The 144,179-nt window shown below is 46.8% G+C and overlaps 1 protein-coding gene, 1 long non-coding RNA gene and 2 pseudogenes across 2 annotated transcripts; 3 read left to right on the top strand and 1 right to left on the bottom strand.

Annotated features, from left to right (window-relative positions):
* Positions 1 to 86,322: 86,322 nt before the first annotated feature.
* Positions 86,323 to 90,911, top strand: LOC123186017 (E3 ubiquitin-protein ligase RNF14). Its single transcript, XM_044597815.1, has 7 exons — positions 86,323 to 86,604; positions 87,234 to 87,308; positions 87,450 to 87,939; positions 88,958 to 89,340; positions 89,904 to 90,124; positions 90,219 to 90,357; positions 90,484 to 90,911. The coding sequence occupies exons 1-7, from the start codon at positions 86,437 to 86,439 to the stop codon at positions 90,667 to 90,669; spliced, it is 1,662 nt and encodes a 553-aa protein (XP_044453750.1). The 5' UTR covers positions 86,323 to 86,436; the 3' UTR covers positions 90,670 to 90,911.
* Positions 90,912 to 95,367: 4,456 nt separating this feature from the next.
* On the top strand, positions 95,368 to 124,379 carry LOC123191874 (uncharacterized; annotated as a pseudogene).
* Positions 124,380 to 132,457: 8,078 nt separating this feature from the next.
* Positions 132,458 to 135,592, top strand: LOC123186016 (uncharacterized). Its single transcript, XR_006493540.1, has 6 exons — positions 132,458 to 132,880; positions 133,093 to 133,300; positions 133,376 to 133,588; positions 133,726 to 133,872; positions 134,800 to 134,956; positions 135,069 to 135,592. It is a non-coding gene; the product is annotated as an uncharacterized lncRNA (long non-coding RNA).
* Positions 135,593 to 139,355: 3,763 nt separating this feature from the next.
* Positions 139,356 to 143,376, bottom strand: LOC123186014 (E3 ubiquitin-protein ligase RNF14-like; annotated as a pseudogene).
* Between the last annotated feature and the right edge of the window lie 803 nt (positions 143,377 to 144,179).

Below are 144,179 nucleotides of genomic sequence, written 5' to 3'. Positions count from 1 at the left end.
GGTCATCGCGGTTGATCTTATAGTGCAATGCACCGCATACCGGACAAGCATTCAAATCCTCGTACTGATCACCGCGGTAGAGGATGCAGTCATTAGGGCATGCATGTATCTTCTGCACCTCTAACCCTAGAGGGCAGACAACCTTCTTTGCTTCGTACGTACTCTCGGGTAATTCGTTGTCCTTTGGAAGCATATTCTTTATCATTACCAACAACTTTCCAAATCCTTTGTCAGATACACCATTCTCTGCCTTCCATTGCAGCAATTCCAGTGTGGTGCCCAACTTTTTCTTGTCAGTTTCGCAATTCGGGTACAAGAATTTCTTGTGATCCTCTAACATGCGCTGCAACTTCTTCTTCTCCAAATCACTTGCGCAGTTTCTCTTTGCATTGGCAATGGCCCGACCTAGATCATCAGTGGGCTCATCTGATGCCTCTTCTTCAGCTTCTTCCCGCATTGCCGGCTCAGCTTCTTCCCCCATTGTTGTATCATCGTATTCAGGGAACCCATCATGGCCAGGATAGCTGTCGTCGTCCTCTTCTTCTTCATTGTCTTCCATCATAACCCCTCTTTCTCCGTGCTTGGTCCAAACATTATAATGGGGCATGAAACCGGACTGAAACAGGTGGACGTGAATGGTTCTTGACTTAGAGTAATTGTTATCATTCTTACAGCCAGCACATGGACAAAGTATAAAACCATCCGCCCGCTTGTTTGCCTCAGCCGCAAGCAGAAAAGTTTGCACGCCATTAATGAACTCGGGAGAGCATCGGTCATCGTACATCCATTGTCGGCTCATCTTCATTACACAACACCGAAGAGGCCAAATTAATACAAGTTCATACAACACTTAAATGCAACAAGCAAATAACTCTCTAGCTAAAGAATTTAAATGTAACAACAAATGCGATCAAGATCGCAACTAAGGTAACAATTGATCCAACAGCATAATGATACCAAGCCTCACTGTGAATGGCATATTTTCTAATCTTTCTAATCTTCAAGCACATTTTCTCCATCTTAATCTTGTGATCATCGATGACATCGGCAACATGCAACTCCAATTCCATCTTCTCCCCCTCAATTCTTTTCAATTTTTCCTTCAAATCCTCGTTTTCTTTTTCAACTAAATTTAACCTCTCGACAATAGGGTTGGTTGGAATTTCCGGTTCACATACCTCCTACATACAAATATCTATGTCAACTTGATGGGCATAATTTGTCAAAAACATGAAATGCAACAAATAGTTTTAAAAGAGAGTATACCACATCCGAATCATAACCCGGACAAGGGCCGACGGGGACGGATATCAAAACCATGGCACTATGTATAATAAACAACGTATGGGTAAGATAATTATACGAGTAACTATATATCCAAATCACACAAATATCAATTTTTTATATAAAACATTCATGAACAAGAGGCTCACCACAAGGTGGTGCCGGCGATGGGACGTTGCGGGCGATCAACGGTGGTTACGACGGAGATTTAGAAGGCACTAAGTAAACCACACCTACATATGCAAACTAAGTGTTATTTTTGACCTCAAATTGCATATAAATCAAATACTAGCACATATATATAATTCCTCCCAAATTACTAAACTCACAAATCAATCACTATATAAAGCATTGCAAGAGCTAATCTAGCAATGAGAGATGAAAGGACAAAGTTGCTAACCTTTGTGATCATTTGAATGGATGGGGGCCTTCAAATCTTGACAAATTTTGGGCAAAATGTGTGATGAGCTTGAGAGGAAGAGGGGAAGAACAGAGAGGAGAGGGGAAAGGGGAAGAACAGAGCGAGCTCGGGTGGACGAAGGGTTTATGTAGGACGACCTTTAGTACCGGTTCGTGATACGAACCGGTACTAAAGGTGCTGGAGGGGCCCCAGACTGACAACATCCTGCCACCACTCACTTTAGTCGATTTGTGGCACGAACCGGTGCTAAAGGTTCGCTACGAACCAGTACTAATGAGAGCGGCCGGCTAGCCGTTGGAACCGACACTAATGTACACATTAGTACCGGCTCAAAATCAAACCGGCACTAATGTGCTTCACATTTGACCCATTTTCTACTAGTGTGTATATCCGGATGAGTTGGACGAACCGGCGTGGTGTTTGGTGGCGGCGCGAATGGCTGTGTTGTGGATTGTGGCCTCCGATGACGGTGATATGGGCTGGAGACGACGACAAAGCTAGGGTAGCAGCGGAGCTACGTTGCCGGCTGTGCGGGTGAGGCGGAAGAGAGGAATGGAAAAGGACAGGTCGGGGATGACTCGAAAGGATTTTGGATGGCCCCTCCCCGTTAGTCCGACATGGCAAACACGTCGGACATGCGAACATTTGGCCCCAACATATAGGGAAATTTAAGTGGTTTGGTTGTAGATGCTCTAAGTAAGAGCACTTGATTTCATTCGAGTGAACTTGATATAATGAAGAACGGATGAAGGTCTGCGGGAGCGGCGGCGGCAGTTTCTGTTATTGCTATTTTCTGGCTTGTGATTTTTCTCTTACTAGTTTTAAACATTGTAATAAAAAAGTGAATAAGGCCCATGAACTTGCTAGGTTAGCGAAATTTTCCGCCACAAAGGGATCATTAGGTTTCATTAGAGTGAACGGGGTACAGATTGAACTAAAAGACCTAGTCTGTCCGTCAGCTCCAGAAAACATCCATGCCGAAAATGCCGTCCATCATATCATATTCTAAGGTAATGTTGTTGTTGCTTTGAGATATAATATGGATTTAATCATCAATTTTCCGTCCGATGTCCGCAAGTATCTGATATGAGCAGATGGGAAACAAAAACCACATCTTGTGCCCGGGATGTCAGGTCAACACGCCGCGTGCACCTGCATGACTGCATCCCCCCTCCGCCGGCAGCGACGGCGAGCTCGGCGCCGAGTCCAGGTTCAGGGTGATCAAGTTCAGGGTTAAGGTTGACCGGGATCGGTAATTATAAGGTACTCCCTTCGTTTGTTTTTATAAGACGTTCAGACAACTTGCTTTGTGCTGTTTTTGAACAGTGTTTGTAAGTCTAAAACGTCTTATAAAAACAAACAGAGGTAGTATATCAGTTCGGAATTACTAACTCACATTTAGATGATATTTAAGAATATTACATCTAAGTCCCTGACCATTGGATTTGTTTGCTGTAATTCCCGTGCGTAATTTTGATCACGTATCTTTTTTGTTGTCCCTATCGCTCGTGGCCTTGCCCGTTGTTCTCTTTTGGCCTGTTTTTGTTTCCGATATGTTGTCCTGTTATGGTCGTGACGCCAGGGAAGTGACGTTCGTGTGTTTGAGACGTTCGTGTGAGATAGCAATTTATTCATGTGCGTGTCCCAATTTTTTAAGTTGGTGTGTGTATGTCCGCTTGGACCATTTTTTCCTTTTCGGGCTTCATTTTTACGGTCTATTATTTGTGATGTGTCCGTTCACTGCAGAAATTTCATTTCTAGTCTCTTTTGACATTTTTCTCTTTTTTTTCTTTCACTCTAATTCTATGCTTTGTGTATATACACGGCGTTGATGAACATTTGTCATCTGAGTTGGGTTGTATTTTTTCCTTTTCTTTTTGTTTTTCACCCTTCCTTATTTTTTGCATCAAATATATGAACTTTTAAAATTCAATTATCGTAATTTCATGCTTTTTATTTTTATTTTTATTTTTTCCATTTCCTTTTCCTTTTTATTTTTTATTTTCCATTCTTTAATTATTATTTTCAAATCATGAAAGTTTTTAAACAGATTTAGCAATGGCTCATCTAATCTTCTCACTGTTTGACCTATTCACTTTAAATGTTGTGCAAATATTGATCAAGGGCTATTTTTGTCACATGCATCTCGCCATATGTTCTATGTCCATTAGTCGGCATGTTCATGCATGCATTTATTTGTTGGTTCGTTTTCGTGGTGCGTCTCGGGGGCCGGTTTCTTTTTGGGCCCGCATTGTATAAGTTGAAGATACGAGTTGGTCGTTGCCTCCTCAGTTTCGTTCCCCTTTGTCTTGGAGTAAAGCCGATGCAAGCTGGAAGAAGGGAGTCGACTAGGGGTTCGATCTTTGTCCCCACGAGAAAGAAGATGGTACCCAGTGATGATGCGTTGTCCCTTTTCCCCTATTTTTCATGGAAGTATTTTGTGACTTTCATCTGGTAACCTTTTTTGTTCTAGTTGTAACTCCACCTCCGACATGCATAATTTCCTTTGGTGACCCAGTTGCAGAGTCCATCCCTCGATGCACAACTGTGTGCGATCCATTTTTTGTGCTAGTTGCAAGTGCACCCTTTTGACATGCAACTTGGGGGGTGGGGTGTCCAACCCTTTTTATCCCTATTGCAACTCCATCCTGACATGCAAATGCGGGCCCATACTTTTTTGTTGTCCTAATTTAAAATCCACCCTCGACGTGCAACCTTTTTTCAATGGAGGGGGACAACCATTTTTGTCCCAACAGCAACTCCATCCCCAACATGCAACCGGGTTGGAGTTTTCTAGTTGCGAGTCCACCCTCAATATGCAACCGAGGGCCAGCCTATTTTTGTCCCCAGTTGCAATTCCACCCGGTTTACATTAGTTGCAAGTTCATCCTCGATATGCAACCGGGGCCCGACCTAGTTTTTGTCCTAGTTTCAAGTCCACCATGGACACGTAAGTACGGGAGTGTGTGTTTGTCGAGGGTCCCCAGTTTCATGCTGACCATCGACTCACAACTAGGTGTGTGTGTGTGTGTGTGTGTCGAGGGTCCCCAGTTGCAAGCCAACCATCGACTTGCAACTAAAGGTGTGTGTGTGTGTGTGTGTGTGTGTGTGTGTGTGTGTGTGTGTCAAGGGTCCCTAGTTGCAAGCCGAACATCGACTCGCAACTAGGGGTGTGTGTGTGTGTGTGTCGAAGGTCCCCAGTTGCGTGTCAACCATCGACTCGCAACTAGGGGAGTGTGTGTTTGTCGAGGGTCCCCAGTTGCATGTCAACCATCGACTTGCAACTAATTAAGTGTGTGTGTGTGTGTGTGTGTGTGTGTGTGTGTGTCGAGGGTCCCCAGTTGCATTGTGACCATCGACTTGCATCTAGGGGAGTGTGTGTTTGTCAAGGGTCCCCAGTTGCATGTCGACCATCGACTTGCAAGTAGGGATGTGTGTGTGTTTGCCGAGGCCTCCAGTTGCATGCCGACCATCGACTCGCAACTAGGGGAGTGTGTGTTTGTCGAGGGTCCTTAGTGGCATGTCAACCATCTACTCGCAACTAGGGGTGTGTGTTTTTGAAGGTCCCCAGTTGCAACCGGACCATGGACTCGCAACTAGGGGTGTGTGTGTTTGTCGAGGGTCCCCAGTTGCAAGCCGACCATCAACTTGCAATTGGATAGTGTGTGTTTGTCGTGCCCCCGATTGCACATCAACCATCAACCCGCAACTAAGGGAGTGTGTGTATATCGAGGGTCCCCAGTTGCATGTCGACCATCGACTCGCAAGTAAGGATGTCTGTGTGTTTGTCGAGGGTCCCCAGTTGCAAGCCGAACATCAACACGCAACTAGGGGTGTGTGTGTGTTTGTTGGTTCCCCCAGTTGCAAGCTGACAATCGATTCGCAACTAGGGTGTGTGTGTGTTTGTCGAGAGTCCCCAGTTGTATGTCAACCATCGACTCACAACTATGGGGTGTGTGTGTGTGTTTGTCAAGGGTCCCCAGTTGCATGCAGACCATCGAATCACAACTTGGTGTGTGTGTGTGTGTGCGCGCGCGCGTGTGTGTGTGTGTGTGTTTGTCGAGGGTCCCCAGTTGCATGTCAACCATCGACTCGCAACTAGGGGAGTATATGTTTGTCGAGGGTCTCCAATTGCAAGCCGGCCATCGACTCGAAACTAGGGCTGTGTGTGTGTTTGTCGAGGGTCCCCAATTGAAACCGCCCATCGACTCGCAACTCGGTGTGTGTGTGTGTGTGGAGGGTCCCCAGTATCATGTCAATCATCCACTTGCAACTAGGGAAGTGTGTATTTGTCGGTGCCCCCAGTTGCAAGCCGACAATCGACTCGCAACTAAAGGTGTGTGTGTTTGTCGAGGGTCCCCAGTTGCAAGCCAAACATCAACTTGCAACTAGGTGTGTGTGTGTGTGATACGTCTCCAATGTATCTATAATTTTTTATTGTTCCAATGTTGTCATATTATTATTCTTGGATGTTCTATAATCATTTTATATCATTTTTTGGGACTAACCTATTGACGTAGTGCCAAGTGTGAGTTGATGTTTTTGCATGTTTTTTTACATCGCAGAAAATCAATATCAAACGAAGTCCAAACACCGTGAAACTTTTTGGAGAATTTTTATGGACTAGAACACCCTGGATGGGCCAGAGAAGCACCTGGGGGTGTCCCGAGGGGGGCACAACCCACCAGGGCGCGACTGGGCCCCCAGGCGCCCCCAGGTGGGTTGTGCCCACCTCAGTGGCCTCCCGCACCCCCTCTTTACCCTATAAATTTAAAAATATTCCAAAACCCTTCGGGGTTAACCTAGATCAGAAGTTCCGTCGCGGCAAGGCTCTTTAGCCACCGAAAACCAATCTAGACCCGTCCCGGCACCCTGCCAGAGAGGGAAATTATCTTCGGTGGCCATCTTCATCATCCTGGCGGCCACCATAATGAGGGAGTAGTCCACCCTCGGGGCTGAGGATTTGTACCACTAGCTATGTATTTAATCTCTCTCTCTCTCTCGGGATCTATATCATGGGCTTTGTTAACATAGATGGATCATATGATGTTTCTCCCCTCTATACTCTTGTTGTGATGAATTGAATCTTTACCCTTTGAAGTTTTGCCTTGTCGGATTAAATATTCAGATATGAGAACACATGATGTATATCTTGCAGTATGAATACTTGAGGTGAAAATGGGGTATCATATTGATTCACTTGATGTATGTTATGGCACTCAACTTGCTGATTCCCGAGATATTGGGGTAATCTATGCATAGAGGTTGATGCACATTTTTATTATCTTTTCTTCGATAGAAACTTTGGGGTCTCTTTGTAGTTCTTTGTGTGGATTGAATATTATGATCATGAAGTTGTTTGATGCGTATCGTAGAATTAACTCACGGATACTCGTGGTGACATTGGAGTATCTAGGTGACATTAGAGTTGGTTGATGTGTGTCATATGGTGTTATTTTAGTATGATCTCTTGATTAGATCGATTGGAAAGAATAGCTTGTGTTATTTTAGTACGAACTCTAGGATAGATTGATCACAAAGAATAGTTTGAGGTGGTTTCGTACCCTACAAACAATTTCTATCTGTTGTTCTCTACTAATAGGAACTCGGGAGTGATTTTTTATTACACTTTGAGGGATAATCATATGATCCAACTATATTAGCACTGTTGAGAGATTGCACTAGCGAAAGTACGCATCCTAGGCCTTATTTTCAAGCATTGCAATATCGTTTTTGTGCCCGTTTACTATTTGATACCTTGCTGTTTTTACTTATTCAGATTATAAAAATATATTTCTACCATCCATATTACACTTTTATCACCATCTTTTCGCCGAACTAGTACACCTATACAATTTTGTCATTGTATTGTGTGTGTTGGGGAGACAAGAGATTTCTTGTATTTGGTTGCAGGGTCGTTTGAGAGAGACCATCTTCATCCTACACCTCTCACGGATTGATAAACCTTAAGTCATTCACTTGAGGAAAAATTGCTACTGTCCTACAAAACTCTGCGCTTGAAGGCCCAACACATGTCCACAAGAATAAAATTGTGTAGTAGACATCATTGTATGTGTGTGTGTGTCGATGGTCCCGAGTTGCATGTCAACCATCGACTCGCAACTAGGAGAGTGTGTGTTTGTGAAGGGTACCCGGTTGCATGTCACCCATCGACTCGCAACTAAGGGTGTGTGTTTGTCGAGAGTTCCCAATTGCATGCCGACCATCGACTTGCAACTAGGGGATTGTGTGTTTTTAAGGGTCCCCAGTTGCCAGTTGACCATTGACACACAATTAGGGGTGTGTGTGTTTGTCGAGGCACCCAGTTGCATGTGGACCATCGACTTGCAACTAGGTGTGTATCTGTGTGTTTGTGTGTGTGCACGTGTGTGTGTGTGTCGAGGGTCCCCACTTGCATGTTAACCATTGACTCACAACTAGGGGTGTGTGTTTGTCGAAGGTCCCTAGTTGCAACCCGACCATCTACTCACAACTAGGGGAGTGTGTGTGTTTGTCGAGGATCCTCAGTTGCAAGTCAACAAAAGACTTGCAACTAGGGGAGTTTGCGTCGGTGCCCCCAGTTGCATGTCAACCATCGACTCGCAAGTAGGGGAGTGTGTGTTTGTCGAGGGGCCTTAGTTGCATGCCGACCATCGACTCACAACTAGGTGTGTGTGTGTGTGTGTGTGCGCGTGTGTGTGCATGTGTGTGTGTGCATGTGTGTGTGTGCCGAGGGTCCCCAGTTGCAAGCCGAACATCGACTCACAACTAGTGGTGTTTGTGTTTGTCGGTGCCCCCAGTTGCAAGTCGACCATCGACTTGCAACTAGGTGGTGTATGTGTTCGTTGAGGATCCCCAGTTGCATGTCAACCATCGACTCCCAACTAGTGTGTGTGTGTGTGTGTGTGTGTGTGTGTGTGTGTGTGTGTGTGTGTGTGTGTGTGTGTGTGTGTGTGTGTGTGTGTGTGTGTGTGTGTGTTTGTCGAGGCCCTCGGTTGCAAGGCAACTAGCGACTCGCAACTAGGGGTCTATGTGTGTTTGTCGAGGGTCCCCAGTTGCAAGCCGAACATCGACTCACAACTAGGGGATGTGTGTGTTTATCGAGGCCCCTAGCTACAAGTCCATCCTTGACTCGCCAGTGGTATCGTACTTCTGTGTAGTGCCAATTGCAAGTCCATCATCGACATACAACTGGGCGCATAGTTTGTTTCTTTTTCATCCCCGTTACAAGTCCACCCTCGACTCGCAACTGGGCATGTAGTTTATTTTTAATCCGAGTTGCAAGTCCACCCTCGACTTGTAACTAGGCCCATAGTTTGTTTTTCAACCCAATTGCAAGTCCACCTCGACTCACAACTAGGACTGTAGTTTGTTTTTCATGCCAGTTGCAAGTCCACCCTCGACTCGCAACTAGGCTCATAATTTTTCTGGTTCCAAGTCACCCTCGAGTCGCAACTTGCTAACCTAACCAGGTTGCATGTCCACTCTAGACACGCAACTCGCCCGACCCAATTGCATGTCCGCCCACGACATGCAACTCGCCTTACCCAGTTGTTTGTTGACCACCGATACACCACTCGTCCTGACCTGATCCAGTTGCATGTCCACCATGGACATGCAATTTGCCCCGACATCGACCCTGCTCCATGTCCACCCTCGACACCAAACTTGTTCGACCCGGTTGTTTGTCCACTCTTGACACACAACTTGCCCCAACTCAGTTGCATGCCCATCCTTTGTTTATCTTTTCCACCCTTTTGATTTTCCTCCACCATGCGGTTTTTTGTGTTTTCAAAAATGTTTACCGTGTTTAAAAACATGTTCATCGTGTATTTATAAAATGTTAATAATATTTTTTTTAAAAATGCCTTGTTCTAAAAAACGCTCATCCTATTTAAAAAATATTAATGGTGTGTTTTTAGAAAATGTTTTCTATGCATGTTAAAAATGTTCATCATGCATCTTTCAAAAAGATTCATAAATATGACCAGTTCTTAAAATTGCATGAACATTTTTATATATACACACACATTTTTCTTCATGCAATACATGACCATATTTTCATCTTTCCTTTATTTTTGTAAATAGGATTTACATCAAACTAGTGAGGTAGTTTTTTTAAATATACATATAGATTAGAAGTTTTTTCATGCACGTGTCTTTTGGCCCTTTGCGCACGCAGATTTTTTTTAAAGAGAATTGGGGACTATTAATTAATCAACGGTAGACAAATGCAATCTAGTGGTACAGGTACATGTACGTGTTGTGAGAGCGAGAGATGCATTCTATATGAAGCTTAGCTAGCTAACATTTTGATGCGTGAGCGCACGTATGTGAATGCATGCATGTGCGGTTAAACTGAAGATAAAGAAGCAGCTAGCAGGGCTACTTGCCTTGTGTGTGTCGCACCCAGGGAAAAGACATAACGATGAGTACAAATACACATGTACGTGTGTATGAATATATACATGTGCAGCCCAGATCTAACCAGTAACAAACAACATATAATGCCCAGGGAAGAGGTGTTGGGGTTGTTTGTAGTGGGCCGGAGGATACACAGAAAAAAAAGACAAACAAACAAAGTCCAAGACAAAGACAAAGAACAGAGGTGGGGTTTATTTTAGGATAAGTTTGTTGCTGATGTCACACTTAGATGTGACTTTGTTATGTAACATCTAGATGAAGCTTAGACATACCCATATCTCTACTCCTAAAGGAGCAGTCCATACGTCGTTGGTTCGTTCGTTCGACCTCCCCTCCCATCGATCCCACATGTTTTTTTCTCCCCTTTTGAAGTCCACCTGGTCGATCAATTTTGTTGGCAGACCAATTCCCTACCTTCCTGCTTTTGTAATCTTCCTTTTTTAGACACTTTAATCTTCCTTGTATGGCCACGGACGATCAATCCCAGATCATATCTTTCTCACCCACGACAGCCAAACCCTATGAGCCCTTCCCGTCACGTTTTTCTCCTGTGGCGTCTAGATAGATGAAACAGTGGTGCTCAGGGCAGCATCGGCGGCGGGCTTAGGATGATGGTGGAAGACGGGCGTGAGGTACATATTTTTCCCTCTACCCGAGCCTGCTCATCTCCCCCATCTTGGTCTCTCTAGGAATGACGTGTGGCGGCGTCGAAGCAAGACAGCGGCACGGCTGCGTGATCGCGCCCTCGAGCGAGTGCGGTGGAGACGAACTGAGGGGCGCGGGGGAGGCAGACTGGAGGCACAGCCGTCGGTGGGTTACTCTGCCATGCCGCTCTTCCTCTCCCCTTGTGTGTGCATCTTCTTCCATCTGGTAATGGTCGCTCCACTCTCCTCTGTTCCGGTTAGAGCGCCTTAATTTTTATTTGCCTTACCAACTTGCCGTCAGCCGGGTGTCCGCCACCGTCGCGATGTGAAGTAATCTATTTCATGCATATACGCTTTGTCTCTCCCTTATATCTCTCTTCCATGGGACTTCCTGGCCAGCCGTCGCCCAAATCAAACTCATCAGCAGCAGTTCATGGCAGCAGTCAATCGGTCAATGGGATCAATGCAGACCGCTGCGTGAGGCAATAAGTAAGACTTTTGCACGTACAACCCTGAGCTAGAAACTCGATCTATGTCAATATTTGTTCAAAGCTAATGTATCGATTTATTTGGACTGGTATAGTGATGTGATGTCTTAGAATTTGTTCATCATAACACAGTGTGAACAATTGATTTGGTTCATTGGTTCGGTGAACTGGTGCAGGTGTGGTCATGCCGGTGCCGCCATCACTCTTGGAGGTTTGAAGGGAACAACTGGATGCAATGGTGAATGGATGTAGTTGTATGCTTCTTTCTTGTTCTTGGTGTTCAACAGAAGTTGCAAGTTTATTATGCCTAGAGTTGTTATTTTGTGTATGTACTATAGCCTGTATATTTGCCAAACTGTGTGAATTCTCCTATGACCCGGTATAAATTTTAGCTATCATTTAGTTTATCAATTCAGAACTGATTTTTTATGTTGGTTTTGTGAACCCAATTGCTGCTGTCAGATGGAGCTGTTTTGTTGGAGAAGTTTTGTGGCTGGGACAATGTCACCAATGACGAGGGGCCTCCATCCTGATAGATTATCTACTGCTAACATGTTTGATTTGCAGAGCTGATGTTGCACGAAGAAACAAGAAACATGTTTGATTTGCAGGGTGATGCTGCACTAATTCTTCACTTTGTTGTCTTTCCAATCCAAAAGAAGTAAGCGCTTGATTTGGACAAGCCATGGTGACACCAACTCCCAGCCAAAGTGATATGTAATTTGACATAACTTATCCCTGGTTGTGTAATGGAGAAATTAGGGATGTCTGAGATCAGCGATGAGGCGGTGGCATGCGCTCGTCCTCTCAGCCCATGTTTTGCTGCCATGGTGCCCTTTACTTATGTCCGCCTCTAGCTGACGCTTGCAACACCTATCCCTTTCCGCAGCTCATCCATAACGCAGGACAACACCACTAATGTGAGCACTGTTGAGTTAATTGTTGCTTTTATTCTTGAAGTCATCTTGGCTCCCTATTTCTAAGCATGACTGTAGTTGTTTGAATTATGTTTGCCACTTCATGTACTCATAAGCATTATTCTTATGTATACGCAGTATTCTTCTTCTTCTTTTCCTTCACCAAAGTGGTTTCATGAACTCATAAGCGCTACACTTTGGTGGCCATGATATTTCTCATATGGCATCATGTCTTTTTCTATTCAGATCTCAACATGAAATTGTTGGACCAGTTCTAAACTTGATTGGTGGTCGAAGAACAAAAAACTTGGACTCATGTTCACAACCTTGGAGGAGGGAAACATCAAAAGTTCGTTAGTGCAGGACTATGCTGGGCAGCATGTGAGGCCCCAACCGACGCAGTCGTGCACCAAAGGCCCAGTACACATATACGCTACATCGTGAACTGTGGTCACTGCGTCTACTGGGACTATTTAGGTAATTTGAATTACACTTGTCTAAAAAATAAAGGCAATTTGAATTTTATTCCAATCCCACATGAATGTCAATAATTAGTATGACACTGGTATTGCAAATCTTCAGTGTCTAGTTTTTTTGGTAATGGAACATTTTGACCTACATAAATGGATTCCAGGAGAACATGATGCGAGCAGTACTGGCAAAAGCATGTGTGGTTAGATATTTGTTCGAAGGAATCATTACAAGAAAATGTGAAAGAGTAAGGTTTGGGAAGGATATGAAAGGAAGCATTGATATTCATGATGGAGTGCCTGTTATAGGATGACAGCCGGCTAGAGGATGAGGGTAGCTTTCTTTCTGTTGGTTAAAGATCTCGTGGGTTCCCCCGACGCTAACTATGTCTATATTATTGGTATGTGACCTGCACATGTTATGCTTAGATGCACTTCTAAATTTCTTACATGCGTATACATATTTTATTTATTGGTTTATCACTAATTTCTACTACAACCTGAGTATTGATCTCATGCATACTTATACATAATTACTGTTGATTTACAACCATTTGTGATATAGCATTACTTTGCACTGTAATCAGGAAGATGTATCTTGACGATGATCTCATTATTTGACATGAAATTGGGATATATGAGATGGTCTATATATGTGAGACTCGTGGAGACTAATGTATGATTATTTCATTTCATTTTGATTTCCAGAAAGTGTTCTTTCAACAATATGATAGCATATGGCTCTATTTTACATTTGCTTATAAAAAATGGTCTAAATCAGTTCATAATTTCATATGTGTTGTTTAAAAAAATATCATATGTGTTTTCAGTATTAGTTTGGTTTGTCTCAAATATGACAACAATTAAAAAATGGTGTAAATTTGGTTTAAATTTTAAATCCTTTTGTATGAAAATAAGAATATCATCAGGTATTTGTGGGCATGAAAAACTTCAGGTGTTTGAATATTGAACGACAGGCCATTACCTTCAGCTTCACTAAAGGGAAGCAAACATGGAAATGCTTCTGCTCCCTAGAACTTTGAGAAACAAGTGTATTATCGAGGCTTCATCAGTAGAGGCGTAGAGCAGCAGGATGGGCCATTGACTACAATCGATCCCAAGAAATGGGTTACCATACTATATAAATACTACTATATTTGGCTAAAATGATGAACAAACTTTCACCTTTTTATACCAGAAACTCAGTTAATGTTTAATCAAGATGTGACAGCACATTTACGAACTTCAGGTTTGGTGGCAGCTAGGCGTCGGTCGACTAGCCCAAATTCGCGGCGCTGCAGTTGCCGGGTCATCCGATTTACGCACTACCGTTTGATCTGGATGCTAATAGCCATTCGATTTAAGTTTTTCTTCTGCCCCTACATGAAGCACTGGTCCGCTCATTGCAGCTCACCATGGGTGATTCGTGGAGGGACGGGAATCGACACCTCGCACCATAGCTCTTTCCCCTTGCAACACCATCGGCTACCTTGGAGCATCATGTCGACATCATTGAACCGCCCCTGGTGGTCGCCATCGATCTCTCCTGGCTTGTAGCACGGTGTCACCATGTTGCAGCTTGCCATCACCCCCGGGTGCAGCTCCTGCCGCAGAGCTGGTTTGAGGAAGAAAAATGTTGACCATGGCACACTGAGGGGCATTTGACTCTGACGGCTCGCCGGGGACCCTCATGTCGTAGCAGTTGCCCAAATTACCTGTCTACCAATTTTTGTCGCTGATTCTAGCAAATTGCTTTGCCGGTTATAGCATTCACGTTGCGGGGTCTGCCAAGCATCAGTTCCAGCAAAACTTGCCAATGGTTCCAACAAATAACGTCATCGGCTGTAGCATCTACGTCACGTGGTCTACCTACACAACAAACATGAGCACATGTTCCAGCAAAACTTAACAGCTGTTGAATCTTGTCGACGGTCGGTTTCAACATCTCACCGGTTTCGCCAGGACCTCACCTCCACGCATTGCAGCTTCTGCAGGTGCTGGTCGCAGGTTCTGAAGATGCCGGACGCAACTTTTCCACGGCTTTTTGCAGCACAAGTGACTGTCCTCCACCTGAGGTGGCCATGGGGATTTGCGAGAGATGCATGCGGGAGGTCCCTGGCGTGGTAAAGGAGATGTTGCCATGGGATTAGCGAGTGATAGAGAAAGGATGAGGGAGGTCGTCGGCCTATTCATGAGAGGGAGTCATGGGGGATTTAAGGATATCGATGCTGAAGGGATGACCTCAACTATGATAATGAGAAAGACAATGGATACAAGAGGATCCGCATCGAGGAAGAAGATAAGGAGGAACGGGGATAACAGGTGTGCGGGTCCCATGTCCTATGGACCAGCGGAGGACGCGTGGTCTATTGGATCAAGTCAGACCCAACGACCAACCTGGGACTGACGCGGAGCTTCGGCCCGATAGCATCATTTATTTAAGTTTTTCTATCAACTCCTTTGAGTTTTACGTACATACCTATCACTCTTTTAGATCAGTGAGGAAGTATGGTGCAAGGAGACAAGGCGCCGTGGTCAAGGTGAGGTGGACGTCATCCAGTTTTGAAGGAGAAGACTTCAGTGAGAAATGTCCCACTATGGCATGAAATCGAGCGGGAAGGGAAGGGTTCCGCAGGAAAGCGGAAGGGTGCGTCATGGGGTGGGGTTTTTGTATTGGGACTGTGTGTGGGTGATAACACGACGGATAGTTCAGACAATCACATTTCTCCCTCACATATGGGCTTAATTTGGGGAGCTCGGACTGTCCAAACAGTTGAATTTTGGGGAGCCTACTCGGTGCCCATTTGATGTCCGAACAAGCCCGGACGTACGAGGGAAAAATGAGCTTCGACCGTGAAGATGGCCTTAACTATTTGTTTGATTTATTTATATGCATTGTAGCCCGTAGCAACGCACAGGCATTCTACTAGTCAGTTTTAGGAATTAAGGGCTTCGATTCCAATGGGACTCGCGTAAGCGCTCAAGATTGTTTTCAGACTTGGCTCTCCTGTAAAAGATTTACTTCCTAAAATCTAATCTGGGAAGTAGGAAGCACGGATCAGAAGGAGTCCAGATGCAAATCCATCTCCGACTCCGAGCAGTAGTAATATCAGTTTTGCTAAAGCACATCTAGATGTGCCATAAGTATTGCACATCTAAGTCCTATGACATTGATCTTACGTCAAAATTTGTGTGGATATTTTCCTTTTTCTTTTTTTTTTTTATGTTTGATTCACTCACTTAGATGTGCAATAACTAGAGCACATCTAGTTTTGCCTTAGACACACCCTAGTAATATATTAGCCCGCCGGAAATCCAACCAGAAATCCAGCCGAGGGTGGATGTCAAGGAGGAGATGGACGGAGGCAAATCCCATCCAGTCGGCGTCGAAAAGTGACGATCGCGATACCAAGCCGTTACTTGAAGCTGCAGCTCCCGTTCCCATCAACAACACAGGCTATGGTAATGTCGACGCGATGACCGGAGACAAATCAGCCGACAAATTAGCCATGGACGCCGAGGAGATGGTCGACGAGGAGGAGCAGCACATGATCGAGCGGACCAAATCCGACGGCGAAGCTGCGGATCTCTCTCCCACCATCACTGAAAGCAACTCTGGCTACGATGTGGATGTTGATGAGTGGCGTGCTACCACGTTTGATTCAGACAAGCTGTTACTTTTAGCTGCAGACCCCGCTCCCACCAACATAGGTCATGGCAATGTCGATGAGATGGACAGAGGCAAATCGGCCGAGCAATTAGCCATGGAAGCCGAGGAGATCGCCCATGATGAGAATTATTTCGCGCAGTACGCTGAGGCCCGGGACAAGGAATGGGCTCACCATGGTTACTTCCGAGACATGAGTGAGTAAGCAAATATCCTGCATGCTTTTCTCACTCGTTTTTGTTACACTTCAATAATAAATTTAAAAAACAATTTGAAACGATATCCAAAAAATCTGAAACTTTGCGACATCAAACATGATTAAATGTTTTAGGTTGCTGCGGAATTTCATCTACAAGCTAAAACATTTTATCATGTTTGATATCGCAAAATCTCAAAAAAAAAAATAATTGGATGTCGTTTTATATTGTTTTTTTCGATTTATTGTTCACCTGGGTGTAGTACACCGGAGTAGAAAATTTGAAGCTAGGGATTTAATAGTTAGTTTATATCTAGTACTTGTTCATGTTTGAAAGATCCCTAACACAACTTAATTAACTTCTATTGGATGAAATGCAGCAACATTGAGCTCCACGCAGTTCACACACTTGCTACCTGGTACCAATTCATACGGTACTGGATTCCCGCCCACCCTGCAGATCCTCTCCGTCAAACTTGCTGAAATAAAAGGTGGATTGGAATGGCCATTGCCGGTGTATGGCGTGGTTGCTGTCCGAGACACCGTGGATCACAATTCACAATTGTAACCTTTTGTTTGCTCGTCATCGGAGCGAGTGCCAGAGAGTCGAGAAGGACGTACGTGCACTACCTTTGCTCTTCATTTACTTTTGGGGTATATGCATTACCTTATCTCTCTCGTTGATTAGTGGCTAATGGGTTCTTGCAGCATCCTTATTTGCGCTTGACTGGCCCGTCTCGTGCAATTGTGTTTGAAGACGGTGTTATCTTTGAAATCCAACTGAAACTAAGAGACGACACAATGTCTCAAGATAGAGCATTGCTCACTGGTATGAAAAATTACCACGCAAGAAAGGGTACAATTAGCTTTAAGAACTGCTTTTGTACAGCAGCGGTAAGTTTGGAGGTAATTCAGCAAACAGTCCAGGCCACTATCTTGGGTGTCCGTCTCAAAGGGGAGCCATGGCCTTCCAAATATGGAGGTAGAGTTGTTTGCTTCGCACCAGAGATCATTGATGGTCAAGTCACTTCCAGACCTGATGCCTAGCCTGGGGAAGTGGTGCTACTTTATTCTCGTTGTGGAGCAATGCCTATGGCTTCGGCTGATTACCTTCTCATCTCAAGGTAGGTTGTTTCTGTAGAAATTCAAGGCAGCCTCACAGTTGTCTTGCAGACTTACTCTGCATCTGGTGATATCGATTCAGAAACTCAGGTAGGCTTCGCACCCGAATATATTCGAACGCTCGTGTGACGACATGTAAGCTTAGCGGTGTTGAGGTGGAGATGACTGTTGCTTGGTCCCGTGTGGTCTCGGAAAAGGATTATATCACATCACGGGGCTGGGTACTCGTCGACAGACACCAAGTGACATTATGACTAGGAGGAGTATATATGAAGCGAGAGGCCAACGGCAACCAAAACTTGGCTCTCTCCATTTGGTTTGGTCAATTGTCCTTCGTATTTCTGTATCAATTAGCTGTGTAAGTTGTGTATGGACAACAGGTCGATGTAATCCAACTATTTTGTATCGACAATAACTTATGCTATCATGCAACTATTTGTGTATCCACGGTAACTCTTAGGTTACTTCTTCTGAATTGGTCAGCGGTGTGGACAAGTGATCGGAGATTCATATAAAAAGAGGCCTGTTAGGCCAAGTTTTAGGAGTAAATTTATGTATCAATCAGCTTTGTAAGACATCCAGCTATTCGTGTACGTGCACATCATCATACTCTTCTGATGATAGAGCAACAATCTAGCAAACAAACATAGTAAAGGATGTGTACAACATATTAACCACAAATTGAAGATGAGGATGTATCCCAAATTTCACACTTTTGGAAAAGTGCTAATCTCCCTTGAAGAGGTGCAAGAGCCCTCTCGAAAGCCACCCTATTCTCTTTGAGCGTCGCACAAAAGAAAGGACCTCAATCCACTAATGGTTCATCAAACACAATGAGCACACACACCCTATATGACTAGAATGCACACGACCAACATCAAGACACACACATGAAGAATCACGTCAGCAAAAAGCAAAGTCATACAAGACCAAAGCTATAGTTTGATGGATGGAAATAGAAAGCCCTGAAGCGATCAAAATGACGATTGACGGACAACAACAACAACCATCTCATGACATAGCAAGGATGACGAGATATGTTCTCTAGCAGTAACGCCTCTAAAGAAGGGAACAGCGCCAAAGCGTCGTAGTTGCCATTGTCGCTCCAATGAGGACGGGGTGGTAGGAGGCGACGACTAAGGGTTTGGGAGTTGTGGTAACTAGATGGATTTAGGGTGGATCCACCTTAACATGATTTACTTTGCTGGTATGCAACCTTTAATTTTGTTTTCGCATTCTTACATATTGACATGAATATGCAACTTGTATTACTAGAAGGCTAAAGCCAGCATATACACACATACATTAGGATGCCAAAAGGCTACAAGAGGATGCCAAGAGACTAGAATACAAAAGGCCAAAAGACATCAGTAATATAACTCTAACACCCCCCTCAAACTCATGGTGGATCCACAACACTGAGTTTGGAGAGGTGAAATCCATGTTGCGCTCTAGTCTGAGCCTTCGTGAAGAAGTCCGCTAGCTGTAACTCAGAAGGCACATACTGAAGAGCAACAACATGATCCTGCACAGCAGCGCGCACATAAGAAGCATCAACACCAATATGTTTGGTAAGCTCATGCTTCACAGGCCCCGTGCAATACTGATAGCACCTGTGCTGTCCGACAGGAGGGTGGTAGGTGTAGTAACAGAAACACCAAAATCCTCCAGTAACCATCATAACCAAGTCACCTCTGCCGTCAGAAGAGCCATAGCTCGCAACTCGGCCTCTGCACTCGAACGGGAAACTGCAGCCTGTTTCTTCGTCTTCCAGGAAATGAGGGAACCACCAAGAAAGACACAGTAGGCAGAAAGTGAACGGCGATCCGTAGGATCACTAGCCCATGTAGCATCCGAATAGGCCTGGAGCTGTAACGAGCTGGAACGGGGAAAAAAGAGACGACGAGAGATCATGCCACGAAGATATCGTAGAACACAAAGAAGGTGACTATAGTGAACTGAAGTGGGAGCAGAAACAAACTGACTCAGAATGTGGACGGGATAGGAGATATCTGGACGAGTGACAGCAAGATACACAAGACTCCCAACAAGATGACGATAACGTGTCGGATCAGACAAAGGCTCACCATCAGAAGCACGAAGGTGAACATTGAGCTCCATAGGAGTCTCAGCAGTTCGCTCATCACTAAGAGCCGCACGAGTAAGAAGATCCTGAATATATTTTCTTGGGAAATAAAAAAGCCATCAGAGGTGGAGGAAACCTCAATCCCAAGAAAGTAACGAAGAGGACCAAGATCAGACATAAGGAACTGCTCATTAAGACGGGCCTTGACAAAGGCAATGTACTCAAAATCATCACCAGTGATGATCATGTCATCAACATATAGAAGAAGAAGTGTGCGACCACGAGCAGAAAGGTGGACAAACAATGCTGGATCATGATCACTGGGCGAAAAACCAGCAGAAGTGACTACAGAGGCAAAACGCTCAAACCAAGCGCGAAGGGCTTGCTTAAGGCCATAGAGAGAGCGACAAAGACGACAAACCATGCCATCAGGAACTGAATACCCAGGTGGTGGCTGCATATAAACCTCCTCCTGCAGCTCGCCATTAAGAAAGGCATTTTTAACATCAAACTGTGACACAGACCAGTGGCGAACAGAGGCCACGGCGAGAAGTGTACGGACAGTGGTCATATGGGCCACAGGAGCAAAAGTCTCATCATAATCACGACCATGCTCCTGCTGAAAGCCACGAGCCACAAGACGAGCTTTATAACGCTCAAGAGAACCATCAGAGCGAGTCTTAATCTTATAGACCCACTTACAAGTGATGGGATGAATACGGGGAGGAAGAGAAACCAGATCCCATGTGCCGTTGCGCTCAAGTGCAGCAATCTCCTCCGCCATCGCAAACTGCCATTCAGGATGAACAACAACATCACGATAAGAGGTGGGCTCAAGTACAACTGAAGGCCATATTGGCTAGGAGAATAGCGGTCAGGAGGAGGGCAAGGTCGAGCCCGAAGACCATAAGTCGGCTGGGACGAGGAAGATGGCGCACCAGAAGTAGATGACACATCAGTAGATTCATCCATAACACGTCGACGACGGGTATAATGAAAAGGAAAAGTGGGATGAGAAGGAACCACCGAAGGTGATGGAGATGGCGAAGACATCGGTGATGAAGATGGAGTGTCATGCAATAAGAGAGGAGAAGAAACGATAGGAGAAGACGGTGTCGGATCTGCAATAGTGGGACGAGGAGGAATATGAGGCACATGGGGAGGTGTATCAGGAAACGTGAGAAAAGAGATATCCTCCACTGAAAAGGTCGAAGAGGATGGTCATGGGTAGAATGAACGAGACTCATCAAAAGTTACATCCCTAGAAATACGCATCCGTCGACCCACAGGATCCCAACACTGATAACCCTTATGCTCATCACTATAGCCCAGAAAAACACACTCGACAGACTGAGCGGTTAGTTTGGTCCGTTCTCCGGGGGCAAGGAGAACATAACAAACACAACCAAACAACCGAAGAGTAGAATATTCAGGAGAATGATCAAAAAGACGCTCTAGAGGAATACCTCCTTGTAGAGAAGATGAGGGTTGAATGTTTATGAGATATGTGGCAGTGGAGATAGCCTCAGCCCAGAAATGGGGCGGAAGAGAGGCAGCAATCATCATCGCACGAGCTGTCTCAAGAAGGTGACGATGCTTGTGCTCAGCCACGCCATTTTGAGCGTGAGCACCGGGACAAGAGAACTGTGCAAGAGTACCTTGCTCAGCAAGAAAACCACGCAACATTTTGGAGATATACTCGCCAGAAGAATGAGCACGAAACACACGAATAGGTGTAGAGAACTGAGTGTGGACCATGGCGGCAAAACACTTATAAATAGAGAGAACCTCATTACGAGAAGACATGAAGTAAAGCCAAGTGTAGCGAGAGAAATCATCTATAAAAATAATATAGTATCGATGGCCCCCTTTTGAAGCGAAGGGAGCCGGTCCCCACACATCGGAATGAACTAAATCAAAAGGGCGTTGAGACACTGACTCACTAGTAGGATAAGGTAACTGAACTTGTTTACCAAGCCTACAACCCTGACACTACAAAGAGACATCTCCTGAGACAGGCCCCAGAAGACCACGACGAACTAAAGACGATAGCCGAGAGCCACAAAGGTGACCAAGTCGATGATGCCACTTCTGGAAGGAGCTGGTAGCTGAAGCGGCGAAGGCAGATGTACTGGCTAGTGTGGTGGCAGCGGAAGGAACATGAAGCCAGTCTAACTCCCAAAGCCCCTGAGAGTCAAGGCGGCGAGGGCTAGCCCCAACCACGACCTTGGTGTGACGATCCTGGACAGTGCAAGAATCAACGTCAAGAATGACGCGACAACCAGAATCAGTAAGCTGACTTGCAGAAAATAAGTTCATGGTAAGGCGAGGAACATGAGAAACATCTGGGACTTGAAGTGAAGAAGTGGAAAGAATGCCTCGACTAGCAACAGGAAGAGGAGTACCATCAACAGTAAGAACATTAATAGGGAAATCGAGAGATCTAAGAGAGGACAATACAAAGGAATCGAAAGACATATGAAATGAAGCTCCAGAATCCAGAACCCATGGGCATGTACCTGACTGTGTAGATGGTGGTCGCTCAACACTAGAAGCACCAGTCACAGAGCCTGTAGTACCTGTCGAAGTACCTGAAGCAGCAAGCAGACACTTAAGCTTCATAATATCTTGCTCGGTCAAGGAGACAGTAGACAACGTCGAGGAAGAAGCACGAGTCCCAATAGAGGAATTGTGCTCCCTATTACGCATATCACGCTTCTTCTTGAAGCAATCAGACTCGGGGTGACCATCTCTGTTGCAGTAGCCACAATGAGTACGAGGACGAGAGCGGCCCTCACGAGTGTGGCCCTCACTACCAGGAGTGGGTAGTAGCGGCGGAGCACTGGAGCGATAGGATACTGGTGGAGTAGTAGCTTGAGTCGCAAGCACAGAAGGAACCTGAAGCAAACCGGCACCACGTCGGCGAGTCTCCTCAGCACGAAGCTCAGAAAACACCTCAGAAATAGGAACACGACCACGAGCAAACAATTGAGCACGTCGAGGCTCAAACTCACCACGGAGTCGCGATAAGAACTCATAGACGCGTTGAAACTCCAAGTCTGACCTCATAGTCTGGCAACATGGGCAAGTGCCACAAACAGCAGTGCGAAGAGAGTCAAGCTGGCGCCAGATAGAAAAACTCTGAGTGTAGAACTCATCAATAGTGGAGTCTCCCTGCTGAAGAGCATGCTCCCGACGGACCACAGACAAGTAGAGAGCATCACCAGAGGGTTGATAACGCTAGCGAAAATGAGTCCACATCTCAAAGATAGTACTGAGACCCATAAACTCGGAAGCAAACTGAGGAAGAACACTGGAAGTGAGGACAGCCGCAGCGCGAGCATCATCATCACACCACTGAGTGTAAGCAGTCAAATCATCACGATAAACGGAAAGAGCATCCGAATAATCCAAGACCTGTTAGTCATAAGAAGCAGCCGCCAGCAGCAACCCTGGCTGCAGCCCTATCATCATCAGAAGCATCTACAGCAAGAGCTGGTGGCGTCGCCGGCGGAGTGACGGGTAGCTCGATTCGGGATGGCGGTCGAAACAGAAGCAAGTGCAGCGGCCGGCGTCCCGATCTGGAGTGAGAGCAGCAGCGGACGTCCCGTTCAGGAGCTGGCAGCGGATGAGACCCAGGCAACCCTGCGTCCCCGCGTCGCGGGCGTCCCGCGTCAGGAGCCGGCGGCGGCGGCGGATGTCCCCGCGACCCCGCGTCAGGAGCCAACGGCGGCGGCGGATGTCCCCGTGACCCCGCGTAAGGAGCCGGCGGCGGCGGCGGATGTGCCCCGGCGACCCCGTGTCACAGCTCAGCGGCTTGCGTCCCGCGTCAGGAGCCGGAGGCGGAGGTGCCCCCGCGACCCCGCGTTGCAGCACGGGTGGATCGGACAGACTCGATCCAGAGGAATCTACCAAGTGGGTGGCGCAGCGCGATGCAGATATGTTCAGGCAGAGAAGTTGACCAGGCAGATGACTCGAACCATATGCTTGGAAATATATGTGCGTAGGAAAAACCAAGCGGCGGATGGATTGGAAAGCGGCAGGCAGCAGCCGGAGTAGAGAAGGAGACCACGGCAGCGGGTCAAGCACGAGTTGCGCGTGCTAAAAAATGACCTAGGCTCTAATACCATGACATGAATATGTAACTTGTATTACTAGAAGGCCAAAGCCAGCATATATACACATACATTAGGATGCTAAAAGACTATAAAAAAATGCCAAGAGACTAGAATACAAAAGGCCAAAAGATATCAGTAATATAACTCTAATACATATATCTACTATTGCTACCATTATTTTTACCAGCTTATGAGAGGGTGTTATTCTTATAGTTGGTTTAGTGCATTTTCAGGCTCTGGCGTGGCGTACAATCAAAGGAATAGGACGCCCAATATGGTTTTGACGTAATTTTATTTTTGCTGGTTGTTTTTATCTTTGCTGTCTTTCATTGTATTGCCCACGGGTTTCCTTGAAAAAAAAATATAAGTTACAGTTTTGCTAAAGCACATCTAGATGTGCCATAAGTATTGCGCATCTAAGTCCTATGTCATTAATTTTACACAGAGATTTGTGCTGGCATTTCCTTTTGTCTTTTGTCTTCCCGTTCTAGTTTGATTGAGTCACTTAGATGTGCAATAAGTAAGGCACATCTAGTAGTTATAAGATTCCCTTTGATATCTTTACGAAAAAAACACTATTGATCCGATGGAACATACACGTGTACTAGCCATAGGGCCAGTTTGGTCCTTTCCAGTGTCTGTAAATGTAAAAAGGAAAATGAAATCAATCAAAGAGAGTAAGATGGCATGGTAATCAATGTGTTCACAAGTTGGATGGTAATTTTAAGAAGCCCATCTTGATGGTGGCAATTTTGGAGAGCCACATGTTCAAAACATCGAATATCCAATTTTCTCATTGTGATCCGCGTGCTGACCTAGGGAAAATAATTTGGACCACATACCCGGCTGACGTTCCTAGGGAGGGAATCCAGCGTCAAAGAATCGTTTTGTAGGTGTTTCGTTGGAAGGGGATTGGAGCGGATTGCAGAGGATTAAACCCCCTACAAGTCAACTCCCCCCTCAATCCCCTCCAAACCTCTTCAATCCTATCCAAGAGAGGTTTAACCGAACAGGGGGGGGGGGGGGAGTGTTTTTGTGGGAAACGACCTCACGTCAGAACCTTTGAAGCTATTAAAAACAACACATGATAAGGAAAATTGGGCCCAAACAAGGGCCCAACTTTAGTACCACACACAAAATGGACAAAAAAGCCAAAATAATTGCATCCGCCTTAATTACTAAAATATACAAATTGCCATCCTTTTTTTATAATAAAACTACCGCATAGCCAACAATTCTAAATAATATATATTGTATACATTTTGATGTGTATAGATGAAAACTTGCCAATGTCCAGGAAAGTAATTCACCATAGCTCCGAAATTTAATTTTCCATGACATCTAAATTTTGAAGTACATAGAAAATCTTCCTATTAAATAATAATAAAATACATACAATAATTTTTCCATGATCTTATATTCAAAATGGCATGCTCTATATTTTTTATCATAACATATAAATCACGTGCACTGACAATAATTTTGACATGGTAGAAAATAATAAAAGTGCCATGTAATGTACCAAAACTTGCCACAGTGAAGATAAAACATTGCAAACATATGCAAAGATCATGTGAAAATAATTGTCATGGTTCTGAAAATAAAATTTTCACGGGTCCAGGAAAAACTAAAATTGTCATGATTCTAAAAGTAAATGTGTCGTGGCTATGAAAATAAAAATGTCATGTCTTTGAAAATGAATTTGTCATGGTCTAGGAAATAAAATTTGGCATGGTCCATGAAGAAACTAAATTGCCGTTGCTCTAAATATAATTTTTCCATGGGACTGAAAATAAACTTGCAATGATCCAGGGTTAACTAAAGTTGCCGTGGCTACGGAAACAAAATTTTCCATCTATTTGGAAATAAATTTGCCATGGTCTAGCAATGCAATTTTCCATCGTCTATGAAAGAAAAAAGTCTTTAATTCATGGCATATGTCAAAAACATTATGTCATGGGAAATTTTGAATTTTTGTTCTCTAATTGATGGCAAATTCGAAAAGAACATAGTAGATTGACATGGAAAATTAAATAATCCTATGAAAAATAGAGATCATAATAGTACATTGACATGGCAAATGATACCTAATTCATAGCAATTTTCCATGGTCTATTAAATTAAAAAAATCTCTAATGCATGGCAAATGTAGAAAAAAATCTATGAATTAGAGATTGCTTGTCATGGAAAATTTAGAGGTCTCAAATACATGGCAAATTTATAGAACATAGTACATTGACATGGCAAACGGTCTCTAATTCACAACAATTTGCCATGGTCTATGAAATTAAACAATCTCTAATTCATGGCAAAAGTAGAAAAATCTATGTCATGGAAAATTTAGAAAAAAAATCTCTAATTGATGAAAAATTCAAAAAGAGCATATTACATTGACATGGAAAATAAAAAAAATCTATGAACATAGTACATAGTGCATTGACATGAAAAACGATCTCTAAATTATCCATGGCTATGAAAAATAATCTCTAATACATGGCAAGTGTAGAAATATTTATGTCATGGCAATTTTATAATATTTGTTCCCTAATTGATGGCAAATTTCGGAAGAACATACTCCCTTCGGTTGTACTAAGTGTGCGTCAATTAATTTGGATCGAAGGGAGTAGTACATTGACATGGCAAATTAAAAAAATGATATATCTAGCATGACAAATGCAGAAAAAAATATTAGTCACATGGAAAATGTATAAAATTTATAAAAGGAGTCACATGGCAACTTTAAAAAACTGTTGTTATCTACAATTTGCCATGATTATAGAGTTTTCTTTGTAAATTTCCATATACCCCAATGGCAAGTATATATAAACAACATGGAAAAAGGTACACAAAATAATGGAAATATTCAAAAACACATGACCACTAGTTCATGGCAAAATGTGGAAAAAGTTTATCCCAATGACAATCACATCAACCTTATGATTTGCCAATTGCCATGGTGATTATAATGAATATGGCATGTTAATACTTGCAGATTCACCATGATGTAATATAAGTATTCGCCATTTTGATTGTATTGAAGTTGCCAGCGTGAAATTTATCTGAAAAATTGACATATGTTGATTATAATGAGTTCACCATGCTAAGACTATTGGATTCACCATGATGGAATGTCCAATTTGTCATTGTGATTATAATGAAGTTGTCATGGTAACACTTTAATGAAAATTGTCATGTTGATTGTCCTGAATGTGCCATGCTAGGGCTATTGGATTCATCATGATGTAATGTACTTATTTGCCATTGTGATTATAATGAAGATTCCACGGTAAACTTATTAAATAAATTCGCCGTGCTAAGACTAGTGGATTACCATGATGCAATGTAAGTCTTTACTGATTGTAATCAGGTTACATGGTAAAACATTTTTTTAAAATAGCCATAATGAATTTTCCATGGTAAGACTAATGGATTTATCATGACCTAATGTGTATTGTCCATTGTGACTGTAATGAAGTTCCCATGGTAACACTTACAAAGGAAGTTTTCCATGAAAACACTTAGTTGGATAAAAAAAATGTTGACATGCTAAAATTAGAGTTGCCAAAACATCCAAACAGTAAATTTGCCATGATGATGATAAATTAGCTAACTCAGAAAATTATTTTTCCTGTTCTATACATCATAAAGATTCCATTATATGTAATGGACCACTGTTCTGATGTGGGTGACTAGATAGTAAATTGCCATCTATTTCTTCGATGGCTCAATCAGCTGCATAAAACATTTGCAAAAAATGTAAAAAGTTCAAGAATATTCAGTTATGCACCTTCTGCAACAAAATTTATTATCCAGGCTTGGCCGAAAAGATCTTCAATAGAAGCACCACTTGCAAAATAATTGTGCACCAAAAATATGATTAACCTTGGATGCGTGAGCTTGACAATGCAATTCACCACCCCCTCGGGAAAATTGAATGAGGGAAGAGTGTTTGTCGGAAACCAAAAACAACAAGAGTGTCATACATCCATAGATGAAAAAATAGAATGCATGATATGACGATGTTTGCCATCCGTTTTGGTAGATACAAGGACGAGTTCAATGCCCCCCTTGTATGGGGGTAGAGCAACAATGCATGCAGCTCGAGATCCTGCAGCTGCGGGTCGGGGATGCGTTGTGAGCTCACGGGGTTGCCTGAGAAGCTTCAGATCTGGCAGATAGGACAAGCGCATTGACGGTGGGAGTAGGACACAACGGTGTGACTACTGACAGGAGCATGTAACAACACGATGTAGAACCATTCAGCATCACGAGGACCTCCAAAACATCGTGTAACTAGTAATGAAACGAGGGCTTGGCCGGAGAGGTGATTAGATCGGAGGGGAAACAAGAAGGCGAGTTTACCCAGGTTCGGGTCCTCTCGGTGCAGGTAAAAGCCTACTTCTGTTGTATGTATATAGCGATAGAGTGTAGAAAGTACAAGTATCAACCAAGGGATTCTAGATGATCTAACGACTATACCAGGCCCCGCCGGCTTATATAACACACCAGGGGCCCTAGGGTTACACAACCTAGTCAGCCACGTCGATGGAGGGGGAGTCCTCCATGGATCCGTCTTCCCAGACTTGGACGACAAGGCTTCCGGAGTCCTCTTGTAGAATGTCGAGGGCCGCTTGTAGTGGCCCAAGGCGGAACCGACCTAGGGGTCCTCGGGCCGGCCCAACAGGTCGGCAACTGGCATAGTGAGGCATCGTCCGTTACACCGTCAGCAGGAGTAGGGCACAACGGCCCGACTATTGGCGGGAGCATGTAACAACAAGATGTAGAACTCATTCGGCACCAAGAGGACCTCCAAAACATCATGTAACCAGCAACGAAATGAGGGCTTGAGCGGTGCCACACTCATCTAAGGTCCACCGCACCCTAGGAGCAGAGTCGATGGCAGAAGCAATTGCGCCAATCGCCCAGTGGTTGGAGCTCTGCCACATGAGGAACACGTTCACGTAGGCAATGAGGAAGAAACATTGGTCGTCGTGCACCTCCATGATATGTCCATTTTGCATCATAATTAGCTACTTTTATTTATCTTATTTCAGTGCTATATACACAATATGATGCAATTATAATGCTTTCTCTCCTAAAATGCAAGATACATCAAAGGAGGGAGATTACCAGCAGATGGAATTCTGGCCTAAAAAATAAAGGGCTGTTTACATCTGTGCCCCTGGTTCCTTAGCTCTACTCATTCATCCCCACGCTCTTACTTTTGCTCACTTTTCCCCACTCCCTTGTCTGAAACCCTCATAAATGGTCGCAAACAATGGATGTCGTCAGGTTAGTGCTTTGACCGTTAACTCTGACGATTTGGGCCGCGCTGGACTGTGTCGGCCTTGGACCTGACAATTGGGGCCGCGTCGAATGGTGCCTTTGTTCGCCCGTTGGGCCGTGGTTAGATTGTTGGGCCTTGCGCACGCTACAACGACATGAGCCTGCTATGCATGCACAACATGTCCAGCTAGCCTGCTATGCATGCAAGTAGCTAGCCTGCCTGCATGCGCTGATGCCACTGCCACGATGCGCTGACCTCCCCTCTTTCTGCATGCGAGCCGCCACGGATGCTGACTGGCCTCTTTCTGCATGCGAGCTGCCACAAACGCAGGGACAGTCGCTGCTGCTGGTTCGTCACATCTCGCACGCTTGTCTCCTCGATGTAGAGCATCGCTTCAAACTTTTCCATCCACTCGCATCTATTCAACGTGGCAATTAAAGTGGCATATCGATCGACGCCGCTCGTTTGAACGTAGCAAATCCAAAGCACGACCGATGCGACTCCCCTTCCCTTCCCCTTTCTCTATTTAAACCACGACGCCTCCACCTATTCTCCACACATCCATTTGCGCCGCCCCCTTCTCTTCGTCACCCAAACGCAGAGCACTCTTAAAGCCAGGCGAGGATGCAGTACAATGGTCCCACCTTCGAGCTCCCACTGACCGTGCCGGAGAGGTGGTATCCCGCCGGTGTCGTCATGGAGATGACACTCCGCGTGTGGGCGTTCTCACGCTAGAGGGGTGGAAAGGAGTTTTCCTAGTGGTTCCTCGGTGCCGGCTTCGCCCACCTCCCGGCGGGCTCGCCGGTGATGTTCCGACTGGAGGAAGTGCGTCCAAACTCCACCACTTCGGCGATAGGGCTAATCGCCAATTTCACCAACAGATTTGATGCATACTACCTCCTCAACAAGGTGTTTTGGTGTGGGTGTGAGTTCATCGCATTCATCGCCTACAACATCTTCACAGACTTCAACAACATCTTCCCCACCCGCAACGGTATGCACATCCTCCCCTACTATATCGGCAAGGATGGCATGGAGGAGGAGCAGTGAAGAGGAGGAGCAGTGAAGATGGTGGTGAAGGCCCGGTCTCGTGAAGCTTGTCTTGCCCTAGGGTGTTAGAGCTTTTTATCTTTAATATATTTCTATCTTAATTATGTCATTGGTTGTACCATGAACTTTTTATCCATGTCGTGTTATCCCCTAAGAACTATGTTATGCTTGCTACCTTTATTTGATAGGGATGATTTGTCATTGGTTATCTGTGTTTTGTTTGCTATTTCTATCTTATTTGACATGAGATGTCGCCTGATGGATATGGTGTCGTAGACGAGCCCTACTGCTAAATCAATCAATGAAAGGGTATCCCTCAATGAAAACCAGCAAGTTTTGGGGTTAGCCTTGTAAAAATGGTTGGAGGGTGGCCCATTCGTCTTGGTATATTCATGGTGTGTACTTGTGTAGGTCAAGTTTAAATGGCCCATTTAGAGTAGGGTCAAGTTTTCGCACGCGTAGATAATGGACCAGTTGAAGTGTCAAAAGGAAACTAAACCTAGAAAAATGAGCCATGTTGATGTTGAAAAGAAGAAGAAGAAAAGCTTATTTTTTGCATTGTTGGTGGCCCTATTCCGTATATTTTATGAACAAAAACAAGCTAATTTTTGAATAGCTTGTGGCATATGCTATGGTTTAGGGGACCCTATGTTTTATGTAAGAAGTATGTTATGCTTGCTACTTACTATGTTATGGATGTATGCTTGCTACGTGAGATATCGGTAGATGAATATGGTGCCGTAGCCGAGCCCTAGACATGCTCTCTAGATGGATATGGTGTCGTAGCCCAGCCCTAGACATGCTCTCTAGATGGATATGGTGGCTAATGGTGCCACCGAGCTTTATTTTAGATGTGGTTTCAGATGGATATCATGATCTACATAATTAAGTCTGACATGCTCTTAATAAAAAAACAAAAACAAAAAATCGTTTATACAATATTTTTCTTGCAACAAAAACATGTTTATAATACCTGCATGTCAAAAAATCAAAGTGTTGTGTCGTAGGCTATATACAAAAGGAAATTGCTATGATATGTACAAATAAATTTGACATGGGCAAGTCCAACAATAAATCGATTTACCATCATGCACTATTTTTTCGGCATGGCAATAATCAAGCAAAAAAGAGAGCTAGTGCGTGCACTATTTTCTAGGCCTCTTTTATCTTTGTGGGTCTTCGACACTCAACACAATGAGACGAACCAACTAGAGGTTAGTTTAAATTTGGCCCCTAGAACTACAGTTTTTTTCTTTTGCGGTCGATGTTGTCCGACGAAACTGAAGAAACTGAAAGTGTACAAAACTGACGAAACTAACATGATCCACAAATTAAGCAACATAGAGCATAGAGCACATAATCCACAAATTTAAGCAAATCATAGAGCACATGATCCACAAATCTAACCAAATCCTAGAGCACATGACACCACACTAATAACATCTCTAACGAGTGATGACCAGCAAGTAAGAAAATCCTAGAGCAACTATACAAAAATAAAAGGGATAAAATCCTAAAGCTATCAGATTCGCCTTCTTGTTCAATTGAATCATCTGCTTCAAGTTCTTGTTCATATTCTTTAATTCCCCCTTCAGATCTGCATCCCCAACTATCAGAGCAGCAGTTTTAGAGACCAAATTCATTGGTGTTGACGGCAGATTGAGCTCCCAGGTTGGGGCCCCATTGAATTGAATCCGCTTAACGTAGTCATCTAGCCATTCAAAATGTGTGCATTTCTTCACGATCTGAAACGAAAACATGAACCCTAAATCCCAGATCCAAGGAAAAAGAATTAAAAGCAAATATTAAAAGAAATCAGAGAAAAATCATGAGACCTAACTTGCCCCTTTGGCTTGCTCTCGCATTTCACGAACTCGCGTCCATAGTTGCCATTCTTGACCTCCTTCGAAGTCAACCATATCAGTGGCGCACTGCATGGGCAGTCAAGACATCGCTACATGGGAAGTGGACCATACTGGGTCCATGAGGGGCGGGAGGCTGAAGTGGAGCTCGACATATCGCCCAAAGTCGCCGGAGAAGAAGAAGCAGAGGAGTGGCTCCTCTCATCGCCGCAGAATAAGCATCAAAAGAAAGGGGAGGCACAACCAACAAGTCTCGCGGATCACCCCACTATCCAATGACGCGGAGCCGTCCATGTGATCCAACGGCGCAGAGCCTACGCACCCTCGGGATTCCTTCTAGAAGACCACATCTGAGGGCTATCGCTTGGCGCTAGGGTATGATCGGATGGCTGACGTTCGGAGCTAGGGTTAGGCGAAACCCCGTGGGGTTTTGAGCTGGTCGACGGGGTTTCCAAGGCTTTGACTGAGCATAACTAATTAAAAAAATCGAAAAATATGAAACCTTCGCCATTCGTCGTTTTATAAGACGCACTAACGAGGACAAATACTAAACTTGGTATACGGACATTTACAAAAAAACCTAGCTAGCACGATCGAGGTCAAATGAGCACCATTAATTCAAAAAAAATAAAAAAAACCTACGCACAATGTTGTCTTGTGTGACATGTTACGAACCAAAAATCATAAACTTTGTCTATGGACATTTTCATGAAAAAACCTTCACACATATGAGCTATCACGTACAACATTCATAGATACTAAGGAGGGGAGGTAGGGTTCCCTTCTGTTTTTGAAAATAAAAAAAATCAAAAAAATCACCAAAGCTTGATTACAAAGTGAATAAGAAGGATCTGAACTTAGTTTTCCATTTTCATATTTTAGACGTGTTTTCAATGGTTTTCTATTAAAGTATATTTTTTCAAAAAAATGTAAAAATATAAAGATTAGTTCAATAATAGTGATTTTTCGAATCTACACTATATAGATTGAATAGGTGTTAGTAAAAAATATTTGGCTCGTTTGGAGTAGGTCCAAAAAAAACTTGATTACAAATGAGGCTGTTTACCCTAGCTTGGGAGCTCATTTGGAGCACATTTCTCATGACTACAAGTTTTACCATGCAAAAGAGATCGGATTGATCACCTAACGTTTATAATAGTTCAGCAAACTTTGCAACTCACACCATAGGGCAATGGACTTCAAGTGTTGGTTCAAATTCAAAGTTTGCCTAAAATTCAAATTTTGCATCAGTTTTGTATTCTACCTCAAATTTCACATCAAATTACAAATATAATTATTACACCTTACAAGTTTTCATAGTAGTTCAAATTGACGACATAATCCTTATTACAAATACTTAAAGTTCAAAGTTTTTGACTTGCATTCAAGTTCAAATTCAAATCTTTGCCTTGCTCCTTGTGTTCCGGGATGGGTTAACCGTCTTGCTCCTGATTTCCCTAGCTGGGATATTTTGTGCTTTTGAAAGCTTTATCTTGTTGCTTCTGATCTTCACTTCTGATGGTGGCAATTTTGTTGAGCTTTGACTGACCGAGCAAGTGATGACCAGTTGACGGTCATCTGTGGATTCACTCGCTAATCCTTAAAGGAACTTCAGACAAAATAACTTCCTCCCCTCTTATAGCTTCAAAACCTTCGTAAGCCATGGTTTCAAATTCCGCATCAGATGATGGTTCAACCGAAGTTTCTTCCTCTCTAGGTCTTTTCTGTCACATGCCTCTAATTATCCTAGAGCTGGGTCAAACAAAAATAAGCTTATTCATCGATAAAAAATATAAAAAATGTAAAAAAGGGGAAAGGTTGCACACATACCAAGCTGCATTCTCCTCTGCTGCTACATTCTCCTCTAAACTTGATGCATTCTCCTCTGCTGCTGCATTCTCCTCTGCATTTGCTGCTGCCAATTGTTCCTCTTCTCCAAATGATGCATCAACTGGATTGGTACAAAGCCTAGCAATATGCCCTAGAATACCACATCTTTTACACTTACGCTGTTTTTTACACGACCCTCTTCACCAGCTCTTATCTCGTTTTTCCTTGGTCTTCCTGGTGGTCTAGTCAGTATAGGAGAATAGAGTTTGAACCCTGGGTCTACTATGTTCCATTGGTATTTTCCCAAGAGCGCAGGCACATTTTCAGCATAAGCAGCCCTAAATTTGGCAACAAAGAAATATTCAGAGCAATACTGATCAACTTCACCATCTTCACCTCCAATAACAGTCATGAGATGTAGGGCATGTATGCACGGCTTCCCGCTAATCTACCATTGCCTACAACTGCATTCCTTAGTTGTAAGGTTCACTGGATATCTCCATTCCCTATTTTTACTGTCAGTGTATGTCACCTCAGTCTCGTATGTCGACGGTCGAATGCATTTCATCCTTAGTCCTCTTGCCTTGGCATGCAATGCCTTAATCAAAGATGGGAGAATAAGATGGCTAACATATTGTGTTTCTGCAATTCTTTTATGAAGAGCCATATTTATCATGATCATCTGCCCGATCTTATCAAATGCTTACCACAACAAAAGCCCTTTCACTGACTTGAACTTTGAAGTGAAACACTCAACGAGGTTATTGGTCACATAGTATACTTTGCAGATTTAATTCAATTTGCTTCTTGACCACACCTTTCCATGATGTTCATCCATGTACTCCTTCACCAAAGGATTGTGAGCATACAACACTCTCAAATGATGCTCATCCTTCCTCAAGCTGCATGTGTATGATGCTGGCCATAGATTCTCATCATAAACTTTGCCTTTGAATTTATTTTTAAAATTCCACGCTAGGTGTCGCATACATTCCCTATGTTCTACTCCAGGGAATACAATTTCTACTGCAGTCTCTAAACCCTTGCAAGCATCTATGTGTATAACTAAACCTGAGGGTGTACCTATAATGTTGCGCAACTGCTGCAGAAACTAGACCCATCTCTCTTCGTACTCTACCTCCAACACACTAAATGCAACTGGGAATAGCCAGTTGTGTCCATAAACTGCAGAAGCTGCTGCTAGATGGCCTCTCCATCTTCCATTCAAAGCAGTTGCATCGACAGCCAAATAGGGCTTACAACCATTCAGAAACCCCTGCCAGCAAGCCTTGAAACAAACAAAAGCCCTCCTGAAGCACTCCTTCTCCAGTGCCTTCCCTTTTAATTTGTACTTAACTGTATGATTGTCAATCTCTACAACACTCCCTGGACTAGCCGTCTCCACTTCAGTTTTCAAGGTGTAAAGCAACTGAAAACTCTCATTCCATGGATCATTAATCCTATCAAGATCCCTTTCCTTAGCATAGAAAATCCTCATGTAAGGTATATTAATCTTGTACTTCTCAAATAGCTTCCAATGGAGTGCTATTGGAACAATTGTTGGTGTTTCCCTCACCCAATCCAAGATTGCATTTGCCACCCACATAGTCGCAAGCCCCTCTAGGTGGGCAAGTGTGCCCGTGTGGGTTGTCCTTTCCCCCTGCCCCTCCAGGTGGGCAAGTGTGCCCGTGTGGGTTGTTTTTTATCTGAAAAAATGAAAAATGATGTCAAATACAATTAAGAAACAATACACATGATCTGAATATAGAATGGATAAATAATCTAATAAAAATATTTAGTTGTAATACCTGAATCAATTTGCTCTTTAGCATAGTAGATGCATGCAACCTCCACCTACACCTATCATAAGGGCAATGAACATGGAATCTTCCTGGCTACTCCTATCAACCTCATAGGAGTTTTCAGTGAGAGTGCAATATGTAGTCACTGCATTACGACAGTCCACCATCGATTCAAATACGGTTCCTGGAGTAAGCTCAGGATTCTCCCTATTCCACTCAATTGTTGGCATGTCCTCACCATCATATTCTTGTAAAACTAAGGAGTCAATGTTCTCCTCCCTCTCTTCATCGTAAGTGTCATCAAATCTAGCATGGCTGCTAGGCTCCTCTGGATATTCATCTTCCACTGCCTGTTGATTGACTCTATCTACCAGTTCAGGGAATAGTATCTCATCCTCATCATCATGTCGAGGCACTTCCTCGTTAGGCTCAACATCTACTTCTACATCAGGTGCAGAAGGGAGAGGAGAAGTGGCAGAATTAGCAGCATCCGACATGTTGTGGCTTTCAGAACCACTAGGTTTACTTGGTCTCGGCCTACAAGGAGTGCGAGGACACTCGCTATTAGCAGAGACAGATGATATCTGAACACCCTTCCCCTTCGGGATACGTTGTTTGCATGTCTGAAGCACACTGATATGGATTTTACCGAAATGGCTATCAGCATTCAAACTAAATAGCAATCCCAGATGCTCATCACAAGTTAATGGGACAAATCTCTGCTCAGTACTGTCGAAATATCTTAGTTCAACAACATCGGCAGGGCTCCACAGATACTCACAACAGAGTGCCTCGCGGAAATCTGTGAACGGAACGCTGGTTTCTACCACTTTCGGATAGAAAAATCCAGAAATCAGACACGGTTTAGTTCCATGCAACTCGCTAGTTTCCATTCTAACCGCCAGCCGAAAAGCAAGTGCAGGATCAACCCTATTTGATTGAAATAAAGGGTGCAGTTAGGCCGATTTTTTAGATAAATTGTACCGATTCACACCAATGGTGGTCAAATACAACCTAATTTATGGATCTCCTAAACAATTCGAGAGGAAAATGATGCTTACCCAGGTGGAATCCATGAATTATCCGCCTCTGATTCGACCCAATCATCCCACGGTCGATGGGCCAGACAAGGTGCTCCCCCAACATCGCTTCCTAATCTTGGATGGGGAGAGAGGGTAGATGCGGCAGAGGCGACATGATGGCTACGGAGGGGACGACGCAGAAGCGACTTGATCTGATTTAGGATACAGCGAGTGTCAGTTTCACGGCCCCACTCGTTAGCACGTAACGGTCAAAATGTGGACTCGGCCCTACGCGGCCCCACTCGCCAGAGTTAACGGTCAAGCCATTGACCCGAGGGCAACGTCTGCTGTGACCAGTTTTGAGGGTTTCGAGCAAGGTAGTGGGGAAAAGTGAGCAAAAGTTAAGAGCATGGGGATGAATGAATAGAACTAAGGAACCAGGGGCATAGAAATAAAAATCCCAAAAAGAAATAGCAAAGATAGCAATTCTTCAGAGCTCAAAATGGAGTGTGGATTTTTAAAGAATTATTTTGGAGTATATGAAGAATTGTGGAATAAATATATGCCAGATGGGCCCAATGAGCCAGCCACATGGGCAGATGGCCTGGCCACACCCTGACCGCGCCACTTGTCCATGTGGGGCCCTTGTGGCTCCCCCCATGTCCTTTGGCCATAAATTCCTATTTGACCTAGAAAACAATAAGAGAAGAGTTCCGGGACTTTCCACTGCCACCACGAGGCGGAACCAGGGAAGGATCACTTTTACTCTCCAGCGAGCGATTCTGCCGGGGATAATTCCCTCCAGGAGGGAAAAATTGAAGCCTTCATCATCACCAACATTCTCATCATCGTGGGAATCATCATCTTCATCACTATCTTCACCAGCACCATCTCATCTCACAACCATAGTTCATCTCTTGTGTTCAATCTTTGTATCAAACTTTAGATTGGCACCTGGGGGTGCTAGTAGTGTTGATTACATCTTCTAGTTGACGCTAGTTAGTTTACTTGGTTGAATATTAGTATGTTTAGATTGTTAATCATATATTCAAACCCACTAATCATGTTTAATAAGATGGGTTGTGAGTATTTCTATTTGTTCTTGAGGATATGAGAGAAGTCTTATTATTAGTAATCATATGAAGTTGATCACCGTTCAATGTTCTGATATTATGTTGTGTTGTTTTTCCTCTAGTGGTGTTATGTGAATGTCGACTACATGACACTTCATCATCTTTGGGCCTAGGGAAGGCATCATGAAATTACTTTGTAGATGACGGGTTGCAGGAGTGATAGAAGCCTACACCTTAGTTTATGAATTGTTCCGCGAGGGACTATTTTGGATCTATATGTTTAATGCTATTGTTACATTTATCTTAATTACTTCTCTTGTATTTGCGGATGCTTGCATGGATGGTATAATCATAAGTAGGTGTTTGTTCAAGTAAGAACAATACCTTAGCTCCAGTCCACCCACATAACACTGATCAAGGCAATGAACATGAAGTCGACGAATCATGGTGAAAGTAACTTGACGATATTTTTGTGCGTCCTCAAGAGCGTTTTAATCACTATAAGAAGTATCATCATCTTGTCCTTAGAATAATTAAGGATTGGGCCACTTGCGTCACCTTACTATTTTTGTTACTTGTTACCAAATATCTTACGACCAAACTATTTATCAAAGTTATCTTACAACACTTGTAGAGAATACCTTGCTGAAAACCACCTATCAATTCCTTCTGCTTCTCGTTGGATTTGACACTCTTACTTATTGAAAGGACTATGGTTGATCACCTATACTCATGGGTCATCACTCGGTGGTAGTTAGCTCACCTTGGCCACCGCACACCGCGTGCATCGTGCCTATGCCCATGAGCCTCAGTTAGGACGACGCGACCACAAGCCCAAGTGACGGCGCCATTCCGCCGAGCTCCACGGCGAGCCCCATCATCAGCCTCTCGACCACACGCTCGCCAAAATCTACCCCTCGCCTGCACGCACAACACGCGTGAGTCTTTGGCCCCACACCACGCCTCTCACGAGCCCCCGCGTCGGCCCCATGCTGCCGAGATCTGAAGGCTAGCCACCACAACACCCTTGCTGGGGGTCCAGTCGGGATAGAGCAAACTGAGGGGCCGCGTGTGAGTGGAAAAGATAGCAAGTGAGTGGGCCAAGAAAAATGGAGAATGAAGGGGATCTATCTGTCTCCTTGTCCGGTAGGAGACAGAAGGTTCACGACCATCATCCGTCTGGTGAATGGATCACAACCCCTGACGTGGCGAGGAAACCTGCTTCAAGATTTGTGCGGCTGATTGAACGGCTACAACAATGTTCACGCGGGGAGAGAAAAAAATCTTAGGTCTGGTGATGTAGGGTGGAAACCTTAGGGGCCGATCTTTCATGATTGGAGTGGATCCTACGAAGAATGCGAATAACACGAGGAAAAAAAAGAGGAATCACTCAAATCAACAAGAAACGATCACACATGTGCTAGATCCTCGAAACACAAAAGAGGTACAAGATCCGAATCTAACAAAGGACGATACATAGGTAACGAGTTATTCTTCGTGAGGAGGTCTTGAGGTCTTCCCGTTAGGGGTCTTCAATCCAAGTGGATCTTCTCCGAGGAGGTGACGGTCTTTCTCGGTGGAGTATATCTGGATGGAGGAGCGAGGCTCTATCTCACATATGAGCTATCACAATGCTGCCCTACCTAGGAGGAGGAGGAGGTCTATTTATAGTCTTAGTGCAAATGGGGGTGAAGTGAAGGGGTACATGGGCCTCGGGCCCAAAACTGTGCGCAGACAGGTATCGGACGTCCGGTGGTTCGCGGGCGCCCGAACGTCCATTAGTCACCGGACTTCCGCTATTTCGGCTCGGATGAAGTGGCACCGGATTTCCAAAGATGGCCGGTCATTCGGCCGTCGGTCGTCTGGTTGCCTCAGACTTCCGCTGATTTCGCTTGGTTGGGGACCTACCAGATTTCCGGTGGAGATCGGATGTCCGGTTGCTGGGAGGTGTGGCTGGTCGTCCGCTCGCTATAGCTTGCAGTGGCTGGGACTTGGGTAGGCTGGGACTTCAGGTGCCGGACGTCCGATCCCGACCGGTCGTCCGGTGGCTGGAGCTTCTTTGGCAGCTCTTCTTCTTGTCCCTCATACTCGGTGTCCTCGCCGTCTTGTCCGTTGTATGTAGCTGCTCTGTGCCCTTCCTCCAAGTACCTGATCACACATAGTGTCTCCGCATGAGGTAGTAGCCATGTCGCCTGTGTAGAAAGTGGTAGTTCGGAGAGGAGCTAGCGAGTTCACCTTATCTTCGATAGCCTTTGCTCGAGCTCTTGTCATTGGTCCAAGTGGTGCCATGGGAGACGTAGGTAGGTCCATGGGGATGACCTCGGGATGCTTCGCATCATCTCCCCCCCCTTGGGGAAGATCCGACCTTGGATCAAAATCTTCATCACCATGGTAGGGAGAAAGATCCTTGACGTCGAAGATGTCTCTCACGTTGTACCTGTCGCGCGGGAGGTCGATCTTGTAAGCGTTGTTGTTGTAGCGTGCTAGCACCTTGAAGGGTCCATTGGCTCATGGTAGAAGTTTGGACTTGCGTTCGTTGGGGAAGCGGTCCTTGCGAAGGTGTTGAAGGAAATATGCCCTAGAGGCAATAATAAAGTTGTTATTTATATTTCCTTATATCAAGATAAATGTTTATTATTCATGCTAGAATTGTATTAACCAGAAACTTAGTACATGTGTGAATACATAGACAAACAGAGTGTCCCTAGTATGCCACTACTTGACTAGCTCGTTAATCAAAGATGGTTAAGTTTCCTAGCCATGGACATATGTTATCATTTGATGAATGGGATCACATCATTATAGAATGATGTGATGGACAATACCCATCCGTTAGCTTAGCATAGTGATAGTTTAGTTTTATTGCTACTGCTTTCTTCATGACTTATACATGTTCCTCTGACTATGAAATTATGCAACTCCCGAATACCTGAGGAACACTTTGTGTGCTACCAAACATCACAACATAACTGGGTGATTATAAAGGTTCTCTACAGGTGTCTCTGATGGTGTTTGTTGAGTTGGCATGGATCAAGATTAGGATTTGTCACTCCGATTGTTGGAGAGGTATCTCTGGGCCCTCTCGGTAATGCACATCACTATAAGCCTTGCAAGCAATGTAGCTAATGAGTTAGTTACGGGATGTAGCATTACAGAACGAGTAAAGAGACTTGTCGGTAATGAGATTGAACTAGGTATTGAGATACCGACAATCGAATCTCGGACAAGTAACATACCGATGACAAAGGGAACAACGTATATCGTTATGCGGTTTGACCGATAAAGATCTTCATAGAATATGTAGGAACCAATATGAGCATCCAGGTTCCGCTATTGGTTATTGACCGGAGACATGTATCGGTCATGTCTACATAGTTGTCGAACCCGTAGGGTCCGCACGCTTAACGTTCAGTGATGATCGGTATTACGAGTTTATGTGTTTTGATGTACCGAAGGTAGTCCAGAGTCCTGGATTTGACCAGGGACATGGCGAGGAGTCTCGAAATGGTCGAGACATAAAGATCGATATATTGGAAGCCTATGTTTAGACATCGGAATTGTTCCGGATGAAATCGGGAGTATACCGGAGCACCGGAAGGTTACCGGAACCCCCCGGGAGGTATATGGGCCTTATTGGGCCTTAGTAGAAGAGAGGGAAAAGAAGCAAAGGAGGGGGCGCCCCCCCAATCCCAATCCGAATTGGTAGGGGGCCCGGCCCCCCCTTTCCTTCCTTCTTCCTCCTCCTTCCTTCTCTCATAGAACTAACATAGGGAGGGGGGAATCCTACTCCCGGTGGGAGTAGGACTCCCTTGGGGCGCGCCTAGAGAGGCCGGCCCCCTCCCCCTCCTCCACTCCTTTATATACGGGGGAGGGGGCACCCCATAGACACAAAAGTTGATCATTGATCTTTAGCCGTGTGCGGTGCCCCCCTCCACCATAATCCACCTCGGTAATATCGTAGCGGTGCTTAGGCGAAGCCCTGTTCTGATAGCAACATCATCACCGTCATCAGGCCGTCGTGCTGATGAAGCTCTCCCTCGAAGCTCTACTGGATCGTGAGTTCATGGGACGTCATAGAGCCGGAAGTGTGCAGATCGCGGAGGTGCCGTATCTTCGATACTAGATCGGTCGATCATGAGGACGTACGACTACATCAACCATGTTGTCATAACGCTTCCGCTTACGGTCTACGAGGGTACGTAGACGATACTCTCCCCTCTCGTTGCTGTGCATCACCATGATCTTGCGTGTGCGTAGGATTTTTTTTAAATTACTACATTCCCCAACAGGTGTAGCCACACGAGATCTCCAATGTTGAATATCATGGGTTGCTTGTTGAAGTTGAGCTTGGTCGCGAGTCGTTGTACTTGGCGCTCGATGGTGTGCCTTGTATATTCATGCATCTTCTTGAGATAGTCCGCTCGAGCACTCGTGTCCATGTTGATGCGCTCTTGAAGTGACGGAGGAAGAATGTGCAATGGGGACAATGGGTTGAAACCGTAGACGACCTCGAAGGGGGACTTGCCGGCAGTCGAATGTCTTGCGCGGTTGTAGGCGTACTCGGCGATGGGTAGGCACTCTTTCCACTCCTTGATGTTCCTTTTGATCAATACGCGTAGTAGAGTGGAGAGCGTTCGGTTTGCACTTCCGTTTGGCCGTCAGCTTGGGGATGGTATGCCGAAGAGAACAAGAGCTTGATTCCGAGCTTGGCGCATAAGGTCTTCCAAAAGTAACTCAAGAACTTGACGCCGCGGTCCAAGACAATCGTCTTTGGCACTCCATGTAGGTGCAAGATTTCCCTACAAAATAGATTTGCAACATGTGAAGTATCGTCTATCTTATTGCATGGTATGAGATGTGCCATTTTAGAGAGTCGGTCCACAACAACAAACATGGAATCTTTGCCATTTCTAGTTGGAGGCAAGCCAAGGACAAAGTCCATAGTAATGTCTTCCCATGGGTGATATGGAATTGGAAGTGTCATATAAAGGCCATGAGATTGAGCTTTAGCCTTAGCTTTGCGACATATAGAGCATCAGTTGGTGAAGCGTGAGACGTCGCGGAACATCTTGGGCCAAAAAAAGTTTTTGGAGAGCGTAGCAAATGTCTTGTCACGTCCAAAGTGTCCCATTAGTCCTCCTCCATGAGATTCTTGCAAAAGTAACAAACGAAGAGAAGACACGGGGATGCAAAGTTGGTTAGCTCTCATAAGATAATCATCTTTGATGTAATAGAGTTCCCAAGACGTATGCGTCAAACATTTAGCATAAGGAGTAGCAAAAGTGGGATCATGCGCATACAAGTCTTTTATGTGCTCAAAGCCTATGACATTCAATTCAAGTTGGGTAACAAGCATGCATCTATGGGAAAGAGCATCCGCCACAACATTTTCCTTACCTTTAATATACTTGATGACATAAGGAAATGACTAAATGAATTCACTCCATTTAGCACGAGGCTTGTTCAACTTAGTTTGACCCCTAAGATACTTAAGTGTTTCATGATCGGTGTGAAGAATGAACTCATGAGGACGGAGATAATGCTCCCAAACATGCAAGACTCTCACTAAAGCATATACCTCTTTGTCATAGATGGGATAATTGAGTTGCGCTCCGGAAATTTATAGGGCGCTTCTCTTGCATTAACACACCTCCTATGCCATAACCTCTAGTATCACAATGAATCTCAAATGGTTTATCAAAGTTGGGTAAAGCAAGCAAAGGAGCATGTGTAAGAATATTCTTAAGCTCATTGAATGCGGTATCTTGGGATTGTCCCCAAACAAATGGAGCATTTTTCTTAGTCAAAGCATGCAAAGGTGAAGCAATGGTGCTAAAATCCTTCACAAATCCACGATAGAAACTGGCTAAACCAAGAAAACTACGCACTTGTTGCAAGTTGGTTGGTTGGGGCCAAGTTTTAATAGCATTGATCTTAGATTCATCTACATGAACACCCTTAGAAGACACAACAAAACCCAACAAAACAAGCTTATCAACACCAAAAAGGCATTTTTCCATATTAGCATTGTCGGTGTCAAAACCGGTGGATCTCGGGTAGGGGGTCCCGAACTGTGCGTCTAAGGCGGATGGTAACAGGAGGCAGGGGACACGATGTTTTACCCAGGTTCGAGCCCTCTTGATGGTGGTAAAACCATACGTCTTGCTTGCTTTATTCTTGATGATACGAGTATTACAAGAGTTGATCCACCACGAGATCGGAGAGGCTAAACCCTAGAAGCTAGCCTATGGTATGATTGTATGTTGTCCTACGGACTAAAACCCTCCGGTTTATATAGACACCGGAAAGGGCTAGGGTTACACAAAGTCGGTTACAAAGGAGGAGATATACATATCCGTATTGCCTAGCTTGCCTTCCATGCCAAGTAGAGTCCTATCCGGACACGAGACGAAGTCTTCAATCTTGTATCTTCATAGTCCAACAGTCCGGCCAGAGGATATAGTCCGGCTGTCCGGAGACCCCCTAATCCAGGACTCCCTCAGTAGCCCCTGAACCAGGCTTCAATGATGATGAGTCTGGCACGCAGTATTGTCTTCGGCATTGCAAGGCGGGTTCCTCCTCCGAATACACCACGGAAGAATTTGAATACAAGGACAGTGTCCGACCCTGCAAAATATGTTCCACATACCACCGTTGAGAGAATAATATTTCCACAAATCTAATCTGCTGACTTGTTTTGGCAACATGACATTATGCCATGGCCCGGTGATTATTCGAACCGTTTCCTTTAACTAGCCCCCAAATAACGCGAGGCAATTTCTTGACACGTCTTGTCAAAGCAGAGATCGTGTTCCCCTTATTACGGGATTCTCATCAATACGGGCGTGGGTAACCCAACCACGCCATCGATTACGGCGCTTGGGGGATAAGCGAGTTTTATCAGGCTAGTGGGGGCGCATAGTTTCGGCCACCCTTATAAAGGGACAAGGTTTAGCCTTTTTCTACCCATGCCTTCTTCCTCCTTGCTCATCCATTCTTGCGCACTCGAGCTCCAACACCCAAGTCCACATCCTTCCCCTCAACCTTCTCCAACCATGTCCGGAGCGGGAGGCAAATGGACGGCTTCCTCCGTTATGGACGGACACATCAAGAAGCTGCGCGGAGCCGAATACTTAGCTACGAATGTCGCGCATTGGCTGCCCGCTGCGGGGCAGATCGTTCCTACCCCTGAACCTCACGAGGGGGTAGTTTTCCTCCACCACTTCCTCTTCGGACTGGGGTTTCCCCTCCATCCATTCGTCCATGGTCTCATGTTCTACTACGGGCTGGACTTCGACGATCTGGCCCTGAACTTCATCCTCAACATTTTGGTGTTCATAGTCGTGTGTGAGGCTTTCCTCCGCATCCGGCCCCACTTCGGCCTATGGTTAAAGACCTTCAATATCAAGCCAAAGGTGGTGGGAGGCCAACAAGCAGAATGCAGTGGAGCCATGGTGGCAAGATGCCCAATGTTATATGGCTCGAAGGCTCCTTCGTGGAGACCATAAAGGGGTGGCAATCGGCGTGGTTCTACATCACCGAGCCGCGCGACCCCAACTGGGTGGCTGCCCCCAAGTTTCGATCCGGAATCCCCACGCGGCTCACCTCCTGGAAAGAGAAGGGCCTATCCTGGGGTTCATTGGTGGAGCTGGACGGACTCCAGAAATGTATCCAGAATATGGCAAGCAAGAAGCTCAAGCTTGTCAACATATTCCAGGTCTTTCAACCTGTGGGAGTTCGACCCGGCCCAGCACCAGACTCTGAGCGAGCTCTTCGACACGACACACAAAGACTTCTGGAGGGTGCTGTTCAAGGGCGTCGAGGTCCCTCCCTCTCTCACCGAAGACCGCGGGCTAAGCGCGAAGCGCCGAGCACATTCGGTGAGTTCTATACATCTGGTAGGATATTTTATTTCCCCTAGCTTAATCGTGTGCAGGGTCTGAGGTCCATGCCTTTGACAGGACTGGGTGGAGACGTCGGGGCATATTAACTGTCCGACCCCTCTGCCCGAAGACACTGCGGACGCTCTCCGGACGGAGATGCTGACTCCTGCACCCTCCTTACAAGGTGCCGGAGAAGACCAAGAAGGCCAAGGGAACCCAAAAGAGTTCCCGACGCCAAGTGTTATCAAACTCATCGTCTGATAACTCCGCGACACACTCCTCCCCCGAAGACGAGGAGGAAGATGAAGATGCTCCCCCTCCAGTCAGGGGAGACAAGAAAAAGAAGGCCGCCCCAACCGGGGGGGGGGGGCGAAGGGTCCAAGAAGGGAAGGACCCTCCTTCAGGACTACTCCACCACCGCCACCGAAGGCGAAGACGAGTGGCTGCTCAGGGCGAAGCCCCTGGCGAAGTCGTAAGTATTCGGATGCCAGAGTAATTCATAGCATACCTTTGTTGCACCGCTTCTCCTAATGCCGAATTATGATTATGCAGACCGCCACAAGCCCGTATCGACGTATCGTCGGACGGCTCCCTGGGCTCGTCGGATATGGATAGCGATCCACTTCCGACCGCCACCTCCCCTTGCCCTACGGAAAACGCCAAGGTATTGTCTCAAGAGGCACCGGGTCGAGGGGACACAGTCCTGGAGGCGCCTCGAGGCGACATCCCGGATTCCGGGAGCCGAGGGAGCAAGGCTCCCGAGGGCTCCGAGTTCAGCCCTCAGCCGAACACCACGCCGGAACCTCTAGTGGTTCCAGACTCAGGCAGGCGGCCTCCTTCCAAAAGGGGCAAGACGCCTGTGCCGGTGACCTCTGTCCATCCAGAGGCACTGGACACTCTGCTTGGAGCGCTTCGCAGCGCTTGCATCGACGAAGAGCACCGCACTATTATGAGTGAGGTGATCCAGAAGGTTCAGTCTGCCAAGAGCGGACTGACTGAAGCATGTGCCAGCCTTCTGACAGGCTTTGAGGTAAGTATATAGGAAAAATATTACCGCATAGACAGTAGCCCCTGATGCTCTGTTCGGTGTTCACAAAGAAAAGCCGAACAGAGGATCAAACAATATCGCAAGAGTCTAATATAAGTATGTCAATATGCGCATGCAGGCTTCACTGCTGGCCTCTGCCGCACTAACTGCGAAGGTCGCCGCACTGAAGCAGGACCTCAAAGGGTCCAAGGAAGAGCTCGGCCTTGCTAAGAGGCAGCTCGAGGATAACAAAGGTAAGTAGTACCTAGTCTATGGATATATATAAAAAGAATGCGATTGCAAAATGATAGGATCATCGTAAATTTGCCTGGGGCCATGACTGAGGTGGCGACCCTGAAGCAAGCGCTATCCAAGGCCGAAAACAAAGCGGCCAAGGAGCGCACTGAGCGGGAAAGGAATGAGGCACAGGTGGGCGAGGTGCAGCAAGAGCTCCATGCTCTCATGACGAAGCACGAGGCATTGGAGCTTGACTTGAAGATGCGAGAGTCCGAGCTTGCCACCGCCCTTGAAAGTGCAAAGAGTGCCAAGGCCGAAGCACAGAAGGTCGTCCAAGAGATTGATGCGATGAAGAAGATAACGGCGGGTAAGGCATTCTATATGCAAAGCTGATATGTCTCTGTCGTATCTACTTTTCCAAACACTTTTGCCCTTGTTTTGGACTCTAACTTGTATGATTTGAATGGAACTAACCTGGACTGATGTTGTTTTCAGCAGAATTGCCATGATGTTGTTTTATGTGTAGAAAACAAATATTCTCGGAATGACCTGAAACTCCACGGAACATCTTAGAAAAAATAAAAATAAAATCCTCGCCAAAGATGAAGACCAGGGGGCCCACACCCTGTTCACGAGGGTGGGGGCGCACCCCCCCTAGGGCGCACCCCCCCTAGGGTGCGCCCCCTACCTCGTGGGCCCCCTGGATGCCCTTCGACGCCGACTCCAACTCTATATATTTGCTTTCGGAGAGAAAAAATAGAAGACAAGAAATCATCGCGTTTTATGATACGGAGCCACCGCCAAGCCCTAAAACCTCTCGAGAGGGCTGATCTGGAGTCCGTTCGGGGCTCCGGAGAGGGGGATTCGTCGCCGTCGTCATCATCAACCATCCTCCATCACCAATTTCATGATGCTCACCACCGTGCGTGAGTAATTCCATTGTAGGCTTGCTGGACGGTGATGGGTTGGATGAGATATATCACGTAATCGAGTTAGTTTTGTTAGGGTTTGATCCCTAGTATCCATTATGTTCTGAGATTGATGTTGCTATGACTTTGCTATGCTTAATGCTTGTCACTAGGGCCCGAGTGCCATGATTTCAGATCTGAACCTATTATGTTTTCATGAATATATGTGAGTTCTTGATCCTATCTTGCAAGTCTATAGTCACCTACTATGTGTTATGATTCGGCAACCCCGAAGTGACAATAATCGGGACCACTCCCGGTGATGACCATAGTTTGAGGAGTTCATGTATTCACTATGTGCTAATGCTTTGTTCCGGTTCTCTATTAAAAGGATGCCTTAATATCCCTTAGTTTCCAATAGGACCCCGCTGCCACGGGAGGGTAGGAAAAAAGATGTCATGCAAGCTCTTTTCCATAAGAACGTATGACTATATACGGAATACATGCCTACATTACATTGATGAATTGGAGCTAGTTCTGTGTCACCCTATGTTATGACTGTTACATGATGAACCGCATCCGGCATAATTATCCATCACTGATCCGGTGCCTACGAGTTTTCCATATACTGGTTTACGCTTATTTACTTTCCCGCTGCTACTGTTACAATCACTACAAAATACCAAAAACATTACTTTTGCTATCTTTACTTTTGTTGCCGCTACCACCACTATCATATTACTTTGGTACTAAACACTTTGCTGCAGATACTAAGTTTCCAGGTGTGGTTGAATTGACAACTCAGCTGCTAATACTTGAGAATATTCTTTGGCTCCCCTTGTGTTGAATCAATAAATTTGGGTTGAATACTCTACCCTCGAAAGCTGTTGCGATCCCCTATACTTGTGGGTTATCAAGACTAATTTCTGGCGCTGTTGCTGGGGAGCATAGCTCTATTCTTTGAGTCACTTGGGATTTATATCTGCTTATCACTATGAAGAACTTGAGAGATCCAAAAACCAAGATCTATCCCTCAACTATGAGGGGAGGTAAGGAACTGCCATCTAGCTCTGCACTTGATTCACCTTTTGTTATGAGTAAGTTTGTGACACCTACACCTGCTTCTGCTATTCATTCCGATATGTCGCATGTTATTGATGATGCCACTTCTGCTATGCATGATACTTATGATGAAACTACTTCTATGCCTGATACTACTGTGCCCCTTGGTGAATTTCTTGATGAACAAATTGCTAGGGCTAGAGAAAAAGAAATTATTGAATCTGAATACGATGATGATAGTGATGATGAAAATATGCATGTTATTCCTGAGGGCTATCTTTTTGATATGGAATCTTCTGCCGCTATTTTAGCTTGCAAAGATAGATATGAGCTCAATAGGTTATTAGTTAAATGGAACAAAGAATCACTTAGAGATAAAATGAAACCCGACCCTGCTTTTGCTACTTCACCTATCTATGTTCCTGATAAGGATTATGAATTCTCTGTTGATCCTGATGTAATTACTTTGGTTGAATCTGATCCGTTTTATGGCTATGAATCTAAAACTGTTGTGGCACATCTTACTAAGTTAAATGATATAGCTGCCCCGTTTACTAATGATGAGAGATCGCGTTACTTTTATGTACTCAAAATATTTCCGTTCTCATTAAAGGGTGATGCTAAGATATGGTTCAATTCTCTTGATCCTGGTTGTGTGCGTAGTCCCCAGGATATGATTTATTACTTCTCTGCTAAATATTTCCCTACTCATAAGAAACAAGCTGCTTTGAGGGAAATATACAACGTGCAAATTAAAGAAGAGAGTCTCCCACAAGCTTGGGGGAGGCTCCTCAAGTTACTTAATGCTTTGCCCGATCATCCTCTTAAGAAACCCGAAATACTTGATATCTTTTATAATGGACTAACCGATGCTTCCAGAGATTACCTGGATAGTTGTGCTGGTTCTCTTTTCAGGGAAAGAACACCGGATGAAGCTGAAATCCTATTGAATAATATGTTGACAAATGAAAATAATTGGGCACCTCCTGAGCCAGCTCCTGCTCTAATTATTGAGCCTATTCTTAAACCAACTCCGAAGAAGAGAGGTGTTCTATTCCCCAGTCCTGAAGATATGCAAGAGGCAAAGAAATCTATGAAAGAAAAAGGTACTAAAGCTGAAGATGTCAAGAATTTACCTCCTATTGAAGAAATACATGGTCTTAATATACCGCCTGTTGAAGAAACATATGATCTCAATTCTTTATTTATTGAAGAACCTCCTGATCCCGATATCCCGACACAAGTAGTAAAGGTAAATTCTCTCTATAGACATGATAAAGCTGAAGTTCCTCCTACTAAAATTGCTAGTCAGTACTTGGATGAGTTTGATAACTTTATGTTTAAGCAAGACGACTTCAATGCTTATTTTGGTAGACAATTAAAAGAAAATGTGTCGGTGTCAAAACCGGCGGATCTCGGGTAGGGTGTCCCGAACTGTGCGTCTAGGCCGGATGGTAACAGGAGGCAAGGGACACGAAGTTTTACCCAGGTTTGAGCCCTCTTGATGGAGGTAAAACCTACGTCCTGCTTGATTAATATTGATGATATGGGTAGTACAAGAGTAGATCTACCACAAGATCGGTGAGGCTAAACCCTAGAAGGTAGCCTATGGTATGATTGTTGTTCTGTATGTTGTCCTACGGACTAAAACCCTCCGGTTTATATAGACACCAGAGAGGGTTAGGGTTACACAAAGTCGGTTACAATGGTAGGAGATCTATATATCCGTATCTCCAAGCTTGCCTTCCACGCCAAGGAAAGTCCCTTCCGGACACGGGACGAAGTCTTCAATCTTGTATCTTCATAGTCCAGGAGTCCGGCTGAAGGTATAGTCTGGCCATCCGGACACCCCCTAATCTAGGACTCCCTCAGTAGCCCCTGAACCAGGCTTCAATGACGACGAGTCCGGCGCGCAGATTGTCTTCGGCATTGCAAGACGGGTTCCTCCTCCAAGTACTTCATAGAAGATTTTGAACACAAAGATAGTGTCCGGCTCTGCAAAATAAGTTTCCACATATTGCCATAGAGGGAATAATATTTACACAAATCTAATCTGCTGACGTATTCCGTAGTGTGACATCGCACCACGGCCAAGCCTTTATTCGAATCGTTTTATTGTCCCACCTCAGCGTGTCATGCGAGGCGGTTTCCTTGGCACGTCTCGTCGAAGCAGAGATCGTGTCCCCTTATTCCGGGATTCTCATCAATACGGGCGTGGGTAACCCAACCGCGCCATTGATTACGGCGCTTGGAGATAAGCGAGTTTTACCAGGCTGGTGGGGACACGTAGTTGCGTCCACCCATATAAGGGGATAAGGATCCACCTTTTCACCTACGCCTTCTTCCTCCTTTGCCTATCCATTTTCGCGCACTCGAGCTCCAGCGCCCAAGTCCGCACTCCCCACCTCAACCTTCTCCAGCCATGTCCGGAGCGGGAGGCAAGTGGATGGTCTCCTCCGTCACGGAGGGACACATCAAAAAACTGAGGAAGGCCGGATACTTGTCTAACGACATCGCGTACCGGCTTCCTGAAGAGGGGCAGCTCCTCCCCACCCCAAGGCCCCATGAGAGGGTAGTGTTCCTTCCCCACTTCCTCCGCGGACTGGGCTTTCCTATCCACCCATTCGTCCGGGGACTCATGTTCTACTACGGCCTGGATTTCCATGATCTGGCCCCGAACTTCATCCTCAACATCTCGGCGTTTATCGTCGTGTGCGAGGCTTTCCTCTGCATCCGCCCCCATTTCGGCCTATGGCTCAAGACTTTCAATGTCAAGCCGAAGGTGGTGCGCGGCAACCAGGCGGAGTGCGGAGGCGCCATGGTGGGCAAGATGCCCAACGTCTTATGGCTCGAGGGCTCCTTTGTGGAGACCCTGAAGGGGTGGCAATCGGGGTGGTTTTACATCACCGAGCCGCGCGACCCTGAGTGGGTCGCAGCCCCCGAGTTCCGGTCCGGACCCCCAACGCGGCTCACGTCCTGGAAAGAGACGGGCCTGTCGTGGGGCAGCAAAGAAGAGGTGACTGGACTGCAAACATGCATCCAAACCCTGGTGAACAAGCAGCTCAAGCTTGTCAACGTAGTCCAGGTTATGCTCATCCGCCGGATCCTCCCGTGTCAACAACGGGCCTTCAATCTGTGGGAGTTCAACCCGGCGCAGCACCGAACTCTGAGCAGGCTCTTCGACACGACGTACGAAGATGCCTGGAAGGTGCTTTTCAAGGGCGCCGAGGCTCCCGCATCCGCTACCGAGGATCGCGGATTCAACGCGCAGCATCACGCTAGCGTGGTAAGTTGTTTGTACCTTTTATAGGGTATTAGTTTTTCATAGTTTAACTCTATGCAGGATCTAAGCTCCCTTACCTTTGACAGGATTGGCAGGCGAAGTCCGGACAGATTGACTGTCCGGCTCCTTTGCCCGAAGACCCAGCCGATGCCCGCTTGGCGAAGCTGCTGGTTCCGGCACCCTATGTGGTGCCGGAGAAGAAGGCCACGGGGACTCGAAAAAGTGCCCGGCGCCAGGAGGTGTCGGGTTCATCATCCGATGGCTCCAAGGTGCATTTCTCCCGTGAAGACGAGGAGGAGGAAGAAGAGACCTCTCCCCCTCCAGCGGGAGGAGAGAAGAAAAGGAAGGCAGCCCTCACTGGGGAGGCCGAAGGGTCCAAGAAGGGGAAAACCCTTCCTCCGGACTACTCCACCGACGCCGACGACGGCGGAGAGGAGTGGTCGCTCAGGGCCAAGCCCCTGGTGAAATCGTAAGTATCTGGATACCAGAGTAATTCATAGTATTCCTTTATTGCACAGCTTTCCCTTATGTCGAATATGATTATGCAGCCCACCCAAAGACCGGCTCGACGCGTCGTCGAGCGGTTCACTGGACTCGTCGGATGTGAATTCGCTTCCAATGGCTACCTCCCCCCGCCCTACGGACGATGCCGAAGTGTTGTCCCAACAGGTTCCAAGCCAGGAGGAGGTGGTCCTGGAGGCGCCGCAAGGCAACCTCCCGGACTCCAGGAGTAAAGGGGATAAAACCCCCCAGGGCTCCAAGTCCGGCTCTAGGCCGGACACCGCTCCGGAACCTTCAAAGGTTCCAGAGTCCGGCGGGCGACCTCCTTCCAAGAGGAGCAAGCCCACCGTGCCGGTGACCCCCGTCCAACCGGAGGCGCCGGACAATCTGTTGGAGGTGCTCAAAGGCGCCTCCATCGACGAGGAGCACCGCACCATTATGAGTGCGGTGGTCCAGAAGGTTCAGTCCGCCAAGAGCGGACTGACTGAAGCTTGTGCTAGCCTTTTAACAGGCTTTGAGGTAAGTAAAGAATGTGTAAATAATATTACCGCATAGACAGTAGCCCCTGATGCTCTGTTTGGCGTTCGGGAAGAAAAGCCGAATAGAGGATCAAATAAAATTCGCAGGAGTCTAACAAAAAGGAGTCAATATGCGTATGCAGGCTTCTCTGCTGGCGTCCGCCGCACTGACTGCGGAAGTGGACACGCTAAAGCAGAACCTCGAGCAGTCCGAGCAAGAGCTCGGGCGTGCCAAGAAGCAGCTCGAGGACAAGGAAGGTAAGAAATACCTTGTTTAAATATATATAAAAAGGTGCAATTGCAAAAAATGACAGGATTATCGTGGCTATTGTAGGGGCCACGTCTGAGGTGGCGACCCTTAAGCAAGCGCTGTCGAGGCCGAGAAGAGGGCGGCCACGGAGCGCACCGAGCGGGAGAAGTATGAGGCCCAGGTTGGCAAGGTGCGGCAAGAGCTCCAGGCTCTCATGAAAAAACATGAGAGTTTGGAGCTTGACTCAAAGACGCGAGCGTCCGAGCTCGCGGTGGCTATTGAAAATGCCAAGTCTGCCAAGGCCGAATCCCAGAAGACCCTCCAGGAGTTGGATGCGGTGAAAAAGATAGCGGCGGGTAAGGCATTCTTTATGCAAAGCAAACACATAAACGTGAGTTACTTGTTACTTACCCGAATCCGGAGCTCTCCAGGAGCGTTCGCAGATCTTCCCCGTAGCGTGTCCGATGCCGCCGCATTCTATCGAGCCGAGGAGGGCAGCTCGACAGAGAAGGTGTTCTGGTCTCAGTATGCTGAGGCCGGACACCCCGTGCCCCTGAGCGACCAGCTGAAGCAACTGGTCGAGCTCCACAAGGCGGCCGAACAGGCCATGAAGGGCCTCATAGTTCGGCTGTGGCCTGGAGAGGCTCTGCCTGGGAGCTATTTCGGGCTGGTGCGGCGGCTGGTGGGGGCCTGTCCAAGGCTCGAAGTCATCAAGCGCTCCGTCTGCATTGAAGGTGCCCGTAGGGCCCTTGCCCGTGCTAAGGTGCACTGGGGCAAGCTGGATGCTGAGAAGCTTGTGAAGGACGGGCCACCGCCGGGGAAAGAGCATCGCAAGCCCGAGAATTATTATAAGGATGTTCTGAAGGGTGCCTGCCTTATGGCGGATGAATGTTCCAGGGATGTAATTTTTGAGTAAAACTCGCTCGTTTTGTCCTGTGCGCTGAAAACTTGTTCATATGCGCTAAGCAATGCTGTTGGAATTTAAAATATTACCTTCTGTGCGGCTGTTTATCAATTCTGAGAGATGGCGAGTCATCGGCTTCTGCCCCCGTGCCGCTAGTGCTGGGGTGTTCGGGGATAAACCTGAGCGCTCTTTTTCCCATGTTTGGGTCCTTCGAGGGAGGCGCTCAGCACAACGAACAAGGCAATCGGACTATAATGCGTGAACACTCTCACTTAGCCATAGAATTCTATAATTTTAAATTTCGGCGAAGCCCCTGGTATTCGGAAGACCGAGTTCGGGGCGCTATCCACGCCTTGGCCGGACAGAGCCGACTCCTCGCTCTAAGCGGCATAAGTCTTTAGGGACTCGAAAAACCTCTCGAACAGCGACCAGCTCTCGCTTCATCATGACAGTCAGTTTTAGCTTTCTCTACTGAGGTGCTCGACCCAGCTCAACTGGGGCACAATCGCAGTAGTTCTCCTAGTGCTACCTTAGCCGACATAGCGGAACGTAAGGCACCAAAACATAGGAGCCGGGCAAACCCAACTATTGACCCAAGACATGATTCGGAGCCGATGCATATAATGCTATAAGTTCGGGGTGCCGCACTTGTTAAAGTGTTCGGACTTCTCACACCATATTGAGGGGTACTAAAGCCCCTGGCGTATTTTGGCCGTACCAAAGTGTACGGGTGCAACATGTCGTTAAGGAACATATATTTGTAAAAAAAGAGTAATGCAAAAATAGACAAAAGCTATGCATTGTTTATTAAAAAGGGCTGCGATCAAAGCAGAACGATACAAATAATGCGATAAGCAAAAGGTTGGACTATTTAACATGTCCGTTCCAGGGGCAGGCTGCGGAATGGTATGCGAAACAGGTATACTGCTCGTGATAGAGACCACCTGGGAGTTCCGTAATGCGGCATGGCTTGTCTGCTTCCCTGGTTCTTGCATCGTTTGTGCGGCAATTGAACTGCCGAACAGGCCTTCCGAAGAATGGAGTCCTGAAAGTAAGAGAAAATTAAAAAATCGGCAGCCCCTGGTGCGGTTTAAGCCGTGTTTCGGGCGTGCCGTGATGGTGCCCCTCCCCCTGTACCCATGGTATTTCTAGAGCGTAGTTATGTACGCGAAGCACTGGTGTCGCATTTTTGCGAGGGCTGGGGTTGGGGCCGCATTGCTACGCCTGCTCGGAACGTGCCAGGCGGTCTTGTTGTAGGTTACTCCGGGCGCGCTTGACGGTGTCCGGACGTTTAATGGCCGGACTGGAGAACTGCCTGGAGAGGCTGCTTTGTACTTCCGCTGCAAGGGCCGCCGTGTGCTCCTCCGTTCGGAGGGAGCGTTCGGTGTTTCCATTGACCGTAATTACTCCTCGAGGGCCTGGCATCTTGAGCTTAAGGTATGCGTAGTGCGGTACCGCATTGAACTTGGCGAATGCGGTTCGCCCGAGCAGTGCGTGATAGCCACTGCGGAATGGGACTATGTCGAAGATTAACTCCTCGCTTCGGAAATTATCCGGAGATCCGAAGACCACTTCAAGTGTGACTGAGCCTGTACAGTTGGCCTCTACACCTGGTATTACGCCTTTAAAGGTCGTTTTGGTGGGCTTAATCCTCGAGGGATCTATGCCCATTTTCCGCACTGTATCCTGGTAAAGCAGGTTCAGGCTGCTGCCGCCGTCCATAAGGACTCTAGTGAGATGAAATCCGTCAATAATTGGGTCTAGAACCAATGCGGCGAATCCGCCATGACGGGTGCTAGTGGGATGGTCCCTTCGATCAAAGGTGATCGGGCAGGAGGACCATGGGTTGAACTTTGGGGCGACTGGCTCTACCGCGTATACGTCCCTTAACGCGCGCTTCCGCTCCCTCTTGGGGATGTGGGTTGCGTATATCATGTTCACCGTCCGCACTTGTGGGGGAAAACCCTTCTGTCCACTGTTGTTCGGCGGCCGGGGCTCTTCGTCGTCATCGCTATGCAGCCCCTTGTCTGTATTTTCGGCATTTAACTTGCCTGCCTGCTTGAACACCCAACAATCCCTGTTGGTGTGATTGGCCGGCTTTTCGGGGGTGCCATGTATCTGGCACAAGCGGTCGAGTATTCGGTCCAAACTGGACGGGCCCCTAGGATTTCTTTTGAATGGCTTTTTCCGCTGACCGGATTTATAGCCTCTGAATCCGGCATTAACTGCCGTATCCTCAGCATTGTCGCCGTTAATGCGGCGCTTCTGCTTGTTGCGACGCGACCTGCCACTACTGTCCCTGGTATCCGAATTACCAGGGTTCTTGGTCATATTGTTGCTACGAGCAAGCCAGCTGTCTTCTCCCGCGCAAAAGCGGGTCATGAGTGTCGTGAGTGCTGCCATAGATTTCGGCTTTTCCTGTCCAAGGTGCCGGGCAAGCCACTCGTCACGGATATTGTGCTTGAAGGCTGCTAGGGCCTCTGCGTCCGGACAGTCGACTATTTGATTTTTCTTTGTTAGGAACCGTGTCCAGAATTGCCTGGCCGATTCCTCTGGCTGCTGAATTACGTGGCTTAGGTCATCGGCGTCTGGTGGTCGCACATAAGTGCCCTGGAAATTGTCGAGGAATGCGGCTTCCAGGTCCTCCCAACAACTGATTGATCCTGCTGGCAAGCTGTTAAGCCAATGCCGAGCTGGTCCTTTAAGCTTGAGTGGGAGGTATTTGATGGCGTGGAGATCATCGCCGCGGGCCATGTGGATATGAAGGAGATAATCCTCGATCCATACCGCAGGATCTGTTGTGCCATCATATGATTCGATGTTTACGGGTTTGAAACCCTCGGGGATTTGATGATCCATTACTTCGTCTGTGAAGCATAGTGGGTGTGCGGCGCCTCTGTACTGGGCTATATCACGACGTAGCTCCAATGAGCTTTGTCTACTGTGTTCGGCCCTACCGGATTTGTGTCCGGCGTGACGGTTACCGTCTCGAGTCGTGGGGCGCCCACGCGATCCGTAGATCGATCTTGTTTGCCTTGCCTTGTCCTCCAACATATCTCGCAGGTCAGGCGCATTTTCCCGTGCCTTGGTACGGGGTGCGGCTTGAGTGGAGGGCCGAGAGGCCTCTCTGTCGCGGCCACGAGGTGGCCGGTCGGCCGTATCAAGTGCTGGTGATGTAGGTTTAAGTGCTTCCTCCTCTAATCGGGGTAGCAACCTGCGCTTTGGGTAGCTCTTGGAGGGGCGTTCGAGTTTATGCTCTTCGGCCGCAAGGACTTCAGTCCATCTGTCGACTAGCAAATCTTGATCAGCTCTAAGTTGTTGCTGTTTTTTCTTGAGGCTTCTTGCCGTGGCCATAAGCCTGCGTTGAAAACGCTCTTGCTCGACGGGATCCTCTGGCACGACGAATTCGTCGTCGTCGAGGCTTGCCTCGTCTTCGGAGGGAGGCATATAATTATCGTCCTCGACCTCTCTGTCTGCCGCTCTCTCATGAGGGCTGGCTTCTCCATCCTCCTGTGCTGAATCTTGCTGGAGGGGGTTTTCTTCGGCACTCTCCGGAGTATTATTATCTCCCGTGCTGGAATCACCGTATTTGCTTTGGCGGGATTTTGAGCGGCGCCGCTGACGCCGGCGCTTAGGCTGTTTCTTGGAGGGGTCATCCTCCGCTGTTCCATCGCCATCTCCTTCTTTTGGGGTGTCCACCATGTATATGTCATATGACGAGGTGGCTTTCCAGGGCCCAATAGGCGCTGGTTCTTCATCGTCTCCTGCATCGGCGTCCATACCGTCGATGTCTTCGGAGTCGAAGTCGAGCATGTCGGTTAAATCGTCGACAGTGGCTACAAAGTGGGTGGTGGGTGGGCTTTGAATTTCTTCATCGTCCGTATCCCAACCTTGCTGACCGTAGTCCGGCCAGGGCTCTCCTGATAAAGAGAGAGACTTTAGTGTCTTCAAAATATCGCCGAAAGGCGAGTGCTGAAAGATGTCCGCGGCAGTAAACTCCATGATCGGCGCCCAATCGGATTCGATCGGCAGGGGCGCGGAGGGTTCGGAGTCCGGAGAGGAGTCCGGCACCTTGGAGTCACGAGTCTCGCGGAGTGCGGGGCTGGTGTTCGGCTCGATCGCCGTTGGGATCGCAGCCCCCGAGGCGGCGTCCAACCACCCATCCTCGATCGGCGCAGTTGGCTCCGAATTAAGGGTCGAAGCCGATGCGGGTGCGGCCTCCAGGGCACTGTTCGGTGGCAGAGCTAGATCATGCTCGTCGTGACAGTGCGGCGCGCTCGGCAGTGGCTCGAATCCGTCGAAGATCAAGTCCCCGCGGATGTCAGCCGTGTAGTTTAAACTTCCAAATCTGACCTGACGGCCAGGGGCATAGCTTTCGATCTGCTCCAGATGGCCAAGTGAATTGGCCCGCAGTGCGAAGCCGCCGAAGACGAAGATCTGTCCGGGGAGGAAGGTCTCACCCTGGACTGCATCGCTATTGATGATCGTAGGAGCCATCAAGCCTAACGGCGACGACACAGAGGAACTCTCAATGAAAGCACCAATGTCGGTGTCAAAACCGGCGGATCTCGGGTAGGGGGTCCCGAACTGTGCGTCTAGGCCGGATGGTAATAGGAGGCAAGGGACACGAAGTTTTACCCAGGTTCGGGCCCTCTTGATGGAGGTAAAACCCTACGTCCTGCTTGATTAATATTGATGATATGGGTAGTACAAGAGTAGATCTACCACGAGATCGGAGAGGCTAAACCCTAGAAGCTAGCCTATGGTATGATTGTTGTTCTGTATGTTGTCCTACGGACTAAAACCCTCCGGTTTATATAGACACCGGAGAGGGTTAGGGTTACACAAAGTCGGTTACAATGGTAGGAGATCTATATATCTGTATCGCCAAGCTTGCCTTCCACGCCAAGGAAAGTCCCTTCCGGACACGGGACGAAGTCTTCAATCTTGTATCTTCATAGTCCAGGAGTCCAGCTGAAGGTATAATCCGGCCATCCGGACACCCCCTAATCCAGGACTCCCTCAAAATGCTTATATGATTAGACGCTTGGGTGATTATATGGCTAATATTAAAGGTGAACTTAAACTTGTTAGCAAACATGCTTCTATGGTTACCACTCAAGTAGAACAAGTACTTAAGGCTCAAAAAGAAGTGCTTGATGAAATGAATAGTAAGAAAAATGATTATGCTGTTAGAGTGGCTACTAGAACTGGTAGAATGACTCAGGAACCTTTGTATCCTGAAGGCCACACTAAGATAATCAAGCAAGATTCTCAAAGAAATAATATTGATGTTCCTAGTTCTTCTAAAAAGAAGAAAAAGAAAAATGATAGAACTGTGCAAACTTCTAGTGAACCTATTGCTGAACCACCTGATAATCCAAATGATATCTCTATGTCTGATGCTGAAACACAATCTGGTAATGAACATGAACCTAATGAAAATATTAATGATGATGTTCATGATGATGCTCAACCTAGTAATGATAATGATGTAGAAATTGAACCTGTTGTTGATCTTGATAACCCACAATCAAAGAATCAACGTTATGATAAAAGAGACTTTGTTGCTAGGAAACATGGTAAAGAAAGGGAACCTTGGGTTCAAAAACCCATGCCCTTTCCTCCAAAACCATCCAAGAAAAAGGATGATGAGGATTTTGAGCGCTTTGCTAAAATGATTAGGCCTATCTTTTTGCGTATGCGATTAACTGATGTGCTCAAAACAAATCCTTATGCTAAATATATGAAGGATATCAAGACTAATAAAAGAAAGATACCGGAAGCTGAGATTTCCACCATGCTTTCTAATTATACTTTTAAGGGTGGAATACCAAAGAAACTTGGAGATCCCGGAGTACCTACTATACCTTGCTCCATTAAAAGAAATTATATTAAAACTGCTTTATGTGATCTTGGAGCCGGTGTTAGTGTTATGCCTCTCTCTTTATATCGTAGACTTGACTTGAATAAGCTGACACCTAACAAAATATCTTTGCAAATGGCTGATAAATCAACTGCTATACCTGTCGGTATTTGTGAGGATGTGCCTGTTGTGGTTGCAAACGTTACTATTTTAACGGACTTTGTTATACTTGATATTCCCGAGGATGATAGTATGTCTATTATTCTTGGAAGACCTTTTCTTAATACTGCAGGGGCTGTTATTGATTGCAACAAAGGCAATGCCACTTTTCATGTTAATGGTAATGAGCATACGGTACACTTTCCGAGGAAACAACCTCAAGTTCATAGTATCAACTCCATTGGAAAAATTCCATCGATTATAATTGGAGGTTTTGAATTTCCTCTCCCTACTGTCAAAAAGAAATATGATATACTTATTATAGGGGATGTGCATATCCCCGTTGAGGTAACCTAGTGTTATTCGAAATTTCTCCGGTTTCATGATTATCGGAATGAGTTTGTTAATAAGACTTGATCAACCTTGTTAGTGGATTCTTTTTTATGAGCATGAGATGGATGAAACTAGAAGCACAACCTTCTGTACCCTCTCTATATTTTCTGTTAATTAGTAGAAATAAAGTAAAAAAATAGTATTTTTCTGTCTGTTTCCTGACTTATCCGTGCAATATAAAAATATCCCGAAAATAAAAGTCCTCAGAATTACATGCCAATTTAATATGATTTTTTTCGGGAATATTTAAGGATTTACTGTGCAAAAATTATCGCGGGAGGAGCTGCCACCTGGCCACGAGGGTGGTCGGCGCGCCCCCCTCTAGGGCGCGCCCCCTGCCTCGTGGGCCCCCGGTGGCCCTCCTCCACTTATCCCAGCACCCATCTTCTTCCTCTGTCTCACACAAACCCGAAAAACCAACTCAAGCACGAGTTCCAACCACTTTTGCCATGATTTTTGATCTCCTTTCTCAAAGCACCTCTCGCAAAACTGCTTGGGGAGATTGTTCCTTGGTATGTGACTCCTCCATTGGTCCAATTCGTTTTTGTTCTAGTGCTTTATTCTTTGCAAATTTGTGCTGCATAGGTGACCATGTTATTGAGCTTGCATGTCAAATTTATATGGTTCCAGGTAGTTTTGATGCATTATATAGGCCCTAGGCACTTGTAGGAGTAGTTGCTATCAATATTATTGAGTTTGGTTTGCTTTTATTTTGAATTTACTAAAAAATTCAGAATTTTTCAGAGAAAAACAATATGCTTAGGAAGATGTTAAGATCAGGGACTTTTGTTGCCGCTACCACCACTATCATATTACTTTGCTACTAAACACTTTGCTGCAGATACTAAGTTTCCAGGTGTGGTTGAATTGACAACTCAGCTGCTAATACTTGAGAATATTCTTTGGCTCCCCTTGTGTCGAATCAATAAATTTGGGTTGAATACTCTACCCTCGAAAGCTGTTGCGATCCCCTATACTTGTGGGTTATCAAAAGCAAGCGTGTCGGATGTCGCACGGTTTTACCAGGCCGAGGAGGGAGGCTCAATGGAGAAGCTGTTCTGGTCTCAGTATACTGGGACCAAACACCAGATGCCTCTGAGCGACCAGCTGAAGCAACTGGTCGAGCTGCACAAGGCGGCCGAACAGGCCACGAAGGGCTTTATAGTCCGGATGTGGCCTGGCGATGCCCTTCCCAACAGCTACTTCGGCCTGGTGAGGTGGCTTGTAGATGCCTGCCCACGGCTTGAAGTCATCAAGCGGTCCGTCTGCATCGAAGGTGCACGCCGGGCTTTCGCCCGTGTGATAGTGCAATGGGCCAAGATGGACGACGTGAAGCTGGTGAAGGAAGGGCCGTCGCAGGGCAAGGAGCATCGCCACCCCGAGATGTACTATGAGGGTGTCCTGAAGGGTGCCCATCTCGTAGCGGACAAGTGTACGAAAGATGTAATATTTGAGTAAACTTGCTCGTGTGATCCTGTATTATGAAAACTTGTTCATATGCGCTATGCAACGCTTGTCTGGATTTAAAATATTACCTTCTGTTCGGCTGTTTATCAAATCTGAGAGATGGCTAGTCGTCGGCTTCTGCCCCGATGCCTCGAGTGCTGGGGTGTTCGGGATAAACCTAAGCACTCTTGTTCCCATTGTTGGGTCCTTCGAGGGAGGTGCTCAGCACAACTGTCACAGCCCTAGAAATCTTCTTGTAATTAGTGGCATTGCATCCATGCATCTTTTTTCAATTTCAATTAATCTTGAAATGGGGATGCTTAAACCCTAGCACCAAATGAGTTCAACTAGGGTCAAAATAAAATCTTTTTCATTGAACTCAGAATGCCCTCTGAAAATGTTCAACATTTCTGGATTGAGGTGGACGAATCTAGAAAAAATGGTTTATATTTTTGCAGGACATATTTGGGCTTTGAATTAATTCAAACATATTTGTATTGGAGCTATTTAAATGCTATATATATTCTAGATGCTCCAAAAATGTTGGAAGTTGTTATGGGTCACTGGAATAATTCAGACAGCACCCCTAATTATTTCCAGGATTTTATAAAATGGTTTAGTATTTTACTAAATCAAAACAAAACAGAAGAAATAGAAAACTGAAACAAATAAGAGAGGGAGAGAGTTACCTGGACCTACCTACTGTGCAGCCCAACTGACCGGCCCAGCTGGCAGCCCGGCCAACAGGCCCAACCCACCACCGCCTCCTCCCTTGTCGTCTTCCTCCTCTGCCAGGAGGACGGGCGTGTGCCCCTTGCGCACGGCCATGCGCCTCGGCCACCTCCTGCTTCGTGCCGCCTCCCCGATGTCGCTCTGGACGCTCTGGACGAAGCCACACACACGCCCCGACCCCCTCGTCCTCTCCCCTCTCTCCCTGGACCTCTTTCCCCTCCTCTGCTCTCTCTCTCACGGCAACCCGAACTAAGCCGTTGCCACCGTCGCCCCTCGCCGCATCCACCGATCTCCCCACGCCCAGCTAGCTATCCCACGAGCTCCGCCTCGCTGCCGCGCACCTCTACGCCGAACCGCAGGACCCCGGATGCCCTGAAGCCTCGTCCTCGACCTCGTCTTCTCCGCACGGCCGCCGGACGCCATCGACAAATTCGCCGTCACCAAGCCGTCCCCGAGTCCGCTGACCTTCTCCTCCGACCCCCAGTGAGCCCCGCCGTCTTTCCCCTCTCTTCTCGCTACCGAACACGTCCCCTAACCATGCTCTTCACCGTAGCCGAAAGCTTCCGCCCGCCGGCCATGTCACCTCCGTTGCCGCAGCCGCTCAGGCTCAAAACCAAGCGCGTCACCGTGCTCAGCACAGCTCCACGGGCCCAGAGCAACCATCCATTGCTCCTTGCCGTGCACCATAGCAACGTTTGCATCATCGCCCAAACACTAGCCGCCGCATTTGAGGACGCCGCCGTCGTTCTAGGTCACCTACAGCGATGCCACCTGCACCAAACGATGCGGACGGGTTCCAGCTCTGCGTAGCACCCCTCCGCGCATCAAACCGTGGCTGGAGAAGCGATTCCGCAGCACTCCGTTGTGCCTGCTGTCGCCGGCATCAAGCCGCCGGCGCGTTTGACCTATGACCAGGGGTTTGACTCCGCTGAGTCACCCACATGTGGGCCCAGGTCCTAATTAACCTGGGTTTAGGGTTAGTTTAGCATTAACTAACTTTGTTAATTAGCCTAGACAGCGACACGTGAGACCCACTGGTCAGATTTGACCAGGAACGGTCATGTTGACTTGCTGATGTCACACCGACGTCATGCTGACGTAGTAACTGCTTTTCTGGTTTTTCTTATTTCAGAAATGATTTAGAAATTAAAGAATATAATTGGAACTTCTAAAAATCATAGAAAATCAACCGTAACTCCAAATGAAATAATTTATATATGAAAAATTATCAGAAAAATGAAATATATCCATCTGTACCATTTTCATGCATGTTGGAACAACTTAAAGTTGTTGTTTATGACAATTCAATTAAATGGCATTGAAGAAAGCACATATGGAGTTTGAATTTGAACCTAGTGTTCAAACCAACTCCATTTAACTTGTTGCTAGTTGCATTAGGCCAATCAACAGCATATTGCCATGTCACATTCATGCATCATTTTGTTGCATGGCATTGATTGTGTTTCTTTCTCTGTTGTCGGTATTTGTTCCCCCTCGGTAGACGATGTTTCCGACGACGTGTTCGATGACACCGATGAAGAGCTATATCATCTTCAGAAGTGCCAGGCAAGCAAAACCGCTTGCTCATTCCGATACAATCCCACTCTCTCGCTCCTGCTCTCTTTTACTGCATTAGGACAACAACGATTCATCTGTTACTTGCTGCGGTAGTTGAACCCCTTATCCTCTGCATGACCTGTCATTGCCACAGTAAATAGATGAAACCCACTAGCATGAGTAGGAGTTGTTTGAGCCCTGATGTGCCTACTCATTCATGCTTGTTTGTCATGCCTGCTATTGCATAGAGTCGTGTCAGGTCTGATTCATCGGGGATGAATCGGAGGTGTGTGAACATGTCCTACTGTTGAGAGCTAAGTGTGTGAACATGTTTTGGTAAAGGTATCGATGAGAGGCCATGTAGGAGTACATGGTGGGTTGTTTCATTGAAGCCGTCCTTACGAACTGAGTTCTGTGTTTGTGATCCATGAAACAGCTACTACCACACATTGGGCCCTGAAATATGACCCCGCTCGACTTACTGACCCCTCTCGTCCTCTGTCTAGGAGTTGCAACTAGTTTCTGGTGTTTATAGGATATGTGTTGGCGGCCGTGCGTAACGCTGACCCTAGGGTGGGCTATGATGCGGTAGATACACCATGGCACGGTGTATCTACCGCTTGGTGTCTCGGGAACCCTGCACACATCATTTGGGGCTGTGAGCGAAACTCCGGCCGGATCTCCTCGCGGATGGAACCCGAATAGGCGATAAAACTAGACTAGAGACTTGTGCGGTTAGTCAGGTCATGGTCTACACCCACGTCGGCTTTCGCTTGAAGTCTGCCGAGCACATGTCGTGTGCAGATGCTAAGTGGTGGAAACATGTGTGACGAAGTACACCCCTACAGGGTTATAAATGATCTATTCGAATAGCCGTCTCCACGGTAAAGGACTTCTGGGTTGCCTATAACAGTTCATAGACAAGTGAAAGTGGATACTCTAAAATGCGCAAGATAAGCGTGAGTGCAATGGATGGCGTTCTCGTAGGGAGACGGGAGCGGATCCATAGTGGGGTATTGATATGGTGAATATGTGGACTCGTGTGCGCCACCTCAAAAGAGTTGCTTGTAGTCGTAGTTCAGGTTAGCCGCTGAGTCAAAGCTGGCTTGCTGCAGTTAAACTCCACCACCACCCCCTTGTTGATACAGATGCATATGTAGTTAGTTATGATGTAAGTCTTGCTGAGTACATTGTACTCACGTTTGCTTAATTTATGTTTTGCAGAGAGACGTCAGTCTCGCTAGTAGTTCCGTGTGGACTTCGACGTTTAGCTTGATACCTCAGCTACGATCTTGTGCCCTCGGCAGGATCTGGTAGATAGTCAGGCTTCTCAGCCTTTTTCATTTGTAGATGTCTGTACCCAGACATGTTAAGCTTCCGCATGTGCCTTGATTTGTATGCTCTGAATGATGGGTCATGAGACCCATGTTTGTAATATCTCGCTCCTCGGAGCCTATGAATAATACTTGAGTCGTAGAGTTATGTTGTGATACCATGTTGTATTTACACATATCGAGCATATTGTGTGTATGATTGAAATGCTTGGTATGTGTGGGATCCGACAACCTAGTTGTTTATCCTTGGCAGCCTCTCTTATGGGGAAATGTAGTCTAGTGCTTCCATGAGCCATAGTAGTCTGTTACAGCCCGGTTCACTGAAGTCCTGCTAGCCCAGCACTACTTCTCAGGACACTTGACTGGCCAGCATGTGTTTCACTTCGTTCCTGTGTCTGTACCTTCGGGGAAATGTCACGCGGTGACATCCGGAGTCCTGCCTAGCCTGCTATAGCCCGGGTTCTGGAGTCCTGTTAGCCCAGTGCTACAGCCCGGATTCACACGCTGCTGACCGACATGCTCGATGTGATTCATGTATGCCTGTCCCCATAGGTTGGTGCCGCTTTGGGTTCACAACTAGCCATGTCGGCCCGGGTTCTCTGTCATATGGATGCTAGCGACACTATCATATACATGAGCCAAAAGGCGCAATCGGTCCCACGCCATGGTAAGGCGACACCTGTGGGAATACCGTGCGTGAGGCCGCAAAGTAATATGAGGTGTTACCGGCTAGATCGATGTGACTTGGAATCAGGGTCCTGACAGCATTGGTATTAGAGCCTGACTGCCTGTGGGATTACCAAGCCAAACCGGTCGAAGTTGTGTCTAGAAATGCTTTAGTTATGTAAGGGAATTGATCGTGGAAGGGAATGTAAGGCTCTTTTTACTCCTTTACCTTATGCCCTTCTGATCTGAGTCATCCTCTTCTCTTCTACGGGGATTAAGAACTAGGCCTTCTCATCTATCTATTAGGATGACGTGTTACTAATCCATAGACTTATAGGATTGATGGATTTAAGCCCAGTTCAGTTTCTACTACTTCTGTGTGTTGAAAGTTGATCTCAGAACTTTGATATTGTGATGTTGAGTGGTCATGCCACTATTTTGCAGGATGTCTCAAATATTTTTGAGCATTTACAGCCGTTATGCTATCCGAGTCATCCCAGGTTTCTAAATAGTCTGATGCATTTGCAAATTCTTTCTTTCCGTTCCCGATGTCCTTTTGGTCAGAATAAGCACACTAACCGGTCAGTTGAGGTACTCTATTGCCTCGACATATATGTTGGAGCTATTATTATGACCCTAGGTGTTTTAGGGAGTCACCTAGTAATCTAGCCATGTTTTGTGTTCCCGGTGTGATGATTCTGGCCACCATTCTCAAAAGCATTCTGTGATGCCATTTAGTAGTAGGTATTCTACTCCTGGGTTCTTGACCCAAGATTCACTTTACTTACCTCGTGTTGATAGCGTTGTTTGTTCCTTTAGAATATTAGTAACCTTTGAGATATTCCTCAAGGTTCATGGTATATACTTCTTCCAAATATCATGAACTGCTTATGACAGAAGTTCCTTGCGAAACCGAACAATCACAACCAAAGTGCTCTTAATGAGTTCTTGATTCTATATTGTGACTCTGCCAATTCTACCTCTCTGCATGGGTTATCCGGGAGAAATATGTTGAACTCGTTCGACATGCTAATCTATGCATCCACAACTCAGAAAGTTATATGTTCCTTGAGTTGTCCCTCCTTAGTTGTTTTCTGACCTTCGTCTATCAATTGATAGTTAGGAGTATGTGTGCATTCATGTTCATCGATGCCTAGTATTCTTGTGGTCCGTCAAGCCGTTCTATTTCAGAATGGCTAGGAGAAACAAACTCCAGTACCTCATCCATATCCAGGATTGGGTCAAAGCAGTTGTATTCCGCAGATCAAAATGCAACCCAGCTTTTGGTTCTGTTCTACCCTGAAGTATTACCCACTTTATGTCAGGAACGTCATGAGAATTGCACCTTCTCTTATGAATTCTTGACGTAGTGATACTTCTCGCCATCATTGTTCATTCCTCAGTGTCGCTTTGTCGCAACCGGAATGCCGATAAGTGAATCGTGATGTGTGAAATCAATACTCCTAGCAACAAGTTGCTTGGTAGTAAATGGACATCATTCTCATTCTTAGTGTGTTGGTTATTAAATCATCATCCTAAGATTGATCGTGCTACCTAGACCTTATTTCTGGTGCACTCTTCGATCAATGAGTTAGGACTGTGTCAATCCCTTACTCTTCTGATCATGTCGTCTTGCCTTGAAAAGCAAGATTGTTCTCGAGCTTAGAGACATATCGGTGGTTCGTGATTTTCTGGATATCTTCACGGAAGTATCACCAGGTCGTCCCCTGACCGATATGTTGAGCTCGTGATCATGTTGGTTTTCCTCCAAACCACCATTCTCCAAGAATCTGTGTTGGATACCCCTGAGCTAGTTGGTTAAGCCAAACAACAACTTGGAGCGTTGGAAGATAAAAGCTTGTCTGACTTAGTTCATGTTAAGGGATATCTTTTGTGTGTGTGTGTGTTGAAGAAAGATGATATCTCCATCAAATGGTCCTCGTGATCAGTTGTTGGATCTATTGCCTTCACAAAACTTTTACTTGAGTATGGGCTATCATCAAGTCAAATCAGAGCCAACAATGTTCGTAATGTTGTCTTACGCATGGTTGATCCCTCGAGCATACATCATTACATCTTTTGGTCTGACCAATACTATCATCGTGTTCACATGATGGTGGAAGTCCAGTGATATGGAAATTTCGATGAATTGTTGTTGAACCCATCAGCAGCATTTTGTCTCCCCCATGATTCATGTTGAACATCAACCTAGTGTTGAAAACTTTGTAAACGATGCCTTCATGTTTCATTCATGAAGCTTATGCTTGGATGGAAGAAGTGACTTCCTCGAATTCATGTGCACTTGGTGCAAGTTGTCGCCGTTAGTTCAAGAAAGATTGGTTTTGTTCCTCTGGTACCATCCCAAGTCAGCTATGCATGTGCGAATGTATTCTATGGTTTGGTAGACTAATTACCTCCACTCCATATGGGTTCCCTAGCACACCAAGCCACTGATTGATTTGCTCAGGGAAAAGGAGTCTGTTGTGTTAATTCTAGATCATGCACAAGACTCCGATATCCTCGACGATGGTTCCCAACCAGAACTCAGTAGTGTTTCATTGTAAGACTACTATGTGGTCATGCTTGTCTGGGACAGCATGTTCACATGTGTTTAGCAGAACCAGCTCATGTTTTGGAGCTTGCTATCGTAGTTCATTTCCTGATAATCTTGCAACGTCATCTCGTCGATTTGTGTTGCAAACTTTCATTTTCCTTTCTAGACTTGATGAGTCTGGAATACCCTGACACCAACCAGATCTGAATCTCAGGCAGATATGATGGTTGGAACATTCCCAACATTTGCATTTTGTTCCCAGTTTGCACCCCATTGTGCCAATTTCCCATGGGTTGTCCTTCTCAACAGTTGCCGTCAAGGATCTTCTTCAAAAGTGGACTTACCATGAGTCCCATCCATTTCCGGTGATAAGAAAAAGTCATCCATTGCATTGTCTTCAATAAGGTAGTCCACATCATTCATCCTAGTCCGAGTATGCCACTTCTTCGAGCTCTTTCAAACGATCAATTGTAAATTGCCTTAAGCTGGTATGAAGAGTTTCAATGATCTATGGATCAAAAGTAATTCTTTTTTGCCACTTAAGGGAACATTCCAACGAGTCACCTTTCCAAGGTGCCCCGTTATGGGATCATGGCAATTATTTCCTCACCACCTTGACACCATCCATCATTTTTCTAAGCGTGGAATTGTTGCCCACCAAATCAAACCCCGTCATTTGTTCTTCCATCCCTCTCGATGTGTTTTGTCTCTCAACTCGAGATGTTTCAACATCTCATTCCGCGAGTTGATCTTGTATAGCTCGATATTTGAGAAGATCAATCCTAGTAGAGTTTCTTTCCGTCGTCATCACGTGGATGAAGATCTCAAAAGCGAGGATGTCAAGATCAACGTATGCAACGAATCAACAACCTTATGAGGTGCAACTTGGATTGTGAAGATTGTGTTGGTCTTGTGCCCCTCTGTCTTCTTACCTCACGTCTTGAATCTCGGGACAAGATTCTTGTTTAGTGGGGGTGAGTTGTCACAACCCTAGAAATCTTCTTGTAATTAGTGGCATTTCATCCATGCATCTTTTTCCAATTTCAATTAATCTTGAAATAGGGATGCTTAAACCCTAGCACCAAATGAATTCAACTAGGGTCAAAATAAAATCTTTTTCATTGAACTCAAAATGCCCTCTGAAAATGTTCAACATTTCTGGATTGAGGTGGAAGCATCTACCAAAAATGGTTTACATTTTTGCAGGACATATTTGGGCTTTGAATTAATTCAAACATATTTGTATTGGAGCTATTTAAATGCTATATATATTCTAGATGCTCCAAAAATGTTGGAAGTTGTTATGGGTCACTGGAATAATTCACACAGCACCCCTAATTATTTCCAGGATTTTATAAAATGGTTTAGTATTTTACTAAATCAAAACAAAACAGAAGAAATAGAAAACAGAAACAAATAAGAGAGGGAGAGAGTTACCTGGACCTACCTACTGTGCAGCCCACCTGTCCGGCCCAGCTGGCAGCCCAGCCAACTGGCCCAGCCCACCACCGCCTCCTCCCCTGTCGTCTTCCTCCTCTGCCAGGAGGACGGGCGTGTGCCCCTTGCGCGCGGCCACGCGCCTCGGCCACCTCCTGCTTCGTGCTGCCTCCCCGACGTCGCTCTGGACGAAGCCACGCACACCCCTGACCCCCTCGTCCTCTCCCCTCTCTCCCTAGACCTCTTTCCCCTCCTCTACTCTCTCTCTCTCTCTCACGACAACCCGAACGAAGCCGTTGCCACCGTCGCCGCTCGCCGCATCCACCGATCTCCCCATGCCCAGCTAGCTATCCCACGAGCTCTGCCTCGCTGCCGCGCACCTCTACACCGAACCGCAGGACCCCGGACGCCCTGAAGCCTCGTCCTCGACCTTGTCTTCTCCGCACGGCCGCCGAATGCCATCGCCAAATTCGCCTTCACCAAGCCGTCCCCGAGTCCGCTGACCTTCTCCTCCGACCCCCAGTGAGCCCCGCCGTCTTTCCCCTCTCTTCTTGCTACCGAACGCGTCCCCTAACCGTGCTCTTCACCGGAGCCGAAAGCTTCCGCCCGCTGGCCATGTCACCACCGTCACCGCAGCCGCTCAGGCTCAAAACCGAGCGCGTCACCGTGCTCAGCACAGCTCCACAGGCCCATAGCAACCACCCATTGCCCTGCTGTGCACCATAGCGATGTTTGCATCATCGCTCGAACTCCGGCCGCCGCATTTGAGGACGCCGCCGTCATTCTAGGTCACCTACGGCGACGCCACCTGCACCAAAAGACGTGGACGGGTTCCAGCTCTGCGTAGCACCCCTCCGTGCATCAAACCATGGCTGGAGCAGCTATTCCACAGCGCTCCGTTGTGCCTGCCGTCGCCGGTGTCAAGCCGCCGACGCGTTTGACCTTTGACCAGGGGTTTGACTCCGCTAAGTCACCCACATGTGGGCCCAAGCCCTAATTAACTCGGGTTTAGGGTTAGTTTAGCATTAGCTAACTTTGTTAATTAGCCTAGACAGTGACACGCGAGAATCACTGGTCAGATTTGACCAGGAACGGTCATGTTGACTTGCTGACGTCACACCGACGTCATGCTGACGTAGTAATTGCTTTTCTGGTTTTTCTGATTTCAGAAATGATTTAGAAATTCCAGAAAATAGTTGAAACTTCTAAAAATCATAGAAAATCAACCGTAACTCCAAATGAAATAATTTATATATGAAAAATTATCAGAAAAATGCAATCTATCCATCTGTACCATTTTCATGCATGTTGGAACAACTTAAAGTTTATGTTTAGGACAATTCAATTAAATGGCATTTAAGAAAGCACATATGGAGTTTGAATTTGAACCTAGTGTTCAAACCAACTCCATTTAACTTGTTGCTAGTTGCATTAGGCCAATCAACAACATATTGCCATGTCACATTCATGCATCATTTGTTGCATGGCATTAATTGTGTTTCTTTCTCTGTTGCCGGTATTTGTTCCCCCTCGGTAGACGATGTTTCCGACGACGTGTTCGATGACACCGATGAAGACCTATATCATGTTCAGAAGTGCCAGGCAAGCAGAACCCCTTGCTCATTCCGATACAATCCCACTCTCTCGCTCCTGCTCCCTTTTACTGCATTAGGACAACAACGATTCATCTGTTACTTGCTGCGGTAGTTGAACCCCTTATCCTCTGCATGACCTGTCATTGCCATAGTAAATAGATGAAACCCACTAGCATGAGTAGGAGTTGTTTGAGCCCTGATGTGCCTACTCATTCATGCTTGTTTGTCAGGCCTGCTATTGCATAGAGTCGTGTCAGGTCTGATTCATCGGGGATGAATCGGAGGTGTGTGAACATGTCCTACTATTGAGAGCTAAGTGTGTGAACATGTTTTGGTAAAGGTATCGATGAGAGGCCATGTAGGAGTACATGGTGGGTTGTTTCATTGAAGTCGTCCTTACGAACTGAGTTCTGTGTTTGTGATCCATGAAACAGCTACTACCACACATTGGGCCCTAAAATATGACCCCGCTCGACTTACTGACCCCTCTCGTCCTCTGTCCAGGAGTTGCAACTGGTTTCTGGTGTTTATAGGATATGTGTTGGCGGCCGTGCGTAACGCTGACCCTAGGGGTGGGCTATGATGCGGTAGATACACCGTGGCACGGTGTACCGGGCGCCCGTTTGGTGTCTCGGGAACCCTCCACACATCGTTTGGGGCTGTGAGCGAAATTCCGGCTGGATCTCCTCGCGGATGGAACCCGAATAGGCGATAAAACTGGACTAGAGACTTGTGCGGTTAGTCAGGTCGTGGTCTACACCCACGTCGGCTTTCGCTTGAAGTCTGTCGAGCACATCTCGTGTGCATATGCTAAGTGGTGGAAACATGTGTGACGAAGTACACCCCTGCAGGGTTATAAATGATCTATTTGAATAGTTGTGTCCGCAGTAAAGGACTTCTGGGTTGCCTATAACAGTTCATAGACAAGTGAAAGTGGATACTCTAAAGTGCGCAAGATAAGCGTGAGTGCAATGGATGGCGTTCTCGTAGGGAGACGGGAGCGGATAGTGGGGTATTGATATGGTGAATATGTGGACTTGTGTGCGCCACCTCAAAAGAGTTGCTTGCAGTCGTAGTTCAGGTTAGCCACTGAGTCAAAGCTGGCTTGCTGCAGTTAAACTCCACCACCACCCCCTTGTTGATACAGATGCATATGTAGTTAGTTATGATGTAAGTCTTGCTGAGTACATTGTACTCACGTTTGCTTAATTTATGTTTTGCAGAGAGACGTCAGTCTCGCTAGTAGTTCCATGTGGACTTCAACGTTTAGTTTGATACCTTAGATACGATCTTGTGCCCTCGGCAGGATCTAGTAGATAGTCAGGCTTCTCAGCCTTTTTCATTTGTAGATGTCTGTACCCAGACATGTTAAGCTTCCGCATGTGCCTTGATTTGTATGCTCTGAATGATGGGTCATGAGACCCATGTTTGTAATATCTCGCTCCTCGGAGCCTAATGAATAATACTTGAGTTGTAGAGTTATGTTGTGATGCCATGTTGTATTTACACATATCGAGCATATTGTGTGTATGATTGAAATGCTTGGTATGTGTGGGATCTGACAACCTATTTGTTTATCCTTGGCAGCCTCTCTTATGGGGAAATGTAGTCTAGTGCTTCCATGAGCCATAGTAGTCCGCTACAGCCCGGTTCATCGGAGTCCTGCTAGCCCAGCACTACTGCTCAGGACACTTGACTGGCCGGCATGTGTTTCACTTCATTCCTGTGTCTATCCCTTCGGGGAAATGTCACGCGGTGACATCCGGAGTCCTGCCTAGCCTGCTACAGCCCGGGTTCTGGAGTCCTGTTAGCCCAGTGCTACAGCCCGGATTCACACGCTGCTGACTGACATGCTCGATGTGATTCTTGTATGCCTGTCCCCATAGGTTGGTGCTGCTTTGGGTTCATGACTAGCCATGTCGGCCTGGGTTCTCTGTCATATGGATGCTAGTGACACTATCATATACGTGAGCCAAAAGGCGCAAACGGTCCCGGGCGATGGTAAGGCGACACCCGTGGGAATACCGTGCGTGAGGCCGCAAAGTGATATGAGGTGTTACCGGCTAGATCGATGTGACTTGGAATCGGGGTTCTGACAACAACGAACAGGGCAATCGGACCATAATGCGTTATCACTCTCACTTAGCCATAGAATTCTATAATTTTAAATTTCGGTGAAGCCCCTAGTATTCGGAAGGCCGAATTCGGGGTGTGATACACACCTTAAGCCAGACAAGGCCGACTCCTCGCTCTAAGCGGCATAAGCCTTTAAGGACTTGAAACCTCTCGAACAGCGACCGGTCTCTCGCCTTATCATGATAGTCAGTTTTAGCTTTCTCTACTGAGGTGCTTAGCCCAGCAGAACCGGGGCACAATCGCAGTAGTTCTCCCAGTGCTACCTTAACCGATATAGCGGAACGTAAGGTACCAAAACATGGGAGCCGGGCAAACCCAACTATTGACCCAAGACATGATTCGGAGCTGATGCATATAATGCTATAAGTTCGGGGTGCCGCACTGTTGAAAGTGTTCGGACTTCTCACGCCGTATTATGGGGTATGCTGAAGCCCCTAGCGTACTGGCCATACTAGAGTGTACGGGTGCTAGATGTCGTGAATGAACATATATATATAAAGGAGGTAATGCAATAATAGTCTTAATGCTATGCATTGTTTATTGAAAAAGGTGCATTAAAGCAGAATGATACAAGTAGTGCGATAAGCAAAAAGTAGGACTGTTTGACATGTCCCTTCCAAGGGCAAGCTGAGGAATAGTATTAAAGCAAATATTTCACTCGTTATCGTAATCCACCTGGGAGTTCCGTGGTGTGACGTAGCTTTCTGTCTCCTTGGTTGCTACATCATGTGTTCGACAATCATGCTGTCGGACAGGGTTTCCAGAGATTAAAGTTCTGAAAGAGAAAAATAACAAAGTGGGAAGCCCCTAGTGCAGTTTAAGCCGCGTATTGGGGCATGCCGTAGTTGTGCCCCCCTCCCCGCCTGTGCCCACAGTATTTTTAATGCATAATTATGTACGCGTGGCATGAATTTCGCCATTTGGTTGGGGCCGGGGTGGGGGCCGCATTGCTATGCGGGCTCGGGACGTGCCAGGTGGTCCAGTTGCCGATTACTCCGGGCGCGCTTGAAGTTGTCCGGGTGCTTAATCGCCGAACTAGTGGATTGCCTTAAGAGGCTGCTTTGCGCTTCTGCTGCGATGGCCGTGGTGTGCTCCTCCGTGCGGAGAGAGCGCTCTGTGTTTCCATTGACTGTGATGACCCCCCGAGGTCCTGGCATCTTGAGCTTGAGATATGCATAATGCGGTACCGCATTGAATATTGCAAATGCGGTTCGCCCGAGCAGTGCATAGTAGCCGCTACGGAACGGGACTATGTCGAAGATTAATTCTTCGCTTCGGAAGTTATCCGGAGATCTGAAGACCACTTCTAGTGTTACTGAGCCTATGCAATGGGCCTCTACACCTGGTATGACGCCTTTAAAGGTCGTTTTAGTGGGCTTAATCCTCGAGGGATCTATGCCCATTTTCCGCACTGTATCCTGATAAAGCAGGTTCAGGCTGCTGCCGCCATCCATAAGGACTCTAGTGAGATGAAATCCGTCAATAACTGGGTCTAGAACCAATGCGGCGAATCCGCCATGACGGGTGCTAGTGGGATGGTCCCTTCGATCAAAGGTGATCGGACAGGAGGACCATGGGTTGAACTTGGGGGCGACTGGCTCCAACGCATATATGCCCCTGAGCGCACGCTTCCGCTCCCTCTTGGGGATGTGGGTTGCGTATATCATGTTCACTGTCCGCACTTGTGGGGGGAACCTCTTTTGTCCTCCGGTGTTCGGCTGCCAGGGCTCCTCCTCGTCATCGCTATGTGACCCCTTATCTTTGTTTTCGGCATTTAACTTGCCGGCCTGCTTGAACACCCATCGGTCCCTGTTGTTGTGGTTGGCTGGCTTGTCGGGGGTGCCGTGTATTTGACACGAGCGATCGAGTATACGGTACAAACTAGACGGGCCCGGAGTGCTTCTTTTGAATGGCTTTTTCCGCTGACCGGGTTTAGAGCCTTTGAATCCGGCATTGACTGTCGTATCTTTGGTATTGTCGCTGTTAATGCGGCGCTTATGCTTGTTGCGACGTGACCTGCCATTACCGTCCATGGTATCCAAAGTACCATGGTTCTTTGATATGTTATTACTGCAAGCCAGCCAGCTGTCTTCTCTCGCGCAAAAGCGGTTCATGAGTGTCGTGAGGGCTGCCATAGATTTCGTCTTTTCCTGACCAAGGTGTCGGGCTAGCCACTCGTCGCGGATGTTGTGCTTGAAAGCTGCTAGGGCCTCTGCATCTGGACAGTCGACGATTTGATTTTTATTTGTTAGGAACTGTGTCCAGAATTGCCTGGCCGATTCCTCTGGCTGCTGAATTATGTGGCTCAAGTCATCGGCATCTGGTGGTCGCACGTAAGTGCCCTGAAAGTTGTCGAGGAATGCGGCTTCCAGATCTTCCCAACAGCCAATGGACTCTGCTGGCAAGCTGTTGAGCCAATGCCGAGTTGGTCCTTTGAGTTTGAGTGGGAGGTATTTGATGGCATGTAGGTCATCACCGCAGGCCATGTGAATGTGCAGGAGGAAATCCTCGATCCATACCACAGGATCTGTTATGTCGTCGTATGATTCTATATTTACGGGTTTGAAAGCATCTGGGATTTGATGATCCATTACTTCGTCTGTGAAGCATAAGGGGTGTGCGGCGCCTCTGTACTGGGCTATACCGCGACGCAGCTCGATTGAGTCTTGCCCGCTGTCTTCGGCCCGGCCAGGCTTAATTTTAATGTATCCGGCGTGACAATTATCGTCTCGCATAGTGGTGCGCCATCGTGATCCGTAGATCGATCTTTCATGTTTTGCTTTGTCCTCCAATATGTCTCGCAGGTCTGGCGTATTTCCCCATGCCTTTTTATTTGAATGACGTCGGGGTGCGGGCTGAGCTTTTGGCTGGAATGTCTCTCTATCGCGGCCACGAGGTGGCCGATCAGCCGCATCATACACCGGGGATGTAGGTTTTGGTGCTTCCTACTCCAGTCGGGGTAGCAACCTGCATTTTGGGTAACTCTTGGAGGGGCGTTCGAGTTTATACTCTTCGGCCACCAGGACTTCAGTCCATCTGTCAGCTAGCAAATCTTGATCAGCTTGGAGCTGCTGCTGCTTTTTCTTAAGGCTATTTGCCGTGGCTATAAGCCGGCGCTTGAAGCGCTCTTGTTCGACGGGATCCTCTGGCACGGCGAATTCGTCATCGCCGAGGCTTGCCTCGTCTTCGGAGAGGGCATGTAATTATCGTCCTCCGCCTCTCCATCTGCCGCTCTCTCCGGAGGGCTGGCTCCTCCATCCTCCTGCTCTAAATCTTGCTGGAGGGGATTGTTGTTGTCTTCGGCACTGTCCGGAGTGCTATTATCTTCGGTGCCGGTATCACCACTTTTGCCTTGGCGGGACTTAGAGCGGCGCCGCTGACGCCGACGCTTGGGTTGCTTCTTGGACGGGTCATCCTCCGTTGTCTCGTCGCCATTGCCTTCTTTGGGTGTGTCCACCATGTATATATCGTATGATGAGGTGGCTGTCCAGTGCCCTGTGGGCAGTGGTTCCTCTTCGACTCCCGTATCGTTGTCCATACCGTCGATGTCTTCGGAGTCGAAGTCGAGCATGTCGGTTAAGTCATCGACAGTGGCTACTAAGTGGGTGGTGGGTGGGCGGCAAATTTCTTCATCATCCGCATCCCAATCCTGCCGGACGTAGTTCGGCCAGGATCCTTCTGACAAGGAAAGAGACCTTAATGAGTTCAGTATGTCGCCGAAGGGCGAGTGCTGAAAAATATCCGTGGAGGTAAACTCCATGATCGGCGCCCAATCGGATTCGATAGGAACGGGCGCAGGCGGTTCGGAGTCCGTGGCTGGAGAAGGATCCGACAATTTGGCAACACGGCTCTTGTGAAGGGTAAGGTCGATATTCGGCTCAATCGCCACAGAGGGTACGGCCTCTGCGACGGGGTCTATCCACCCGTCCACGGATGGTGAAAATGGCTCTGAATTGAGCGTCGGAGCGGCTGCCGGTGCGATCTCCTAAATACGGTCCGATGGTAGAGCTAAATCGTACTCATCGTGACCGCGTGGCGCACAAGGTAGGGGCTCGAATCCGTCAAAGATCAAGTCTCCACGGATATCGGCCGTGTAGTTTAAGCTTCCAAACTTGACCTGGTGGCCAGGGGTGTAACCTTCGATCTGCTCCAGATGGCCAAGTGAGTTGGCCCGCAGTGCGAAGCCGCCAAACACAAAGATCTGTCTGGGGAGAAAAATCTCACCCTGGACTGCATCACTATCGATGATCGTAGGAGCCATCAAGCCTAACGACGATGACACAGAGGAACTCTCAATGAAAGCACCAATGTAGGGGGTCCCGAACTGTGCATCTAAGGCGGATGGTAACAAGAGGCAGGGGACACGATGTTTTACCCAGGTTCGGGCCCTCTCGATGGAGGTAAAACCCTATGTCCTGCTTGATTTATTCTTGATGATACGAGTATTACAAGAGTTGATCTACCACGAGATCGGAGAGGCTAAACCCTAGAAGCTAGCCTATGGTATGATTGTATGTTGTCCTACGGACAAAAACCCTCCGGTTTATATAGACACTGGAAAGGGCTAGGGTTACACAAGGTCGGTTACAAAGGAGGAGATATACATATCCGTATTGCCTAGCTTGCCTTCCACGCCAAGTAGAGTCCTATCCGAACATGAGATGAAGTCTTCAATCTTGTATCTTCATAGTCCAACAGTCCAGCCAAAGGATATAGTCCGGCTGTCTGGAGACCCCCTAATCCAGGACTCCCTCAAGCATAAAGGCGCTCTTTTATAAGAGTTTGCAACACGGTTCTAAGATGGGTGGCACGATCTTTGAGGGATCTGCTAAAGACAAGAATATCATCAAAGTAGGCCACAACAAATACACCAATATAGGGTCGAAGAACAAAATGCATGACTCACATGAAAGTACCGGGTGCTTCGGATAAACCTATTGGCATAACAAGCCATTCATATAAGCCAAATTTGGTCTTAAATGCGGTTTAATATTCATTACCTTCTTGGATGCGTATTTGATAGTATTCACTTTTCAGGTCAATCTTAGAGAAAATGGTGGGTCCGCTAAGCTCATATAGCATATCATCTATGCATGGAATGGGGTAACGATAACGCACGGTAATAGCATTGATAGGACGACAATCGGAACACATGCGATATGTACCATCTTTCTTGGGAAAAAGGATTACCGGGATGGCACAAGGGCTCAAACTTTCTCGAACATGGCCGTTGTTGATGAGTTGTTGTACTTGTCATTGGATCTCCTTGGTTTCCTCAGGGTTGACGCGGTAGGGAGCCTTGTTAGGAAGAAGTGCTCCAGGGATGAGGTCGATTCGGTGCTCGATGCCTCGTAGAGGAGGTAGACCCAGAGGTAGCTCGTCGGGGAATGCATCTTGGAATTCTTGCAAAAGAAAAGATAACACTAAAGGTAGATTGTGAGAATTGTTAGTTTTTGGTGCCTCGTCCTTGCACAAAAGGACATAGTGCATTACACTTGACGGGTTCTCACACACTTCTCTCATCTCACTTTTGGTGGCAAATAGGACTAAGTTCTTCTTGTCGCTCATCGTGGAGGGACTCAATTTGGGCTTGTGGCGCTCACTCTCTTTTTGGTGGTTCACTCTCTCACTATTCTCTCCATGATGGGTGTCTTGATTGTCGGCGATCACTTGGCTTGGAGACATAGGACGTAACACATACTCCTTTCCCTTCATCTTGAAGCCATAGTGGTTTGTACGCCCGTTGTGGATGACACCTCGGTCAAATTTCCATGGTCGTCCAAGAAGGAGATGGCAAACGGACATCGGGACGACATCACACTCCAAAGTGTCTTCATAAGCCCCAATTTTGAAGGAAACTTGTACCATATGCTCGACTTGGATGGTGCCGGAGTCGCTTAGCCATTGAACTTAGTCGGGATGTGGGTGCTTCATCTTGACCAATTGGAGTTTGGAGCAAAGTTCTTCACTTGCCAAGTTATGACAACTCCCTCCATCGATGATGACCTTGACGGACCTTCCATTGATGCCGGCCTTGGTATGTAAGATATGGCATCTTTGGTCTTCTTCTTGTTGATGTTCAAGTGTCAAGACCTTGGAGACAACAAGAGCGGGGCTCGGATCTTCATCACAAAAGACTTGATCATCTTCATCCTCGTTCACTTGGCGGTGCATGGCCACTTGCTCAAGGGCTTCCATTTCTCCTTCACTCATGGAGTCGTATGTACCATCGTCGTTGAAGATCATGGTGCGCTTGTTGGTACACTCAAAGGACTTGTGGCCTCGGCCGCCGCATGTGAAGCATTTGAAGGAACTTGTCTTGGTGGTCTCGTCGGTTGGGGTAGAGGATGGTGAAGCTCTTAGCTTGAAGTTGCTTGTTGTAGGAGGACGACTTGAGGTTGTCGAAGTTTTCTTGTAATTTGACTTGTCGTCGTTGCTTGTAGAAGGCTTCGTTGAGGTAGGAGATGTAGGAGTCGTTGAAGCTTGGTTGATGGAGAAACCGTAGGACTTGGATGAGAACTTGGCATACTTGAAGTCATCTTGCACTTGACGTTCCGCCTTGGTAGCTTGGTGCACTAGCTCGATGAGGATCGAGTATGGTTGGAAGTCGGCGATCTTCTTGATAGGATGATTGAGTCCATTCAAGAAATGTGCCATAGTTTGCTCATCATCTTTCGTTACATTGGCTCGTATCATGGCAATCTCCATTTCCTTGTAGTACTCTTCAACGCTCTTGGTTCCTTGTTTGAGAAGTTGGAGTTTCTTCAAGAGGTCGCGGTTGTAGTAGGTTGGCACGAAACGTGCTCTCATGACATCATTCATTTGTAAGTAGTGATGGGTGGTTCACCTCTTGCCTCACGGTGCTCAATGACTTGTTCCCACCAAATAAGGACGTAGTCTTGGAACTCAAGGGATGCCATTGCGATCTTCTTCTCTTCCTCATAGTTGTGCAAGCGGAAGATTTTGTCAACCTTCAATGCCCATGAAAGGTACTATTCAGGATCATTGCTCCCAGTGAACTTGGGCATGGTGAACTTTAGCTTGCCATAGCGTTGCTCTTCATTGTGTTGGGGTTGGGGATGATGACGCCCTTGTCGGGGAGGATTTCCATTGTCTTCTTGCTCTTGTTGAACTTGAGGTTCTTGTCGAGCTTGTGGAGGAGCTTGTCGAGCTTGTGGAGGAGCTTGTCGAGCTTGTGGATGAGCTTGAGGAACTTGACGATACACTCGTGATTGATAAATCCTCTCTTGAACTTCATCGCGAAGCGCTTCTTCTTTTTCGCTCCTATGGCTGTTGCGTGTGGCAACGACGCGATTTGTGTCGTGTAGTGCATGTTGCGCCTCAAGTGCTCGAGCTTCTCGCCGTTGTTGTTCTCTATGTTGTGCCTCGGCGTCTTGTGCATCTTGGTATTGTCGCGCTCGCTCTTCCTCTTCTTATTGACGTTGGTGTTGCCGTTCTTGTGCTTGCGCAAAAGTAGCTTGGTTTTGACAATGTCGATGCTCTTGTGCTCGAAGTTGCTCTTGAGCATCGGTTCCATGTAGAGGATTGTGGTTTGCTTGACGGTCTTGGCGCGCGGCACGTCGAAGAGTATTTGATGTTGGAGTACTTGAGCCGGAGATGGTGTCGTCGGAGTGTCGACTTGAGTGGCTCCGTCTTGAGTAGGACGAAGTGGTAGAAGAGCGGTTGACTAACAAGGCACGAATCTCGTCCATTCTTGCGTCATTCTCTAGTTTTGTGTTCGTCGAGCTTGTTGTTGAAGTAGTCCCTTGTATGTTGCTCGAAGAGTCGCATGCCAGTGGCGAGGTTGTCAATGCGTTTGCTCATTGCTTGTTGCTCTTGATGCAAAGCTCGTTGTGCACCAAAGAGGTGGCTCTTTGTGACGTAGGAGGACATGTCGTCGTCTTGCTCGATGAAGAGTGGGTTGGTAGAAGTACTTGGCCTATACATCATTCCAAGCAAATATGTGAGTGGGAAAAAGAGAAGAACTTATACCAAATGTACCTTGAATGATGTTGAAGATGGATCAATGATCACTCAAATGTGGAACAAGGAAATAGCACAATTGGTACCAATTCTTGTCGGTTTCTCACACCTACACAAGTAAAAGCTTATAGTGGAGCTCGGTTAGGATGGTGGCACAAAATTTGATGCAATTGTTAGTGAGCCTCAATAATGTTGGAAAAGATTCACAACTTTGCAAATGCAACAAGTAGACCAATAGCAAGATATGGTACACGGAAACGCACACACGGGGAGATAAATGGGGTCGTGCAACCAAGGAATGAGCCAAAATGTGGAATCCACGAAAATGCTCTTGTTGCACAACACTAGAGAGACGCTAGCACGATTGCACAATAGGCAGATCAGAAGACTTGTGCACAACCTACTAAGCAAAAATGCAACGACTTCTATCCCAAGTATGCTCTATGTATGGTATTCTGATGATATGATCCAAGATGATCGAGTATGGTAATCTTAATGTAATATGATGCTATGGTTCTTGCTTAAAAGCTCTTTGCTTATCTTTCTATTTTGCTTAAAAGCTTGTTTGGTTGTGATGGGCTGGCTTATTAGGGATGATAGGCTACTTATATAAATAAGGAATTCCTTCTTTTCCAGGAGCCCATTCGGACATAACTCCAAAGTTAAGCGTGCTCAACTTGGAGTAGTGTCGGGATGGGTGACCGACCGGGAAGTTGCTCCTGGGTGCGCACGAGTGAGGACAAAGTGCGCACAAAAGACTAGTATTGATCTGTGGGGCCAGTCTAGATCCCGCCAGGAGTAACGACCACCGGCGGGTGTGTCCGGGGCGTTACATTGGCTCCTTTTTCTTTTGAGCGACGCAAAAGATGATACCAAGATATGTACCAAGATGATATGGTAAGTATGCAATGGGAAGTATGACCACTAATGTGCACATGTGATGCTGCCGGCAATACTCAAAGGCTAGTCTCGATGGGTAAGATACGCAAAATTGGGCTATGATGGTTATCAATGTAATGGCAAGGAGTAGATCAAGATGTCGTCGAGATTACCGTTGAGGGCTACATGTGTAAGCAAGGACGGATGATGGTGAGTGGTTGTTGTCGATGACGAATCTGTGGCGAATATGAGCGGCGGTGATGTTGATGTCGAACCGTCCCTAAGTAGCCGAAACACATTAGGAAACGGAATCCGCAACTAAAATTCTCAAAGCAAAATGTGTCGGAGTGCGAAACGAGTAAGCAATGGTGGTTGCGGAAAGTGATGATGGTATCAGGGTGCGTATTTGGGAGTGGAATGGGTATTGGAGTGCATATGCGGAACTGGGGCGGTGGCTGAAAACTTTCGGGCGACGATTTTTAGTTTCGTCAGGAAACATCGGATGTCCGATGGATGTCGGACGACCGGTCGTCGGACGTCCGCTAGCTGGCGGGCGTCCAGTGCCTGGGCGATTTCGGGCACGGGATGAACGGCTAGGGTTAGTGGTGGAGGTGAAAAAATTGGTCAAATCCGAGCGATTTTGTGAAAATGGTGGAGATGATGGGGGAAAGCTAGATCCACTCGTGGCAAAGCAAATCCATGGATCAAATCCAACAAAACTTCATCACACCACCAAATTACAGAAAAATCGGGGCTATTTTTATGGGGATTTTCGAAATTGGGGAAGAACACAACGAAATCAAGCTAGAAAACAAGGGGTAGGGGCTCCAAATACGTGATCAACGTGGCTCATGATATCAAGATGATGTAGGGTGGAAACCCTAGGGGCCGATCTTTCATGATTGGAGCGGATCCTACAAAGAATACGAAGAACACGAGGGAGAAAACACGAGGGGAAAAGAGAGGAATCACTCAAATCAACAAGAAACGATCACACATGTGCTAGATCCTTGAAACACAAAAGAGGTACAAGATCCGAATCTAACAAAGGACGATACATGTGTAACGAGTTTTTCTCCGTGAGGAGGTCTTAAGGTCTTCCCGTTAGGGGTCTTGAATCCAAGTGGATCTTCTCCGAGGAGGTGACGGTCTCTCTCGGTGGAGTAGATCCAGATGGATGAGGAGCTATCACAACGTTGCCCTACCTAGGAGGAGGAGGAGGAGGAGGTATATTTATAGTCTTAGTGCAAATGGTGGCGAAGTGAAGGGGTACATGGGCTGCGGGCCCGAAACTGTGCGCAGGCAAGTATAGGACGTCCAGTGGTTCGCGGGCGTTCGGACATCCGGTAGTCGCCGGACTTCCGCTATTTTGGCTCGATTGAAGTCGCACCGGATTTCCGGAGATGACCGGTCGTCCGGTCGCCTCGGACTTCCGCTGATTTCGCTCGGTTGGGGACCTGCCGGATTTTCGGTGGAGATCGGATGTCCGGCCGCTGGGAGGTGTGGCCGGTCGTCCAGTCGCCGGTCGTCCGCTCGCTGTAGCTTGCGTTGGCTAGGACTTGGGTAGGCCGGGGCTTCGGGTGCCGAATGTCCGGTCCCGACCGGTCGTCCGGTGGTTGGAGCTTCTTTGGCAGCTCTTCTTCTTGTCCCTCATACTCGGTGTCCTCGCGTGTCTTGTTCGTTGTATGTAGCTGCTTCGTGGCCTTCCTCCAAGTACCTGATCACACATAGTGTCTCCGCATGAGGTAGTAGCCATGTCGCCTGTGTAGAAAGTGGTAGTTCGGAGAGGAGCGAGTTCACCTTATCTTCGATAGCCTTTGCTCGAGCTCTTGTCATTGGTCCAAGTGGTGCCGTGGGAGACGTAGGTAGGTCCATCTGGATGACCTCAGGATGCTCCGCATCATCTGGTGTATAAGGGCATCTCCAATAGTGACCCACAAATTTTCTCGTGCATCCGTCTACAGACAGGGGGATCAGTCCGGACACGGATGCGGGAGAACGCCATCCAACCGTAGCTATATATGTTTGCCAGCAAATTCAAATTCAAATGTATGCTGACCCACACAATGTGCTGGATCACACCCGCACCGTATCGCATCCCCGATCACATAAAAAAAGGGCAAATATGCTTAGTTTTTACATGCCCGAATCCAAAAGAACATCAGTACGGTAGTCCATGCATTTTTACGTGCCGGGCCGGCCATCCCAGCAAGCTCATGGAACCATATGTGAATATTCCTCCAAAAGGTTGTGCCCTTTTGCTCCGTGCCATGGACAGGATCGAGGCTAGTGGCCAACCATGCATCGCACAACAACTCGTCCTCCCGCATGTTGAAGCTTTCTCCTCTACCCGTCTTCTTCGGATCGCCGGTTGTATCCATCATCGTCGCCGTCCTCCTCCTCCTCCCCCCCCCCTCTGGATGCTGCTCTCCGGCGACCCAATGTTGTTATTGTTGTGTGCCATCGCCGTCCTGGTTGTAGGACTGCTGCGTGGCCGTCTGGGTGTAGAATTACTGCTGCTGGTAGTTACTGGACTGGGTGGGATTCGAGTCTTCCACTTGCTCGTCCTCATAGCCGCTCCTCCTCCCTTGTCTCTGTCGTGGATGATATCGAGCACCTCCCTGTCCATGTCATACGCCATCTCTGAGCCGATCTTCCGGGGGAGCGTGATGATCGGATCCTCCGGCAGCTCTGCCAGCTCCATCTCCGACATGTTCTTCGATGGTTCCATGTGTTGGCGGCAGAGGGAATGAGAGGGTGGGAGAAAATAGTGGAAATTGGGCGGAGAGCGGCGAGGAATGAAAGAAGAGAGTGGAGAATTTTGGCGCTGAAATAGTGCGGGATGCTACAAAAGCACGGGCTTCGCCTTCCTTTTCGGTGGGCTAGGAGGGCGAAGAGCGGCATTTTGCGTGTCCGGACTCCTACAAATCTTCCTCATGTTTGTCTCCGGTTTGCAGGAGAAATCGCGTTTGGACCGCACAACGGACCGATACACGAACGTGTTGGATGGCTTCCGCGGTCCGGACAGCACGGTCCGGACGGTTGCGAAGGTTTGCGGGTCGGCGGCGTTGGAGATGCCCTAACGTTTCTGTATAATTTTGGCTCAAATGTTAGCAGTTTTCAATATGTTCAAACCGGTGATACTTTTAGTTGAACTCCTGTTTTGATGAATCCGTCCGACTATACACATGGTTTCATAGGCAATTCGTATCCTATGCGATTCGTATTCAACCGTGTACATTACTAGTTTACTACACACACCAAATCGGGGCGAGAGCACACACCAAATCCCTCCGTACGCGGCACCGTACGCGCACCACAGAAACTACCAAGGCCGCTCCGGCCGCCACCCGTGGTCCGCTTATGGAGAGTCCTCACGGCGCCTCCCCGGGAGAAGGCGGCGCCCTCTCGCCGTCGCCGGAGGCGGTGGGGATGCTGCACGAGATGGCGCTCCGGGACAGCCAGCAGGGGGAGGAGCCCGATCTGCCCGACGAGCAGCTGCGCTCCAACGACCAGCTCCAGAAAGACGAGGTACTCCCACTGCTACCTCGCTAGGGATTAACCCTCAAGCCTGTTTTCCGGAACCAGGTCGCGAATCCCTCTCGTGATCCCGGCCGTTCGCAGTTCGCAAACTGGAAATTACGAACACCCGTTGCAACTAATGCGCCCATGGACACCCGTTTTCTAGTCTGCAGATTGTGATTCGGAGTAGCTGGAACAGGCTAACAAATAGTAAGATCGCGAGATATCGTAAGGCCAGCTATACAAAGCTTTTGAAGTGAAAGCCTGCGTACGGCGCACAGCTCTGTATCGATGGTCTAGAAAAGATGGCTGCAGAATTAGAGTGGCTCTTCCAAGTTCCCTTTACCTTTAGAATGCAAAAATAATGATGGAATTGATGAAACAAAACCGCAAATATATATAAGTTAGTACCACATACTCCCTCTGTAAAGAAAAGTGATCTAAACGCTCTTGCATTTCTTTACAGAGGGAGTACTTTGTTCTGCGAGACTTTAACTGAAGAAAGTTCTATGCCAAAACACGTGTCAAGAAACAGATGTCGAATGCAGTATTGGTTTTCTCGAAACTAGATGAATGGACACTACAGTAAATTTCAGAACTCCGCCGTCGTAATTTTTCTCTGGTCTATGATTGCATAGATGCTGGCAGTGGAGGCAATTTATGGAGACAATTTAAACATTCTTGGTGAAAATTCTGTACCACGGTATTTCCAGGTATATCTGTTTTATATATTTATTATCTTCTTGAGGAAATTATTGTTGTTTTAATTGGTTTCAGACTCCAGGACCCAGCAATTACCAAAAAATCAACAAAGATTGTGTTACAGTTTTCCTTTTGTTTTCAATTCTTTGCAGATCTATGTATATTGCGAAATTCCAGATGGTATCAGTGTGTCCGCGGAACTCCGAGGTGTTGATGATTACCCAACCAAATTCAGTGTCGAGCACTTGGCTCCAATATCGCTGACATGCCTTATGCCTCCATCTTACCCAAGCCATCATTCTCCATACTTTACCCTCGCAGTACAATGGTTGGATAGTGTGAAGATTTCCTCCCTATGTGACATGCTCGAATCGCTCTGGGCGCAGCAACCTGGACAGGAAGTTGTTTTTGAGTGGGTCCAATGGCTGCAGAGCTCTTCGCTCTCTCATCTTGGTTTTGATGACGGAATAGTAATAAGGGATTCTGATAGTACGATGGATCATGTGGATGTTCGCGTTGTTGGAGGGATTCTGTCTGTAGAGGATGTTGTTCAACAGTTGATCAGCTACAATGAAGAGCAATGCCAAGAATCGTTTCTTCAGGGCTTTCATGTTTGCATGATCTGTTTCAGTGAGTACAAAGGTAAGTCGGATGCTCCATCCATGCTCATGTACTCCCACAAGTGCTAATTGCTGTACCGGGTTATGTATTATAGATTAACTTATGCAAGACTCACAGTTCGTTATTTCACAACTCCAGCTCTTTCATACTCCTAACTTAAATTTGTTGTTCTTGAACAGTAAGGGAGAGTGCTAGCGATAATAGGTATCTATTCGACACCGTACTGGGGCTCCATGGAGTCAGGGCACCATGGTTTCAAATGCACAAATCCAATCCAAAAGTTGGATATATTTTTCAGAAATTTTAGCCCTGGGGTATATACCCAATTATAAGAATTAGCATACTTTGCAATGCACATACATTTCAAATAAAACACTCGAATTTGGATATTGCAGGGCATATCTATTCACATGCCATACTGTTTTCATATAAAATCCCGCACATGCCCGCACTCTAATGAACATTATAAAAAAATACTATGTTAATATTAGTTCAAACTTTTTTCAGTTAGTTTGTATACAAGTTAAACCTGACAAAGGAAATACAAAATTCTTTTGGGCCCCATACCTAGACGAAACTAACGAATTTGTTGCATGGTGCCCCTGCTACCTGTATATACTGTGAGTAAATCAAAGTGATTTAGAATGTTCTGCTGGAACAAAGGTACAGCTCAAACACCTAAAGATAGCTTATCTTCCCTGCAAAAGTTAAATATTGAGCTTCTTTACAAAATTTCTATAATTGACAAGATGAGCATGAACAACTCCGCCTATGTTGTCGCAACATAGCCGGTCCCAAGCCCGGGTAAAGGAGGAGGGTTGTGATAGGCTTGGCGAGCCAACGTACAAACTCAGCCACTCTTATGGAGATGAAACCCAAAAGAGATCTTATGGGTTTCACCTCTAGCCTACCCCAACTTGTTTGGGACTAAAGGCTTTGTTGTTGTTGTTGACAAGATGAGCATGAACAATCCAAGTTCCACCATGTCCTGAGTCTGGAATATCTAAAAGTTAAATCTGTATCTTTTGATTACTACCAGGCATCGACTTCATAAAACTTCCATGCCGTCATTACTTTTGCCGGAATTGCATGGAGACATACTCACGGATGCATGTGAAAGAAGGATCAGTCATGAAAATTGTGTGCCCTGACAACAAATGCGGAGGTTTTGTTCCTCCTAATCTACTAAAGAGGTTGCTCGGAGAGTCAGATTTTGAAAGGTGGGAAAGACTGATACTTGAAAGGACTCTAGACGCAATGGCTGATGTAGCCTACTGTCCAAGATGTCAGACAGCTTGCCTGGAAGATGAGGACAACGCCCAGTGCCCCAAGTGCCTCTTCAGCTTCTGCACCCGCTGCAGAGATCGTCGTCACATAGGGGAGAAATGCCTTACTCCAGAAGAAAAACTTCTCTCCTTGCAGGTTCAGAATCCCTCTAAGCACTAAATATCTCCTTTTTGTAGTAAGTATTATCTACCAGCTCATTCTCTATTCTTGACCACATTTGGTTTTGATGCCGTATTTGTCCCAACCGAACCTGGTCCAAAGGACAAAATTTTGTAGCCCAACTGGTGTTATGTGCAACATTTGAACATATCTAGTCCATGCAACTAGCAACACAATATACTGGCATGAAGTGCAATTTACTCAAAGAAAATACATTACATGATCACTCTATTTGCTGCCTCATCAAGGCGTTCTTCTTAATGCAAAGATGCCCAGGCCTTCCGCACATTTAGAACAAATATAACTCTACGTATATATTATATCTGTATTCTGGATACAGTAACTATTCATAAACTAATTTTCTTTTCAGCAGAATACATCCTTTTACTTATATGATATTATTTCTAGAAAAATGGACGCTCGAAGTTCCAGCATTTCTGTTAGGGCTATTCATCATTTGTCATAGTGGTGTTCCGTTCAATGAGAACAATATTGAGATCACTGTGTTGAGTGTGTTTTTTTTGTTTTTTTTTGTACAGGAACGTGAAAAGGTACGCCACTTAAACAAAGGCGGTACTGGACCTAGTAAATTGGTGGATGAATTATCTAGTATCAAGGAAATACTTCGTTCTTGTGTTCCATGTCCGCATTGTGGTACTGGCATCACACGTGTGTCAGGCTGCAACCATATGCTTTGTAAGAACTGTGGTAAGTTGTTCTGCTATGGCTGTGGCAAGCCACTAACTCCTGCTCATACAAGGTACATTCTTCTGATAAAAATGTGATCTATCAAATATGCTGTCTGGTAGCTATTCTCTGGATACCAAATCTGAACCTATGCTCCCCTTTGAAAGTGAACAATGCAGAATCGATTATGAGAAGCGGACAGCAAAGGTGGATTTGGTTGACGCTGTCAAAGAGCTACAGAAAAAACTGAAAGTGGGTGGATACAAACCGCATCCATGCCCGAATTGCCACCTGATAACTTACAAGGTGAAGTTTTGGTCTCTTCCGAATATCATATGGATCGGTGATCCTTTTTACTGTGATCTGAATATAGCTGTAGTTTATTTTTCACTTGGTTCTGGTAAATGAAGACTCTGTCTCTGATGTGAGCAGCTGGGAAACAACAACCATGTCTTCTGCGAGGGATGCCAGGTTCATCATTGTGCTCTGTGCCGGAAGGTGGTGCGGAAGAGCTCGGAGCACTATGGCCCTCGAGGGTGCAAGCAGCACACTGTCGACCCCGAGGTTGCTCGGGCTAGACCAAAGAAGAACGATGACTCTCAATCAGAATCCTTGTGAGGGTTTATCATAGGGCGAGCATTGGTTTTGGCTACAGGGAGGCCATTCCTCATTTAGAAGAACAGGTTTATTCCCTACAAGTATATATACAGTTTCAATTTTAAAATAGCAATAGTTGCGCCGACAGTTTCAATTTTACCGAGCATGTCATCGATGATTAGTGAATCTCTGAACCCTGATAATCATTCTATTTTTATGTTAAGCAACATCAGTTCCGTAAAAGGCCTTCGTAACTGCAAAGTTTGCTGGATTCAGTATACCATAATGTTTCAGGCTACACTTATTATATAAGAAAAAGGGTTTCCCCCGCTTTATAGATAAAGCATCACCGAACAACCGAATCCTGCCTATACAAACACACACACACCACATCACACCCACCCAAGGCTGGATACAAGGATGCTGATAACGGCAACACTACCCCAACAAAATCCTAGCCAACATCAGATGAACACAATAAGCACTACTACGAAGATGTCAGGGCCCTCGACTGTGGGCGGGCCACCGCGAAGAGGAGAAGCCGTGTAAGACGAGCAATGAGTTCCAAAGCGGCGCCTTCAGCAAGGGAACGACACCATCGTGTCGCCACCGCCCAATCCAAGGATTAGAGTTTCCCCAGAGCACTCCGACGACAAATGAGATGCCGCGACGGCACCTTCAAGAAGGGGGCGGCGCTAGAACACCGCCGCCGTCGGCTTGGCAAAGCAGAATGGATTTTCACCCCGGCCAACACTCATCGTCACTGGATTGGATGAACTACTCACCCCGGTCAACACGCCGCCCACACGGCCATGCTGATCGGATAGCGCCCGAGCCGCGTGCTCCGCCCATGAGCACCGGTTACCACCAACCGGGCTGCTGCCACGGCATCCGAGCCCCACCCTCAACCAGGACACACCAAACAGACGCGGCTGACCGGAACGAAGCGAAAGCTCGCCTTCCACCCCAAAGCCGACACCTTGGCATAGTCGATGACCTCGGCGGCCGGATCAGGGCCAGGGGAACTCCGGCGGCCACCCACAACGGCCGCCAGATGCAACGGAGGGGGCACCCTGCCCCTTCCCGAAGTCCCCTGCCACCACCAGCAAGCCTCCCGCGCACCACCACACCATGGCGCCACCTCGGCCTGACAAGCCCGTCGCTGAGTCCAAAGAAGAGGGAGGGAGCTCACCTGAGTCCGACGCAGACGAACCACCGCCGGAGAGACCCGTCGTTGCCGCGCGCAGATCGGATAACCACCAGGCCGCAGCAGCACCGCTGCAGGCCACCCCACTCCGAAGTCAAGACCGACCTTGGCCACCGCCCCGCGCCGCCCGCCGCCATCCGCGCCAGCACGCCACCGCCCAGATCGGGACCCCCCGCGATCGCCATGATAACCCACAAGTATATGGGATCGCAACAATTTTCGAGAGTAGAGTATTCAACCCAAATTTATAGATTCGACACAAGGGGGAGCCAAAGAATATTTGCAAGTATAGCAGCCGAGTTGTCAATTCAACCACACCTAGAGATTAATTATCTGCAGCAAGGTGATCAGTATCAAAGTAGTAGTGCAACAGTGACGATAGCAGTAGTAACTTAGCAAGAACAATATAAGATAAATTCATAGGCATTGGATCAGTAATTTGTTGGATGATATTCATCATGTGACAGTCATAACCTAGGGCGATATGGCACTAGCTCCAGTTCATAAATGTAATGTAGGCATGTATTTCGTAAATAGTCATACGTGCTTATGAAAAGAACTTGCATGACATCTTTTGTCCTACCCTCCCGTTGCAGCGGGGTCCAATTGGAAACTAAGGGATATTAAGGCCTCCTTTAAATAGAGAACCGGAACAAAGCATTAACACACGGTGAATACATGAACTCCTCAAACTACGGTCATCACCGAGAGTGGCCCGACTATTGTCACTCCGGAGTTGCCGGATCATAACACGCAGTAGGTGACTATAACTTGCAAGATCGGATCTAGAACATGGTTATAATGGTGATAACATAAACAGTTCAGATCTAAAATCATGGCACCCGGGCCCAAAGTGACAAACATTAAGCATGACAAAGTCATAGAAACATCAACCTCAGAACATAGTGGATACCAGGGATCAGCCCTAACAAAACTAACTAGATTACATGATGAATCTCATCCAACTCCTCACCGACCAGCGAGCCTACGAAGGAATTACTCACTCTCGATGGGGAGCACCATGGAATTGGCGATGGAGAAGGGTTGGTGATGACGAAGATCGAAGATCCCCCTCTCCGAAGCCCCAAACGGACTTCAGATTTGGCCTCCCGATGAAGAACAGAAGGTGACGACGGCTTCGTCTCGTGGATCGCGATAATTCTTTCTCCCTGATTTTTTCCGAAAAAATATGATTTTATAGCGTCGGTTTCAAGGTTTGCGGGGCCACCAGGTGGGGAGAACCCACCTGGGCGCGCCCTGGTGGGTTGTGCCCACCCAGGTGCCCCCCTCCGGTGGTTCTCAGCTCCAGAAATTACCTTTTATATTGTATAAAAAATCCTCGCAAAGTTTCATTACATTCCGAGAACTTTTATTTCTGCACAAAAACACCACGGTAGTTCTGCTGAAAACAGTGTCAGTCCGGGGTTAGTTTCATTCAAATCATGCAAATTAGAGTCCAAAACAAGAGGAAAAGCGTTAGAAAAAGTAGATACGTTGGAGACATGTCACGCCACGCCACAAACGAGCCCGCCGCTCGACACCGTGTCCCCACCAGGCAACCCCGCCGTTAAACTCGAGAACGTCGCCGTGCCGCCGGCCCCACGAAAGCCCGGCGCCCCCACTCGACCGGCCGTCTCGCGCCAGCCGTGAAGCACGAGGGGGGAGGAAGAAGAGGCCCCACCGGCCGGGCTTCACCCGACGGTGTCGCTGGGCGGCGGCGAGGAAGGAGAGCAGAGGAGAGGGGGGTCGGGTCGCGGCAGCTAGGGTTTCCCCGGGCCGCTCGCGAGAGCGACACGGGAGGGGAGGGGGGAGAGGGGAGCGTTGTTTTTGTTTGGAAAAAATAAGTATACGTTGCTTCCTTTTGTGCGCTCATATATCTTAAGTACTTGATCTCTGGACAGTAAACTTCGTCTTGGCATTGAGTTATTGCTGCCCGTCCATTGGAACAAGATCCTCTACCTAAGTGCCAGCACACCCAGCACTTCTGCTCAATGAAAGCGTATTTTACACATCAGTAACTTGTTGATATGATCTAGTACCTCTTTTTACCTGTGGTATATGATCTAGTACTACTAAGACCCGCCATGCTAGGCCAGCAATAGCGCAAGCGACAAGGAGGTAACCCTAGCCGCCATCGCTGGGCCTCTTCCCTCTCCTTTCCTCCTCCCTCTCCTCCGTCAAAGGGCTAGGCCAGGCGAAGCCTAGTCGGGCCGGTGACAATGGGATCTCTCGCCCCTTAGTTGGGTGTTCTGGCGTGGGCTAGCGCTGTCTGGCTAAGGTGTAGCAGTGCGGCGGTGGACCTTCATGGTGGCGGCAGCACAACGGGCAACGTGGTGGTGGCGGTGGTGGTGTTGGGCTATGCTAGATGCATTGGCTGCAATATAAAAAAATCAATTTTGCTAAAGCACATGATATGCCATAAGTAAAGGACTTCCCCTCTCGTTAGGGTTTCTCTCTCCCCTCGAGCGACAGCGACGCTGGCACCGTAGGGATCTTCTCTCCCCGGCTGTTCACCCCCTTCCGGCGATCGCTGTGGCCCTCGGCCGCCGCGGCGCTCGGGGAGGGCGGGGACTTCTTTGGGACCTACCGCTCGCGGATCCCTAACCTCGAGCAAGCGCATGATGGGTTCGACTTTATCTGGATCGAGTACGGCTGCGTCCGATCTGGCTGCGATGATGGAGGAACTTGGCTTGAAAGAAGATGATCTGGTTGATGTCGTGGTGGAAGACACCGAGCTGCCGAAGGAAGAGACACGCTGGATGGCTCTGGCTAGGATTCACACAGAGAAAACATACAACCAATATTGGTTTTATAGGAATATGAGAGTGGCCTGGGACCTAGCTCAGGAGGTGAAGATCAGACCACTTGAAGATAATCTGTACTCAATGCAATTCTCCTGCCTGGGTGACTGGGAGAGGGTTATGGGAGATGGCCCTTGGAACTTCAAGGGTAAAGCAGTAGTTCTCTCGGAGTACGATGGCTTCACAAAGCTGTCGTCTATAGAGCTCAATAAATTGGACATATGGATTCAGATTCACGACCTGCCGGACGGCTTCTTCTCTAAGGTCAAAGCTTTGTTGGCGAATGTGGGAGAATTCATATATGCGGAGCCTAGATCCCCGGATTTTGAAGGAAACTTTGCTAGAGTTCGAGTCAGGATCGATGTCACTAAACCCTTGAAGAACGCTATCTCATTGGTAATAAGGAAGAAGGATTCGGTGGAGCGAGTGATCTTTAGAGTTAAATATGAAAGATTGCCGGATTGGTGTGCAGTTTGAGGACATCTCGGCCACCAACACAAAGAGTGCGGGGATGGGGTCCATGCCCCAAAGACGCTGGTCTTCAAAGACATCAAGGCAACGTGGTTTAAAGGCCCCGGTAGTGGACCGGGCGAGAGCAGCAATGCAGGGAGAGGCCGTGGGGGAAGAGGAAGAGGACGTTCATACAATAGTGCTGATTTGTATGACGAACAGTATCGTGAGGAACGGGATCAGCGAGATGGAGATGTAGCAATGACGGAGGTTGATCGCAATAGGAAGAGAGGGGCCAATGATCCAAAAACCACGCTCCCAACCTCTTCAGTACAACAGACGAAGCAACTGTTTCTGCCATCACCTGCGGTGCCTCTCAGCCCTCCTCCCAAGCAGGATCTGAAGAGATCGAAGTCAGCCTCGCCTAATGAGACAGCTCTAGAGAAGCTTACAGATTTCACCAAAAACCTTGATGCGCGTTTGGCGGGCTCCCATGGGGAGTCTCGCCATGCGCAATGAGTCTACTCTGTTGGAACTGCCGCGGGGCTGGCAAACCCGCGACAGTTCGTGAGCTTCGTGACCTCATGAGGCAACATGCCCCCTCTATCGTGTGTATTCTAGAAACCCAAATAGAGGGTACTCGTGTTGAGAATTTAGTTGGCAATTTAGGTTTCAATAAAAGCTTTGCTGTAGGAAGCTCTGGTAGAAGTGGTGGATTAGGAATTTTCTGAAATGAGGAAATAAAGCTCGAGATTATCGGTTATTCAGAGTATCATATTGATGTGATTGTGGACGAGTTGACACAAACAAAAGCTCGTATAACCTTTGTCTATGGCGAAGCTCAAGTTCCACAAAGATACAAAACATGGGATATGCTTCGGGGTATTGCAGGAACCGGGAACGACCCTTGGATGGTGATAGGTGACTTTAATGAGGTCTTGCATGCACACGAACACGATGGTGTAGGCAACCGAAGCCAGGCTCAAATAGATGGGTTTCGGGATGCTCTTGATACATGTGGACTCTCGGATATCGGGTATTCAGGATCGGAGTGGACTTTCGAGAGGAAAGTAGCCGGGGGTACGTTCACAAGAGTGAGACTGGATAGATGTGTTGCAAATCCAGCGTGGACGCTAGCCTATCCAGACGCAGTGCTTGAACACAAGACAGCGGCGAGTTCAGATCATGTACCACTACTACTCAGCCTACACGGGGTGCATGCATGCAGGAGGCCCAAGAGGACATTTAAATATGAAGTTTGCTAGGAAAGAGACCAGTCGCTATCGTCAATAGTGCAGGCGGGGTGGGAAAAGACACCAGGTGTTTCGTTGGAATCAGTGTGCAACAAATTGCAAGGTCTGGCTGACGATTTGTCATCATGGGAGCGCACTCACTTCGGCAGCATCCGGCGGGACATTGCTAGATTAAAAAACGAGCTTCAGGTGCTGCGGGCGATCCTAGGAAGAACTGCACCATCTCGCGAGGAAACCAAGGCAGCAGATCAGTTAGTTGAGTTGTTCCATCGAGAGGAGATCCTCTGGCATCAGAGGGCGCACGTGGAGTGGCTCGCGCACGGCAACAAGAACACATATTTTTTCCATTTAAGAGCCAGCCGTCGCCGCCGGAAAAACCAAAAAAAATCGTTGCAGCTGCCTGATGGAAGGATGATTGATAATGAAGGTGAAATGGAGGAGCTGGCGACAGACTTCTACAGTAACCTTTACACATCTGGGGGAGTCCATGACATGGGACGTGTACTTCAAACTGTCCCTTCCAAGGTAACACCGGCAATGAATGAGTTCCTAAACGCTCCATACACGCAAAAGGAGGTTAAGTCAGCATTGTTCCAAATGTTCCCGACAAAAGCTCCCAGACCGGATGGGTACCCAGCCCACTTTTACCAACGTCATTGGGACGTGTGCGGAGCTGATGTTACTGCAGCAGTGTTGCGAATCATCAATGGCACCGAGTCAGCGGAATGCATAAATGAGACACTGTTGGTACTCATTCCCAAGGTAAAAAAAACCCACATTGATGTCGCAGTTCAGACCTATATCCCTATGTAATGTATTATACAAAATTGCGTCCAAGGTTATTTCCAACAGGTTGAAGGTTGTTTTACCTGATATCATCTCAGAGGAGCAGTCAGCTTTTGTTCCAGGCAGACTTATCACGGACAACATAATAACTGCATACGAGTGTCTTCATTTTATGAAGAGAAATAAAGCAAAGAGAAATAGATATTGTGCACTCAAACTGGACATGATGAAAGCTTATGATAAGGTTGAATGGGATTATCTTCAGGCAATCATGTTGAAGCTGGGATTCACAGACAGATGGGTTGAGATTGTTATGAGCCTGGTAAGGACAGTTAAGTTTTCGGTTCTGTTTAACGGTAAGAAGTTGAATGAGTTTCAACCTTCATGTGGAATACGACAGGAAGACCCAATTTCTCCATATTTATTCTTGATAGCAGCAGAGGGCCTTTCATGCCTTTTAAAATCTTTGACGAGTCATCCAACTTGAATGGGATACAGGTGGCTGCCACAGCTCCATCGGTTAACCATTTACTATTCGCAGATGACAGCCTGCTGTTTTTCAAGGCTAATACAAATGGAGCAAACGAGGTAAACCAGTTGTTGAACATTTATTGCCAAGCTTCGGGTCAACGCATAAATCATGATAAGTCGTCAATACACTTCAGTAAAGGTACTCCCGACAGTGTAAGAGAAGCAATAAAGGTGGTGTTACAAGTTCAAAATGAGGCACTGAGCGCCAAATACCTCGGGATGCCCACGGAGGTGGGGACTTCCAAAAATGGGGCTTTCAAATATTTGAAAGATTACTTATGGAGCAGGGTTCAGGGATGGATTGAAAAATCATTATCCTCGGCAGGGAAAGAGGTATTGGTTAAATCCGTGGCTCAAGCAGTCCCAGTCTTCTCTATGTCCTGTTTCAAGCTCCCAAGGGGCTTATGCGAGCACTTGAATATGTTGATTAGGAAATTTTGGTGGGGGAGTAAAGAAGGACACCGCAAACCTAGTTGGGTTTCTTGGGAATCAATGACCCAGCCAAAAAGTATGGGAGGACTGGGTTTTAAAGACTTTGAGCTCTTCAACTTAGCACTTTTGGCTAAGCAAGCATGGAGAATCCTTCAATTCCCAGAATCGTTGAGTGCAAGAATTCTAAAAAGTATATACTTCCCGAATGGCTCCATCCTAGAGGCAGAGCTTAGCAGCCATCCTAGCCAAATTTGGCGGGCTGTAATAGAAGGGCGAGATATACTCAAACAGGGCCTAATCAGAAGAATTGGCAATGGGGAGACTACCAATATCTGGGAGGATAACTGGCTACCACGAGGGGAGATGATGAGACCGTACGGGAGCCGCCAACGAAATCCGCCTACGACAGTGTCAAAATTAATGGATCATACTTCTGCAGTTTGGAACGTAGAGAGACTACAAGAGGCGTGTCTCCCGATTGACATCCCAACCATATTAAGCATACCACTTTGTACGTCGAACGTGCCTGATACATGGTCCTGGAATTTTGAGAAAAATGGTTGTTTTTCCGTCAGATCAGCCTACAGGATGATGGTGGACAAGAAATTCAGAAGGGAAGCATGGCTAGATGGGGGAGCTGGATCCTCAAGCAATGATCGTGATGGAGAATCATGGAAGCTTCTATGGAAAACTCCAGTCCCAGGGAAAATTCGCATGTTCCTTTGGAGGCTGGCGAAACACTCCATCCCAACGGAGGATATTCGGGCTCACAGAAATATGGCGACCTAAGTGCATGCGGTCTATGCGGTGTCGAGGATTCCTGGAGACACTCACTGCTCGAGTGTTCTACGGCCAGATGTATATGGGCGTTAGTGGATGGCGACCTGGCTGAACACTTATGTGAAACCACGGAACCAAGTGCAAAACAATGGATGTTTTCAATGATTGACACATTATCACATGATTCCTTTGTCCGCCTAGCAGTCACCTTATGGGCAATATGGTGGGTTCGACGCAAGGCAATCCATGAGGAAGTCTACCAAAACCCCGCATCGACACATCAATTTATAAATCGCTTCCTGGCAGACCTTGAGCTACTCCCAAAGAAACCAAAGAAGAAGCCTACAGCGATTAGAAGAGGTCCACCCAAGCCAAAAGCGCCACCAGGCGGCTTTGCAAAGATACACATTGATGCGGCAGTTTCAAAAACTCGCAACCGAGGTGCGGCTGCGGCAGTATGTAGGGACTCCAATGGAGATTTTATTGGAAGCTCAGCCCTTGTTGTGCATGGAATAACAGATGTTCCAATATTGGAAGCGATAGCGTGTCGGGAAGGCCTTTCTCTTGCCCAAGATTTGTTGATCCAGAACTTTGTGATTGCTTCGGACTTCAAGCAAGTGGTAGCTGATATCCAGAAAGGAAGCCGAGGTGTTTATGGGTCCATTATTTCTGAAATAAAACAATCGATGTTAGCATTTAATTGCTTGCTTAGTTTTGAAGGTAGAGCTATGAATAGCGATGCCGATAGGTTAGCCAACTTTGCTCATTCTCTAGATCAGGGTCGCCACATGTGGCTTGATGCCCCCCATGATCCTTTTTGTATCCCACTTCATGTGGAATTTGAGTAATAAAGCTTGGTTTAACCCCTAAAAAAAAACATGATATGCCATAATTATTGTACATTTAAGTCCTATCTCAATTATCTCGCATGAATATTCGTGTGGGTATTTCTTTTTCTTTTTCTTTTCCTTTTTATGCTTAATTAAGTTACTTAGATGTGCAATAATTTTAATGGTAGAAACAAAAAACTTTGGACACCACTGAAATAGGTGAAATTTTGCATATTTCGGAAATCATTTCAGATTTGAGATTTTGAAATTTCACTCAATTTTAGTTAATTCTAACATATTTTAAATTTATTTTTGAAATCGGTTCGAATCTGCTTCGAAATTTCAGGGTTAAAAGTATTTCGGAGCTTATTGGAAAAAGTGAAATTTCATCGAATTTTTTAACCATGGCAGTGCGTGGCGAGGGTGGCAGCATCAGCCTCGTCTCTATCTGCTCGGCGGGTAGAGAAGGTTACCGCAGCTTGGTCTGGGGATGTGCTTGGCGGCAAATGTGCGACGTGGGAGTAGGGGCGTCGCGGTGGTGGTGCGGGCCAGGTTGTTAGAGCAACTTCCAACCCATTTCATCTGCGGCCGTTTTTTGATCGGCGCAAAAAAAATTTCAGCCCAACACGTCGATCTAAATGGATGCGCGTCCGCTTTCGTCCGCCTGTCGACTTATTTTCGGTCCATTTTTGAGCCTGATTTGCATCGACGCGGACACAAGACGGACGCATGCGCGCTCGCCCTTTTTTCTTACCGGGCCCGCTGGTCGGTGGCATATTGGATTCACACACTCGCCCGCCTGCTACGTCGCTGACGCCGCCGGTCATTTTTTCAGATAAAAATGGATACTTGGATAATTCTAGCGTACACACATAAAAAGAAAAAGATCACTACTCGTCGATTTCTGACTCCGACTCGGTAATGTCCTCCTCCGATGTCTGAATGTAGGCGTCAACATACGCCTCGTCTTCAAAGTCCCAACCCGCCGCTTCTCGTAACTTCAGTTTCAATTGAGCTGCCTGCTTCCGGATGCTTGTCCTCCCGATAGGCGGCTCGCTCCCTCCTCCTCGCGTCCCTTTCCGATCTCAATTGCTTGTAGAACTGGCGCTCGTCGACGATGTCCTGCGGGAAGCCTCCGCGCCACACCACCAAGGCTTCCACGTCCTTCTCTACGATGGCGAGGCGACGCTGCCGCCTCCGGTGAACACGACGATCCTTGTCGGTGAAAAGCCACGGGAGAGGCGCCAGATCCTGCGCCCGCTGGCTCGACATGTTGGGAAAGTTCATATCCCAACGAGGCCTCAGGAGGCACCACGCCGCCGCGTCGTGTGCGCGGGCCGCCTCCTCTGCGGTGTCGAAGGTGCCGAGGACAAGACATTTCTCGCGAAACCAGATCTCGGCGGAGAAGGCGCCGGAGCGGCGCTCGCGGACTCCGCGAAAATCCGAAGTGCTCAGGCGGCGGATCGACATGGTGGCGCAGAGGCGGCGAGAGTGGGCGGCCGACAGAGTGTGAAGGGAGCGCCTTCTTTATAGCAAGCGCCGGCCACGGCGTGCGCGCGAACCTTTCCCGCGCGCTGGAGCGCCAAAACCAGCGCACGCTAGGCCGCTTTCCCCCGCGCGCTGGAGCGCCAAAACCAACGCACGCTAGGCCGCTTTCCCCCCCCCCCCCCGTGCTGGAGCGCCAAAACCAGGGCGACAGCATGACGTTAAACGCGCGCGGTCATGAAATGGGTCGGCCCGTTGGGCGCACTACCGACCTAAAACTAAAAAAGGGCGGACGGCGGGCGGGCGACCGACCCAAACGGACAAAAAACGAACAAAAATGTCCTCTGTTTGGGTCGGCCCGTTGAAGTTGCTCTTAGAACTTCTGGAGGACGTTTTGGGTGACAACTTGCAGCAGATCTGGTGCCCCGTGACGGTGGGTGGGTAGCTGGTGCTGCCTCAAATGGATTTTCTAGCCAAGAAGCATGGTGGGGTGTCAAGGAGTGGAGTGTGGGGAGGTTGTCAAGGGGTGAGGTGGTGATCTGGCCACTCATTGCAGGTGTAGGGGATGCCGGTCGGGACATGCTCTTCTCCTTCTCCTTCCCCTTTTCCCCGGCCTGGCGCTTCCTAGGTCCTGATTGGGCGTTGATCGTGGCAGGTCGATCGCTGGCAGCTCCATCGGTAGCAAGTATCTACTGGTAGGCGCAAAGCATGTCCCTTGGATGGTTACTAGGGTGTCTGGATGCAGTAGGGTGGACCTGGGGATTGGGAGTGCTCATGGGCGGAGCTTATGGCTCAGGTGCTGGCAGGCTACCATGGCCGCACGGTCGACGTGGTGGTTAGTGTTCGGGATTCTAGGGTGGTGATGCGGCTGGTGTTCTTGTGACTGACCGTACCCTGATTCGAAAACCTTGTCTCGATTTAGCCAGGCTAATAGCGGCGGTGTCGTCCATGGGCGTCATTTCCTTCTTCAACACCATTGCGGTGGCCCTTTGTCTTTCTGATGCTTCGGGCGAAAACCTGATCCTTTGGGTCTAGCGATGGTGGTGCTTCGGTATTGTGTCCGTCCTGAAGGAGCCACCTTGGAGTCCATGGTCCATCGTTGTTTAGCTTCGCCTCTTCAGTGTTGGTCGTTCAAGGTTGGGAGCTCCATTGACTCCAAGCGATGCTCAATTTATCCACTTGTCGTTTGCTTTGAGTTGTATGGGGTGGTGCTATTGTTCTTCAACTCATCTTGGCTTGGGTGTGTTGTGGTGATGTGATATATGCGGGTGTTTGTATGGTGGTTGCTACTTTATATATAAATTGGGGCAAAGGCCTTTCTAGTAATCTAGTATACAGAACCTGACATGTATCTCACAGTTGTATGAGGATCAGAGCATCTCCAATAGACTCCTTAAAAATCTGTCGCTTATAATGATTACAAGATCATCGAAGCCAGACTTTGCCGCATTGGTCCATTTTTGCAATAGAATGATAGGAATTGCAACAAGTATAAATGCACTAAACCGAGAGTTAAATTTGCATAAATTTACACATATTTTTTGGTTACAAAAGAACGGGGTTTAATGAATTTGTAGCGAAATAATGTGGTGTTAGGAGACCATAAACCTTAGAGCTGATGTAGACAGGAAGAGAGGGCCATAAACATTATTTGGAATAATTCCATAAAATAATCCTACAAACACAAGATAGATGTATTGAAACTTGAAGGACCACTTACAAGTTACCAGGGGGGAAAAGCTTCTCAATATATCGCATAGGAAAAGAAATAGACATTTCATCCCTAGAAATTACAAATTTCATCAATTTTAAAATTGGCCCCTACCTACACCCGGAGCTAATCTCTGTGGATAGAAATGAAAGTAGGATAAACGAGATTGAGTTGGCTCTTTCAATGAGGAAGTTAGTTGAGGCAATAGAATTACTCAATAAGTTACTCCCTCTGTAATTTAGACGTTTCACTCCTTTGTTTACGTATGTGACGCCCCCGATTCAATCGTACACTAATCATACACGCAAACGTGTACGATCAAGATCAGAGACTTACGGGAAGATATCACAACACAACTCTACAAATAAAATAAGTCATACACGCATCATATTACAAGCCAGAGGCCTCGAAGGCTCGAATACAAGAGCTCGATCATAGACGAGTCAGCGGAAACAACAATATCTGAGTACAGACATAAGTTAAACAAGTTTGCCTTAAGAAGGTTAGCACAAACTGGGATACAGATCGAAAGAGGTGCAGGCCTCCTGCCCGTGATCCTCCTAAACTACTCATGGTCGCCGTCAGCGGGCTGCACGTAGTAGTAGACACCTCCCGAGTAGTAGCCGTCGTCGTCGACGGTGGCGTCTGGCTCCTGGGCTCCAACGTCTGGTCGCAGCAATCGGGTATAGAAAGGGGGAAAAGAGGGAGCAAAGCAACCGTGAGTACTCATCCAAAGTACTTGCAAGTAAGGAGCTACACTACATATGTATGCATTGGTATCAAATGGATTAAGGGTATCATATGTGGACTGAACTGCGGAATGCCGGAATAAGAGGGGAATAGCTAGTCCTATCGTAGACTACGCTTCTGGCCACCTCCATCTTGCAGCAAAAGAAGAGAGTAGATGGTAAGTTCACCAAGTAGCATTGCATAACATAATCCTAACCGATGATCCTCCCCTCGTTGCCATGTGAGAGAGTGATCACCGGTTGTATCTGGCACTTGGAAGGGTGTGTTTTATTAAGTATCCGGTTCTAGTTGTCATAAGGTCAAGGTACAACTCCAAGTCGTCCTGTTACCAAAGATCACGGCTATTCGAATAGATTAACTTCCCTGCAGGGGTGCACCACATAACCCAACATGCTCGATCCCATTTGGCCGGACACACTTTTCTGGGTCATGCCCGGCCTCGGAAGATCAACACGTCGCAGCCCTACCTAGGCACAATAGAGAGGTCAGCACGCCAGTCTAAATCCTATGGCGCAGGGGTCTGGGCCCATCGCCCATTGCACACCTGCACGTTGCGTACGCGGCCGGTGAGCAAACCTAGCCTCCCTTATACAAGAGTAAGCGTTCCAGTCCAACCCGGCGCGCGCCGCTCAGTCGCTGACGTCACGAAGGCTTCGGCTGATACCATGACGCCGAGTGCCCATAACTGTCCCCGAGTAGATGGTTAGTGCGTATAAGCCAGTGACCAGACTCAGATCAAATACCAAGATCTCGTTAAACGTGTTAAGTATCCGCGAACGCCGACCAGGCCCAGGCCCACCTCTCTTCTAGGTGGTCTCAACCTGCCCCGTCATTTCGCCACAAAGTATCAGTCGGGAGCCGTCGGGAACCCAGGCCCACCTCTACCGGGATGGAGCCACCTGCCCCTTCAGCCCCCAACTCCGAACAGTACCACAGGTAATGTAACAATGTATAGTATATAGTATATGCCCGTGATCACCTCCCGAAGTGATCACGGCCCAGTAGTATAGCATGGCAGACGGACAAGAATGTATGGCCACTGATGATAAACTAGCATCCTATACTAAGCATTAGGATTGCAGGTAAAGGTAACAACAGTAGCAGCAAGGATAGGCTATGCATCAGGATAGGGTAACGGAAAGTAGTAACATGCTACACTACTATAATGCAAGCAGTATAGAAGAGAATAGGCGATATCTGGTGATCAAGGGGGGGGGGCTTTGCCTGGTTGCTCTGGCAAGAGAGAGGGGTCGTCAACTCCGTAGTCGTACTGGGTAGCAGCGGCGTCGGTCTCGGTGTCTAGCGGAAGAAGGGGGGAAGAAAATATGAATACAATGCAAACAGGTGCATAACGATGCATGACTAAGCAAACAGCGGTGTTAGGTGTGCCCTAACGCGGTAAGAGGTGATACAGGCGAAGGGGGGGAAACATCCGGGGAAGTATCCCCGGTGTTTCGTGTTTTCGGACAGGTGAACCGGAGGGGAAAAGTTGCATGTTCGCTATGCTAGGGATGTGTGGCGGACAAACGGGCTGCGTATACGGAATCGTCTCGTCGTTCTGAGCAACTTTCATGTACAAAGTTTTTTCATCCGAGTTATGGATTATTTTATATGATTTTTCAAAATTTTAAACTTTTTCTGGAACTATTATTTACTTGAAAATAAAAGGTTAAATTGCTAAGGGTACACATAAGTGTACCCAGCAAAGTGCACAGAGGCTGACGGTGGGTCCCAGTTGACTGCCCAGTCAGCAGTCAACTGGAGACTTTGACTGGTCAAAGGGCTAGTGGGACCCTCCTGTTAGTGATTAGGCTATTCTAGTCAGCATTTTGACTTGGTCAAACTGGATAGGGGGCCCACCTGTCATAGGGCCAACTAACTAACAGAGGTTATTTTTTAACTTTTTAGTGGTGGGGCCCAGGGGTCAGTAGCACCTTAGTGGGGGTGGTTAAGTGTAAATGGTAAGGGGCTATCCCCTCTAATCGAAAATAGGGGGCCGACCAACACGCAGCAGGAACCATGGTCGGGGCGGCGGTGTGCGCGGGCAGGGCTCGCCGGAGGTAGCGGCGGATGCGGCCGGCACGGCGGTTCCCCGGCAGCCAGGGGAGGCACGCGCTCCCGGCGGGAAGCGGGGAGGCGCGGTGGGGAGGCAGCAGCAGAAGGAGCAGCATGCGGGAGCAGGGGCGGTCGACGCGGCGGGGACGAGGGGAGTCGGGCGGGCGACCAGGGGAGGCGCCGCGGCACAGGCCCGGGGAAGTCGGCGCGGCGGCCGGCTGCGGGGAGGGCGCATAGCGACGAGCAGGGGGTCGCGATGGAGGCGACGCGGGGCGAGCTGGGTGCTGCAGCGGGCGTGGCGCGACGGTGCATAGGCGGTGCGGGGTGGACAGGGGTAGGCAAACGGGCAGCGACGTTCGGACACGGACAGTCAGTTGCTTCGAGTGGCGGCTGCAGCGTGTGTGGGGGCGGCCGGAGTGGTCCGTAGTGGTGATGGCCGGTGGCGAAGCAAACGACGACGACGAGCAACAGCAACGTTGGTTGCGGCCGATGCAGCGATGGAAAAGAGCGCGGCAGAGAGGGGAAAAGCGCGGGCGCTCACTGAGAAGGCACAAGAAGGCCCGTCGAAAGTTTAGAAGCAGCATCGATGGGGAATTTGGCGACGATCGTCGGCGACAACCGAAGAGGAACCGGTCGATCCCGGCGCTGTGGTGGTCTTCTGCTCGAGGCCGTGGTCGGGGAGGAAGCATAGGTCGTCGACGGTGCTCCTGGCGCGGGATCGGCCGGAGAGGACGACGACGGCCACGGGGACGCTGAGGCGGCGGTGACGACCATGCTCAGGACCTTGAGGAAGGCGAGAGGAGAGCGGTGAGTGGAGGCAGGTGGGGAAAGGAGAGCCCGAGGCGTGGGGGGGGGGGGGGGGGGGGGGGGTGCGTGGCGCCCTTATCCCCCCGCGGCGCTGCCGGTGAGGGGCGGTTCGGTGGCGACCGCGGGCACGATCGGGTGCGCCCGGTGAACAGGGAAGTGTACGAGGGGGTTTGAGTGGGCCGGCCTGGCTGGGTGGGCTAAGGCCGAGGAAACAAGAGGGCTTTCTTTATTTATTTATTTTTGTTTTATTTTATATTTCTGTTTTACTGTTTTTATTTTAGTTTCCTTTTGAATTTGGTTCTATAAACTACACCACTGGTCCCTAATTTAGTTTTAATAAGTATGCCACTGCCCCATAAGTTTTTGGCAATAAAACAAATAGTTTAATATTTTATCAAATTGAAAAGGGTAGTTAGTTAAATGTTTTGCTGCTATTTTAAATATTTTAGTGCACTTAAACCTTTTATAAAATTGTGGTTTCTTCACCATAATTACCTATGCTTTATTTGCCACACTTCGAACATTTTAGTTTTAATGTTTGAAGATTTTTTTTATGTTTGACAAAAACTCAAGTTTGAATTTGAGTAGTTTTGATCTAACGCGAGGTTTATCCACAGTAATAAAGGTGGCGTGGCATCATTAGCGTAGGTTTACTGTAGCTTAACTATCCGGGCGTCACAATTCTCCTCCACTACAAGAAATCTCGTCCCGAGATTTAAGAGGTAGTGAAAGGGGGAAAGGTTTTGGTTATGAATCTAGCGGGTCTTCTCATCCTGGCTTGCTCTTCGCGAAGAAGTTGATCCCTGTCGTTGATGTCTTCATTTCTCTACTTCAGGTCATCTTGACGAAGTCGCATCCTATTTTCGGGGTCTGTCTCGTACTTACGAATAGGTAAGGGGCGGTTCGACAATGATAGAATGCTATAAGGGTTAACCATCGGGGGTTATCCCATGAATGAACACAGGGGTATCTCTTGAGTTGGTCAAATGAAACACATCGAGAGCCAAGCAAGAAGGTATAGTAAGAAGTATCAAGCGGATAGGCAATCGTTCGATGCCCAATTAGAAGGTGAAAGGGTTTCAGGGCACGAGAATAAGTATTGCGCCTGATACCAGAGTAGATCTCTAGGAAGGTGGCTCGCGAATTACATATCAAGTCAAGCGCGAGGAATTTTTTTGGCAACAGGGTGTACAGGAGAGTCAGGTTTCGATCCTGTGGAACTTGTGGGTTATGGGCCCACCATGTGGGTTAAAGACAGAAAGAGTGGTGTCATCTTGCACGGTTATGATAACCATGCAGGTCAGACCATAACCTGTCGGTTATGTCGGCAACAACGTCGGTACCAAGGGCAGGGGACGGAGAGAACCATTTTCCTGCTCGTTGAACGAGGCGGACCAATAGGCAAGGTTCTCGTCCATTGGTGGTTACCAGAATGTCATCAACAAAAGCAACAGGGTCTTATTGACAGAATTATACACGGAGGTGTTAACATAAGCAGGGAATTAATACTTCTTAGGTCATAATGATCACCAGAAAGGTCAAACAAACCAATGGAAAGGAAAACGTGATCATCGGGTTAAACAGAACAATGGAAAGGAAAAATGTGTTTAAACACATTCAGTGGTATATCCTTCCCAAGGACAAGCAGAGCATGATATCTATGACAGGATACAACATAGAAAACCCTTTTGGAAAAGGGAGAGAGTATCATGACATTACCCATACAACGGTGTTTGGGGTAATTAATAAAGAAATTTTAGCATCGTGCTTCAAATGTTCTTATTGAAAGTCGGAGTACCACATACATGCTTCGAGATAGTGTTGACATGGTCTTTAAGCAAAGGTCAGACTTTGGATACAGGAAGGATCCATCAGGAAAAACTTGTAGAATAAGTCTTACAATTTCCTCATGGAAGAATGGATAGCCTTGCTAAAAGGAAAATTATAACAATAGGCCCTCCGGTCAGGCATGCTAGGCATGACATCACCTTACCGAGTCATATAAAGACCAATGTTATAACTCTTGAAAATATATTCCGACCATCATATCTGACCAAGATTCAGATCTGATTGGTGTCAGGATACCTTAGACTCTGGATGCCTGAGCAGAAAAAGGTGCGACACAAATTGACGAGATGACATTATAAGATCCTCAGGAAATGAACTATGGAAGCAAGTTCGAAACAAGAGTCCATCATTAAAACCAAGAAGAGGATGAGGAGGTGGTTGATGGACTCAACGACGATTCATCGAGAATTCCACACGGATGGATTTCCACAATTATGTGCACAAGGAGATGACATTTGAAAATTCAAATGATATAATGTTGTATGCCCGAGGAAAACATACACCATTAATCATTAGTTGAAAGGTGTGACCGAAATACGACCTTAGGCAGCAAGATCAATGTTAGAGTGACGATTCAATAATCAACAGCCTAAGAACGAACTGTCGATCGTTAACATTCAAAGCAATAGGGTTGCCAGAAGTACAAAATCCAAGCAGCACCGCTTGTTAGATGGTACCCCGGTTAGAATCAACACGGGGACCAAGAAAGAATGGTGACGGTGAGAAGTATCACTATGCCAAGAATTTTCAAAGAGGTGAAGCAATCCTCACAACATACTCGGCATAAAGGACAATAATACTTCAAGGTCGAATATAATGCAAATAGGATAGCAAGTTGCATCCATAACATGGACAAGCTCATGATGAAAAGAAGTTCAGGGTGTTGTCGATGATAAAAAAAATCATCGAGGGCAAGGAGGGTATTTCTCAACATGAACACAGTTGACATCTCGAAAGAAGTCAAAGTGTTGAAGGTGATCCGACACATTTGTCGAGAGATTTCAAGACGTAATCGATCGGTGATGACATCAAGTCAAATGAATGGTGAAGCGAAAGGTTATTGTAACCAAGGGTATGACACAAACTCCAAACCAAGTTCGTTGTTCAAGGCGAAATGGCATGATGAGGAAGATCGACGTAAGCTTAGCTCATCGTCAAAAATTGTGCTCTAGGAAGAAGGACCAGGTAGCACAGTTAAAATTTAGTACGATAATGATATAGCCGATAAGGCTTGGGATGACTTGAAGAATTATTAAACTTGTAAGCAACAAAAATTACTTAGAGTTATCGAATTGGAGTGCAAACTCGATTCACAATTCGGTGTTCTCGGTTGACGACAACCCAAAACCCAGGAAAATTGGAATCGATGGGAAATAACAGTTGATGAAGAACCCATAAGAAGTTATGCAGTTACATGATATTCTCGAGATACCAGAGTGTAATACTCGACGGTAGGGCAGAGTAGAGGGTGGACACGTTAAATGATCTGCAGAAGACAAGTACTTCATCTTGTGTGAGAAATGGAATCAAAGGAGAACAATCATGGTCGGAACCACGATTGCAAAGGCTCAATATACAGATACCAAATTATATTAAGGGAATAGTTATTATTACAAGAAGCTTCCATGATAGGATATACATCGTGTCCATGGGCATGAACACAAAGTTCAAGGTCGACTCCCACTCCTTCAATGTATAACCTTCCATTCACCTCTCGCTTTTCGAAAATGACATTAGTTGTCGAAAGTTTTACCTGGTGCAATACTAGATAATTATGACCCGTGAAATCTTTCGGGTTCACACAGAGTAAGGAAGGCATAGGTTTAACCCATCGAGGCATCTTATGAACACATACCACCAACTTCAGGAGCGAATAACTCAAGCTCGGGAGCAGAGCATGGTTGACAAAAGCAAGGGATACAATTTACCAAAGGCATTATGTATCCGATGAAAGGCTCACAAGTTCAATGAATATGAAGGATGGTGTCGGACAAAATCCAACAAAGGATCTGGTGGTCCATAAGGGATCTGATGTGAGTATCGGTACTCAATCAAGGAAGAAGGAATGCAAGGGGATCAGATTATAGAAACAACTGACTAACTCAAAGCTCAAATGCAAAGGAATTATGAATTCCAAGACAAGGGATCAGAAGCAATGCTCTGATTAGGGATGGATAAGTTGAATCGCCTTAGGGGTACAATCGATGGCAATTTCATTGGTCGAGATCCAGCTCATGTTTAAAATGACGTCTGAGCCGAAAGGACGAAAGGAAGGATCTGATTAAGGAATGCGAGCATTCGCAACATATTGATTCAACAGACTCAAACTGATAATGAATAAGGATGCCAATAAGATTACCAGACTTATGAGGTTAATCATAATGCAAGCAAGCAAGAATTTCAAGAGCAATAGGCTGTTGAGGATTTTCGGGGATCAAATGGTATTTCGAAGACTTTTGTGAAATACATGAATCAACTGGGGATGAGCGGGTACTCGATAAGTGCGAGAAATTATCCGTAAGGGTATGTGTGTGGCAAAGAGCTGCAAAGCGGTGGGCACAAAGGATTCTCGAATCATCGAAGAAATTTTCAGGGTATCAAGTAATAACAGGGGCAACTAGGAACAAAGGTAAGAACAACAAGCTTAATCAATTATCCATAAGGATTTATCAGTGGTCGGGAATAGCAAAAGTGGTGGGCACAAGGTCTCGAGATAATAATGGAGAGTATCTTTGGAATCTTCTGGTGAAGCAGGCCATCATCTGGAATGAAGGGGCTCTTCGGGAGAAAGTATTTACGAGAACCTAGAGTTAGAGTTAGCAAAATCATTTAACCCGAATAGAAGAGAGATCAGAGTCCCAGAGTATAGACGAGGAGTAAAAGATCCTAATACCGCCCAAATGGCGACGTGGGCCCGTAAGACACACAACCATGTTAGTAAAAAGTTTTGTAATGTCTAGACTCGACTTCGGCCAAGAAGTGTGGAAGGGGGATTCCTACAGGCAGTCGGCTCTGATACCAACTTGTGACGCCCCCGATTCAATCATACACTAATCATACACGCAAACGTGTACGATCAAGATCAAGGACTCACGGGAAGATATCACAACACAACTCTACAAATAAAATAAGTCATACAAGCATCATATTATAAGCCAGGGGCCTCGAAGGCTCGAATACAAGAGCTCAATCATAGACGAGTCAGCGGAAGCAACAATATCTGAGTACAGACATAAGTTAAACAAGTTTGCCTTAAGAAGGCTAGCACAAACTGGGATACAGATTGAAAGAGGGGCAGGCCTCTTGCCTGTGATCCTCCTAAACTACTCCTGGTCGCCCTCAGCGGGCTGCACGTAGTAGTAGACACCTCCCGAGTAGTAGTAGTCGTCGTTGATGGTGGCGTCTGGCTCCTGGGCTCCAACGTCTGGTCGCAGCAATAGGGTATAGAAAGGGAGAAAAGAGGGAGCAAAGCAACCGTGAGTACTCATCCAAAGTACTCGCAAGCAAGGAGCTACACTACATATGTATGCATTGGTATCAAATGGATTAAGGGTATCATATGTGGACTGAACTGCAGAATGCCGGAATAAGAGGGGAATAGCTAGTCCTATCGTAGACTACGCTTCTGGCCACCTCCATCTTGCAGCAGGAGAAGAGAGTAGATGGTAAGTTCACCAAGTAGCATTGCATAGCATAATCCTAACCGATGATCCTCCCCTCGTCTCCCTGTGAGAGAGCGATCACCGGTTGTATCTGGCACTTGGAAGGGTGTGTTTTATTAAGTATCCGGTTCTAGTTGTCATAAGGTCAAGGTACAACTCCAAGTCGTCCTGTTACCGAAGATCACGGCTATTCGAATAGATTAACTTCCCTGCAGGGGTGCACCACATAACCCAACACGCTCGATCCCATTTGGCCGGACACACTTTTCTAGGTCATGCTCGGCCTCAGAAGATCAACACGTCGCAGCCCTACCTAGGCACAACAGAGAAGTCAGCACGTCGGTCTAAATCCTATGGCGCTGGGGTCTAGGCCCATCGCCCATTGCACACCTGCACGTTACGTACGCGGCCGGTGAGCAAACCTAGCCTCCCTTATACAAGAGTAGGCATTCCAGTCCAACCCGACGCGCGCCGCTCAGTCGTTGACGTCACGAAGGCTTCGGCTGATACCACGACGTCGAGTGCCCATAAGTGTCCCCGCGTAGATGGTTAGTGTGTATAAGCCAGTGGCCAGACTCAGATCAAATACCAAGATCTGTTAAACGTGTTAAGTATCCGCGAACGCTGACTAGGCCCAGGCCCACCTCTCTCCTAGGTGGTCTCAACCTGCCCTGTCGTTTCGCCACAAAGTATCAGTCGGGGGCCGTCGGGAACCCAGGCCCACCTCTGCCGGGATGGAGCCACCTGCCCCTTCAGCCCCCAACTCCGAACAGTACCACACGTAATGTAATAGTGTATAGTATATAGTATATGCCCGTGATCACCTCCCGAAGTGATCACGGCCCAGTAGTATAGCATGGCAGACGGACAAGAATGTATGGCCACTGATGATAAACTAGGTCCTATACTAAGCAATAGGATTGCAGGTAAAGGTAACAACAGTAGCAGCAAGGACAGGCTATGCATCAGGATAGGGTAACAGGAAATAGTAACATGCTACACTACTCTAATGCAAGCAGTATAGAAGAGAATAGGCGATATCTAGTGATCAAGGGGGTGGGCTTGCCTGGTTGCTCTGGCAAGAGAGAGGGGTCGTCAACTCCGTAGTCGTACTGGGTAGCAGCAGCGTCGGTCTCGGTGTCTAGCGGAAGAAGAGGGGGGAGAAAATATGAATACAATGCAAACAGGTGCATAATGATGCATGACTAAGCAAACAGCGGTGTTAGGTATGCCCTAACGCGGTAAGAGGTGATACCGGCGAAGGGGGGGAAACATCCGGGGAAGTATCCCCGGTGTTTCGTGTTTTCGGACAGGTGAACCGGAGGGGAAAAGTTGCATGTTTGCTATGCTAGGGATGTGTGACGGACAAACGGGTTGCGTATACGGAATCGTCTCGTCGTTCTGAGCAACTTTCATGTACAAAGTTTTTTCATCCGAGTTATGAATTATTTTATATGATTTTTCAAAGTTTTAAACATTTTTCGAAATTATTATTTACTTGAAAATAAAAGGTTAAATTGCTACGGGTACACATAAGTGTACCCAGCAAAGTGCACATAGGCTGACGGTGGGTCCCAGTTGACTGCCCAGTCAGCAGTCAACTGGAGACTTTGACTGGTCAAAGGGCTAGTGGGACCCTCTTGTTAGTGACTAGGCTATTCTAGTCAGCATTTTGACTTGGTCAAACTGGATAGGGGGCCCACCTGTCATAGGGCCAACTAACTAACAGAGGTTATTTTTAAACTTTTTAGTGATGGGGCCCAGGGGTCGGTAGCACCTTAGTGGGGGTGGTTAAGTGTAAATGGTAAGGGGCTATCCCCTCTAATCGAAAATAGGGGGCCGACCAACACGCAGCAGGAACCATGGTCGGGGCGGCGGTGTGCGCGCGTAGGGCTCGCCGGAGGTAGCGGCGGATGCGGTCGGCATGGCGGTTCACCGGCAGCCAGGGGAGGCACGCGCTCGCGGCGGGAAGCGGCGAGGCACGGTGGGGAGGCAGCAGCAGAAGGAGCAGCATGCGGGAGCAGGGACGGTCGACGTGGCGGGGACGAGGGGAGTCGGGCGGGCGACCAGGGGAGGCGCCGCGGCACAGGCCCGGGGAAGTCGGCGCGGCGGCCGGCTGCGGGGAGGGCACATAGCGATGAGCAGGGGGTCGCGATGAAGGCGATGGCGGGGCGAGCTGGGCGTTGCGGCGGGGCGTGGCACGGCGGTGCATAGGCGGTGCGGGGTGGACAGGGGTAGGCAAACGGGCAGCGACGTTCGGACACGGACAGTCAGCTGCGTCGAGTGGCGGCTGCAACGTGTGTGGGGGCGGCCGGAGTGGTCCGTAGCGGTGATGGCCGGTGGCGAAGCAGACGACGGCGACGAGCAACAACAACGTTGGTTGCGGGCGATGCAGCGATGGAAAAGAGCGAGGCAGAGAGGGGGAAAGCGCGGGCGCTCACCGAGATGGCACAAGAAGGCCCGTCGAAAGTTTAGAAGCAGCAGCGATGGGGAATTTGGTGACGATCGTCGGCGACAACCGGAGAGGAACCGGTCGATCTCGATGCTGTGGTGGTCTTCTGCTCGAGGCCGTGGTCGGGGAGGAAGCATAGGTCGTCGGCGGTGCTCCTGGCGCAGGATCGGCCGGAGAGGACGACGACGGCCACGGGAACGATGAGGTGGCGGTAACGACCATGCTCGGGACCTTGAGGAAGGCGAGAGGAGAGCGGTGAGTGGAGGCAGGTGGGGAAAGGAGAGCCCGAGGCGTCGAGGGGGGGGGGGTGCGTAGCGCCCTTATCCCCCCGCGGCGCTGCCGGTGAGGGGCGGTTCGGTGGCGACCGCGGGCACGGTCGGGTGGGCCCGGTGAACAGGGAAGTGGACGAGGGGGTTTGAGTGGGCCGGCCTAGCTGGGTGGGCTAAGGCCGAGGAAACAAGAGGGCTTTATTTATTTATTTATTTTTGTTTTATTTTATATTTCTGTTTTACTGTTTTTATTTTAGTTTCCTTTTGAATTTGGTTCTATAAACTACACCACTGGTTCCTAATTTAGTTTTAATAAGTATGCCACTGCCTCATAAGTTTTTGGCAATAAAACAAATAGTTTAATATTTTATCAAATTGAAAAGGGTAGTTAGTTAAATGTTTTGCTGTTGTTTTAAATATTTTAGTGCACTTAAACCTTTTATAAAATTGTGGTTTCTTCACCATAATTACCTATGCTTTATTTATCACACTCCGAACATTTTAGTTTTAATGTTTGAAGATTTTTTTTATGTTTGACAAAAACTCAAGTTTGAATTTGAGTAGTTTTGATCTAACGCGAGGTTTATCCACAGTAATAAAGGTGGTGTGGCATCATTAGCGTAGGTTTACTGTAGCTTAACTATCCGGGCGTCACAACGTACTTTTTAGCCCTTGACATATGAACAACAAACATTGTCTTTGGCTGGACTGGTTCCAAGGCTAGCAGCTTGGTGAAGTCGGAATTTCCTAATCAATCAAATCCGCTTGCAAATTGGCACATGAAACAAAGGTTTAGGAAAGACAAACCAAGGGCGGTTAGAGCTAGTGGTCTTAAGGAAAACACGGATACTGGCTAGGGTTTCCAATTTTGCCCCCAATGTATTCATAAATGAGTCTAACATTTGATTTCTTCCGATCTATCCCCAAGTTAGATTAATGGTATAGTTGCAAGGAAACAAGTTTCTTGAGGAAGGTCTCTATCTCCCCCATGTCCTAATGAGGAGGATAAATCAATCGGTTTTGCTGAAACTCAGCTAGCAGAGATTTATCTGTGGTCTCATTCACGTTGACGTCCATCTGATGTAAGAACGCGCTGACATTTGTGCTGCTATCGAGAAGATGTGGGGCGCGGCCTGTCATCTGTTTTTCTTAGTGTGCGGCACGTCTTGGGCCGGTTTGTCAGGGCGGGCGTGCTGGGTGTGTTGTGCTTTTATACTTGACTGTTTTGAATGGATGTACCTGGCCTCGTTTCGCCGGTGTATTGTGCAGAACAGGGAGAGTCAAGGCAAGCATTTATGTACTTCTCGTGAGCTTTTCCTCCATTTGCCCACTCAGTCTTTATTTTTTTTATTTTTTTGTATGTTTGTCTTGAATTTCTTATTTGTGCTATTTTTCATTTTTTTGCATCATCAGTCGTCAGATCGATTTGCGCCGGGATTCATGTAGGTTGTCCAATGAACGTTACACGCAGCTCGTTGTTTTGTGACCTGTCCTTCAATTTTTTCTGATTGTTTGTTAACGATGCTCACGGCCCATGATGGTTTTTGCTTTCTATTTAAGAAAACCTAAGTCGACGGGCAGTGGTTGTTCATTCGTCTTCTTTTCATTTTTAAATGGGATTAGAACTACATGTTTTCCATAGGGTAGTCATTTTTTAGGGGATTGCAACTGCATGTTTTTCAAAGGCCGGCCACAAACTGCAAGTTTCTCTAGGGTACCCGCAATTGCAAGTGTTTCAAAGGCCGATCGCACCTACAAGTTTCTCTAGGGTAGTCATAATTGCAAGTTTTCAAGGTCGGTCGCAACTGCAAGTTTCTCTAGAGTAGTCGCAATTGCATGCTTTTGAAGGCCAGTCGCAAGTGCGAGTTTCTCTAGGGCAGTCGCAATTGCAACTTTTCAAGGCAGGTCTCAACTGTAAGTTTTTCTAGAGTAGTTGCAATTGCATGTTTTTTAAGGCTGGTCGCAACTGCAAGTTTCTCTAGGGTAGTCGCAATTGCATGTTTTTGAAGGCCGGTCGCAACTGCAAGTTTCTCTAGGGTAGTCGCAATTGCAAGTTTTTGAAGGCCGGTCGCAACTGCAAGTTTCTCTAGGGTAGTCGCAATTGCATGTTTTTGAAGGCCGGCCGCAACTGCAAGTTTCTCTAGGGTAGTCACTATTACAAGTTTTTGAAGGCCTCTCGCAACTGCAAGTTTATCTAGGGTAGTCGCAGTTGCAACTTTTTAGGGTGGTCGCAACTACATGTTCTCTCCCTTTTCCATTTTGTTTTCTTTCGTTTTACATTTTCTTTTTAAAAGTTTTTTCTCTTTTAAAAAACGTTCATGATTTTCAAAAAATACTTTGCAAATTTTAACAATTTTTTGTGTTTGCACAAAAGTTCTAAACTTCAAAAAATGTTCCTATTTTGAAATTTTATTCATGAATTCAAAAAAGTCCGCGAATTTTAAAAATGCTCATGCTTTTTTAAATTTTGTTCAGAAATTGAAAAATCTTCCTGTTTTCTAAAAAATTTCACTTTATTTTATTTTGTTCACAAATTCAAAATAGTTGGGGAACTTAAAATAATGTTTCCGTTTTGTTCAAAATCTATTCACAAATTCAAAAATGTTCATGTTTTCAAATTTTGTTCATAAATTCAAAAAATGTTTGGGAATTTCTAAAGATTTTTTTCAAGTTTTTTAAATATAATTTTTCAAGAAATATTTGAAAAAGTACTAAAACTGTTCGATCTCTCATGATAGATAGTTCTTGAAAGTTTCATGGTGTAACAATGCCCATTAGCTGTGGTGGCTTACAGCACGCATTCAGCATTGTTAGATCGTGAGTTCAAGATCCCATATAAGCGCTTTTCCGGCCTTTTTTTTATGACCCACGTGATACAGCGCTGCATCTGCCAATGGACCGGCTTGTTTTAACACCCAATGACTTGTGAACAGGCCGAAAAGCCCAAACGACCTGTGCGGGAATTAAATCAATTTGACAGCCCAATAGACGCCACCACTAGACCGCGTTGGATTTCGGGAGCCTGGTTACGAGGAACAACCAAAAGCGGGCTTTGTCTCAAAAAAAAAAAAAACAAAAGCGGGCTAGGACAACTATCATGTGATATCAGCTTACATCAGGTGAATGAGATCATATTATAACTCAGCTAGATGAGTTCTAGGCACTCCCTAAATCAATTGGTTTGAATCCCAGTCCCATCCCCGCTGCACCATGATCACAATCCAGATAGTGTTGTCGGGGGGAGAAGCTGGTTACAGACACATGCTTGGGTTGACTCAAGTGTGAACGCTATGGGATGCGTACAAATATGATAAGCCTAGAGGTGGAGATGACTATTTAGAAAAAGTTTCTGAAAGAGAGCAATGCAAGCAAAACATTAACAAAGTGTTATCACTAGGTCGCACGAGTGCAAGAAAAAAATGTCGAGCTTTGTATAGCCTCGTTCCTTTGAACCAATGTGTCGCATTGATTCCCGCAAAATAAAAGTGTTCCATTGAAAAATGAATTCAATTCAAAGTTGAAATCCTTTAAAAGTTCCAAAAAGAAAACCCAAATGATAATCCATGCGTGGCACGAGGCACTTTGACATTGACATTTTTTTACAGCTAACTAAACTTGTCATTCAAAAAAAAAGAAAAAAAACTGAAACTTGCCATGCTAACCTGTTTGGATCCATGGGTTAGAGTTAGTTTGGGTTATTTGGACTCAACTAATCCAAAAATATCCAAACATGGGCCTTATTTGGTTTCACGAGTTAGAGTTAGTTTGGATTAGTTTGGACTCAACTAACCCAAAAATATTCAAACAAGAGGGTTAGTTTGGGTTAGATGCATCTGACCCACCTATAAAATCCAACACACCCAAGAGGTGCTTATTTGAGTTAGTTTTCCTTGGGACCATTAAAAAACATTTTTTTTTCTTTCGCTCTGCCCGCAGTAGATCCCTCCCCAGTTCCTCGAAGCTTCTCGTCCTCTCCCTCCCTCCCTCTCGCATCGCCTCTGAAGGCGCCTCGCCGTATCCGCGCTCCCATCTACCGTCGGTAAGCAACCCCGCCCTATCCTCCCATTCCAACCCCCTCGTTTTCCCGCTGCCTGTCCGCCCACCGGTAAGCAGTCGCGGCTCCTTGCGCGGCCCGTCCCCGTCGGCCTCGGCCAGCGCGACTCCTTGCACAGGGACAACGGATTCGGTCGGCGGGCTGCGCAAGAGGCCAGCGCAGCTCCTTGCCGGGCGTGTCCCCGTCTGCCTCGGCCAGGGCTCGCTCCGCCAAATCCGGCAGGAAAAGGGGTCCAAAGTAGCCAAATGATTGAGAAAGGGTATTTATTGTAATCTAACTCTGCCGTCCAAACACCTCTTTGGTTAGAGTTAGTTCAGAGTTGGTTCATGGTTAGAATTTAATTCTAACCTCTAACTGAGTTAGAGTATCCAAACGGGGCCAGGGGTTAGTTTGGGTTAGATGCATCTAACCCACAAAAAAAAACTAACCCACCCAAGAGGTGCTTATTTGGGTTAGTTCTTCTCAGGACCACTAATTTTTTTTTCTCTCGCTCTCCCCGCAGCAGATCCCTTCCCACTTCCTCGAAGCTTCTCGTCCTCTTCCTCCCTCCCTCTCACACTGCCCGTGAAGGCGCCTCGCCGTATCCATGCTCCATCTAACCCTGCCATCCAAACACCTCTTTGATTAGAGTTAGTTCATGGTTAGAATTTAACTCTAACCTCTAACTGAGTTAGAGTATCCAAACAGGGCCAAAGTTGCCACCTCGTATCATTAAACTTGCCATAGAAAACTTCAACCCAATCATTGCTACCAATATCAACATGGGATCCGTGAACAGATGGTTCTAGAAGCACCAGTCCAAATTCAGTGTCGAGCACTTGGCTCCAATATCACTGACATGCCTTATGCCTCCATCGTACCCGAGCCATCATCCTCCATACCTCTCTCTCGGTGTACAGTGGTTGGATAGTGTGAAGGTCTCGACCCTTTGTCATATGCTTGACTCAATTTGGGCACAGCAGTCTGGACAGGAAGTTATTTTTGAGTGGGTGCAGTGGCTGGAGAGTTCTACGCTCTCTCATCTTGGTTTTGATGGCGGGATAATCATACACAAGTCTGATAGTACGATGGCTCCTGTGGATGCTCGTGTTACTGGAGAGATTCTGTCTGTAGAGGATGTTGTTCAACAGTTGATCAGCTATGATGAAGAGCAATGCCTTGAAACATTTCGTCGTGGCCTCCATGTCTACACAATTTGTTTCAGTGAGCACCCAGGTAATTCAGATGCTCCATTTGATGCTTGGATACTCTCCCTGCTGCTCATTTCACAACTACATCTCCATCATAACTTAAATCTGTTGTTTTGAAACAGTAAGGGAGAACACTACTGATACAGTATATATTGGACACTGAATTGGTGCTCCATGGAGCCAGGGCACCATGATTTATGCACAATCCAAACCAAATTTTGGTATAGTTTTTGGAAATTTTAGTTCTGGTGTATAATGCCTGATTATTAGAATTCAGATACTCTACATTCTGGGATATTGCTGGGTATATCTATTTTTTGCATACCATACTGCTTTTATATAAAATCAACGTATATCTGCGGTCAAACAATCATTAGAAAAAGTAACTATGTTTTGGCTTTAGTTCAAACTTCTTTCAACTAGTTAGTAGACAAATTAAACCTGATAAGAAATATAAAATTATTTTGCACCCCATATCTAGGCGAAACTAACAATGTGGGCCATGGCCCCTTTACTACCACTAGTAGAAAAAAGGTCTTTAGTCCCGTTTTTGGAACCGGGACTAAATGGTCGGTACTAAAGCCAAAACATAGTTCCGATTGGTACTAAAGGCCCTCCACGTGGCCGCTGCCTGGAGGTCCACCTTTAGTCCCGGTTGGTAATACCAACCGGTACTAAAGGAAATTTTATGATTTTTTTTGAAAAAAATTTGAATTTTTTTATTTCAAATTTCTGAATTATTTTAACCTCTAATCTCTAATCACCCCTCATCACTGCTCAATTTAACCTTTAATCTCTAATCACCCCTCATCATCTAACTTCCCGAACGATCACCCATCCTCTCACTACTCCAGCCTGAGCATGCTTAACTTTCGGGTTCTATTCTCCCTCGTTTCCAAGTCTGCACTTGTTGTATTCCTGACAATAGTAAGATGTCAATCCTATTAACCCTCAGGAATTTAGCTTGATCATGAAGTCACACATTTCACTGTTTGAGTTTGAAATTATTGTTCTAAAAAACAATAATTATTTAGTAACACTAATATTTCTTGAATAAGTAGTTTGACCATAGTTTGACCAGATTTGACAAAATTCAAAAAAACTGAAATAATTATTTAGTAACACTAATATTTCTTGAATAAGTATTTTGACCATTGTTTGACCACAGTTTGACCATATTTGACCAAAATTCAAAAAAACTGAAATAATTATTTAGTAACACTAATATTCTTGAATAATTATTTAGTAAAACTAATACTTCTTGAATAAGTAGTTTGACCATAGTTTGATCGGATTTAACAAAAATTCAAAAAAACTGAAATTTGAGCATAACTTTTTTTCCTTTTAGAATTTGAGGATTCTAAAAATTTGCAAACAGGCCATAGGCTGTCAAAATCGGAAGCGGATTTTCGTTCTGAATATTTTGATATATTATACGTTTTTTTCCGACATCGTATGCAAAAGTTATAGCCGTTTTACATTTTCCCTACATTTTTTGCAAAACATGTCTAAATTTAAGTTTTTAAATTTTCCTAACTAGTAGATATAGTAATATAACTACCTCTCAAAGGATTTTATTTTTTGAAGTTTTTATCATTTTCTTTTGATTTTTTTGAAACAAAAAAGGCGATCCACAAACCGGGACTAAAGGGCTCAGGTGAACCGGGACTAATGCCTTAGTCGCACGAACCGGGACCAATGCTCACATTAGTCCCGGTTCGTGACTGAACCGGAACTAATGCCTTAGTCGCACGAACCGGGACTAATGCTCACATTAGTCCCGGTTCGTGACTGAACCGGGACTAATGCCTTAGTCGCACAAACCGGGACCAATGCTCACATTAGTCCCGGTTCGTGACTGAACCGGGACTAATGGGCTGACCCGGCCTGGACCTTTGCCCCCTTTTCTATTAGTGTACATATATCATGAGGAAATACAAGTTAAAGGTTCTGCAGGAACCCAGATATAGTCCAAATGCCTATGAAGCTAATCCCTTATTGAATGATAAGCTTACTTTCCCTGTAAAAAAATAATATTTATAAGCTTCTTTACACAGTTTCTATAATTGCAACATTAGCACAATTAATCATGTTCATGTGTCATGCTGCTGAGGTACATCCTCATTAACAATCCAAGTTCCATCATGCTTAGAGTCTGGAATATTTAAAAGTTTAATCTGTATCTTAATTCTTTTGATTCCCCTCAGGCATCGACTTCGTAGAACTTCCATGCCGTCATTACTATTGCTGGAGGTGCATGGAGACATACTCAAAGTTGCATGTCAAGGATCAGTCCTGAAATTGGTGTGCCCTGATGACAAATGTGGATGTTCTATTCCTCCTAAACTATTGAAGAAGTTGCTTGGAGATGCAGGTTTTGAACGGTGGGAAAGATTGGTATTTCAGAAGACTCTAGACTCAAGGGCTGATGTAGCTTACTGTCCAAGATGTGAAACAGCTTGCCTGGCAGATGAGGACAGCGCCCAGTGCTCCAATTGCCTCTTCACCTTCTGCGTCCGCTGCAGAAATCGTCGCCACGTAGGGGAGAGATGCATGACTCCAGAAGAAAAACTTATTTCTGTACAGGTTCAAAATCCATATAAACACTACATATTCTTTCTTTTTTTGAAATAAGTGTTAGCTAACTGTCCATGTTCTGATTAAAATCCATCTAACGGTGCATATTCTGTTGTAAGTTTTAGCTGTTATGTTTAATACGAGAGCTAACTTCCAACATATAAGAACACAACTATTGGGAATGCCAAAATTATCATTGGATATTTCATAGAATAGATAACTTATTCATTTTTTCAGAACTGTAAACATAGTTTTCTTTAGCTCTTCACTGTTGAATGGCGAATCATGGAATCTAGTGAAGTTCCAGACATGGGAATGTCTGTGCTGTGTTTAGTCGTATTTCCCCTACCGAACTATCATTAGAGAACTTAACATGGCACTTTGAATGTCACATAGTACCTGATCTGATGCCACCGTGGAATCTGACAGGTGGGACTGAGCTGGCAAAGAGTTGGGTTTTTGCTAAACCGACCAGACCTGGTGTTATGTACTTATGTACAACATTTAAACATACCTAGTCCAAAATGCAACTAGCGACACAATACCTGGTCTAAGTGGAAATTACTCAAGGAAAATCCATTACAAGATAATGTACAAGCCACACATCATGGTGTTCTTCTTAATAGAAAGATGCACAGACCTTTCTATATATTCTAGAAAAAGCTATAGCTCTACTTGCATATAATATATCTGTATTCTAGATAAAGTAACTATTCATAAACTAATTCTGTTTTCAGAAGAGCACATCATTTTACTTTAAGGTTATTGCAAAACATGGTGCCATTTCCAGCAAGATGGCATTCCAAGTTCAGTCATTTGTTTTATGGCTATTCATCATTTGTGTTAAGACTCTTTCAATGCAATGAGAACAGTATCGAGATCACATTGTTTATTGCGCTATTTATTTTTATACAGGAGCGTGAGAAGGCACGCAACTTGAGCAAAGGCAATGCTGGACGTAAAGTCTCTGCGAGTGATATATTTAGCATCAAGGAAATACTCCGTTCTTCTGTTATGTGCCCGCATTGTGGCTTTGCCATCTCACGTGTGTCAGGCTGCGACCAGATGCTTTGCAGAAACTGTGAGAAGTCGTTCTGTTATGCCTGTGGCAAGCCATCAAGTCAAGGTCATACAAGGTACATATTGTCTTGTGATGTCCCCTTGTTAAGTGTGATCTGTCAAGCATCATGTAGCATATCTATTCTCTGGATAACTAATTCTGAACCAATGCTCCCTTTTGACAGTGAACAATGCAAAATCGATAGGGAGAAGCTGAGAGTGAAGGTGGAGGTGAATGATGTCGTCAGAAACATGCAGAAAGAGCTGAAACTGGCACTGTCCAGAGCGCATCTGTGCCCGGGTTGCCGCCAGCCGAATTTCAAGGTAAACGTTTGGTGGCTTCCATATACTCCCTCCGTCCCACAATATATGACGTTTTTGTAACCTGGCTTGCAAAAACGTCTTACATTGTGGGACGGAGGGAGTATCATGTATGGAATAGTGATATTTTTCAGTAGTGTGTTCTGAAGATAGCCTAGTGTTTTCTACTCCTTTTTTCTCTTGATGCTTCTGGTGGATGAAAACAGTCTCTGATCTAAGCAAGTTGGGAACAACAACCACATCTTCTGCAAGACATGCCGGGTTCACTACTGCGCTCTGTGCCACACGGTGGTGCGCAAGAGCACGGAGCACTACGGCCCCCAAGGGTGCAAGCAGCACACCGTCGACCCCGACTTTGTCTAGAGAGGCTGCTGGACCAAAGAAGAGCGACGACCATGAATCAGAATTTTTCGGGAGATGATCCCAGGGGGTTTTGGCTCTGTCGAACAGGTTTTTGTCCTCCGCCGTTTAACAGTTCCAGATAGTATTGACAGTCACACTTACAACTCTCTTTTTTGAAACCGAACATTTTCTTTTGCGGGGTTAAAACCGAACATGTTACGTACTGGGGTATTGATGAACCCCGGAGATCATTTTGTTTTTTACATCGAGGATCGTCAGTTTTGTGCGAGAGGTTTATAACAGCAAAGCTTGCTGGATTTCAGTATAACACAAATATTAAGGCCGCGGCACTTTTTTTTTGATTGTGAAAGAGTAAAAGGAAAGCTATGCGTTGCTCCCTTCCTTTGATGCTGCTCACACCTCCGTTAATCACTTGCGGTATCAGTGCTTGGCCCTGGGCACAGGATCGTCCCTCTGACGAACTCCGAGCACCCCCTTGACTCCTGCTCAGCCAGAACGTATGTACTCACACATCAAATATCTCTGTATTCCTAGCTAGGATGGAGCAAGCCAGGAATGTTCACTCACTTGATAGTCTGCGGGCCTGGTTGTTGGTGAGGTAGGCGCTGAACCTCAGGGGCTCGGTCTCGAACATGACTTCCCATGCGGCCTCGTAGCTTGAGGTTTCAGAGAGAAAACACGATAGAGAAGCGTCAGAAAATGGCATGGAAATGTAGCCTGGAGAGGTAGGGGTTCAGGAGGAACAGGGCGAGGCGACCGACCTGCCGAGCACGGTACCGAGCAGGTTGTAGTTGTGAAACAGGAGACAGAGAAGATTGGATCGGCACACCCAACGTGGTGGCCGGAGAGATGTATTTATAGGGTGCAACTAGGGCACAATATACAGGTAGTTACAGGAGATAAGTATAGATACAAACGGACTCCTAAATACTAACAATATACGGTTTAACATCCCCCTCAATCTGAACGTCCGTCAAGAAGGTTCAGATTGTATCTATTCGAGACAAAGGGCACTTCAGCTAGTGGTTTGGTGAAGATATCAGCCACTTGCTCCTTGGAAGAGATGAACCTTACATCCAACGCCTTGGCTGCAACCCTTTCTCGAACAAAATGAAAATCCACCTCTATATGCTTGGTCCTGGCATGAAACACCGGATTAGCGGACAGGTAAGTGGCACCAAGGTTGTCACACCATAATACTGGAGGCCGAGGCATGAAGACTCCAAGTTCTCCAAGGACAGACTGAATCCAGATGATCTCAGCTGTGCCATTGGCAATGGCCTTGTACTCAGATTCTGTACTAGACCGTGAGACGGTGGCCTGTTTTCTGGAGCTCCAGGAAACAAGATTTGGACCAAGAAAAACTGCAAATCCTCCTGTAGAGCGGCGATCATCACTGCACCCGGCCCAGTCCGCATCAGTGAAGCAACTCAACACCATGGAAGGTGACCGACGAATAGACAGACTCATACCACGAGTATACTTAAGATACCGGAGGATCCTCTTGGCTGCTGAAAAGTGTGCAGTGGTAGGTGCATGCAGAAACTGGCAAACTCTATTCACTGCAAAGGAGATATCCGGCCTAGTCAATGTTAAGTACTGAAGTGCTCCGACTAGGCTGCGATATTTAGTACTGTCATCTTGAGAGAGAGGTGCCCCACTCTCCTTGCTGATCTTCTCACTGGAGGACATGGGAGTAGTGGACACATTACAATGTTCCATGTTAGCTCGATGAAGAATATCACCAATATACTTCTGTTGAGAGAGCACAATCCCTTGAGGCGACGACTTCACCTCAACACCAAGAAAAAAATGCAAGGGGCCCAGATCCTTGAGAGCAAACGTGGCATGAAGATCAGCAAGCAGCTTAGTTGTTGCGGTCGGTGACGAACTTGCCACAATGATGTCATCGACATAAACTAGTATAAACATAGTGACACCACCACGATGAAAAATAAACAGAGAGGTGTCTGCTTTGGACGTCACAAAACCAAGTTGAAGCAGACGAGAACTTAACCGAGAATACCAGGCCCTGGGAGCCTGTTTGAGGCCATAGATGGCCTTCCTGAGTTTGCACAAATACCGAGGAGCAGAGGCATCTACAAAACCTGGTGGTTGTCGCATATACACCTGTTCTTGAAGGACTCCATGAAGAAAAGCGTTCTGGACATCCAACTGGCGCAAACACCAACCTCGAGAGACAGCAATAGAGAGAACCAGTCTAACTGTGACTGGTTTGACAACTGGGCTGAATGTGTCATCATAATCAAGGCCGTAGCGCTGCTTGAACCCTTTGGCAACCAGACGAGCTTTGTGACGATCAACAGTGCCATCAGCTTTGTACTTAACCTTAAAGACCCATTTGCAGTCAATCACATTAGCATGAGGTGGTGGCGGGACAAGTGTCCACGTACCATTGTGGCGAAGAGCATCCAGTTCAAGCTGCATAGCATCACGCCACTCAGGAGATCCCAGCGCTTCACGAAGATCCCTGGGTTCCCGAGAAGCCAGAAAAGCACGCTTGGACGGATCGTAGTTGACAGTACCATCCGTACGTTGTAGAAGTTTGCGAGTGTTATCACGTGCGCGTGTCACCATTTTATGCGCATGAGATGCAGGAGGCTCTTCCACAGATGATCCGGACGGCGTAGAGGATCCGGACGCGGGAGATGGGGAGGGACACCGATCCTCCTGGGATCCCGCGCCAGCAGCAGATGCGTCAGGGGGATCCAGCGGCGATCCCGAGGAGGGACCGGACAGCACCAGCGCGCCTGTCGCAGGAGAGGGCCGGCCCACGGACTGGCGAGACGACACGTGGGTGGCCGCCAGCGGCGGGTCGGGTCGAGAGGGAGCCGGGCCAATGGCAGGCCCCACCGCGGAGGGGGACGAGGCGGGCGACGAGCCGACCGGGCTGTCCGCAGTCGCCGCGTGGCCCAATGGGAAACTGCCCACCCCACGCGCGTCTGGCGCGTCGCTGGCAGCGGAGTCCGCGCGATCCGAGGGCGGATCTGCTCCGGATCCCGTGCCCGGATCTTCCTGGGACGCCGCCACTGCCGCACCTGGGATCTTCTGCGCCAAGGGAGTCCCTGCATCCAGATTAGAAGGCAAAACAGGTGCAACATAGTTCATTTGGTCATGCGGAAAAAGGAGTATGGTGTGTTCTGCAACGCGAGGTGGTATGGGAGAGGCAGAGGGGTTGGCAAAAGGAAAAACCTTTTCATCAAACGTGACATCCCGAGAGATATAAACACGTGCTGTAGGGAGGTGAAGGCATTTATATCCTTTGTGACGAATGCTATACCCAACAAAAACACATTGATGAGATCGAAAGGCAAGTTTGTGTGTATTGTAGGGGCGCATGTTTGGCCAACAGGCACATCCAAACGTGCGAAGCAACGTGTAATCAGGTTTGGTGGTGAACAATTTTTCCATAGGGCTAAGGTTGCCAATGACACGACTAGGGAGTCGATTAATGAGATAACATGCTGAAAGATAGGCCTCATCCCAAAAGCGTAGTGGCATAGACGCATGTGATAATAGGGAAAGTCCCATGTCAACAATGTGACGGTGCTTCCGTTCGGCGGAACCGTTTTGTTGGTGTGTGTGTGGACAAGAAACATGATGCATGATGCCAAGTTGACGAAAAAATGTGTTGCTAAGCTTCTCGTACTCCCCACCCCAATCAGATTGAACACATAGGATCTTGCGAGATAAGAGGCGTTCAACATGAGCGAGGAAGTCACGAAAAACATCAAACACATCACACTTTCTCTTGAGAAGATAAATCCACACAAATTTACTATAATCATCGATAAATGAGACATAGTACTGGAACCCACCAGATGATGTTTTGGCAGGTCCCCACACATCCGAAAACACGAGTTCTAATGGAAAAGAGGAAACACTTGAAGACCTAGGAAAAGGAAGCTGGTGTGCTTTGCCCTGTTGACATGCATTACACACATGGGTCATAGACCGACTAGTCGAAGCTAGTTTATTGGAAGATAAAATGCGTTGAACGACTTGGGTAGATGGATGGCCGAGCCTTGCGTGCCAATCCTCGGCTGACAATCTAACGGAAGACAGTGCATGATGAGTTGATGGCCGAATGGGATAAAGCCCATTTTCACATTTGCCTTGGAGTAGAACCTTCTTGGTGGTCAAATCCTTCATAAGAAAATGAGTAGGATAATACTTTAGATACGCATGATTATCAACAACAAGACGATTGACAGAAAGAAGGTTTTTGTCAGCGTTGGGAACATGCAAGATATTGCGAAGCTTAAGGTGTGCAGAGGGAGTAGGAAGAATGGCATGACCACGATGAGCTATGTGCAAACCTGAGCCGTCTGCTGTGTGGATGCGGTCTCGTCCAGGGTATTTCTCCCGAACCGTCAGGCGATCCAGATCGCCCGTGATGTGATCCGTGGCCCCGGTGTCAGTGAACCAAGCCGGATCACCGAGGATGGAGGGAGGGGACGCAGCAGCAAGGCCAGCCATCTTGGACTGGGACGGCTGAAAGGCATGATTATAGCGCTGACCGCACTCCCAGGCATAGTGCCCCGGACCGCGGCAGAGCTGGCACTGGACACGGTGGTCGCCACGGTCGCCGTAGTCGCCGCGATCACCACCGCGATTGCCACCAAAATCGCCTTGTTGGCGCGATCCACCACCACCGCGGTTCCCGCGATCGCCGCCGCGGGAGTTGTTGTTGTAGCCGCCGCGGTCTCCAGAGTTGCCACGGCCCTTGCCGCGGTAGCTGCCCTTGCCGCGATTGGAGTTGTTGTTGTTGGCGGAGTCGCGGGCGACATAGTTGACGGAGGAGCCGCCATGCTGCAGATGAAGACGGGCAGCGTTGTATTCGCGGCGCCTGTCGAAGGAGATCGCGTGGGAGTAGAACTCACCAAGCGTCATGCCCTCGGGACGAGTTGTGTACGCAGTGATGAGGGGCTCGTAGTCGTTGTCGAGGCCCGTGATGACGGCGGTGATGATGTCCTCGTCGCGCATGGGACGGCCGACGGCTGCAAGCTGGTCGGCGTTGGCGCGGATCTTGGCAAAGTAGTCCGCCATGGAGAGAGTTCCTTTCCTGAAGACCGCCATGTCCATCTTGATCTGGACGATGCTGGCGCGGCAATGGATGGTGTACATCTCTTCGACGTGTGACCAGATGGCACGAGAGGTCTCCAGCTGATGAACTTGCTGCAGCACCTCATCAGAAATAGTGGCAAGAAGGTAGCTGAGGACAATCTGATCCTGGCGGAACCAGGTTGCATACTCCGGATTGGGGGCACGCACTCCCTTGTCATCGGGATCCAGGAACTTGGAGGGAGGTTGCGTGGTGCCATCGACGTAGCCCGTGGCGCCAGCGATGCGGAGAGGAGGAAGAACTTGTGCCTTCCAGATGAGAAAGTTGGAGGTGGTTAACTTGGCGGTGATGAGGCTGGCAGAGGGAGAGGGAACGGCGGACGCCGGCGGCCCATTGAAGGCGGCGGGCAGGGAGAGCGTGGTGAGGGCGGCGGAGGAGGAAGCGGAAGCCGTAGGGGAGCCCATGATGCAATCACGCGGGTAGGCCTGATACCATGTGAAACAGGAGACAGAGAAGATTGGATCGGCACACCCAACGTGATGGCCGGGGAGATGTATTTATAGGGTGCAACTAGGGCACAATATACAGGTAGTTACAGGAGATAAGTATAGATACAAACGGACTCCTAAATACTAACAATATACGGTTTAACAGTAGTTGTAGTCGTCTTCCGCGGCGCCGTCCACCTGGCGAACCGTCACCTGGAACAGGTGGATCTCCTGGCCGCTCCGTTGGGGCGGCGGTGGCGCCTGGGCGACGGCGAGGGTGAGAGTGGCCACGGCGAGCATCAGGACGGCGAGCGCTGCCGCCGACTGGCTTGTGGGTTTCGCCATGGTTGCCGGTGCGTTGCGGCAGCTGAAGAGAAAGAGATCGGTGTCGCTGTTGGTGATCTTGGGGAAAAGGGACGTGAACTGGGGGGGTTTTATAGGCGCTCTCGTCTGGGAGGTTTCAACTGTTACGTGGATCCCATTTAACAGTGGTTGGTTCAATGGTCATTACGACTGACGTTTTTCAGTGCCTGTTAATGCGAGATCTAAGACATGCACAACTCCAGTGTGTGCACTGCACAAGTAGCTTACAGGCAGTCAGTTACATAGATTCAGCTGGCAGTTTTTATCGAAAAAGGGTTCCCCGCTTTGTATTCCAAAGCAACCAATACCGAGTACAGATAACACTGTGGCGAGCAGCACAACACATCAAAAGAAAAAAAAGAAGAAACAAATGCCAACTACGGCAGCTTGGTAAAGCGCGGATAACCCGCCACCGCGGCGCCCACCGGAAACAAAACACTACAGACCGAGGCTTTGATCCGCCGCGTACCAAGCAGCACCTCCAAGAAGGGATGCGACGCCGACGACGCTGCTGCCCGGACGAGTCCTCAGATTTCCCCGGGCACGCGAAGGGAGGTGGGGGGTGGATACCACCGGCACCCTCCAGGGAGGAATGGTGGCATCCGCAGGTGTCACCGCGTCGGAGCCGAAGCCGGTAGGGATTTCTCCCGCATTCCAACCCCAACCGCCCAACCGAACCGAACCGACCGCCTAACCACCGCCCATCACCATGCGCCAACGCAGTAGCGCCACCACCCACGCTGCCTCACTACGAACACCACCACGAGGCCAAGAGGACCGGAGAGAAGCTCACCACGACGGGAGCAGCAACATCGACGCCGAGCGGGAGGGAACCACCTCCACTGCCGTCATGCGGGAGGCCCGTGCCTCCGGCACCGTCGCGGTAGCCGTCCGGATGCGGTAGCGGGGCATGCCGGGCCACCCCTGGCCCAGCCAGGCCCGTTAAGCCCCGCCGGCCGCGATGCGGTAGGCCGGCGTCATCGCCGCCGGCACCCAGCCACACGTCGCATCTCCCCCGCCTCCCAGAAGCCACACCGGAGCCATCCCCGCTGCCGGCCCGCTCAGGCCCAGATGGGGCCCGAAGGGCCCAGATCTGGGCCGAGCGGACAACGCCAGATCCCGCCGTCGCGTCGCCCCGCCGCCAACGGCTGCGCCGCCGCCCAGTAGCTCGCCTGCATGCGCCACGGAGCCCCGCCGCCACGCCAGCCCCCCACCGCCTAGATGCACCCCCCGGAGCCGCTCCGCCCGCGCCGAAGAGCGACCAGGAGGGGAAGGGCCAGGAGGCCGCCGCCACCAGCAGCCCCAGGGCCAAGCCGGCCGCGGGCACCGGCTACGGCGGCGAGAAGGAAGAAGGGAGGGGGGAGCCCGGAGGGAGGAGGCCCGACGCGCGGCCGGTCGCCCGCGAGGGGGGGGGGGGGGCGACGCGGTCGCGAGAGAGGGGGGGGGGGTGATTCGACTTTTTCTCTCTCTCAGCTGGCAGTTTTTCAGGGTGGTGTGGCAATTACTGTGCTTCTGAACTTCTTAACAGGAAACATTTGCGAATTTTACAAATGAGTCATGATATCATGTTCCAGAAAAGTCAGGTCGATGTTACAAGATGGTGAAGATGCCATCCAAGCCCCGTCCCCGAAGGTGTTCATTGGCCATCCGTCGGCCCCCATGGACCGCGTTCTCTTCTACCGCGTCACGAGTCAAGACATACCTCTTCCTCGCCTGGATGACCATGCGCTCGAGCGCCGTGGCGGTTCGAGCATAATGCAGTGCCAGAACAAAGAAGTTGTTGTAGCCATAGACTCCCGTCATCAGTAACGTCTTCAGACGATAATGCAGCTCACGGGCCGGGGGCAACTCCTCTATCCGCTTCAACGTCTCCCATGTTCCGACTGGGCATAGCAGCTGCATTATCAAAGCATTAAACAAAACAAACGCAACGATTAATCTCTTATTATCTACTACCTCTATAAAAGGAAAAAAGGGCGGAGAACCAAACAATCAGACCCATCCATCAACAAGATCTAATGGCCCTTAATCCTTCAATGTTTAACGCAACAAACCACACATTAAACCAAATCCATCGTTTAGAAAAAAAAACGCTGCCCGCACACGACCGCACGACCTCTCCCCTCCTCCCCGCACGACCTCTCTCGCCCCTCCTCCTTGCACGTCTCTCGTCCCCTCCTCGGCCTTTCTCGCCCCCCTTCTCCTCCTCCTCCCGTGCCGTTCGCCGCCCCGCCGTTCCTCCCGCAGCCTCGCTCCGCCGTTAGCCACAGAAGCCGCCCCGCCGCGCCCGAAGCCGCCTCCCGCAGCCGCCGCCAGCCGCCCCTGTGAGGAGGAGGCATCCCGCACAAGATTCGGCCAGCAGGTGTTCCCTCGCCCTATCCCATGACTGGGGATGGACCAGGGAGGCGGTCGTCGCCCGTATGGTTCACTCAACTCACGCCGCCGCGGATCTGAGCCTCCTCATCACGCCGTCGATCTTGGGACCAGAAACTCCTTCACCTCGCGCGTGCAAGTATGCCATCGACCTGGTCTCGCCAAACCTCCTCTCCCGCCAGCCGTTAACCTCGCCTCGCCGCGGATCTGAAGCATCGTATTCATATATTCTTCTTCAGGCAGGTTAGTGTGAGCCTCTGCTCCTCTCCAAGCCTCCCCCTTCAATCTTCCTCTGTTCTGTGTCTTCCTAAGTATGCTCTGCCAGTCATGGTGCTCCATCGTCATAATATAACTGAAATAGCCATATTAAATGCATGGTAGTGAACTGAACCTCACGTTCAGATTTCTGTTCGCACCATTCCCCTCTGAAGTCTCTTTGTTTTAACATGCACATGATTCAGATTCAAGAGGAGGCGAGGAACTTTCGGCTGTTGATGGATGTACGGCAATGAGACCACTCAAATTCAAGAGCTGGCGGGGAACTTTGGGCCATTGATGGATGTACTTGTCAGCAAGGGTGTTGGATCCTCATTGCTTAACAAACCTATGAGAATTAAGAGAATTGTTCAAGCATCATCTGCCACTGCTGAAAGATCTTTAACTGTTAAGGTAATTCAATGGCACATATATCAAATAGAATAGCTGAATTGTTGTGCTCACCTTGTCTTTGCTTCTTGATTCTAGGTAAGAACAACTTTCTTTGAAGGAAGAAACTGTGTTGATTCGTTAGTTTCAGACATTTATGACTCGGGTGCTTCAGCCATAACAATACATGGTCGATCACAGCAACAATGCTACAGCAAATTTGCCGGTTTTGACTATACTAACCAGTGTGCATAGAAGGCCCCTGACGATCCGCATGTCATGGGAAATGGTGATATATTCTCCTTTATAAAGGTTAGTATATACATCAGTTTACATGATTTACAATTTTAGCGAAGTTTGCTTGTGATCCACATTTTAACTTGTAATTGTGTAAGCAAAACATTTTCAAATAATTACAATATCCTCACTTCTCTCTAAATTTATACCAGAAAGCAAGAAGAACTGCCAGCTTAATCAGGAAATACGAAATCTAGGCGTTACAGAAAATTATCAGCTATTATCAAGCATTTATCTGCTCCCATTGTTTTGCGCAGCCTATGGAAAGGAAGATTCCCAACAGTGGTCAGGGGAACAAGGTACAACTTCTCCCAAAAATCTATTATCTTTCTTTCACGTAAATGAGGTGTTGCAACTAGCTCAATTATGCGGGAGCTTGGGATATTTGAGAGCACTTCCAATCATTAACTAAATTAGGATCTTCAGGTTCTGCCTTAGTTCTAGATAAAATGAATTATGCTCCAGTTTTTACTTTTGAAAAGGTCTAACTTTTGGCCCAACTTTCAATGGTCATCTACCATAAGAAGTGCTATTCATCGCTGTAAAACATTGCTATTTCTGGAAGTTTTTAACGCTTTGCATATACCTTTTCTGTATCTGGCGCGATACCTTTTAAATACTTACAACCATTCCATAATTTTAATAGCTATTTTGTCTGTCTTCTGCAGTGGCTCAACCAGCGCATATAAACTGTTATATTCACATTTGCTGCTCTTCTATGAATGTCTCACTGATCCCTCTTCTTTGATCTCAAAATTTAGATGACAATTACTCCTATCTTTAGAATCAATATATTTGGTTCATGTTCGTAGATGCGTAATGGTTGATGACTGTGCATTCATATTGTTTATGTAGTTAGTGAAATGTCTGTATAATGCATACTTTACATTGAACTGATAGTTGATAGACAAGGTAAACTGTAGCATGAAATCGCTGTAATTCATGAGGATACATGCAAAGTCAGTATTACTTATGCTCATAGGTCCTAACATTTTTTTGTAATGCTTTTACTTGCTTAATTAATAACCTCTCTACGTCTTTGTAATAGATGCGATGTTTGATTGATCAGTCTAACAGCGTCTGATCACCATTGAAACAACCTATGCAGTGATTTGTTAAACATAATGGAACACATGGTTGGCAAGAAATGTATATACGTATATGCCCTTATGTGAAATTGTATTAAATTTCTTTGGTGCGAATGCATGGCATTTGATACTTGACAGCCTTGGATATTTACTGAGATAAAAGAACAAAGGGACTTGGATATTTACTGAGATAAAAGAACAAAGGGACTGGGATATCACATTTGGTGAGAGATTGAGTATTCTGAAAGATTTAACGTGCTTCTGTCTGAACACTAGGGCTCTGCTGACATCAAAGGTGAGTCATCTCATCTCTGAGAGTATGTAGAAATTAGGACATTTTCTTTGTCATATTTTCACAGGGAGGGTGTAATTATTGAAAACTGATGTTGGGTGTGATTATGTACAAGGAAGAAGCTTTTGACTTGTTGAAGACAGAAGGTCTAGCATACCTCACCTTGATGTTGAATATGCGTTTAATGGACATTAACAAGCGTTGGATATAAACTACTTTTGCTTTCTTGGCGGCGGCTCTCGGAGGGAAGGAGCAACATGTTGTGAACATTGTTATCTTGAAGACATAACTTTCTGTTGGTTAGCTCACATTGTTTGATAAAGAAATAGTCAAATGTCGTTTATGTTGCATGAGCTTTTTTAGCGGAGCTGATGCATTCTGAGGATTTCTGAAGGCTTTGGAGTTGCTAATTTGAATAGCCCGTATGGTTAATGGAAGCTCATGTTTGTGTCATCCATTGCGGTTAATTATAGCAAACGTGTGTGGCTGGGTTTTGAATTCAGCCTAAGAGCGTGTCCCCCTTACTACTCGCCCCCAGCTGTCATTGCAATCTGGTGTAGTTTGGGTTTGTATCCTTGTAAGACCGATGTTTTCATGTTACTTTTTGTTGGTTCGATTTTTGTGGCGTTAGAACCCTTCCTCAACACTGTAATGAAGATTTTGTGATTTGTGTTTCAGCAAAATACAAGCCAACATTTTTTCTCCATGATATCAGGTGTGTCTATAAAAAATAGACGTCCATCAATGCTTGAAAACGTTGCCGCTGAGGTGCTTATTTAGGCTATGAAAATAATATGTTGATTACGTGCGTTGCACGTGCAAGCTTACTAGTTTCATAAAAGCACCTCTCTGAATAATTAAAAAAGGGAAATTAATGTAGTACTAGCATATAAACATATTATGACAGGATATACAACGCAAAGCGAAAAAGCTAGGCTTTGTGATTTACACTCCATGAGGTTTATGGATGATGTTTTGCTGGACCAGACAATTACAGCATATAAACATCAAAGAGATGGATCACCTACATGCAGTTCAAGATGCTTCAAAATTGGGCTTAATTCCAAAAGGCAAGCCAAACGAAGAATGCCACTTGTACACGAATCACGCGCGAGGACATCCACGCTCAATATAAGATGCTTCAGGTTGACAAACTTGCCAGGGCATTTTGCACATCCAGGCACCTGCATGACATGAACGTACACAACCATGACAAAAGGAAACATGGGTTGATCAGACCACGAAGAACAACGAATTGATTACCATGGATCCACACTAAAAAGGGAAAGGCACAATTTTAGAAGTAGTTGAAAGTAAACTACTAGTATAACTAACATGCAAGATATTATTTTTTTTGTTAACGAATATGTAAAACAAGAGGATCACCTCGGCATCAATTGCAAGTTCGACGGAGAGCTTGGGCACATTCGCCATACCATGATCCGCAAAGGCGTAGTCGAAAAGGTCACCCCTCCATGTTGGGAACTTGATAGTCACCTCCTGTAGCTCTACACACCCATCAAGCATAAATGGCACTGGGTGGACCTCCAAGCTGTCATACATGAAGGTGTTAAGGTTCGGAGCTTGCACCTCAAGCCTGTGCACATGAAAGCAGTAGTGCACACACAGGTATCGCAACTGGCGCAACGGCTGGGAAGTAGTCAAGCTGCGGAGGGTGCAACGCACGATGCTAAGCCACTCAAGCATGGAGCACGACGGCAACAGCAGGCCCTGGATATCTCCAGACACCGAGTCGAGCTTGAGCTTTCTAAGGTTTGTGAAGCCACAAAAACCAGGTAGTGGGTTTAGGTAGGCAAACATGAGGCACGAAGACCTGACGGCAGGAGCGCCATCGATGAAAAGGTGGAGCGGGAAGCTGAACGAATTGTCGTGTTTGCCCCATGACCCTGGTTTGAAATCGAAGACAATGTGCTTCGCTCTCGATGCTGCACAAAAGGTGACCCATCTGTCAACATGGGCCTGCACATTTGTGTTGATGAGCTTGAACTCGAGCACGAACTTGTCCCTGGGAGTGGTGGGATCGAGCTGGCACAACACGCACTCGACGTTCCTGATGAAAGCTTCTCGATCATGTTCCTCTCGGCTCATGGTCGTGGTGGTGGCGCAGCACATTGTCTCCCTAGTGAAGACCAAGTCTCTGATGCATGATTTCCAGAGATGTCTCCACTGGCTCGACAGTAGGCTCATGCGCACAGCCTCCTTGAAGCTTAACAATGACATCATGTCACTTAGAGTATCCTGCATGCGACAACAATACAATTTGATCATAAGTTTCTTTTTAATGTCTAGTTTTAGGAAATGTGTCGTGCAACAATTGGTTGGAATTATTAATATTTCAGAATACCTTAATACAATATGAAATTATAGATGTGTTACATGGAATTGCTATGATTCATGGACTTTAGTTGTGCTTGCTGGAATGTACTCAAGGAAATTGTATACTTAAGGAAGCTAACTAATAATGGGACAGGTCATATATGTTAACTGATGGGAGGACTTCCTAGGCACATTGATAATTGGATAATTGGAGGGACTGAGATCATATAATTAAATTACAAAACTATGTGAATCTACATGTTAGAAAATAAAATTCTATCATATCGCGTTGCTCATGATGCGTGCTCCCACTCGGATTCGAACCCAGATGCTTGAGCACTGCTTCCTAAGAGAGTAAGAGCACTGCGTCTACCAATTTCAATGAACTTCACGAACAGTATTTGTTAATTTTGCCGTGATTGATAGTTTAGTCCAGAATCTATATTTTCACCGTTAAGTAAATCATCACTCTGCTATCCCAAAAAATTGAGAATCAATAAATTCCTTTTCGAGAGTGATTCATCCTCTCCAAATGCAACATAGAATTAATGGGACGTACATGTCTCATCCCAAGACTCAAATATGCAACCACAAATAAGTGTGCAGTTGGTAGACTAGACTCATTATTTCCAACATAAGTTGAGCCATCGATCATGACTTGAAAAAGGTGGATCAGCCGACTAGTGGTACTATGTATCAACATGTACGCATGCTCACTCGCCGGAGGCAGATGGGTATAAGATTATTTCCTTTTTTTTTCCTTTATATGTCTATAATAAGGTGAGGAGGGCGATGATCGAGTTAATTGAAACTTGATTGACCCCCTTACTAAAATCACAATAAATTACAAGAATATACTTGAAAGATGAGAGCAGAGTAGCGTGTGCTCACAAGAGGCAGATGGTGAAGCTGCAGAGCACCCTTGTGCCCCCTCCTCCTCCTCTTCTGAGCATCATCCTTCTTGGATGATGATACTGCCATGCCCAAACAATCTGCGGCGCCGGCGGTTGATTTCATCGTCTTCCACTGGGGCTCTGGCGTCGAGGCGGAGGCCGGGCGGACGGCTAGGGTTTATATTCTTTTGTTTTTGCTTTGATTGATTGAAGTGCTTGCTGGGCGCTCGCTAGGTTGGCTGGGCGCTTGCTGAGGCCCTCTGCCGCTGGCGCGTCGCTGGCCTGTGGGTCCAAGTTGCGCTCCTCCTCTCCCGTCCCTCGCTCCCTCTCCATCCTACCGATCCTCTCCTCTATGTGGTCGTCATGAACTCTCGGGTGACGACGGCCGCCCCTCCACAAGCAGAACGGTACATAGTCAATCCCCGCTGCCTTGATGCTCGATCTGATGCTGGTGCTGCTTGCTCCGTGGGAGGTTTCACTTGCGCATGGTCCACCAGTGAGCTATATATATATATACATGTTCATACGCTTCCATTTGCTATGGTTTCCTGTTGATTCAGTTGTATGTTCGTAAAATTATGATGTAACACTTTATGCCACTAGTCAACTATGCTTCTAGCCTTTTTGATTCTCTTAAGGTAAAGTTATTCTTTCATTTTCAGATTGAATGCTCCCAGATGGCAAACTTGGCAAAGGAAATTGTGAGAACAAATGAATTTTCTGGTGGTGATTCCTGGCATTTTCCTTATAAACTCCCCATGCTCTAGTGCCTTCTTTACGTTTTTCTATTTTCGTTTCTCCCTAATTAACCGAGAATGTTAGGTTTTTTGGGTCCGGTTTTCTTTATAAGCTGGATCATCTCTCTTCTTCTTAATAAAATGCAGGAACCCTGCCCTCGCATGAGGTTTGTAAAAAAAATCCTGGCTTTTACTGTACAGTTTGTAACCATAGCCGCATAACACATGCAAATATCGTTATCAAATCTTTCCCTTGATACAAAAAACGAAAGAAGACAGGGACATGATATATCGAAATCATGCATGTTTACATAACCTTCACGTGACATCTATGGATTTCATCGGTGCACTTTTCAAGCATTATATCATACAGTTTCTGCTATATATCAAGTACTTTGGCTCCCCTGGACACCAGCCAGTCTTCCCAGTACAAACTATTGGCACCAAATGATCTGCCGCCGACGCGTAAACTTTTGCCACAAAAAATAGATAATCAACAAGATAGATGAAAGAGTACTATCACGAAGGGAATTGACCATGCATGATCTCATATAGAACATATGTACCAACTTAGTCACCCTTGCTTGCAATATATCTTGCTTAATCAACTAATCAGAATACATAAAAGGTATAGAAGTCTTAATCTCTGCAAAACTGCAACAATGAGAGCATATATATGATCGAGGCTAGGACTTTATCCCCACACATTGCGGTGACCCCCAGTGCTCGCTTTGCATCCCGGTAAACTGGACCTGCTTTCTGCACATCATGCAATAGGTGGCTTGACATACCCAGCAGAAAATATACTTATCGTCACCCTGGATGCATGCGGACATTGGTTAGATGCAATAGAGGCAAACCAGTGTTCATTCATGCCATCTTACGGAGAGGGACTGAAAAAGATAGGGTTTCATTACCTTGTAAATCTTTTGACGGCATTTCGGGCATTTCACGGTGCTGCCTACCGGCTGGCTTTGAGCTCGCATGCGGTTTCCAGTTTCAAGTTGTTCCAAGCGCTTCCGCCAGTCCATCGTGTCCTTTTCTTTCTCCGCAAAGAGGTCACAGTCCCTACTGCAGTTTGTCACAAATCATACACACATAAAGATAAATAAGTTTGAGATCCCCTATTTTTTAATTTTAAAAAGACCCTGGATATCTCAGATGACCGGCCTACCTGAAATGGGCATAGCCAGCGATGATAGCCTTGCCACAAAGGAAACAGAATGCCTGACCACAACTGATGCACACCACCTTGTTGCAACCTTCGGTTTTGCTGATGGTCATTCTGCATTTCGGACATGACCTAGCATCGTTGTAAAGCTCCTTGATGCTCATCAGTTCCTCCACCATCTCCCTTGCGCTCATCTTGCCTGCCGCCTGCCGACATAAAATGGAGGACAACAGGTGGGAGATATTCAATAACTTGAAATTTTATCCAGCGAAGAATTAGACGGATAGGGTAGTGATGCGACAAGGAGTTGCCAAAAGAATGTACACTCTCCAACGATCTATGATAGATATCAAATGAATGTACATTTGAATGAATCAACAAAGCAAAAGCTATTTTTGCGGGTATACGCAAGCAAGGACGATGAAAATGAGTATCAATTGCATAGTAAATAGCAATATAAGTTTTGGACATAAATAATCTAGTCTCAGTCTTGTTCCAATCCAACAACATAGTAATATGCGCAAAAGTAGCAGATTAACATGTAAAAATAATTTCATTGTAGTTGTCCTACAAAATACTTTTGCCTTTTGTGTCATATAGACCATGTTATATGTGGAAATCATAGTCAAAATTATGTACTAGAGACTGTAAAAGGTCAAAAAGGACTTATACTTTGGGAAAGAGAGAGTAGAATATTTTAGACGCAGTTCTACCTGTTGTTGCCGGATCTTTTCTTCCAGAGTTAGACATTGTTTCCCTGGATGGCGTGAATCCTTGCACAACGAGCAGAAGACAAAGAAACATTTTGGGCATTGCGCATTGTTGTCCTCATCTTCCAAGCAACCGATCGCACATCTTGGACACTGAACCACATCTGACATCGAGTCCAATGCTTTCTCAAGAGTAAGCCTATCCCAGCGTTCGAATTCTTCCTCGCTGAGAAGCCTCTTTAACAAATACGGTGGAATAGAAGCATTGCACTTGGTATCAGGGCATATCAACTGAAACAAAGTACCTTCCTTCACATGCATCTTGCATAAGGTCTCCATGCACTTGACACAAAACAAATGTTCGCATGGAAGCTTGATGAAATTTGAACCTAATTGTTTCAAAATAGAAGTTAGTCTACAGGGACGAAGAACTGCCATGAGTCCAATTCAATTTCCTAAAAAGCATAACTAAATGCCCAACCACAACCGGTAGTACTTATAATATCTACTATGAGGTACGGAAATTTCAGCCACATAAAGTGTGGAATGGATCCCATAGAATACTATCTCCGTCCTGGTTTAGAAGTCCTCTATGTATTTTGTGTCAACTTTTAACTAGAGATTTAACTAACAAAATATCAATGTATGTTACAAAAAATTATATCGTTGGATTCGTATTTGAACATAGTTTTCAATTATATTATTTTGTATGACATGCATTAACATATTGTCAATTAAATCAAGGTCAAAATTTGGCACAAAATACAAAAGGGACTAACAAACCAGGACAGGGGGTAGTAAGTGGCATTCTTCCAAGGAAGATCCAAGGCAAGTAAATAACAAAAGGGCGTGTTATTTTTGTATGATTTTCGTATGACTACACAAAAAAACAAATCAAAAAAGAATAAGGATTACCTTTAGTCTGGTTAAGGCAAATCATGCACATATGAAGATCCTCAAGAAAAACTTGATGGCACTTCCTACTACTATAACTGAACATGGAAGGGATTACAGACTCCAATGAGAGACTTCTCGAGATTGCGCGGTAATCTTCTTTGTGCGTAGGAACATCTGGACCTAATGTTATTGTGCGATCAAACCCGAGGTGCGGCAAAGGAGAACTACGTATCCACTCAACCCATTGGTATACCACTTCTTGCCCCGGCAGCTCTGCCCAAATGGTGTCAAGCATCTCACAGAGTCGAGAAACATTAGGCCCATCCATCCATTTAGCAGTGACTGTAAAATGTGGGGGATCTTTGCTAGGATATGACTGCGGAAACACACATGTCAATACCAAAGGGGGCAGGTGCTCAAAGCTGCAAGAGTACGAGAAGTCATCTGGTTCTTCATCATGTTGTTCTTTACTGTCATCAGGCAGCACCCATCTTTTGAATGCTCATTGTCTGAAGAAAACTTGGCGCATACTTCAGCACCATCTTGCAAATCATAATGTATGTAAATCTGCAATTCGAGTTTTTTGTTGTTGTTGGAGAAATCATAATGTATGTAAATCTGGCAAATCATAATGTATGACCTAAATCATCAGCATCCAAAAAGAGGTGAAATGGCACGGAAGGCCAAGGAAGCAAACCTGGAAATAGCGGAGCCCTGCTTTGCTTTCAAATTCGACAAGGTCATCCCCATATATTGCCTCCAATGCCATCAGCTGCAGTGTGATGTCATAGTGAGGAGACAAACATATACATTCCTCCTAGCAACTGTCTAAAAGTTGAAGAGAAAATTCCCTCCGAACCGCTTAATGAGAACCCAGTTTCGTACAGACAACTGATGAACAACAACACGTACAACTATAGATGCAGAAACAAAATAACAAATACTCTCCTGCAAAAAGAAAAATTCGGGCCACACAGTCGGTGCCCAGTTAAGGGAGTAAATTGCAAAAAAAAAAACATCACAATTATGCAAATGTCATCAAACACCCACCGAAATGTACTCTATGTTTTCTGGTGATTTCTTTCTGAAGCATTGAAAATTTCGACCTAATTGTGGTGGTTTTTTGCAATTTACTCGAGTTAAGGAGGCAATCAATACAATAGTCAACGGTTAAGAATAACGGTGCTACAAACAGAGGGACTAGATGGCGACCAGGAATTACTCTATCAGCACAAGCACAGATCATGATCATGAAAACAGCAGTACTCCTAGCGAATTCCAATTTATTCAGTATGTAGAATTGTAGATTAGTGCAGTCACCTCGTCCTCCTGTCGCTGCAGGTTGTCTCGTATCTCATCCTGCCCCGCCTCCTGCTCAGCGCGAAGGCCAACTCCCGCCGCCGTAGCCGAGGCGGCCTCCTCCAACCTCGACCCCGCCTCGGCCACCGCCGCCCACGGAGAGTCCAGGTCCAGCACGTCCTCGTCGCGGCCACCATCACGCGACAACGGCCTCGACGACTCGGCCAAGGATCCCGTACCGGGCTCGTGGTTTGATTCCAGCGTGCGCGACGACGACGAGGCGCCGGCGGACGTCGACGCTGTTGCCATGGGCGGGAGCACACGAGAGCTCGGTTGATGGCCGGGCACCTGGACTCGCCGGGACAACTCACGCGCACATATTTCCTGTACCAAACGATCACTCCTACTCCGATACGAACTCTGGCAAGTAACAAGACACGCACACGGACACAAGCAAAAGATTCTTTCCCAACCTACCACTACTGAACTGCAAAAAAATTCTACCACTACTGAAATCTGCAACTTGATATAGGTATGTTTGGCAAGGGAAATACTTCTGTTCAGCCCATCCGACGTTCGCCCGTCTTCCACTCGCCACGTGCCCTGGTTGAGCCGTCTGGAACATGCCCCTTGTTGCAGGACACACAACACGAACTATGTGCAAACCGATGAAGACAAAGCATGTAGCAACCCTACCCCTTAGATACGTTTGCAGCACGGGCCTTATTGTAAAATGTGCGAGCGCATAGGCTCTGTTGAGAAAACACTTTGATCTGAGCCAACGTCTCATTTTGCAAAACCCCGAGCCCAACATGACCCCAGATCCAACAACAACAAAGCCTTTAATCCCGAACAAGCTGGGGTATGCTAGAGTTGAAACTCATAAAATCTTCAACTCATGGTTCTGGTACATTAATAGCTAGCCTCCACTCATCCCTGTTCATGGCTATTTCTTTGATGATATTTTTATCGAAAAAAGTTTCCTCCCGCTTTATATATAAAGCAAAGATTAACATCACCCGCTACAAATGCACGCCACCACCACACATACCCAAGGCGAGATACATAGGCGTTGAGCGTAACAACACCACCTCTATCACTACATCACGAAGAGATGAAGCCGCATACGACGAACCGTGAACTTCAAGGCGGCGTCTTCAGGAAGGATACGACACCGGAGCA

Source organism: Triticum aestivum, chromosome 2A (assembly GCF_018294505.1).
Source record: "Triticum aestivum cultivar Chinese Spring chromosome 2A, IWGSC CS RefSeq v2.1, whole genome shotgun sequence".
Classification (NCBI taxonomy): Eukaryota; Viridiplantae; Streptophyta; class Magnoliopsida; order Poales; family Poaceae; genus Triticum; species Triticum aestivum.
Note: the sequence above shows the minus strand (reverse complement) of the source record. Positions and strands in the feature narration are given on the sequence as shown.

Coding starts and splice junctions, on each gene's coding strand:
- LOC123186017 (XM_044597815.1), top strand. CDS start 86,437: ATGGAGAGTCCTCACGGCGCCTCCCCGGGAGAAGGCGGCGCCCTCTCG. Junction 90,125..90,218: donor CTAACTCCTGCTCATACAAG/GTACATTCTTCT, acceptor CCCCTTTGAAAG/TGAACAATGCAGAATCGATT. Junction 90,358..90,483: donor GCCACCTGATAACTTACAAG/GTGAAGTTTTGG, acceptor TGATGTGAGCAG/CTGGGAAACAACAACCATGT.